General features: G+C 38.4%; 11 protein-coding genes across 35 annotated transcripts; 4 read left to right on the plus strand and 7 right to left on the minus strand.

Moving 5' to 3' along the window:
* The first annotated feature begins 970 nt into the window (after positions 1-970).
* On the plus strand, positions 971-22,963 carry LOC131777199 (uncharacterized). The gene is made up of 25 exons (XM_059093431.2): positions 971-1,010; positions 1,754-1,873; positions 3,318-3,752; positions 4,083-4,178; positions 4,643-4,712; positions 5,327-5,549; positions 6,579-6,716; positions 7,414-7,449; positions 7,618-7,752; positions 8,377-8,505; positions 9,814-10,064; positions 10,446-10,732; positions 11,761-11,856; positions 12,456-12,563; positions 13,570-13,709; positions 14,900-14,973; positions 15,520-15,680; positions 16,403-16,518; positions 17,564-17,623; positions 18,022-18,139; positions 18,955-19,083; positions 19,443-19,541; positions 19,943-20,011; positions 20,410-20,501; positions 21,254-22,963. The coding sequence occupies exons 1-25, from the start codon at positions 975-977 to the stop codon at positions 21,723-21,725; spliced, it is 3,690 nt and encodes a 1,229-aa protein (XP_058949414.2). The 5' UTR covers positions 971-974; the 3' UTR covers positions 21,726-22,963.
* A 490-nt stretch (positions 22,964-23,453) lies between these two features.
* LOC131777198 (uncharacterized) lies at positions 23,454-61,528 on the minus strand. Of its 3 annotated transcripts, none has more exons than XM_066158566.1 (24): positions 61,466-61,528; positions 60,467-60,661; positions 59,658-59,811; positions 59,161-59,289; positions 58,499-58,561; positions 57,834-58,337; positions 56,835-56,964; positions 56,209-56,354; positions 55,124-55,285; positions 54,247-54,900; positions 53,840-54,043; positions 53,429-53,734; positions 52,719-52,924; positions 51,785-52,003; positions 51,257-51,392; positions 50,607-50,678; positions 49,378-49,536; positions 48,529-48,618; positions 47,786-47,959; positions 47,118-47,196; positions 46,454-46,592; positions 25,342-25,511; positions 24,761-24,817; positions 23,454-24,376 (listed from the first exon to the last, which is right to left on the minus strand). In XM_066158566.1, the coding sequence occupies exons 2-24, from the start codon at positions 60,581-60,583 to the stop codon at positions 24,196-24,198; spliced, it is 4,251 nt and encodes a 1,416-aa protein (XP_066014663.1). In that variant the 5' UTR covers positions 60,584-60,661; positions 61,466-61,528; the 3' UTR covers positions 23,454-24,195. The 3 variants fall into 3 exon arrangements, with proteins under 3 accessions (XP_066014663.1, XP_066014662.1, XP_066014664.1); XM_066158565.1 differs by having other exon boundaries at positions 23,455-24,376; positions 52,719-53,068; XM_066158567.1 differs by lacking the exons at positions 23,454-24,376; positions 24,761-24,817; positions 25,342-25,511 and adding an exon at positions 45,650-45,925 and having other exon boundaries at positions 52,719-53,068.
* Positions 26,620-27,978, minus strand: LOC131777263 (uncharacterized). Its single transcript, XM_059093526.2, has one exon. The coding sequence runs from the start codon at positions 27,976-27,978 to the stop codon at positions 26,626-26,628; it is 1,353 nt and encodes a 450-aa protein (XP_058949509.2). The 3' UTR covers positions 26,620-26,625.
* LOC136284441 (uncharacterized) lies at positions 29,091-30,485 on the minus strand. Its single transcript, XM_066174773.1, has one exon. It carries the CDS (start codon positions 30,483-30,485, stop codon positions 29,091-29,093), a length of 1,395 nt encoding a protein of 464 aa, XP_066030870.1.
* Positions 61,529-61,618: 90 nt separating the features above from the next.
* On the plus strand, positions 61,619-67,522 carry LOC131777260 (zinc finger protein 431). The gene is made up of 4 exons (XM_066158583.1): positions 61,619-61,853; positions 62,649-62,703; positions 63,690-64,061; positions 65,138-67,522. The coding sequence occupies exons 1-4, from the start codon at positions 61,830-61,832 to the stop codon at positions 66,637-66,639; spliced, it is 1,953 nt and encodes a 650-aa protein (XP_066014680.1). The 5' UTR covers positions 61,619-61,829; the 3' UTR covers positions 66,640-67,522.
* Positions 67,523-68,920: 1,398 nt separating this feature from the next.
* On the minus strand, positions 68,921-85,588 carry LOC131777248 (adenosine receptor A3-like). Of its 6 annotated transcripts, XM_066174550.1 has the most exons (4): positions 85,352-85,588; positions 85,104-85,167; positions 77,040-77,132; positions 68,921-70,413 (listed from the first exon to the last, which is right to left on the minus strand). In XM_066174550.1, exon 4 carries the CDS (start codon positions 70,374-70,376, stop codon positions 69,345-69,347), a length of 1,032 nt encoding a protein of 343 aa, XP_066030647.1. In that variant the 5' UTR covers positions 70,377-70,413; positions 77,040-77,132; positions 85,104-85,167; positions 85,352-85,588; the 3' UTR covers positions 68,921-69,344. The 6 variants fall into 6 exon arrangements, with proteins under 6 accessions (XP_066030647.1, XP_066030648.1, XP_066030651.1 ...); XM_066174551.1 differs by lacking the exon at positions 77,040-77,132; XM_066174554.1 differs by lacking the exons at positions 77,040-77,132; positions 85,104-85,167; positions 85,352-85,588 and adding an exon at positions 78,377-78,511.
* A 1,906-nt stretch (positions 85,589-87,494) lies between these two features.
* Positions 87,495-95,695, minus strand: LOC131777227 (uncharacterized). 8 transcript variants are annotated; one of them, XM_066158701.1, is made up of 5 exons: positions 95,568-95,695; positions 94,619-94,726; positions 92,953-93,038; positions 89,174-89,512; positions 87,495-88,645 (listed from the first exon to the last, which is right to left on the minus strand). In XM_066158701.1, exons 4-5 carry the CDS (start codon positions 89,435-89,437, stop codon positions 87,659-87,661), a joined length of 1,251 nt encoding a protein of 416 aa, XP_066014798.1. In that variant the 5' UTR covers positions 89,438-89,512; positions 92,953-93,038; positions 94,619-94,726; positions 95,568-95,695; the 3' UTR covers positions 87,495-87,658. The 8 variants fall into 8 exon arrangements, with proteins under 8 accessions (XP_066014798.1, XP_066014793.1, XP_066014795.1 ...); XM_066158696.1 differs by having other exon boundaries at positions 89,174-89,537; XM_066158698.1 differs by lacking the exon at positions 92,953-93,038 and having other exon boundaries at positions 89,174-89,537.
* Positions 95,696-96,689: 994 nt separating this feature from the next.
* LOC131777242 (histamine H2 receptor-like) lies at positions 96,690-105,218 on the minus strand. Of its 4 annotated transcripts, none has more exons than XM_059093486.2 (4): positions 104,683-105,218; positions 100,551-100,638; positions 99,306-99,624; positions 96,691-98,720 (listed from the first exon to the last, which is right to left on the minus strand). In XM_059093486.2, exons 2-4 carry the CDS (start codon positions 100,615-100,617, stop codon positions 98,021-98,023), a joined length of 1,086 nt encoding a protein of 361 aa, XP_058949469.2. In that variant the 5' UTR covers positions 100,618-100,638; positions 104,683-105,218; the 3' UTR covers positions 96,691-98,020. The 4 variants fall into 4 exon arrangements, with proteins under 4 accessions (XP_058949471.2, XP_058949469.2, XP_058949470.2 ...); XM_059093487.2 differs by lacking the exon at positions 104,683-105,218 and adding an exon at positions 101,355-101,546; XM_059093485.2 differs by lacking the exon at positions 104,683-105,218 and adding an exon at positions 101,018-101,190.
* A 7,356-nt stretch (positions 105,219-112,574) lies between these two features.
* LOC131777252 (adenosine receptor A2a-like) lies at positions 112,575-121,696 on the plus strand. 3 transcript variants are annotated; one of them, XM_059093505.2, is made up of 2 exons: positions 112,575-112,695; positions 118,707-121,696. In XM_059093505.2, exon 2 carries the CDS (start codon positions 118,722-118,724, stop codon positions 119,703-119,705), a length of 984 nt encoding a protein of 327 aa, XP_058949488.1. In that variant the 5' UTR covers positions 112,575-112,695; positions 118,707-118,721; the 3' UTR covers positions 119,706-121,696. The 3 variants fall into 3 exon arrangements, with proteins under 3 accessions (XP_058949488.1, XP_058949491.1, XP_058949489.1); XM_059093508.2 differs by lacking the exon at positions 112,575-112,695 and adding an exon at positions 114,864-114,985; XM_059093506.2 differs by lacking the exon at positions 112,575-112,695 and adding an exon at positions 115,999-116,084.
* A 3,452-nt stretch (positions 121,697-125,148) lies between these two features.
* On the plus strand, positions 125,149-132,676 carry LOC131777249 (histamine H2 receptor). Its single transcript, XM_059093501.2, has 4 exons — positions 125,149-125,216; positions 128,206-128,297; positions 130,467-130,785; positions 131,308-132,676. Exons 2-4 carry the CDS (start codon positions 128,213-128,215, stop codon positions 132,011-132,013), a joined length of 1,110 nt encoding a protein of 369 aa, XP_058949484.2. The 5' UTR covers positions 125,149-125,216; positions 128,206-128,212; the 3' UTR covers positions 132,014-132,676.
* A 38-nt stretch (positions 132,677-132,714) lies between these two features.
* Positions 132,715-142,020, minus strand: LOC131777255 (histamine H2 receptor-like). Of its 6 annotated transcripts, XM_059093513.2 has the most exons (4): positions 137,769-137,954; positions 136,577-136,671; positions 134,379-134,767; positions 132,715-134,225 (listed from the first exon to the last, which is right to left on the minus strand). In XM_059093513.2, the coding sequence occupies exons 3-4, from the start codon at positions 134,738-134,740 to the stop codon at positions 133,604-133,606; spliced, it is 984 nt and encodes a 327-aa protein (XP_058949496.2). In that variant the 5' UTR covers positions 134,741-134,767; positions 136,577-136,671; positions 137,769-137,954; the 3' UTR covers positions 132,715-133,603. The 6 variants fall into 6 exon arrangements, with proteins under 6 accessions (XP_058949496.2, XP_066014824.1, XP_066014823.1 ...); XM_066158727.1 differs by lacking the exons at positions 136,577-136,671; positions 137,769-137,954 and adding an exon at positions 141,906-142,020; XM_066158726.1 differs by lacking the exons at positions 136,577-136,671; positions 137,769-137,954 and adding an exon at positions 140,806-140,888.
* Between the last annotated feature and the right edge of the window lie 106 nt (positions 142,021-142,126).

Raw genomic sequence — 142,126 nt, forward strand, 5'->3', positions numbered from 1 at the left:
ATTTCATCAGAAATCCAGAAGATTTCCGGTGTTTTAAAATCCTCCTTTTGACAGACTTCGTGAAGATGTCATTACGTTGTAGTTGTGATCGACCATCCGTGAAAAGGAGGGGTCAAATGTATTTTGTGGAATCTGTCATATAGGTTAGCAACGGAAAAAAATGCAAATATCTTAACGCTAATACAAAGTCATGAGCGAAAACGAAGTAAGTGATCCTTTCTACTCTATTTTGCGGCTCTAAAATGCAAAATAGGGCCTTCGTGACAACATCGGGCGAGCTCGGATTTCGTCATCAGAAATCTACCCGAGATGACCTCTGGTGTTTTAACATCCTCCTTTTGACAGATTTCGTGGAGGTGTCACTATGTTGTAGGTGTAATCGGCCATCCGTGAAAAGGAAGCACCGCAAAAATTTTTGGGAGTATGTAATATAGGTAAGCAACGGAAAAAAGTGCAAATATCTTGACACTAATACGAAGTTATGAGCGAAAACGAAGCACATGTTCGTTTCTACTCTGTTTTGCGGGTCTAATAATTATATGCTAAATAGGGCTTTCATCACGAAGACAACATCGGGCGAGCTCGGATTTCGTAATCGGAAATCTACCCGAGATGACCTCCTTCTGACGGATGTCGGAGTACGCTTTCCAATTATTGCATCAGCAAGCCTTGGACAAGAACAGCTGTGAGAAGCTGAGGGAGGGGTGGGTAGCTTACCAGAAATTTGCATGGGCTGCTGATCGTTTCATACACAAGGAGAGAACAGAGACAAAAAAAAAAACCGAAGTACCAAAAATTGAAATTAAAACAAACTGAGATACAGTTACAATCTAGGAATTAAAAGATATCGCGGCCGAAGAGATCAGATCAGCGATCTGGGGATGATCGACTGAACACAAACCAATCGAATGCAAGCGACGATTGGCGCCAATCCTAAAACATCACATGACACAAATATATTGCACGAATACAAGATGGACGACGACGAAATTCAGGTGGTGGAGGTTACGGTACGTGTTTATAGATATAGTTCTACCGTAATTGTCTCCTCTTACATTCGAGTAGAATTATGATGATGACTTAAACAAACCTTGTAATGTGAAGTTAACCATCTCTGGGCGAAGTATCGGAAGATCATTTGCAAATTAAACCATTTACTTCACAGCGCATCGATCTGTTATGTAGGGAGGATTTACGTAACTTGGAGTAATATCTGCAGTTATTTGTTATTTCAAGAAAACGATTAATTGATGTGCGAATGATATTGATCTCTGGTTTGATATTGATTCGATGGCATGCATATTTGTTTTAATTAGGCGTGAGATATATTTTTTTGGCGGGATCTGCCTCAGTGCGCGCAGGATTTGCGATCTCGTTCAATTGTAAATCATCCAAACGTACATGATATTTCTCAACAATCAAGGGTGAATGTCTCAGCTATCTCTGAGTATCTTTATTTTCTTTAAAGGCTTTTAGTGTCTTACTGATGCCAGAAGGGAATAATAATTTTATTAAATTTTCATAATTTATTTAATGATGATTAAATTATTAAAAAGAAGGAAGTCAAACTTATTGTGTTCCTAAATTGTTACATTTATCATGACAAAATCAAAATGAACTTCATGTTGGTGGTATGGCCAACTTTCACCATGGATAAGGAGATGGTATTCCTCTTCTCCCTAGACTCTTCAGTAAAAATGTAGTGGTGATACTAGTATTTAGTATTTTGCTCATTTTATCAGTTTCTTTTCAGGTATGCCATTCTTCTTTGCCTAGGAAGAAACGTAAACGAGGAGAGTCACCACCAAAAGATGCAATCATTCCCTGTAGTGATGAAAATATTCTTCACAAATTAGCTCAGCTAAGAAGGAGGGTAAGTTATGATAACTGTATGTATATTGTCTTTTATCTGTTATTTTTGTACCCTTGACCCTTTTACTCCCAGAAGTGATTACCAAGTAACTTCTCCCTATAATATCTGAACATTATCTAGCAAAAAGGTCATGAGAATATTCAAACTTATCAGGTTGAAGTTGTTATCTTTATCTGATACCAAATTCTCCAAACTTATTCACAAGGAAATGTGTAGCAGCTGGAGGGGAGAATTGACAATCTGATCTTGGGAGTTAAAGGGTTAATATAAGGTGGAAGACCAGATGTTATAACTGGTTACATGTAGCAATTGATGGTGTTACATGTACATATCATGCCTTTGTGCTTTACAATACATGAATGCAATGCAACATACATCTTTTCACTGTAGCTGCCATTTTGTGTTCTCTTTTGACATCCAGCACTTTCAAGTGAGTACAGTCAAATCTCAATTTTTCAGACCGATGGGGACTAGGCTGAGTGTTTTAAATAATTGAGAGTCTGGAGAATAAAACACATGAATAGTGATGAACCAAAAATAAAACTGAATACATGTACTTATTGCCTTATCAATAAATCAATATTATGTCAGAATTAAAGTATGCTCACAAACCAGTGCCTTTTGTTGTTAATATCTGTGAAAAATATTTGCAAAAGTTTTGAAGTTAACAAACAATGTTCTACAGAAAGCAGAACAAATTCAGTTTGATGGGAGTTTCATTACATTTACTTTGTTTTATGGAAATTAGTTTTTATGTATCTCAAATGTGACTAATAAATAGTCATCAAAAGTAGGACCAAGGATGTAAGTCTTGATAATAAAAAAATCAGGACAATAGGTTTGGAAAATCAAGGTTTGACTGTATCAAGTACTGTTGAAACTCAGGATAGCAACAGAAAGAGTATCTAGTAATCTTGAATTTGAAGCTGTGATGGGAGGTGGAATAGTTTAACACTGCCATTTAGATTGCAATATTCTTGACTAGACAGCATCCTTTTTATCTCTTTGATCTAACTTTGACCTGTTACTTTTCCAGAACAGTATTGGATTTGCTCTTCTGTTAAGGTTCAAAGTTGAATGAGGGAAAGGGGTATTGCTTGAAACTTTGGCAAATTAAAAGTGCGGTTTTCAATACAGCCTTAAAAAAAGACATGCAAATATGACATTCTTGGTTAACCCTTTACACCCTAAAAGTGATAAGCATCTTATTTCTCCTTACTGTATCACCCTTGAATTACTTATTAAGGTTACAAGAATAAGGAAAATGATCACCAACTAAAGAAGCTCTTGATTGTTATACAGATTCTCCATATCAGTACCTTAAATAATGTATAGAGAACAGTTTGGAGAATATGCATACTGACGTTTGGATGTAAAGGGTTAAAGTACCATTTCTTGTATTTGTTTGTAAAAGGCTTCAATCCTGATTTTCACTTCTTTGCAGCTTGAATTTTGTGAAAAAGAGAAACAAGTACTTTCTGAAAGGGTTGCAGAACTTGAGGAACAGCTAACAGAAGAACAACGTCATGAACTCGAAGTCAAGTTGGAAACATCTGAAAAACACATACCTCTTATTTGTGTTGGTGACAATAGTGAAGATGATGACATCATATTTATTTTGCCTGAGGACTATTCTCCCAGAAAGAGATTGAAAATTGACCATGAAAAGAAAGCTCATAGGATTGGTGACCAAGATAACCAGGCTAAAAAAGACCTAGCCATTACATACTACAAACCTGGTACAAACCTACCACATGCCAGGGAAAACTGTGCAGCTCACAAGTTTGTTCAGAGCAATGTAACTACAGCAACAGTGTCATGTAATGAGAACTATTGTGAGCAGTGCTATTGTTATGTTTGTGATGCTAATGTGAAAGAGGTGAGTTATTTTCTGCTTTATACATAGAAATGTAATTTGAACAAAGTCCAAGGGAAATGCATCGGTTAAGAGTATGCCAACCTATGTCCAATTGTCTAAGAAACAGAAATTCTGGGCAGATGAGTGTAGCTTCCAAATGGCTTGTCTGTGGAATAACTGCATTGTAAAATTTCTCTCCCACCCACAGATGGGTCTGGAACTTGAAAAGACTTGAGAGTACAAAATGCAGTGTTTAAATGTTGTGGTCAGTTATGGTAACATCTGGGCAGATAATTGCTTTGTTTATTGTATTACATAAAAAATTTTTCCTTTGTTTTCTTGCTTTGGTAGTGTAATTCCTGGAAGACTGGCACTAATCCTCATTGCAATGCATACTCTAAGAATGCGTTTTGGGAAAAACTTCGAAAGATGGCAAAGAGAAAAGTGGTATGTTTAACTGAAGCGTTGTGAAACATTGTGTGGTAATATTTTATTTTTGGTTCAATGTTGATTAATATTTACACATATAGCAGGTCACAAGAAGTAGATGCTTGCATTGCATTAAATCTTTTTCCCAAAGAATTATTCTAATTTATTTTGTACCCAGGAAGGAATTCTCATACTATTAAATTAAGCAACAAGAGCCTACTGTAGAAAGTAGTAACCCCTTGAGCAACCATCTTCTAAAGCTGAAAAGTAATTTTTAAAAAAGTTTTTTCTTAAAGTTTTTGTCTTATTACTTAACATACACTGTGCATGTAGCTTACATACAGTATCCAATTTGTTTCCACCAATTGAAGATTAATTACTAGTTTATAGCTTGCACAGATATTTTAATTGATTGTGTGTAGGGTTAATTATTAATATAAACTTCCCACTGTCTAATATTAGAACTGTATCATTATTTGCAGAGCTCTGTACAGGATTCATTGCTGAAGTGTTTGCCTGCTAATGAGCAATCAAAGTTATTGCTAGAAGCAGGTAGGTATTGTTGCTCATACTTGTCTGTTAGAGCTTAATGTTTAATCTTAATGTCTTTATCCTCCTTTTTATCCCCTCTTTTGTCTTTCATGTTCATCATGTCCTTTCCTTTCTTTTTTCTTTTTTCTGCTCTTTCTCTGCCAATACAGCAGGTACATGTACATAAGTATGCATGTAAGTAAATATCCCCTTTCAAATGTTCTTTTCTGTGTGATTGTCTACTCTCCCTTTCAATCCCTGTTTTCTTCCCCTAGAGTTTCCCTTAAGTCTTCTTCCTGCTTGTTTATTTTAAATTTCTTTATATCCTCTCTTTATCTCACCTTAAAACATACATGCATCTTTCTCCTTTTCCTTCCTGGTCTTTTCCATTTGCTTTGTCTCCTCAACCCCTGTCTCTTTCCCTCTCTTTCTTCCTTTTTTCTCTCCTCTATTTTTCTCCCCTCCCTTCAGCCACTTACATCTGTGCACAATTATCCACCCTTACTTTCTCGGTTATTCCTTTTCTGCTTATTGTGTCTGGATTAGTTGTCTTTTCCTTAAAGCTTTGCAAATGTCAAAGACTATAGTGTATATGTGGTAAAATCTAGATGATATTTATTTTGTTTACATCATAGCGGAAATGGTCACAGAACTCTTAGAGAACCTGAAAGACAAACTTTCAGACTCATCAAGTGGCTATAGTTCAAGGTCGTCCAGTCCCAGTTGTGATTGTGATTGTCATTATGACAGTTGTGGAAGTTATGACAGCCAAGGGTGTGAGGAGTGTTATGACTACCATGAAGAAAGATCGTGCAGTTTTGGTGGATATTGGTCTTTTGGTGGAATGCATCTGTCAAGGTACAGTTTACAGATTTCTTAACCCTTTGACTCCCATAAGTAACCAAAACAGAATTTCTCTTTACAATATCAATACAATATCAACCAGACAGGTGATGAGAATAAAGAAAAATATCAATTTGGAGATAGTTGATTCAATACTAAATTCTCTAAACTAACATTATATGAATTGTATGATTGACAGTAAGGAGAATTGCAAATTTGATCAAGGAGTTAAAGGGTTAACGAGGCACTAAAATTTGCCTCTTTTCAAACAATTGGCTTGGTACATGTTGCTCGTCTAAATGTCACTTGAGAGGCACCACAGGCTTAAATGTCACCTTAAACCAAACTTTTCCAGTTTTTTCCCTGAAATTCCTTTAGCTGTGCTTTAACTGTTGAGGTTATTTTGTTCTTGTATAGAAATGAAATCAAGAAATAACTAACTTTATCTCATCCTGGATTGTACAATGCAAGATCCAGTTATATCATGACAATATGAAATAAATGAATTTTAAGTTGTAACTTATGAAGTATTCAAGAACCTCTTCCTACATGCACTTGGTATAATGTGATTGGCATTTTTTAGAGATTTTATGAAGCTAAGAAGGATTGACATGGAATCCACATAAGTCCACATATGAATAGCATGACGATGTGTATGTTACAGTTTTCAGTGATTGGACATGATGTGGGATTGTGTGGTGATCGTTTAACAAAGAATGTCAAAAGAACATTAACCCTTTAACTCCCAAGATCTGATTGTTAATTCTCCCCTCTAGCTGCTACACATTTCTTTGTAAATTGGTTACAAGAATTTGGTATTCGATCAAGGTACTATCTTGTAGCTGATGAGTGTGAGTACTCTCACTACATGTTTGCTGGATAATGTATGGATATTATAGGGAGAATTTACATGTTGATCACTTCTGGGAGTTAAAGGGTTAGTAAGAATTAGGTATAAAACTGCAATAGATACATATAATATTAACAAAGTTACTATTTTAAATTTTTCATTTGTGATTGTATTTGTGATTTTTTTCTTGAAAGGTTTGACTTTAATCTAATTGACAACGTTGAGAGTACAGTGAAAAAAGCCAGAGACTTTCTTGATGATAACCAGCCTGGACCAGCAGCTATTGTGCTTGATGCTTTAACAGTTGTTCTTTTACCAGCAGACAGTGAGAGGTATGTGTAAACCAAACTTTATAGATGTACACTGCTGTTTATAGTGCGCATGTCAAACCCTTTGTCTCCTAAGAGTGACTAGTATGTAACTTCTCCTCACAGCATCACCCCTGAATCAAACATTTTGGTCATGAGAATAAAGGAAATGATTTCTAACTAAAGAAATTATTGATTTTAAAACCATTTCTCCTTGTCAGCACCTTAGGAATATGCACACTAATGTTAGAATGTAAAGGTTTAACCCTTTAACTCCCAGATCAAATTTGTAATTCTCCTAACTGCCAACCATACAATTCTTATAATGTGAGTTAAGAGAATTTATTATTGGATCAACTTATTATCCCCAAATTGACATTTTCTTCTATTCTCATCACTTATCTGGTTGATATTGTATTGATATTGTAAGGAGAAATTCTGTCTTGGTCACTCATGGGAGTGAAAGGGTTAAGCTGGATAAATTAGAATTTGAACAATAAGGGGAATATTTTTTTGTATCTTCTCCATGTCTGGGAAAATTTGAACCCTCATAAGTAAGCATGGAAAGGTACTATCACTACTAGAAAATCTGTTTTCCCAGGGAATCTGGCATCAGTTTTCTTTATCACTGATATAATTAAAAATATCCCATTTCACATTATCTGACTTTATAATTTGTATCAGTTGATGTAAATGAAGTGTTTGTTGCTTTCCTCCAAAGGTTCCCATCAAGCCAAGTTATGACAGCGATTAAAAGGTATTCAGCTGCTTTGAAAGATAACCATTTTGATAATTTAAACAATGATAATTCTTGTTTGCAGCAGTTTACTGAAGAAGTTTTTAAGAGCTTGAGGATGTCTGGCAATACTTGAATGCCTTTAATTTATCATTATTTTTTACTCTGCATTCTGCTCCATTTTCTTAGGCTGCAGAAGGCTTGGATTCAAGTGTTTATGCATCCTGACTTGCCTAAAAATATTGAAGAAAAAGTTAGGGAACGTTTAAAGAATGCTGTTGATGGGGCTCAGATTTGCTCACCAGAGAGCACAGGCCTCAATGTGTGAGTCCATATTTTTGCAGGAGAGTAGTTTGTGATCTAGTCAATATGATAGAGACTTGTAGTAACCCATCAAGCCAAAAAAATTTGGATGTACGACTGTATGGCCGTACAAGGTGCTACTTTTAACATGTGTGGTCAACTGTACTGTGGGCATGCCAATGCCATGACTTTGTCTAGTAGTCCAGTGGTCAGTGCACTGGGCTCCAAGTCGTACGACCCAGGTTCTAGTCCTGGCTGGGGCAAGGCATTGTGCCCTTGAGACATGCGGGGAAAAAAAAAATGAGAACTCTGCTTTTAGGCTTAGCTAAATCTATATATTACATGTACATGTACTGGAAGACTTTTCTGTACTTCCTTACAAGTTACATATACTCTAAACTAATGATAAATATGTTACTTACTCTTTTTTGTCCTTCTAAATTAGCCCTGATTGCCTTTTTAATGGAAGTACTTGTTTTTGGGCTCTTAAGGTGTGATTAATGCAAAAAGGGCCAATTACAGGCTGGAGTAGCATTTCTATCATAGGATCATAAAGCTGTTGCAATTTTAGAGTAAGGTCTATGATGCTATATGTCCATACACCAGGTGTTGTGTTATTAATCTTTTGAGTATGGTTTATTTTAGGATTCTTGAAATGAGGAAATGGGATGATACTTTACTTCTTAGATGTTTCAATGGGAAATTAAAGAGCTTCATGAGAGAAGATGAGGAAGTGGTTGAAGCTCGACTATCCTTCCTGGAAAAGAACCAAAGGTACATTTTAAATACAAATTTGTTGTGTCTTTTGGGTATTCTGTCCATCTGTCTGTCTGTGTGGCTCTGTGTCTGTATGCTGCACAGTCTTTTCTCATACAAAAATTTGGAGCCCGACAGAGCTGAATACAAATTTAGCAACATTATAACTATGTCATTGTACAGTTAGGCTAATTTCTGGCTTGTTCAGGCCTGATTTCCCGTTCTGACTGAATTACTGCTTTTGTTAGCCTGAGTATCAGCCTAGTGTATGGTTCTTGTCAGGATCGTTTCTCGTTCTGTATGATTATTTTTTTGTATCTGGCTCTTGCAAGGTTGATTTCTCCTCATTTTCCACACTATGTCTCGTTCTTGTTAGGCTCTTTTCTGCTCTGTCTGGTTCGGCTCTTTTCTGGTTGATGTAAGTCTCATGCCTGGTTCAAATGTGAGGCTGTGTTCAGGCTCTTGTCCGGCCAGACATTTTTATTCTGGTTTTTCTTATGTCTGTCTGTCAGTCAGCCCACTAGTCTACAAGGCTATAAGCAGTCCCTTCTTTCTCACAAAGTTTATTGCATGAGTGAAAAAAAAAATTGATGTTAAAGTGCTGCACAGAAATCTCTGCACTTCAAGTTAGCTCATGTTGTAGAGTGCCAGACTGCAATTGTATGTGTGGGAGGTTGATGGTGTAACCCTTTAATTCCCATGAGTGACCAAGACAGAATTTCTCCCTACATTATTCATACAATATCAAGTAGACAAGTGATGAGAATAGAGAAAAATATCAGTTATGGGTTATTAGCTGATCCAATATCAAATTCTCCAAACAATCATAACAATTGTATAGCAGACAGTAAGGAGAATTATTCATGTGATCTTGGGAATGAAAGGGTGAAGTCCTTGACTGGACCAATCCTAAAATAACTAAGAAAACTAAGAAAAATGTGCTGCTTTTGCTATGGCATCCTCAAATGGTTAGACATTCTAGTCTTCTTGGAGGAGGAGGATAAACCATGTAGAACTAAAAATAATTTATTCTGAGAACAGCTACATTTTAATTTTAAGAGTGGTACGTACTTATTCTCTCAAATACTGGGTTTCCTGATGCGTTATCATACATTTCGAGTTGTAAGACATGAACTGAAAATAATCAATTCTGAGAATAGCTACATTGTAAATAGAAGAGTGGTGCTTGTTCTCTCAAATACCCAGTTTTCTGATGCGCTATCTGTATGTGTTGAGTTGTCAGACATGAAATGAAAATATTTAATTCTGAGAATACAGTAGCTACATTGTAATTCTAAGAGTGGTGCGTGTTCTCTCAAATACCAGGTTTTCTGATGCATTATCTTACATGTTGAGTTGTAAGACATTGGAAAAGAGCCGCAGTGCTCCTTATTATGGCTTTGGAGATGCTCTACCCTCCACTACTGAAAAGTGCCTGGCAAACATTACCCACTACAAAAAGAAATTTGTGCTTTTACTAGCACAGGCAGGGAAAGTGGAACAAGCTCTTAATGTGCTGAATTTTCCAGTCTCAGAGGACATTCCTGCCAGCATTTTGACCAACACAGGTTTTAAAGGTCAGTTGTATTGTGAGAGTGCATATCTTCATTGTAATAATCTACTAGATAATGTACTAGTATTATTATAATATTTTAGCAAATAGGCTACAAAACAATTTGACAATGGGTCACCATCAGAGATGGTCACTGCATGTAGATGTGGCTAGTGATCTGCCACTAAAAGCAGAAGGGAAATTATTGTTAGTTAAAAAAACTCTTCATATTCCTAGAATTCTGAGTACTGGTTCTTGCTACTTCAAGAATTATCTCAAGTTAGAGGAAACTGATCTTAGACTTCTTTTTACAATAACTACACAGAGTAGTTAGTAAACTATATAATTATTTTCTGTGGGTAGGCACTTTTACACATAGAAGGTCAGTACTCTCTCTTACTTTTAGATACAAGAGGCACAACACCTTTAACACAATGTACCCTTGCAATAATTGATTTTGCAACAACTAAAAAGCTCTTAATTGCCATGGTAAATGAAAACAGTTCTGTGGAGGCAGGGAAGATTCCTTCACCATCCAGCATTCCAGAAGAGAAACTGAAAAAGGTGTTAGCATTTATAATGACAGCAACGCAAGTGAATTCTAATCTTCGCAATGAACTGGCCTTTGAGTGGTTTATTAACACATTCTGCGAGTCATCCATTATCAACAAGTGTTCTCCAGAAGAAAATCAGGTCAGTGATGGTAATTTTTTTCATTGTCCAGTGCACTTTTGTAATAAATTTGAAATTTTTATAGGTCATGGTATGATTTTGAGTGTAATTTGGAATAAATAAGCACAAATAAATTTTTCCAAGACTAACAAAATTGCAATTTGTGGTCTTTGAGAAAATTTACAGTGCTATAATGAGATAGCTTATCATAATTATGCAGAAACAAAGCATGCACATCAAGTGCTAAAAAATTTATTCAAACCCTTCATGTGACATTGTGCATTTGGTCAAAACAACAGTGTATGATCAAAACAATAATATGCAAGGATATTTTTACATCTTTAAGGCACATAAAAGTTTAAAGTCTGGCTAAACAGTTCAAGGAATTTTTCAGTCTGGTTTGTTACTTCTTTTCACTGAATTAACCCTCTCCTGCATTGAATTACCTGAAAACTGCATTTGTCTTAACCAATCAGAACTGAGTAATTTTTTCGTGTATGTTATTACAAGTACAATGTACTAAAATTTTCACTTTTTTACATATAGATGCTCACCATTCTTGGTGGGTCAAAGTTTCCTCTCAAGTGTATTGTAAATTAACCTCTATTAGTGACAGGTGTTTCAGTGGAAAATGCCTACTATTGGACATTATGGTTTTCTGCTTAAAAACCTGGGTCTAATTGCTTCTAATTACTATCATTAGTTATTACATAATTTATGAAACCATAGCAGGATGGATGGTTTATTCTTAAGATAAAATTTAATATTAAGCACTTCTAACAAAATGAATGAAGTTTACAGTAATATCAATTTTGTTATCTGGAGCCTTTCTGCAAATTTCCATCGAATCTTTTTTTGGTGACATAAAGTAGCATCCTACTGTAGACTTATATTTTATGAATTGGCCTGTTCAACAAGACAGCTTTTTAACCTTGTGGGTTTTAGCTTGCCTAAGGATTATTTTGAAAACTGTCGCATGATTTCAGAAGAGAAAGAAATATATTTGCTGTTCAAGGACTAAGAAAGTGGTGTTATTCTTACTGTCACAGGAAGTAATCAAAGCTGCTGGGGAGATTGTAAACAAAGCTAAACAGGAGTTTCTGTCACACCTTGAGGTCAAACCCCCTGAAGGTGTCTCTTTAAAGGTACATTTACACATATACATTTTCCTAGATTCAAAATAAAGATTTATGTGATTTACATGAACACCCTGATTAAGGAACAATATAATTGTTTATATTTACTAATGGAAAACAAGGGAACAAAAATTGCTCTAGTGGTCTGAGTGTACTTTAGGGAATAAACTCATGCACTGGGGGTTAACCCTTTATGCCCTTACATGTATATTAGTATCTATATTCTCCATACTGTTCTCTGTACATTTCCAAAGAGGCTGGAAAGGAGAATTTGTTTAACAATCAAGAGCTGCTTTAGTTAGAGATCATCTCCTCTATTCTCATGACTTCCATGTTTGATGCAGGGTTGATATGGTGGGGAGAAATTAGATGCTAGTCACTCTCAGGGGCTAAAGAGTCAAGTTCATGTATCACGTGGCACATGCATCACGTGGCACATGCATCACGTTTTTTATTGTACATGTTTTGACCTTGACAAATCAAGTTGAAAGATTAGGGCCGTTTTAAAAGCAATAAAACAACAGTTAAAATTTTCTCACATTAGTCAGATGTTATGAGGATGATGTTTACAGTGTAATCATGAACTTAAACTGCTATTCCATTCTTAGGTGTTTGTTGTGGAACTGTTTGCATCTGTTGTTGCCAATCTCTATGTCAGCAACAACTGCTATCCATACTTTCCAATTAGTCACACCTTGGAGTTGTTCAAGAAAAAGGTATTTTGGATTCTTTTGTGATAATTTTGTCAGGACAATGTACAACAACTGAGAGAAAATTCAGTGTACTGTACTTCAACTGCATAAACGACATGTTTATCCTAAACTAGATAGCTGATTTAACTTTTGGTATGTGCAATGTACAGCGTACATTCCACATGACATTGTTCATAATTACCTCTTAATAACAGAATTTGAGGTCTGAACTGTAAGTTATGGTACAAGTTTTTCTTGTCAGCTTTATGGTGTAAGCAAAAAGGGGGAAGATTTACAATCTAGCAAACTTTGGAATTAGGTGGGCCCCATAATGAAATATGGCTTGGGCAACTGACCGGTCATAGTGCATGTCAATTTTTGGGTGATACATGTAGACTGCTAATATATAGATTTAGCCAAGCCTAAAAGTGGAGCTCGCATTTTTTTTTTCTGCACGTCTCAAGGGCACAATGCCTTGCCCTGGCCAGGACTAGAACCCGGGTCATCCGACTCGGAGCCCAGTGCACTGACCACTGGACTACTGTACAAAGCTGTGGGTTGGCATGCCTGCGGTACAGTTGACCACGCATGTTAAAAGTAGCACCTTGTACGGTTGTACGGTTGTACGGTTGTACGGTTGTACGGTTGTACGGTTGTACGGTTGTACGGTTGTACGGTTGTACGGTTGTACGGTTGTACGGTTGTACGGTCGTACATCCAAGTTTTTTGACTTGATGGGTTACTTCTATTTTGTATAATTATGGGGCTACGCTCTGCGAGCTCCGCTATAAATGGATATCAGCGGTTGATCCATACATGTAGTTGATCAATGGTTGATCAGTAAAGGTTCGGCAGTAGGCTGAGGCAATAGTCAGCAAGCTTTACTATGGAGATATCAGCTATTATAGCACTCAATGATCATATCAACTGAGGCACGTACATGTAAGGCCTCCATTGTGGTTTGCATCAGACCAATAATCAATTCATTTTGCAGATCTAGACTCTCTAAAATTATTCTTTCAATCAACAGGACTTGTTGTGGGCTTGTGTCTCAGTGGTGCTCTCACCAGTTCTCACCAACAAAATCAATGGTCAAATACTGAATTTTATGCAAGCAAATGTTATCAAAACACTTGGAAGTCAGTGTATTCCATATGATGTCTACAAGAGGTCAGTATACAGGTTTGCAAGGACATGTAAAGATGGAGTTAGCTTTAACAATACATTTCAAAACATTTTAACTGAACACCCTTAACCTAGACCTGTGCAAGAACATGTTCACTTGGTAAGCTCAGTGCAATTGGTCTGGAGCTGTTCTGGAAGTTTGGATTGCGTAGGATGATTAACAACCGACAATGAGTTAGTGTGGTCTTTACTCTTAGAGATGATGATATTTGTCATCACAGTGGTCAAAATGTTGCGTACTCATGGGGTGCAGGCAAGTGAGTCTGGAGTAAATTTTGACCACTGTGATGATGAATGTTGTTGTTGACAAGACTACAGACCATGCTGGGTTGATGCAAGCAGCGTTGTGTTTACTCTTATTGACGGCGGCAAATTGGCCAATCAGATTGCAACATTACTGTCAATTGTGGTAAAAATACTTTTAGCCCTATCAGGGCCTAAAGCAAGCCATGCCACAACAATAATGATAATATGTAGATTTAGCCAAGCCTAAAAGCGGAGCTCGCATTTTTTTTCCACGCACGTCTCAAGGGCACAATGCCTTGCCCCGGCCAGAACCAGAACCCGGGTCATCCGACTCAGAGCCCAGTGCACTGACCACTGTACTACTGGACAAAGCGGTGGCATTGGCGTGCCTGCGGTACAGTTAACCACGCATGTTAAAAGTAGCACCTTGTGCGGTTGTACGGTCGTACGGTCGTACGGTCATACGGTTGAACGGTTGAACGGTCGTACATCCAAATTTTTTCGGCTTGATGGGTTACTACTATTTTGTATAATTATGGGGCTACGCTCTGCGAGCTCCGCTATTAAGGGAGTTTGCCAAGTGTTGTTTGTTGATTGATATAGAAAGAGAAGATCCAGGAAGAGGTGATAACTTCTTCCTCATCCTGGGAAACTACATACCTGAGTTTTCTAACACTAATAATTCCACATGAAATGGCATGTACTTGAAAAAATTGTGACCTACAAGGAATTTCCTCTCATGTGAAAAATTAACTGTGTGAAAGATTATTTGCTTCCTCGGTTTGAGATGCTTTCAACTCATTTTGAGCATTGAGTTTCAAGAATCGAGTTTCTAGGGACTGTCACCTTACTTTTGAGCATTACTGACAACATGTTGTTTGAAAACTTACTCCAATTTTAGTTATATTGCTCATAATTTTTTTTTGTAGCTGGATAAAAAAACAGGTCGACATTGGGGGAATTGAGAGGAATTATGAGATTGCCTTGCTTATGCTAAAAGAAGGTACACATACTTTAAATGATCAGCAATGTTGTTTCAAAAGATATACTTGTCATTTTGAATTACTGTAGTGAGTATGGTTATGGTGATGATGATGACAGTGACAATTAACATGATGATTATGATGTACAGTCTGTAAAACACGAAAATTAGTTCAAATTATTTGCAAACTCCAGCCATTTAATTATTTCGAATTGGCTCTTTAAAAATTTGCTGGTATAAAGAAGTTAGGGAAGCAGTGTTCTTAGTTGTACTGAATTGAAGTTCATGATATATACATGTAAACTGTACGATTAGTTTGAAGCCTTAAGTGTCAAAATGTTTCAACAGTGATGGATTAAGGTGTCTGACTGTATATAGTGTTAATTGAAGAGATATTCCAGCCATTGGTAATTTGGAAATAATATTACTATTTAGCTTCATCTGACATACCAATGTTAGGGAATGGTGATATATGTATTTACCTAAAGATGCAGTGAACTTTTACTAATTGGCTGCCTTTACGTTACTAAAGTAACATCAACCTTGATGATATACCTGTTGTAATAGGTCGTCTCTTAAAAAAATGTCAAGAAGGCTCATCAATACGCAAGAAAGCTGTGTCGCTTGTCAAGACACTCATTAAGACTGTTGATGCCTTGCTGAGCAAGAATGGTAGCTCTAATGGGAAGGACAGACTGTGTGTAGTACTCAAGAAGATCAAGAACGATGTAAGTTGGTTGAAAGCAAAGTAAAATTATGTGAGTTTTATTGTCTCCTTTAAAGACCTTATTGATATTTTCCTTGACCTGTGATTGGGAAGTTAGTTCCAAAATAGCATGAAAGCAAATCATGCAATAAAGGCATTCTCATTAACTACTGTGTCCAAGACTAGCATGGAACTGTGTCCAAGACTAGTATGGACATGTGTCTAAGACTAGTATGGACCTGTGTCTAAAACTGATATGGATAGTTATTACCTAAGCTACCCAAGCGTGCAAGATAGGCCCATCTTACCTTCTTGGTATTGGCCGCTTTGATCCCTCACAAGAAAATGAGTGCATGGAGCGTACTTACAAAGTTTGTCACTTTTGGGCAATGTCGGCGATGAAGTTGTGAAAAGCAGCACGAGACAGTCAAAATGATGAAAACATAGATGACTCTTGAGGGTTTATTGCGCTACAAACGCAGTTGGCTCTCTTTTCTAGCTGGCTCTTGAAATAAACAAGTCAATAAACAAATCCTTCATTGACCATGCAAGCTTGTTTGGTCAAGATGGCTGGATATTATCCTCGTTCATTTTTGCATTTTTATGGACCTCAACTTCGTCTCGGTCCATAAAAAAGGCGAAAAGAGAACTCTGTCAATATTTAGCTATCTTAGCCAAACAAGCTTGGTCTATAACGCATAGCGTTACGTAGCAATTAGCCTTCTTTTTAAATTTTTTTTTCAGTTTGCCAGGGAGATTGTTAAGTGTGGATTAGATTCTTTAGAAGGAAAGTTGATGGGGTTGATTTTTAAAAATGATCCAAGCTTTGAGAATTTTGAAGATGTCAGGAAGGCTTGTGGGTAAGACTATTTGTTTCAAATAACTATTGTTGTGTCTTAACTTTTTGGCATCTGATTAATCAATAAGGTCTTTTAATAAATGTTTATTTGACCCTCAAGAGTTACCAGCATCTAATTTGTCCTTACAACATTTCCTCCCTAAATCAAACAGTTGGGTCGCAATAATAAAGAAAATGATCACCAGCTGAAGAACCTCTTGATCGTTAAACAAATTCTCCTTGTCAGCACCTAAGGAAATGTATAGAGAACAGTGAGGAGAATAGGAATATTAACCCTTTCACTCCCGTGAGTGACCAAGACAGAATTTCTCCTTACTATATCTATACAATATCATGCAGAGAAGTGATGAGAATTAAGAAAAATATCAATTAAGGGATTACTAATTGATCTGATACCAAATTCTCCTAACTAACACAATGAGAATCATTTGGCAGACAGTAGGGAGAATTACTTAAGAGATCTTGGGAGGTAAGGGGTTAATGTAAGGGTATAGAGGGTTAACTAAACTAAATTAAATTATAAAAACATATTGTACAAAACATGACTTACCATGTTACACAAATAAAATTTGACTTTAAAGATGTTTTTTATAAAATGATTCAAATAGTACGCGCGCTCTGATTGGCCATAAAACCATTTTACATGAGCGTATGTAAACATGGTTTTCGTTCCTCTTTCATTAGTTATTTTATAAAAGAAATGTAAAATGGTTTCTGTGTTTATATAGCCTGATGTAATCACTTGGGAGGTTGGGAGAACACTTGATAAGCTGGAAACCACTCCGCTTCGCGTCATGGTTTCCTACGCTTATCTCGTGCTCTACCAATCTCCCAAGTGATTACATCAGGCTATGTAAACACGGAAACCATTTTACATTTCTTCAATATTGTTGTAAACAAAGAGAAAAGACCGGTGTGAATGTTTAGAAATTGCTAATGTACGTAACTATGGAAGTATTATTTCAGAGTTTTTGTTGAGTTTCAATCGTTGAATGCAAGTTGATGGAATGTAGATTTAAGATTGATCCGTATCGTCCTGTTTTCAGAGGTGAAAAGTGGCCTTCTATAAAATCAGAAATGATGGACTTTCTCAAGAAGCACCTCTCGTGAGTATTACACATGTATAAAACACTATTCACAGTACAAGTCTGACTATACATTAAGCAAGCAAAGAAATTAGCAAAAGAGCAATTTAAGTTAATCATGGAAATGTAAATACTGAAATTTTGCATTGTAAACTTGTAGCAACTACTAGCTCCCTCTTTCCCCCATCCTCCAATCCAATACTCCAAAATAGTAGTTTTATTTGTATTCATGTAGACTGGGCACATTTAGGTTGGTTACATATAGCATAGCAATACGAAATATACTTGTCTTTGAATTTCTGTTTTTTTTTTCTGTGTGAAGAAAATATGTTTCAACCAAAGTAATACTTGTTGTATACGGTATTTATGAAACTGATAGACATTTCAAAAGAAGCCCACATCTCTCTCTCCCTTTTTAGAAGCAGGTCTCACGCTGCATGTTGTGTCGAGGTGTTTGGTAGATATGGTATGTACGATGAAGTAAAACAAACCCTTGCTGCAGTTGGTTCCTCAAATGTTTCCAGTATCTGTGAAAAGGTACTTGCAATCGTTGTAAATAGTGCCTTTTGTTTTAAAGTCTCTGTAGATTATTTAAAAAGTGGTTGATCTAATAATGTTCGCAAGTGAATAGCAATGAATCCTTTAGACATGATCAGTTACTCTCATGTTTCGTTTTAAACTACATATCTTCACGAGTTGTTTTTGTGTCAAATTCACACTCTTTTGCTGCTCCCCAATCTCTTGACCTTTTTGCTGACTTGTGCGTCGAAATTGTTAGAAAATTGAAAATTTATTGACGCACTGTCCGGCCAACGGATCAACCGACCAGTTGAACCACTGGCTGACTGACTTATTGACAGACTGACTCATTGACTGACTGACTCATTGACTGACTGACTCATTGACTGACGGACTCATTGACTGACGGACTCATTGACTGACGGACTCATTGACTGACTGACTCATTGACTGACTGACCGATGGACCAACTCACAAATTGACTAGCTGGCTGACTGAAGGACTTCTAAGCGAAGACTGATTGAATAACTGACCTACTGACCAGTTGACTGAAATGTGAATGAATGAAGTACTGAATGGATAGCTACCACTGTAATCTATGCATACGTCTTGATTGGCTTAGTGAGCCTTGATTAACTAAGAACATGTTAGTGCATGCAGTTATGATTAAAGAGAGAAACAACGGAAGGAGCAAATGAATGAATAAATGACCGAATAAATAGATGAAGGAATGAACGAGGGTAATAATAAATGATTAGATGAATCTATAAATAGTGACAAGTTCTTGAATGAGTAAAACGCTCTTAGCTGTTTTCACTTCTTTCCTTTGTCAGATTAAAGTGACTTTGCTAAAGTTAGAGAAACCTGACGAAGCGTGCCAGTTTGCAGATGCATGTTGTGACTGGTTGAGTAAAACACTATGCGATGTTGCATTCTCCAGCTGGCGATATAGCTTTAACAATGTAAGTGTCGAACAAAACACTGACCTAAATTCGCTTTCAGACTCACCAGAAACAGTAAATTTGCGATTTGACACTTTCGTTTATTTTACTGAAGAAGTCTAATTGCAGCGATGTCGAAAAAAGTTTTGGCCAAATTTTCTTGACTCACGCAACTCTAACTTGGCCAATGTACAGCATTGTTGTTTGTCTCTAACGAAATTTGAACTTGGGAAATTTTTTTCGCTGCTTAAGTCAATTTAAAGGCAATAAGTAGTACTATTACAGATGCCTTTTTATTATATTTTCCACCTCTTTTAAATGATGTAGCCCTCATCTCATGTTTGCACTTTTTTTTAATCTTTTCAACGGAATTTTTGTAGTTGCCTGATTCGGTCGTTTCTTGTGTCAAAGCGATTGCTGCCTTCAAACAACAGACTTCCAATGACATTCTGACAGCAGCGATGCGTCATACGTCTGAGGTGAGTTTCTGAGAGTATTTTTGGCACGATAAATAAACAATACTGCGAGAGTTCTGAGCAGTTTTTAAGTATTTTTCTTCAGTGTAGGAAAGTGAGCGCGAATTATTGCTTTTCACGGCGGGAAAATGTCGCGCGTGGTGCTCGGTGATGCATTTTTGCAGGAAGAACGTTTCATGTTATGAATGGCAAAGGGGTATTTTCGTTAGGAAAATATTAGATGCTGAGCGCAATTTTGGTGGAAGAACGCGAAAGCAGATGAAGTAAAAGAAAGGGAAAAAAAAGAACATGGTGTATTTAGTTTAACACAGGATTTCTCCAATATCGATTTAATTCCCTGCTCCTGTATGCTTTAGACATGGAACTGCCATTGTCCTGTCTAATTTTGTGTGTTCTTTCTGCAGTACTTTAGTCGAAATACAGTCCAACACAAACATCGTTGCTATCTTGAACGTTGGCTCAGTGAAATCAAGGTATCAATCTTGACCACTTCGTTGCTTTTTTTTAAAGGCAATTTTCTGTGAGTGATGTTATAAATCTAGATAATGATTTCAACGGTGCTAGAACAAAGAAACAATTGAAGAAGCAAGCAAGCGAAGGAACCCTCAACAAAAAAAATGATGAAGAGAAACAATAGCAAATAAGAAGAGAGACTATGAACACAGTTACTAGGAAGTAGGAAGGGGGAGGGATGAAGCTAAAGGAAAAGTGGTGAGAAGTACAGCTGGCTGCAGAATCGGAATTAGATGAAGTTCGCATTCTTATTAGGGTCTCAGCTGTAATTCTTTTAGAGCGCGTGGCAAGGTATTAGCGTAACTTTTATTTTTGTCCCTCAAATTGGTTATTATAATCTTATGACTATCGTCTACAGGGACTGTTTGGAAAATGTGAGCTGACCGCGTGGAGCTGGGCCTTTCATGAGCTTACAACGGGACCGCTGAAACGAAAGTCTGCAGTGATTAAGTATGTGTCTAGCAACGTTAGAACTAAAGCAATAGGGTTTGTATACCAGAAACACCACTGATTGTGCTGCGCTAAATCAAAATCCTTCTAACCCAGAGGACTTGAATAATTGATGTAACATTAGTAAACTAATTGCAAATTTTTCTTTCGTAGTTCAAGGATATCTGTTCAGCTCTCCACTTTGTTAAGAGAGCAAGGCAATTTTTTTACATCTTATATAGGTGGTTTCATAAATAAATATTATTTATCCTGTTTAAATAATCACATTTTAGGGGTCCATCGCTTTAAGCAGTTGTTCCACTGTAAATTTCTTGTCTTATTTTTTTCAAATTGGTCATGCACTCCGTTTCAATTTTTATCGTATCCACCCTTGTTCCTATTGGCTGATTTCTGCCCCTTTGATGTTTTTCGTCCCTTGCAAACCATTTCTTAATGGTTTCTTCCCAATTCACGAAAATATTTTCAACAACCTCCTCCACCCCTCCCTTTCTTCGTCGACGTGAAAACTCCCCAAAGACTGGCACGCACCTTCCCACGGCGTCAAAAAGGAATGTGTTTTCGAGTCAATGCCAGTTTAATCTGAGCCACTGCGCACCTACTTCTCCCCTAACCCAAATAAAGGTAGGAAACTAATGAAAATTTAAGGTTAACGTTGGGTTAGGAGAGGAGTAGGCGGGTAGTAGCTCAGATAATGACACTGATCTGCAATTTCAATATTTTGAGACTCATTTCATTCGTTCTTTACATTACAGGCACTTGATGAACAGTACCTCTTTGCAGTCGGGAACCCTCACTTATAATCAATTGCGTTTGATGCAAACTAAAGCTAAGGTAAACACCGCATCTAAAGACAAAAATACACCTGCACATGCGCAAGGAAAAGTTCAGAAAAGGTCAGGTTGTGAAACCCAGGCATCTGCTACGTCAACCGTACAAAAGAACGTGTCAGGAGGTTCCTTTGTGCCTTTAACCAGCGGAAAACAGGCTCAAGGGAGTGCGCAAGAGAGAGCTATGAATGCACCAGGATGTGGAACCCAGGGCCTTTTGGCTGCTACAGCCTCATCGCAGTTTGTCAATTCAGCTCAGGGCAATGCTCTATCTGCCAAAAAGGGTACTGTTGGTGTCCCTGCGGTCGCAATTGCGAACGAAAATGTCGCGTCCCTGCCCGGATCAAAAGCATCCATGTTCGTGCCAATCGCTCCAATGTCATCAGCCTCTCCATGAGTCAGTACCCCTTCAACAATCCAAACTGTCTCAGGTCCTTCCTCTGGTAAGAAGCTTGGTAACCGTGCCATCTCCTGGACCAAATAATTCTTCAGCGGTGATTTTCACCGCGTAGTGATTCGTGGCTGACTGCATTTCGTCTACAGAATTTGATTGTGAGACTGAATGAACTGAGGTTTGGTAAATTTAAAAATATTCTTGAAAATACCGCAGAATATTACTCATGATTTCTCAGTTTTCCAACGATAGACAACAGATAAATCAAATTTGTTATGTTACACGTTTTCGGTTGAAGTTGTAGAGCTCAAGTTGCCAAATGAAAAATCAGATTCAATAAGTGATGTTTGTCTAAGGTTTACCATTGGAAAATAATTTCACGGGAATAATTTTATTGAATTCGGGTAAAATTATCCATGTAAATACTTTCACCAAGTTTTCGACAAATTGAAGTTAAAAAGAGTAGATATTTTCCCTTCTCACGGGATAAGGAAGCAATAATTTTATATTTTGCAAGGCAAGGGTCATTAGAGAATTTTGAGGGTTGGTTTGATTTAACCCTTCAACTCCCAGTTCAAATTTATCATTCTCTTTACTGTCAACCATACAATTCTTGTAATGTTAGTTGAGAGAATTTAGTACTGGATCCACTAATTATCTCCAAATTGATATTTTTCTTTATTCTCGTCACTTATCTGGTTAATATTGTATCGATACTGTAAGGAGAAATTCTTTTTTGGTCACTCGTGGGAGTTAAAGGGTTAAGTAGAAAAGTGATACAGGGGAAGATTGGGCGATAGAAAGTCTGAGGAGTGGGTAGCTAAAAATGATAACAATGCACACTGCTCTGGCCTCCTTCAACTCTTCCCGATTTCCTTCAGTTTGGAAATTCCCATCTACTTATCACAATTTAATGACCCAAGTTCATGCACAGAAAAGTATCTGAATTTTTATTTGTTCTGGGCATGTCGTTACAGTTGAAATAAATCGTTTGCCTGTTTGGTTTTGTAAAATTGTGGTCTCCGAAGTTACTGTCAGTCAATGGCTGAGCCTTTACACCCTAAAGCTAACATTAATACCGTTCTTAATACATTTTCTATGTGACTTACAAGGAGAATTTGTCCCACAATCAAAAGTTTCTTGAGTTCGCGATATTTCTTTTATTTTTATGACCTTAATGTTGGTTTCCGGGGTGATACTATAATGAGAAATTAGACGCTTATCACTGGGATTAAAAATTAAGGTCGCAGGGAGGGAAGGGGAGGTCCGAGGAATGTTGGTTGACAATAAAACTTACCTGATCCCCTAGGAGGCTCTGTAGCTGTGTAGCTGTGTAGCTGTGAAGTATTCCAATACCCCCCACCCCCCTCCCTCCCCGTCCTTGAAAGATAATTTTCTTTGGTCCCTGTTAAATACCGACATGGACGAAAATCATCCGACCCCTTCCCTTCCCCCTCCCCCCCCCCCCCTCCCCGTGATAGACAATGAGCAGTTCCTTATCAGGAATAAATGGACCAGGATGAACTCACAAGAGAGGAAAGTTTAGGATATGCAAGCTGCTGAATAAAAGTTTCAAAACGTAAAACAATACAAATATTTGAAATACAGTTAATGATTCAGATCGGGGAGTGACATTTAGATGTTGGGGTCTGATCTTCCAGGTAAGGGTAGTCCTGAGAAGGACTGGTGTCGGTAGTGAAGATTGACCCTTCGACAACTTGTGCGGAAGTCATCATCAGAGTCGACCACAAGTTCTGTAGTAGTACACTGGAAAGTAATCCAATTAAGAGTAACAAAAAGAATTGTTTTTAATCTTTTCTAGAACTGAAATGCTCTCCTTGAAAAAGGTTCTCACTCAAGTAATGTTGTCAAGATATATGTCCCAAAGCAAGTTGATTGCAAACCATTCATACGCTGTTTTGATTTTAAAATATCTTCCACATTAATCTTAAGCAAATTTGATGTTTTCATTCTTTCACGATTTTTACCTCGTCCTTGCAGTCCCACTCTCTGATGGTGGTTAAAGTTAACATCTTTTTAATCAAAATCATTAACAAAAACACCTCATTTCTTGTAGAAAAACGGAAACCATTTCTATTTTTGAGGTATACACATATTCATCGGCAGGAATTGCAGACATTCTGTTCTGAGTATTCGTGCCTACCAGTGTAGCATTTCTTACTAACACCTCTGCCCCACAATATACCATGCAGTCGACAATAAATGAGCTACGTGACACGATGCTTTCTCCTTAATCCGTCAGGCCAAGCGTGACTGTGAACATCAAGCAACGTAATTATAATTCGAATGAATTTTAGAACCCTCTCTCTACCTGTAAAGCTTGTTGTAGCAACCAGCTCTACACCACGACGCTCAGCTAGCTAGCTGCGTGACATTTTTTTTTTCCCTTGGTCACGGTTTTTTCCTTGTTCACGCATCCTAGCGTGACTGTTGAATAAAACGCAGCGAAACATCATCCTGGCAGACCAGTGGTCATATGGGGATTGAATTTAAAACTTGCTTCAATATTCCAGGGATTGCTGACTGTGTGGTCTGTTTCTTTTGCTAACCCCCTTTCGATCAGCACTTTGTTTATGTGAATTTCTTCACCCTCCGTGTCGAACAAGTCAACATAAATAGTCTGATTCCACGCCCTGAGAGACAAAAAAAGTGAGTCAACCCCTTCACTCCCAAGTGAAACTGACGAGTGAGCTGTCCTTGTCACAGTAATACACTATCCCGCTACTAGATGACAAAAACAAGCAAACTGTCAGCTTAAGGGTTCTATCTTGATTTGGCACCAAATCCCCCTTAAGTACTTTTCAAAGAAGCAAATAAAAGATGAAGAAATATTACTTGATTGATCGACGAATCACACGCCTACGCACATCCGGGGACATAGCTACGGGAGGTCCTGGGTTGCCCCCACCCCCTCTCCCTCAGTTTTGGAGAGTTATTGGAAGATTCAACAAGATATGCCGTATTTCGTTCTTCTCGCATTCGCATTACGCAGGTAGTGAACGAAAAAACTAACTTACTTAGAAAGGATGTGTGCTATCAATACTTTGTCCTCTGTAAGCGATTTGAAAGTTGATCTGAAAATAAAAATACGGGTATGAAATCAATAACATCGATGAAACGAAAGGAAAAATTTTTAAGTCATTCTAATTAATTTACTTTGAGACGCTAGCCAGATACTACCAATAGTCACAAAACTCAATAATTCTCCTTCACTCACATAGTCTAAGTTAACCCTTCACACCCAACATCAATATGCATATTCTCCATACTGTTCTCTTTACATTTCCTATGGTGTTGACAAGGAGAATTTGTTTAAGTATCAAGAGTCGCTAAAGCTGTAGATCATTTCCTCTATTCCCGTGACCTTCAACCTTCTGGAGTTTAGGGTAGTTTTTCGCGGCGCAAATATTAAAACAAAATTTCTAAACGTGGTCCCTTCACCACCAAATCAGTTGAAAACAATTTAAGTAAGAATTTAGGATCTCCTGAAATACAACCATGCACTTTAGTTACCTGCACCTCTGATAAGTGAGATTTCCCAGAATAACTTGGCTTTCATATAAAGATTATTTTTAGCTTTTGAAATTTAAATACTTACATAGCATCCGGGGACCATTTTTTACCATTTCCGACCACGTCATCAATAGGCTCCACATTCCCTAAGAAACATTCGAGAGCTTGGAATGGAAGATGAAGAAAGTGAGGGAGCATGCGCTTCACGTGGTTGGCACTTGTCCACTCAGAATTACCATAGTCCACGAAAAACACCTGAAAAGAAAGAAAAAAAAATAAGAAAAACTAAGTTCATTATAATTTCCTACATTCTACGAGCTAACAATTGGACAGAGCGTCGTCCAGTTCAAACAAAGTGATAAATGGGCCAATCAGAACAGAGGAAAAGATCACAAGAAGCCAATGAAAACTCAAAGTGAAAACAAGTTGACTATCTACAGCGCGGGAAAACGCGGGTGACCAGCATTCGGTTACTTTTAGTTTCGCATCTGATTGGTTTAAATTATTTTGCAGGTTTTCTGGACCAATTATGGATGAATATAACAAACCAACAATTGAAAATTTCTCTGTAACCAGTTATTTCACGTAAAACTTTCAACATTTTATAACTTGTTCTCGTGGGTTATCATCAAAATAGAATAAGGCCTTGTGCTTTTAAGGCTAAGTACTGACGTAATTTTGAATAAACCAGGATAACAGCTTGTTTATCAGACCTTTGAAGTCAGATTACCATGAGGGAGACGCATTTAAGACGGAAGAAAAGATAGATAGAGCTGTATTCAAGTACATTAGCGGAATTTTGATCGAAAGCTCCAGGATAGGCACCTTCGTTGGGTAAAAAAGCTGTGTTAATGGGAAAGAAATTCAACTCTCACAATGCCACCCTCCAACTTTAAGTATCTGGGGATTCAATGAAAGCAGACCCAACAGGGTTTCGTGTTCGGGCTTCGCCTTACGGCACTTTTCCGGGCACGGCCAACTATTACACGAGCGATAGCCGCTTATGGAAAAAAGATTTTTAAAACTCACGAGTATGAATCGCAAATGAATACCAGCAAACAGTAAGAGAAACCAGTGAGAGAATAGAGCCCTGTCCAAGGACACATTGATACCCAAAGTCTCTTCATGTTTTGGAAACCGTTAAAGGTACTATGCGCGCAAGGCTTGAGGTTTGATCCAATCTTCTATATATATATATATGCAATGTACCTATCTAATTCTCTCTCTCATCGTCGTAGCAACCGCCATCACGTGAAATGAAAAGACCACGGAAAATGGTACAAACTTACGAATTTTTGAAAGTAAAATACATTTTATTAATGCTCTGGAGGGTTAAACAATGAGGAAAAAAAATTGCCTCATCAGCACTTTAATCACAACAAGTAGGATTACAAGGATAATAACCATCAACACGACATCTGTTCTCCAGATTCCCCCGGTACCAGCTAAGGAACGCCTTGGCGATTGTAGTGTTGCTTACTTGAATGTTCATCCAAGGATGGTTTTGACTACATTGAGAGTGAACAAAGCAAGAGTCCGCCAAAACTCCTTTGCTCTTCGAGTCAAGGATAGATCGTAAAGCCTGCTTCGTTTTTTTACCAAAGTTCATAACGTAAGAATATTCGTCAGAAGTACAACTTTCTATATCGAAAATACAAGGAACATTAGATGCGTAGGCTAATTGCCAGGAATCGTACAAAGAATTGACTACAAATAAACGAGATTTAACGAAGGGCAGAGAGTACTGCGCAAAAAAACAACGCCACCTTTTTTTACGCTTCTGGGCGTGTATACAGTCTTCATTTAATCCCGAGGAAGAATTATGTAATTTGTATGCCTGGCGAAAAACAGATCGAATTGTTTCACTTCCATTCAGTGACGGCTCGTCAATGAAAAGACCTGCATCGGCGAGAACACGGAAGGAGGCCTTCGTCTCGCGTCGAAGCCACCTTCGGATATAATCAGCGTGTACGATCGCAGACATTGCACCAGCTGACGAGCCACTCAATATGATCTCGGTAGCTTTGTCGATATTTCGTCGGCGCAACTCTTCTAGCACTGCATCGAGTATACGTCGACCTCGGAAATAAAGTAACTTGTCTTTGAATTTGAACGGTTTGTCACGATTTCCAGTGAACGATGATCCGTCACAGTAAGCAACAAAGACCACAGTCCACTTGTAAAAATCTGGATTGTTTCTCGTTTGGCTCGAGAGCAATCCTTGTACATCTGTAAAATGACGGGTGTAACATTTAGAAGAACCAAGCGCTGTGCTACTTCGCTCATAGCACGTTTCAGCATCATGGCACCATGCACCCCCCTGCAAAAACACTATCCACTTCGATCTATCTGATCCCCTTCCATTCCGTAAGTAAATTCCAGGAGGGGAACCGTCGAGACAAACTGCTCCCTTGTCAGAGGCGTTGGTTAGTAGATGTAGTTTATAAGGTATTTCGACTGATTCCTTTTCTTTGGAGGGAAAAAGTTTTTCAAGAGCTGATAAAACTTCTTTCTTCTTGCTGTTTTGCTTGGCGACCCCGTTACGTTTCCTGTCAACTTCTCCCTCTCTATTCCTACAAGAATCCGTTGGTAAATCATCAAAATTTCCCGCTGCAAAATACCGATAATCTTTCACTGAAGGATGGGAAGATATGGCATACGAGATTTCTAAGAAGTTCAAGGACAGGAGACTCATCACAAAAGAATAGACAAAATATTCCATTCTTCAGCCAACAAAAAACAATAATGGAAAATGCAATGACACGCTAGAGTGGAGCATTTAAAAGGGAACCTGCTGAAATAGTGTCACAATCGCTTGCCGTGACAAAAAGATAATTTTAGCAGGTGTTCCACTTTTCAAGAGAAGAGAGAGCGCTGCTAAACTGATAGTGGCCACCTAAAACATAGAATTTGTTGGACTAGGTGCGCTAAGCTACGGTTTGTGAATATTAACCCTTTACACGCTCGCATCAGTATGTATATTCTCCATATCGTTCTCTGTACATTTCCTAAGGTGCGGACAAGGAGAATTTGTTAAACAATCAAGTTAGAGCTTCTTTAGTTGGTGATCATTCTCTTTGTTCTCGAGAGAAATTGGATGCTGGTCTTTTTTACGGGTCAAAGGGTTACAAACATGGGTCCTCATTTCTCAAGTTTTATCTGCAGTCCAAGCCAAACTACTCCAACCATGAATAAAGGGGGTAAATTTCTAAGGAAACTGTGGTGCTGCGTTTTAAACTCTTTACGGCGGCCAACTCAGTTGATGATGATACTAAATTACCCTGTTATACTCCAGATCCCTTCCTCTACGTAAAAACGCCACACTTTTTCTTAAAAAAAGTTGTTCGTTTGAGTATATTGAACCTCAGTCCTACAAATGTACTGAAATTTTTTCACACTCAAAATTACATTTTCCGAGCTAAAACAGCCTCAGCCTAAAAAAAATTGTTAAAATCCCCGACAAGACATTTTTATCTAGGAAGTGCTAAAATTTCGTGAGCCTAAGACACACGACAGTTCAAATTTCACAATTTCGTTATTAAAAACCGCTCTAGAGTTGGATCGGTCATAACAGTCAGTCAAACAAATTTAATTACCTCTATTTCCACTTCATAGAAATATTTTCAATCCTCGGCCATTCGCTGTCCTTCCTGGTTTATTTTGGCCTCTTTCATAATTTTTGATGTTATTGACCTCATATTTGCAGTTTTAGGTAATTTTGCACACCAATAAAAATCGCAAAGCAGCCTATCACAGATATTCACAGGCAAGGAAGCGACTATGGAGCAGCATCTTTTCTTAAGAGCTAAATACAAAAATTAAAAAATTCTATATTTATCGCCAATGATAACGCTTAGGGCAGGTTGGGTTACGTGAATAGGAGAGAGGGTCGATCATAAACCGGTTTTGTTCCCTTTCACGATACCAGTCAGAGAAAGCTTGCGCAATTGAAATATTTTCTACCTCGATTTGCGTCCAATAATCATTCATGGCGCACTGCGTGTGAGCTAGACAAGCGTCTGCGAATACTGCTGTCTTCCTGGAGTCAAAAACCGAACGCAGAGCATGCAAAGTTTTCTTGCGAAACTTCGCAAGGAAACGCAACTCCTTTGAATGACAAGTCTTCACTTTGACAACACACGGGATATTTGAGAAAACAGCTAGCTGCCATAGATCGTTCAAAGAGTTCACCAAAAAGATAGGCGAAGAAAGAAACGGAAGAGAATATTGCGGAAAGAAACAGCGCCATTTATACTGACGCTTTTGCGCGCGGAGACAAGCTTGATTTAAGCCCGTTGAAGAATTATGTAACGAGTACATCTGTTGAAAAACCGATCGAGCGATTTTGGAGCCATTCAAAGACGGTTCGTCCAGGAAAAATCCAGCATCCGAAAGTACCCGGAAGGATGCATTCGTCACGCTTCGTAAACGTGATCGGATATAATCGGCGTGTATGATGGCAGAAAGAGCGCCAGCCGATCTACCAGCCAATATTATTTCCGAGGCATTTCCGATGCCTCTCTGAAGAAGTTCGTCAAGTAGAGCATCCATTATTCGGTGACCTCGAAAATAAAGAAGTTTCTTTTTAAATTTTAATGGTTGAGCGCGATTTCCAGAAAACGATGCGCCATCACAGTACGGAAAAAACACTGAGGTCCAATTAAAGAAGTCAGGGTTGTATTTAGCTTCATTGGAAAGCAGTCCTTCTACTTTGGAAAGGTAACGGCCGTAGCATCTAGAAGAACCAAGCGCTGTGCCACTTCGTTGATAGCATGTTTCAGTATCATGACACCACGCACCACCCTGAAAAAATATTGTCCACTTCGATTTTCCCGAGCCACTTCCTTTGCGTAGGTACAATCCAGGAGGGGAACCGTCAAGGCAAACGGCGCCCTTTCGGGGACCTTCAGATATTAAAAAAAGCTGATGAACTTTCTTATCTGTTGTATCGTCCAAGTTCGTTGCCTTGCGAACACTTGGAGGAAATTTCTGATTCGGTGAGTTGTTTTTCACCTTGCCTGTATTTCTTAACCAGTTTGTGTCACCTCTGGCAATATGATCCTTGCCGCCATGGCCATTGTTAAAGGAATCAGTTAAAATGCCCTCGAAATTGCCCTTTGCAAACTGCTGAAAATCCCAGTTCACGGGAGGCAGAGTGACAACGTCTGAGGATGATTTATGAAAAAGGATGTACAGCACTAACGGAAAGTAACAGTACACAATTAGCATCTTTTCTTCTGGCAATTCAGTGAGACACGCAAGGATAAGAGACAAATCAGTGCATGGTACCAGCTAAACCAACGGGTAACACCTTACAAGAAAGGTTGGGCGCATACCAAGTCAGAAGGCATGAAAAAAAACGCAACGATAGACAAAGCAGTGCACGGTACCAGCCAAATCGACGGGTAACACCATAAAAGAAAGATCGGACGAACAATTGAATCAAAGTGCTCTGTGAGCAAACTCGTGAATTGACACATGATTTTTTAGACTATGTTTAATGTTATCTGGTTTAGGGAATTTTGTGGTTGATTGTCATATCTAGAGTATGAGCAGTAGTTCAGTGTTCGCTAATGTAGCAAAGAAACAAAGTAACGTTGGGATAAGAAGGCATTACAATTGAAATGATCATGCTATTACATTTGACAAGGTGGATGATGTCATGTGTTTTAAACGTCTATCATTTTTGTTTCTGGCTCAAAAGAAAAGGTTGGAAGTAAATGTGGGTGAAAAGTGAAATTTACTGTCTTTCGTTGTAAATATTACAAAATCAAGGCAATACTGTCTTAATGAAAACATTAACGATTCCCTTTTTATCAAATGAGACAAACGGGAACGAGTTTTGAGTGATATAACTAAGCCAAGCCTGCCACCGTCATTTTGGTTCTCCGCCTGGGTAGATTTAAGTCACGTGCTAGGCAACGTATAATCAATAACAAGATAGAATTTCATTTCAGGCCTATTTATCAATTTTGTAGTGTGTAACTTTCGCATTTTAGTACGTTGTATGTATGTTGAATCTTCAAATTGTCTTGAAACTAAAAAGAAAATTGTTCTTTAAAAATTCACTGAAAATCGGTAGCTAAAATTGTTTGTTTAGGTGTTATATGATTTTCGTGTTAACTTGTTATTTTCGTCAGTCGCCGGCATCTTCTGTTGCTTCACACAGGAAAAACACACGCGACGAAACGTAGTGATCAATTTTGTCCTCAATCTCACGCCATAACAGCCGAGCGCTTCGCAGTAAGTGATATTTTCAATGAATCTTCGGACTGTTTTCAAGTTCAAGGATTGTAAATTACAATTTTATGAAAAACGAAGGTTGTTCTCTTATTTCAGTGTGAATCCTTGCATGCCTGCCAGTCGCTGGCGCCGCTTGTTGAAACTAAAACGAAAAAAAAAAACTCTTTTAAGATTATCATTGGCTTCTTTTTCACCCCACCACTATTCTTAGCAACAAAGGTCGCCATTTCGTCTGTTTATTGCTCGCCAAAAACTATCAAATGCACTCAAAAGCCTAAAATCTAAAAAAAGTTTACAGGAATCGACCAATTGAGCGAGCGAGCGAATGGCATTCCCCAAATCGTATCTATAACTCGCTCTTGCGCATGCGCGCAATTCACGAGTTAAAAAAGGATACAATTTTATAGATCTTAACTTGTATAATGTAAACAAATAACATCGGGGGTACCGAACAACGTCAAATAAACTTTAAACACCACAGACGTAAACGTCACTGTTCGACCCCCCGCCCTCCACCCTCTAATGAGCCCACTCTCTAGTATACCCCTGTCTGGAGCTTTTTTAACCTCCCCTCCCCTCCCCTCCCTTCCCCTCCCCTCTTCCTTTCTTCCTCTTTCCTCCCTCAACATTATCCCTGTGGGCCAGTCATAAACGAGATCATTGAATAAACATCTTTCCACTGCTAGCTTTCGGCCTTCTTGACATGCACTATTCACAAAATTAAATGTTCAAATAAAAGGTCTAGTTGAATTGAGAATTGTTTAAGACGACGTTTCATTAAATAACGGCTAAACTTTGTTGAAATAACCGACCATGTATCTCCATTCCTGTGGACCGGGTAGTGATAACTCTAAGCAGGTATTCGCCTTTCGCATATACAGAATTTTTAATTGCTAGTTCCTTTTATAACTGTATGACTACTGAACTTGTTAAAAATCAAACTTTAGCTTTAAGTACATGTTACATGATCTGCTTAAGGTCCCTAAAAACAAACATTAGTAGAGTTGCTCAGTTGATTAAAGAGATGCGTCTCGGGGATTATACAACATTGTTATTCAACTTCTATACACTGTACGAATTCCGATTTTCTTGGTTGTGACGAAACAACCTCCCAGACGTCATTATCGTGGTGTAATACCCGTGGTGCAAATTCAGCACACCACTATCATTACACCATGGCTTCGGCTGACTCAAAGTTTGACGATTTGTCAGATGCAGACACTGATTCTCTTATTGATGATACAATTCCTAGAAACAGCAAGAAGGCAACTGCTTGGGGAATAACTGTTTTGAAAGGTAAGGCAGCGAATTTCAAATTTTTAATTCAAGCTAATTGAGGTTTTTGTGTGTTGTCAACAGTTTAGCCAGCTTTGGACAATCTTGTTTCTTTGAATTCGCTCGATTCAAGAACAACGAGTGCGTTAACCTGTAAAAACTCCGCCTTCGGCGAATAATTGTTGATTAGTATATTCCATACCGTTGATTGGCTAGTTGGAGGTGATTAGCAAGTATCATTCACTGCTGAGCAGCCGATGAGACAAATTTGCGCGTCGAGAGATTAATTTCCGACAATTTTCGGTAAATTGACAGAAATAAACTTTTTTTTTTGGTATCTGTGTGCTATTAACTGAAACAAGTATTTACCTTAGTGTCGATGAAAGTAGTGAATAACTGTTTAATATTAATGTCACATATATTATTTACCAATGATAATTCTTAGGACAAGTGGGGTTACCCAAATAGGGAGAGGGGTCGATCAGGAATTTGTTTTGATCACTTCCACGATACCAGTTGAAAAATGCCTGCTTGAGTGTGATATTTTTTATCGCAATTTGCGTCCAATAATCGTTCATAACGCACTGCGTGTGAGAAAGACAAGCATTTGCGAAGAGCGAGGTCGTTTTGGAGGCCAGAACGTTTTTTAATGCTCGAAGTGTCATATTTCGAAACTCCATTACGAAACGTATTTCGGTCGAATTGCAACTCTTTACATTAAAGACGCAAGGCATTCGAGAAAAATAAAACAATTGCCACAAATCATACAAGGGGCTCACTAAGAACATCGTGGAAGTGACAAAAGGGATAGAATACTGAGGAAAAAAACAGCGCCATTTTTGATCCGACCCTTGCGCGCGAAGACAAGCTCGATTTAAACTCTTTGAAGCATTATGCAAAGAGTAGAGCTGCTGAAACATAGACTGTGCCATTGCAGAGCCATTCAGCGCGCGTTCGTCTAAGACAAAACCCGCATCAGAAAGCACCCGAAAAGATGCGTTCGTCGCGCGTCGTAAGCGCGACCCGATATAGTCGGCGTGTATGATGGCAGTAAGGGCCCCAGCCGATCTTCCACCGACTATTATGTCGGAAGCACTGTCGAGACCTTTCCGGAGCAACTCGTCTAAAAGAACATCAAGTATTCGGTGACCTCGGAAGTAGAGCAGTCTGTCTTTAAATTTTAATGGTTTATCGCGATTTCCAGTGAAAGACCCACCATCGCAGTATGCCACAAAGACTGAGTTCCAGTTGTAAAAATCGGGGTTGTTTTTAGCTTGGCTGGAAAGGAGTCCCTCCAAGAGAATAGTTTTCCGGAAAAATTTGGACGAGCCAAGCGCTGTCACACTTCTTCTATAACATCTCTCGATACGGTAGCACCATCCGCCCCCCTGAAAATATATAATCCACTTCGATTTTCCCGAGCCATTTCCACTGCGAAAATAAAATCCAGGAGGGGTTCCGTCAAAGCAAACTGCACCACTTTCGGGGCCTTTGGTTATAATGTGTAGTTTATGCGTTCTCTCGTCTTCTGCGTCATCGAGAAAGCGCACTGGAAGCTCTGTTCCTTGAGAAACATTGGTATGGAAATTCTGTTGCGACAAGTTTTGCTTTACCCTGTCTTTTACCACTCTCAAAAGTTTGATGTCCTTTACGTCGGGGTAACCTCTGTGTCCAGTTTCGATTTGATATTTGTCAATAAGGTTCTTGTAGCGGACATCTGTTATCAACCCCTCAATATCAGCCTCCTTGAGTTGCTGGAAATCCCAGTTCGTAGAAAGGGAAGGTTCAATAGCTAAAGATGATTTGTAAGTAAATAAGAAGAGGATCAAAGTGATAGGTAGATAAGACATCTCTCTGACAAATGTGTCAGTAAAACCGCTTCGTTTTGGACTATTTGAGCCAAAACGGGTGGGACAGGTACCATTTCGACCCCTCCAAAATCTGAATTGGCCCCTATGAATTCTACTTTGGAACTTTTTCCTCAATTTGGCCCTTCCAAGAGCCAAGTAGGATTGATCAAGTTGGCCCCAACGAGGTGCAATTTTTGAAAAAAAAAGAATATAAAAATAATTTTCTTTTTTCGACCATATTTCGTTCCCCAAACTATTCCAGGTACATCTTTTGCCTGCTACTGGTACCCTGTAACCCAGTACTACCTGCTGCAGAACCACCACTGCTTTGTGGTTGCTTTGGGAGAAGTGAAGGCTAAGGGAGTAAACCCTGACAGAAAATCCGGAGTGGAGCCCTGTAGGCGGCTGGTGGAACAATGTGAAACCTTCCGGCAACTCCTGCAGCTGCGCTGGCACCGACCGTATCGGCTCGTCCTTTGCTCGTCCTTTCCATCGGACCCTACCAGCAATGCCGAGAGGGGGATCCTGGCGACTGGGCACACCAGGATTTCCATATCTTCCGCCCAGGCCTGCACCTGGAGAGGTCACTCCAGCTTCGCTGACCAGCGTAGGCACAACACGGAGAGCAGCAGTCTACTGGTTATAAGTCCAGGCTCGTTTGGCGTAGAGCCAGGTGCCAGGGGTTGCTCTCGACGGTGGGAGGGGTCTTCGAGCCCCATTGGGTAGCTAACGCCCACCTCAAGCGGGGCACCTCCCACACCTACCACAGTGCCGACTGCGACACGGACCACTCCCTGGTCTGCAGCAAGGCGCGTCTCCAGCCCAAGCGCATTCATCGCTCCAAACAGCAAGGACGCCCCCGTATTGGCACAGCCAGAGTTTCACTCCCAGGACCGCGTGAGCGCTTTGCCAAGACCATGGAGAAAGCCTTAGGGACTACCATACTGACAGTGCCACAGCGCGATGGAACTACATCCGAGACGCCATGTATGAGGCGGCCCCAGACGCCTTTGGAATGCAGGAGAGAAAAAGTGAAGACTGGTTCGAGGTGGGGATCAAGGAGTTGGAGCCCGCCATCACTGCCAAGAGCACCGCACAGAGCTGCTTGCAACAACGTCAAGAGGATTGCTCGCAAGTGTGCAAATGACTACTGGCTCGACCTGTGTCACAGCATCCAAATCGCCTCGGACTGTGGCAACATCCGCGCCATGTATGAGCACATGAAGAAAGCCTTCGGCCCTAGCGCCATCAAGATTGCTCCCCTCAAGTCCACCACAGGCGAGATCATCACAGACCGCGGCAAACAGATGGAGAGATGGGCGGAGCATTACCAGGAGCTGTACTCTAGGGAGACCACTGTCATCAACACTGCCATCGAGAACACCACCCTACCCACCATGGAAGAGCTTGACACACCACCCACAGTTGACGAGCTGAGGAAAGCCATCAAGTCCCTTGCCAGCGGCAAAGCACCAGGCAGTGACGGCCTTCCCCCCGAGATTGTCAAGCTAGCAAGTGAGAGTTCTCTTCTCGGCCACCTACATGATCTCCTGCTCCAATGCTGGGAGGAGGGCACGATACCCCAGGACATGCGGGATGCTAAGATTGTCACGCTCTACAAGAACAAGGGCGAGCGCAGTGATTGCAACAATTATCGTGGGATATCCCTTCTCAGCATCATAGGAAAGGCCTTTGCTCGCGTCGTGCTTAGCAAACTGCAGTTGCTGGCTGACTGCGTTTACCCAGATTCACAATGCCGGTTCCGTGCAGAGAGATGGACAATCGACATGGTATTCTCCCTCAGACAGCTTCAAGAGAAGTGCCGCGAACAGAGACACCCACTTTACCTTGCCTTCATCGACCTGACCAAGGCCTTCGACCTGGTGAGCAGAAACAGTCTCTTTGCCCTTTTGGAGAGAATTGGGTGTCTGTCAAAGCTCCTGAAGATGATCACATCCTTTCATGACAACATGAACCGTACAGTCCAGTTTGACGGATCATCCTCAGACCCCTTTCCAATCAAGAACGGCGTGAAGCAAGGGTGTGTCCTGGCCCCGACACTTTTTGGTGTGTTCCTCTCCCTTCTCTTGTGCTATGCCTTCCGCGAGTCTGAAGATGGCATCTTCCTCCACACCAGGAGCGACGGGAACCTCTTCAACTTGGCCCGCCTCCGTGCTAAGACCAAGGTGCGCAGAGTTCTCATCAGGGAGATGTTGTTTGCGGATGATGCTGCCCTCACCGCCCACACCGAGGAGGCACTGCAGCGGCTCATCACACGCTTTGCGGAAGCCTGCAATGACTTTGGCCTAACCATCAACCTGAAAAAGACTAACATCATGGGCCAAGATGTCAGTGTCACCCCACACATCACCATTGGCGAGCACGCCCTAGAGGTAGTCGACAACTTCACTTACCTTGGCTCATTTATCTCCAGCAACCTATCCCTGGACTCTGAGCTCCATGTTCGGATAGGAAAAGCAGCAACGGCAATGGCTCGCCTCGCAAAGAGAGTTTGGGACAATTCCCTGTTGACCATCAACACAAAGATGAAGGTGTACCAAGCCTGCGTACTGAGCACCCTTCTCTACGGTAGTGAGACATGGACCCTCTACTCCCGCCAAGAACGCAGGTTGAATGCCTTTCACATGCGCTGCCTTAGACGACTCCTTAGCACACCTGGCAAGACCGTATCACAAATGCAGAGGTCCTATCACGGGCAGGTCTACCCAGCATGTATGCCATGCTGACCCAGAGGCGACTGCGCTGGCTCGGCCATGTATGCAGAATGGATGATGGACGCATCCCAAAGGACATCATGTACGGTGAGCTCGCCACAGGGACGCGGCCAACAGGACGACCAACTCTGCGCTACAAGGATGTTTGCAAGCGTGACTTGAAGACCTGCAACATCAGCCCTGGAAACCTTGAGTCAGCAACAGCCGACCGTACACTCTGGCGATCGACTGTCAAGGCCGGCGTCAAACAAGCCGAGTTGAAGAGGGAGAGCCAGTGGGAGGTGAAGAGGACTCGCAGGCGACAGAGGCTCCAGTCTACAGCTCCCGCATTGGGCTTCACAGCCACAGCCGGCGGTGCAGCTTGACGTGATTTTACTTCTTAGGTGCAAATTTCCATTGTCTTCCGAGACAGACGGTTGCCAACAACTATTCCTTATAACGTGTTCAAATTTTCAACGGTTCCTCTCGTAACTGACACCGAGTCACACAACTCGTGACGCGTTCATGAATTAATCGTTGGCTTTTTCTCGAGACGTGAGCGTGGGCTACCTGTGATCGCAGTAGTCGAACCTAGACCACGTGCGTCGGACACAATAATGAATTACAGCAGCGAATTCATCACTGAAGAGGCTGTTTCTTGGCTACAGTCGCATAGAATGAGACTCAAGAAGGGAAAGGTAAGCGAAATAAATTTTGGTTAACAACATATTTTATTGCAGCTTTACATACACGAACTTGACCGCTCCATTGATCATTGTTCTTATCTTACATTGCAGAGAAGGATGGTTGCGATGGCCAAGATCTCCTTGCCATTGCCCAAGATGCAGACGAACCAAGGTACTGCTTCCTTATCATAAAAGAGCGTCTAAAGTTCAAGAAATTGATTGCAATGAACGCTGAACCACGGTGAGATGACACGAGTTCTTCGTCGGTACGATATATACAGATAATTTGACGCATGCGTGGTTCGCCTTTTCTCCTGAGCCTTGTTGAGTCTCAGCGGTTTCACAACTAAAGTCATGTCTTCTAATTTTGGCGCCGAGAGATAGAGAGGGTTACAGTTCGAATACTGCGTTTGCACAAGATGGACTAAACTTATTTCAAGATTCTCTGATTTTAGGATCTCTCACTCTGAATTCTTAATATTTTTCTAGCAAAGATTAACTAATAGTTTTATGTCTATGTCTTTGTTTGTATCCCCTTAAGCTGATTGTTTTGGCTCTTTCTCTTTCAGCGCGCAGAATCAAGTCCTTCGGGTAAGACGTTTCCAAGAGCGATTATGAAAATTTAAAAACCAAAAATGGCAAACTAGCAGGCAATTTTTACAGGCTACAGGTACTTTTTGCACCTTGGCTTGATTTTAATAAGGTTGAAAAATTTGTTATAACATAGCGCGCGTGCTGGCCCTATACAAGTCCCATTGAGCCACTATGAACAAAATCGGAGGACTTAGGAGGATCACATTGTTTTCTGGGGGAACGTATATGGGAGGTCTTTTTTACGGGTCAAAGGGTTACAAACATGGGTCCTCATTTCTCAAGTTTTATCTGCAGTCCAAGCCAAACTACTCCAACCATGAATAAAGGGGGTAAATTTCTAAGGAAACTGTGGTGCTGCGTTTAAAACTCTTTACAGCGGTCAATTTTCGTTACCAGCTCAGTTGATGATGATACTAAATTACCCTGTTATACTCCAGATCCTTTCCTCTACGTAAAAAAGCCGTAAAAAAGCCGCAAGAAACAATTGAAATCTCCCCATACTATGATCCAGAAACTACGTACAACGCAACTTGTTCTTAAAAACATGACGGTCGGAAGTTGTTCGTTTGAGTATATTGAACCTCAGTCCTACAAATGTACTGAAATTTTTTCACATTCAGAATTATATTTTCTGAGGTAAAACAGGCTCAGCCTAAAAACATAGGTTAAATCCCTCACAAGACACGTTTATTTAAGAAGTGCTAACAATTTCATGAGCCTAAAATCCATGACAGATCAAATTTCACAATTTCGTCATCATAAACCGCTCTAGAGTTGGATCGATCATAACAGTCAGCCAAACAATTTTAATTATCTCTTTTTCCACTTCATAGAAATATTTTCAATCCTCGGCCATTCGCTGTCCTTCCTGGTTTATTTTGGCCTCTTTCATAATTTTTGATGTTATTGACCTCATATTTTGCAGTTTTAGGTAATTTTGCACACCAATAAAAATCACAAAGCAGATATTCACGGGCAAGGAAGCGATTATGGAGCAGCATCTTTTCTTAAGAGCTAAATACAAAAATTAAAAAAATGATATATTTATCGCCAATGATAACGCTTAGGGCAGGTTGGGTTACGTGAATAGGAGAGAGGGTCGATGATAAACCGGTTTTGTTCCCTTTCGCGATACCAGTCAGAGAAAGCTTGCGAAATTGAAATATTTTCTACCTCGATTTGCGTCCAATAATCGTTCATGGCGCACTGCGTGTGAGCCAGACAAGCGTCTGCGAATACTGCTGTCTTCCTGGAGTCAAAAACCGAACGCAGAGCATGCAAAGTTTTCTTGCGAAACTTCGCAAGGAAACGCAACTCCTTTGAATGACAAGTCTTCACTTCGACAACACACGGGATATTTGAGAAAACAGCTAGCTGCTGTTGAAAAACCGATCAAGCGATTTTGGAGCCATTCAAAGACGGTTCGTCCAGGAAAAATCCAGCATCCGAAAGTACCCGGAAGGATGCATTCGTCACGCTTCGTAAACGTGATCGGATATAATCGGCGTGTATGATGGCAGAAAGAGCGCCAGCCGATCTACCAGCCAATATTATTTCCGAGGCATTTCCGATGCCTCTCTGAAGAAGTTCGTCGAGTAGAGCATCCATTATTCGGTGACCTCGAAAATAAAGAAGTTTCTTTTTAAATTTTAATGGTTTAGCGCGATTTCCAGAAAACGATGCGCCATCACAGTACGGAAAAAACACTGACGTCCAATTAAAGAAGTCAGGGTTGTATTTAGCTTCATTGGCAAGCAGTCCTTCTACTTTGGAAAGGTAACGGCCGTAGCATCTAGAAGAACCAAGCGCTGTGCCACTTCGTTGATAGCATGTTTCAGTATCATGACACCACGCACCACCCTGAAAAAATATTGTCCACTTCGATTTTCCCGAGCCACTTCCTTTGCGTAGGTACAATCCAGGAGGGGAACCGTCAAGGCAAACGGCGCCCTTTCGGGGACCTTCAGATATTAAAAAAAGCTGATGAACTTTCTTATCTGTTGTATCGTCCAAGTTCGTTGCCTTGCGAACACTTGGAGGAAATTTCTGATTCGGTGAGTTGTTTTTCACCTTGCCTGTATTTCTTAACCAGTTTGTGTCACCTCTGGCAATATGATCCTTGCCGCCATGGCCATTGTTACAGGAATCAGTTAAAATGCCCTCGAAATTGCCCTCTGCAAATTGCTGAAAATCCCAGTTCACGGGAGGCAGAGTGACAACGTCTGAGGATGATTTATGAAAAATGATGTACAGCACTAATGGAAAGTAACAGTGCACAATTAGCATCTTTTCTTCTGGCAATTCAGTGAGACACGCAAGGAAAGACAAATCAGTGCATGGTACCAGCTAAACCAACGGGTAACACCTTACAAGAAAGGTTGGGCGCCATTACTGTGGACCGGGTAGTGATAACTCCAAGCAGGTATTTGCCTTTCGCATATACAGAATTTTTAATTGCTAGTTCCTTTTATAACTGTATGACTACTGAACTTGTTAAAAATCAAACTTTTGCTTTAAGTACATGTTACATGATCTGCTTAAGGTCCCTAAAAACAAACATTAGTAGAATTGCTCAGTTGATTAAAGAGATGCGTCTCGGGGATTATACAACATTGTTATTCAACTTCCATACACTGTACGAATTCCGATTTTCTTGGTTGTGACGAAACAACCTCCCAGACGTCATTATCGTGGTGTAATAGCCGTGGTGCAAATTCAGCACACCACTATCATTACACCATGGCTTCGGCTGACTCAAAGTTTGACGATTTGTCAGATGCAGACACTGATTCTCTTATTGATGATACAATTCCTAGAAACAGCAAGAAGGCAACTGCTTGGGGAATAACTGTTTTGAAAGGTAAGGTAGCGAATTTCAAATTTTTAATTCAAGCTAATTGAGGTTTTTGTGTGTTGTCAACAGTTTAGCCAGCTTTGGACAATCTTGTTTCTTTGAATTCGCTCGATTCAAGAACAACGCGTGCGTTAACCTGTAAATACTCCGCCTTCGGCGAATAAGTGTTGATTAGTATATTCCATACCGTTGATTGGCTAGTTGGAGGTGATTAGCAAGTATAATTCACTGCTGAGCAGCTGATGAGACAAATTTGCGCGTCGAGAGTTTAATTTCCGACAATTTTCGGTAAATTGACAGAAATAAACTTTTTTTTTGGTATATGTGTGCTATTAACTGAAACAAGTATTTACCTTAGTGTCGATGAAAGTGGTGGATAACTGTTAAATATTAATGTCACATATTTTTTACCAATGATAATTCTTAGGACAAGTGGGGTTACTTAAATAGGGGGAGGGGTCGATCAGGAATTTGTTTTGATCACTTCCACGATACCAGTTGAAAAATGCCTGCTTGAGTGTGATATTTTTTATCGCAATTTGCGTCCAATAATCGTTCATAACGCACTGCGTGTGAGAAAGACAAGCATTTGCGAAGAGCGAGGTCGTTTTGGAGGCCAGAACGTTTTTTAATGCTCGAAGTGTCATATTTCGAAACTCCACTACGAAACGTATTTCGGTCGAATTGCAACTCTTTACATTAAAGACGCAAGGCATTCGAGAAAAATAAAACAATTGCCACAAATCATACAAGGGGCTCACTAAGAACATCGTGGAAGTGACAAAAGGGATAGAATACTGAGGAAAAAAACAGCGCCATTTTTGATCCGACCCTTGCGCGCGAAGACAAGCTCGATTTAAACTCTTTGAAGCATTATGCAAAGAGTAGAGCTGCTGAAACATAGACTGTGCCATTGCAGAGCCATTCAGCGCGCGTTCGTCTAAGACAAAACCCGCATCAGAAAGCACCCGAAAAGATGCGTTCGTCGCGCGTCGTAAACGCGACCCGATATAGTCGGCGTGTATGATGGCAGTAAGGGCCCCAGCCGATCTTCCACCGACTATTATGTCGGAAGCACTGTCGAGACCTTTCCGGAGCAACTCGTCTAAAAGAACATCAAGTATTCGGTGACCTCGGAAGTAGAGCAGTCTGTCTTTAAATTTTAATGGTTTATCGCGATTTCCAGTGAAAGACCCACCATCGCAGTATGCCACAAAGACTGAGTTCCAGTTGTAAAAATCGGGGTTGTATTTAGCTTGGTTGGAAAGGAGTCCCTCCAGGAGAATAGTTTTCCGGAAAAATTTGGACGAGCCAAGCGCTGTCACACTTCTTCTATAACATCTCTCGATACGGTAGCACCATCCGCCCCCCTGAAAATATATAATCCACTTCGATTTTCCCGAGCCATTTCCACTGCGAAAATAAAATCCAGGAGGGGTTCCGTCAAAGCAAACTGCACCACTTTCGGGGCCTTTGGCTATAATGTGTAGTTTATGCGTTCTCTCGTCTTCTGCGTCATCGAGAAAGCGCACTGGAAACTCTGTTCCTTGAGAAACATTGGTATGGAAATTCTGTTGCGACAAGTTTTGCTTTACCCTGTCTTTTACCACTCTCAAAAGTTTGATGTCCTTTACGTCGGGGTAACCTCTGTGTCCAGTTTTGATTTGATATTTGTCAATAATGTTCTTGTAGCGGACATCTGTTATCAACCCCTCAATATCAGCCTCCTTGAGTTGCTGGAAATCCCAGTTTGTAGAAAGGGAGGATTCAATTGCTGAAGATGATTTGTAAGTAAATAAGAGGATCAAAGTGATAGGTAGATAAGACATCTCTCTGACAAATGTGTCAGTAAAACCACTGAAACATGTCAGAGGCCAGGTACGCCACCGTACACTTGTTGAAAACTACGTCAAACAAGCTAATTAACTAAGGATCCAAGATATTCACTAATTCTGGAAATATCAACTGTTCCTGAGCTACCAATGAGAGCTAATAACCGGCCAAAGCCGTAAAAAAAATCACCAATACTGGAAATACCAGTCACAACCGAATTCCTGTATTTAAATATTTAACATTCATTCAGGGAGGTGGAGATGAATAGACTGAATACAAATGCTTTATTGATTGAGTTTTTTCGGTCGAGATAACTTGATAATGACCGACTTCTTTTTCTTCATTTTTGTGGACCGAGATGAAGTCGACTCTCTTTACCTTCCTTGTAGCGGACCGCTGTTATCAACCCCTCAATATCAGCCTCCTCGGGTCGCCGGAAATCCCAGTTCACAGAAAGGGAAGATTCAATGGCTGACGTTGATTTGTGAGTAAATGAAAATAAGATTAAAGTTATTGGTAAACACCACATCTTTCTGACAGATGTGTCGGTAAAACTGATAGAAGAAGTAAGAGGCGAGACAAACCAACGTACTCGCTGTCATAAAGGGTAATAACATTAAGCAAATATTTGAACAATCGGTTAATTAAGGTGGTCAAGTATGCCACTTTTAAATGTTTTGAAAAAACTCTTTAAGTTGATATTAAGGAGGAAAAAGTCACATTTGCCCTCAAAGCTTTACTTCTCGAACAAATATTCAGTTTTGGACAATAGCTCAGCCGCGGACATTATCGGCTGACTTACCAGCCCCTGACAAGGGTTTATTTACTCAATATTTACCCATCTACGCCGCTGTGAAGTAATATCTAACACTTTCATAGAAAATGAAGACAACACTTGTTGAAAACTACGCCAAACAAGCTGAGCGACAGGGGATCCAATATATTCACTAAACTCTGAAAATGTCAACTGTTAATTAGCTACCAATTAGCGATGATAACCAGCCAAAGCCGTAAAAAGAATCACCAATATTGGAAACACCAGTCACAACCGAATTCCTTTATATAAATATTTAACATTCATTCAGGGAGGTGGAGATGAATAGACTGAATACAAATGCTTTATTGATTGAGTTTTTTCGGTCGAGATGGCTTGATAATGACCGACTTCTTTTTCTTCATTTTTATGGACTAAGATGAAGTCTAAGGATTTACCATCCTTGTAGCGGACCGCTGTTATCAACCCCACAATATCAGCCTCCTCGAGTCGCCGGAAATCCCAGTTCACAGAAAGGGAAGGTTCAGTGGTTGACGTTGATTTGTGAGTAAATGAAAATAAGATCAAAGTAATTGGTAAACACCACATCTTTATGACAGATGTGTCGGTAAAACTGATAGAAGAAGTAAGAGGAAAGACAAACCAACGTACTCGCTGTCATAAAGGGTAATAACATTAAACAAATATTTGAACAATCTGCTAATTAAGGTGGTCAAGTCTGCCACTGTTAAATGTTTTGAAAAAACTCTTTAAGCTGATATTAAGGAGGAAAAATTCACATTCCAAGATATTCACTAAACTCTGAAAATATCAACTGTTCCACACTATAAAATGAAGAGAGCCAAATTGACCCCAAAAGCCATATTGGTCCTAACGTCTTGAGGACTAATTTGGCCCCTCGGGGTTCGTTTTGGACTATTTACGCCAAAACAGGTCGGACAGGTACCATTTCGGCCCCTCCAAAATCAGAACTGGCCCAAATGAATTCTACTTTGGAACTTTTTCTCAATTTGGCCCTTTCGAGAGCCAAGTAGGATTTATCAATTTGGCCCTAACAAGGTGTAATTCTTGAAATGACTGATAATCAACCCAAAAGTGTCAACAATTTTGGTCACATGGACACATGGTCACATGGTCACATGGAAGTCCCATCACGGCTTGAACGACACAAGGACGTAGGGATTCGGGAATGTTATAAGGGCCATATACCGATAAAAGTGGATCTTTCACTCGGTCGAAACCGGCACAACGAACTCTCGATTGGCTTACTCTAATTTATGCTGTGTATTTTTTAATGAGTAAAATGTTGTTGTATAAGAGATTTCTCTCCAAAATGCGTCCTCCTTTTGCCAGTGAGTCTAAGCAGCTCCTTCTGGGTATCACATTAGAACCTAGACAGCGTGCGTCGGACACAATAATGAATTATAGCAGCGAATTCATGCATCACTGAAGAGGCTGTTTCTTAGCTCCAGTCGCATGGAATAAGACTCAAGAAAGGATAAGTAAGCGAAATAAATTTGCTTAACAACATATTTTATTTTTACTTAACATACACGAACTTGACCGCTTCATTGATCATTGTTCTTATCTTACATTGCAGAGAAGGATTGTTGCGACGTCCAAGATCTCCTTGCCATTGCCCAAGATGCAGACGAACCAAGGTACTGCCTTATTATAAAAGTGTCTAAAGTTCAAGAAATTGATTGTAATGAACGCTGAACCACGGTGAGATGACACGAGTTCTTGGTCGGTACGATATATACAGATAATTTGACGCATGCGTGGTTCGCCTTTTCTCCTGAGCCTTGTTGAGTCTCAGCGGTTTCACAACTAAAGTCATGTCTTCTAATTTTGGCGCCGAGAGATAGAGAGGGTTACAGTTCGAATACTGCGTTTGCACAAGATGGACTAAACTTATTTCAAGATTCTCTGATTTTAGGATCTCTCACTCTGAATTCTTAATATTTTTCTAGCAAAGATTAACTAAAATTTTTATGTCTATGTCTTTGTTTGTATCCCCTTAAGCTGATTGTTTTGGCTCTTTCTCTTTCAGGGTACAGAATCAAGTCCTTCGAGTGAGACGTTTCCAAGAGCGATTATGAAAATTTAAAAACTAAAAATGGCAAACTAGCAGGCAATTTTTACAGGCTACAGGCACTTTTTGCACTTTGGCTTGATTTTAATAAGGTTGAAAAATTTGTTATAACATAGCGCGCGTGCTGGCCCTATACAAGTCCTATTGAGCCACTATGAACAAAATCGGAGGACTTAGGAGGATCACATTGTTTTCTGGGGGAACGTATATGGGAGGGGGGTTCAGTCGTCGTCAACTGAGTATTAAGGGGGGACTAGAGAAATTTATTCTTATTGTACCTGCAGTTCGTCCTCTCGCACGCCTGTGATACGCGCTCTGTACCATTTATCGTCTTTGGAGTACCTAGCCACACACAGCTCACCTTCAGCGGGAAAAATACGCCTGGGATCTTGACAATTGTTTCGAGAATAAAATTTCCTGCGAGGAGAAAAACGTGAAAACGTTAGAAAAGGGAATGTTCGCATACCAGACGTTTCGTACCCACGGCCGTTTCGTACTCAGTCGATTCATACCCAGCTAGGACCATTTGTACCCACTCCGTTTTAGTTTTTTTCTTTTTCTTTTTACGAATAAAGTATGTTTTCCATGTTGGGTATGTTTAAAGTACGGTCAGTTTCTTATGTTAAATAGCAATAAAATCCGCGTTATATAAGTTTTGACCACGCGACCACCGAATGTAAGTCCTGGAACCGAAAATCCGGTATCAGGTGGTATTATGGCATCTGGTGGTATTGTTGTTAAGAATGTCACAAGTGTATATAACAGAGCTTTTCCTGTATCTCACTCGCCTGACTCTTTACCGAGTTTTCGTACTCAACAATCGTTAGGCATTTCGCGTGATTTCCTAAGCTTTGATCGTCACTGAAAGATGGTCTTAATAGTTACTGTAACTATAAAAATAAACACAAAAGGTTAATTAAACTAAAATAATTGAAAAATCACCCGATTTTGGCCATCAGGGAATCAAGATCTTCTTCTTCTCGCTCCTCGTTATCAAATTCAAACTCTCGATTCAACCTCACTGAAAATAAAAATTAAATAAATGAATTAATAAATAAAAATAGGGACTAAGTTACTATTCTGCTAGGGATATATAGAATGATATTACAACTATGTCCGAGTTGTGTTCAGTTCTTGACCTACACCACTCCCTGGATCTAATCTCTCCTCACATCATCACCTCTTAATCTAACATTAAGGTCATAAGAATGATCGGCGACTAAAAAAAGCTCTCAATGATTAAACGAATTCTCTTCGACAGCATTATAACAAATGTACAGAGAACACTATGGAGAATATGCATACTGATGCAAACTGACGAAGTGCTAACGCCCAAAAATTCAGTTTAAGAAACTCTTTGCGGCGGCCAGTTTACATTGTCAATTAAGTCGATAACGCTAAACTATCTCGTAATACCCGCACCAACGCATCATCACAGTTTCTCTAGAAAATCACCTCGTTTACTTAATTGATATCATAGAGTAATGGGTAACAGTAAGAATTTGTGATCCCAGCGCGCCATAGGACCGCATAAGCATCTAAAACATATGGTACAAGAATGGACCAAGACAGAATAACTCAGAGCATGCTCAGTAATACCAAAAACATACCAGCCATGATGCGTTTTTCTATTGGTTCTGTTCCGTAGGGGAACTGCACCCAGAAATGTCCCGGATTGAAGATGGCCGTGACGCGAACTGCAACCCAGGTACCGATATCAGGTAGCGTGACAGAGGAATCCATATTGTCACAAAAGGCCTCCACGTAGTCATGAAGTTCTTCACCTGAGTGTGAGTTAAAGTAATAACAGGGCAATCGAGGATTTTTACAGTTTTTAACGCGTGATATGCGAGGGGAAAATTTCAAACCTGTTTAATGAACATCAATGAAAAACCCATCAAAGAGAAAACAAAAGTTCCCTCTATCAATCCAGGAATCGAGATGGGAAATATTTGAGGGAAAGTTTTCGCAACCACATTTCAGTTCTGTCAGTAACCGGTTCTAAAAGTACTCCAACAACGGACAAATTTCGAGACCTTTTCAAACACCTTATGATATCTTTCTTTGCCCTTCTTTACAGTTCACATTATGACAGACCAACTCGATTATACATACTCTACGAAATCTGACAAAAAGTACCTCTTTTAAGCCGAGCATTCCCCCACAGTGCATTGCGAAGGGAGGGAGAGAGTAAGGGGGGGGGGGGGGAAATCGCGCACACCCACCTCAGGGGTCTACAGAACTAAGAAACAATAACTAGGCACGAAATGCAATGGGTTCCTGGTACGAAAAAAAACCTACGATCTATTCGCCAGCTTTGTTTCATCTTAATGTTACGCACGTCAAGTCATACCTTTTTTAACATGAAGATTAGGACACCGGTCTCCACGCCAGCACCCTGATCTTGTCTGATAATAACGGCATACTCTTCTGCTCAGGTCCTCTGAAATAAAGACCAAGGTTTAAGGAAAAAAAAGGTTTGAGGAGCGCCCGCGAGGTCCGCGAGGGTTCTCAGCTTAAGTGCCTGTACTTCCATGTAGTACTGTTTATTGTGCCACACAAGGTGGTTCTCGCTTTTGATTCTGTGAATAAAACCTTAGTAAATTACCATTCTAATGAAAACTACTTTCAGGTGGCCTTGACCTCAGACTCTGCCCAATGCCTAACCTACTTTTCAAAGACTGACTCTGGAAAACTAAGAACAGACTCCCCTAAACAGCTGTCATCAATTCCTGCACCATACAAACGACTTATTCACGACATTTACATCACAAACGAACCGAAAAGAACGACGTAACTCTACCGACGAATCGACACTGGCCAATCACGACCGACTTATTGCACTTGAGTCTTACAGCCACTAATATCACGGCTAAACTGCCAATCAGTTTACACGAACTGGACTCAAAGCATTCGACTGACCACAAGTATTAATTTAACTCTGCTGTTCAGGTTGTCGAAACGTCAGTCACTACTACCGACAACGGTCCTTCAGACGACACGGTCACAAGGCACATTCAGTTTCAACTTTTGAAGCATATAAATAAACCCTGGTGAAAAAAATATTTCTGAGCAACACATACTTGAGTTAATTTTTCCTATCACGATCAATCGAAAGAACAGACTTACAGACAAGCTTTTGCAATACTTCTAGTAAAACCGCCCAGATTAAAGGCTGCAAAGGCGAAACTCGGATACTTACGGTGTCCTTGAAAGACGATGTCCAAGTCATCACTGTTTATAGCGTAGCTGTTTTTAGATGAAAGAAAATCTTCCTTCATTGGGTCCCAGTCTTTAAGCGGACTAGTCGGGCTTGCTGGACTTGTAATAGCCTTTGCTTCCTTCTCGTCCGAAGGCGAACCTGTCCAGACGAGTATTCGAGCGATGAATGTTTTAACTTGTGATCATTGCAGTTCAGTAATATGGGGTATATCCACTAATTTATATTTTACTTTATTCTCATCAAGCGTCTGCTTGATATATAGTAATGATGTTGTGTAGAGAAATTCTCTCTCAGTCACCTATGAAAGCTAAGAGTGCCTCAAAGACATATTTCTAAAATATTCATTCACAATCCGTTATAATATTCTTCATATTTAACCCTTATACTCCTAAGATCTCATTAGTAGTTCTCCTTAATATCTGCCATACAATTCTTCTGTTGTTAGTTCTGAGAATTTGGTATCGCATCAACTAATAATCACTTAATTGATATTTTTCTTTATTCTCAGCGCCTGTCTGCTTGATATCATATTGATATTGTGAGGAGAAATTCTGCTTTGGTCACTCCTGAGAATTCAAGAGCCAACCATCCTTGTTCGTTTTTGGTTTATTCTTTCCAAATTTACAATCCTACGCAGCGTGCAATAGCGATTGGCAATTTCGTTTTAATCGCCGGATGAGACAATTTGTCGTAAACAGTGAAATACGAAAACAAACAGTTTTCAAGAGGTGTCACTGATGAAACTGAACACATTTTCCCACTCGTGAACGATCACCACGTTAAATGCGTACGAGCGAAACAAAGAAAACGAGGGAAGTTTCTTTACATGAACGCTGGTTCATGTGAAGAACACCGACAAGCCAGTAAATCATTCACCTGTTGGCAACCATCACAAAAATCCTGGTCGCCAACGGCTAATATTCAGTCGCACAGGTGACTCTAGGTTAGCTTAACCCTTTAAATCTCATGAGTGACCAAGACGGATATTCTGCTTACAATGTCGACACAAAATCAAGCAGACACGTGATGAGAATAAAGAAAAATATCAATTAGGGATTACTAGTTGATCCGATACTAAATTCTCCGAACAAACATCAAAAGAACTATATGACAGATAGTAAGGAGAATCACAAACGGGATTTCGGGAGTGAGAGGGTTAATCGACCGGCTCGAAACTTTGACCGTCCAATCGAGTGCGAGTGAGATACCTTGTGCTTGCATACTTGACGCAGTGCTCTCTAAATCTTGGAGAGTAAGTTGAACCGTCATAACATCAGTTCCTAATGGAAAGTAATAAAATCGGTTAATATTTTCAGCATGTCGACATCTATCGTTATCGAGTGCTTGTCTAACATAGCGACCGACCAACCGAACGTTCGACCGACCATCCGACTTGCTAAACGATCGTCCACCATGTTAAACGAACAATCGACCGACCGTCCAAAAGACCGAGCCAACGATCCACCGACAGCCCGACAGGTTGTAACAAACGTCAACCGAATAGACAACCGTCCGACAGGCCAACCGAACGATCAACCGAACGTCCGACGAACTAACCGAACTATCAACCGACCGTTCGACAGGCCAACTGAACGATCAATCGACCGTCCAACGAGCGAACCGAACGTTCGACTGACCGTCGGACATTCGAATGACCAACCAAGTTATTACACGACTGAGTAATTAGGTATTATCAACTGGGCTCATAACGTAAATTGACCACCGTAAAGAGTTTAGAAGCTGACGTTTCGAACGTTAGCCTTTCGTCACAGCGAATTACACGACCGGACAGCAAATGCTCAAAATATACAATAAGCCACATGCGGAACGTCAAAAATTTCCTTCATAAAAGATTTACCTGTTTGTTCTGCAGGATTTTCTACAAAATCTGCTATTCCCGTCTCCACAAGTACTTGGTTGATAAAGATATCCTCGTCGCCGGTAGTGTCGTACAGGTCAAGGCTTAGCGTGGGCTTCTTGTAAGATATATCGACCTGTGAAAAAAATTTAAACTATCGTCAAAAACTGTTTGTGCTAATCCATCGATGCGATCATTCTGGTAATGATCGGGACGCTTAAACCACATACTGCTAGTCTACGTCAAGCGGTGAGATCGACTGACCAAATGCAAACCAATATCCACTTATCACCAGTAAACTCCAGACATTGAGTTCGAGTGGAGAAGCATCTCTAAAAACCAATCAGGTTAGAAATTTTGGCCTCAAAGCGGTTGCTATTTAACCTAGAATAACAAAGATTGCCAAAAAATTGGCAAATTTTGTCGCCAAAATTGTCCTACTCGCGATGGCGACCAAAACGGTCCCAGCTTGGAGTGCAGATTTGACGGAAGTTTCGTAAAAAGAAATTGAAAAAGTCTTGATATAACCTTTGTTCCACCAATAGCAGGGTTGAACAGCTGTTGATAGACCCATGCATCCCACGGCACCATGTAACCCACTAATTTCCTGTTATCATCCGTCAGCCCGGTTAACAATTCTGACGAGCCTTCGGGCCATTTTTCCGCTGTTTGAACGGGAGGAGATTCATTAAGAAGAGGGAACGGTTTTTCTGGACTAGTACTTGGACTGGGAAGCAAGTATTTTTCCTGTAAAAAAAGGATAAATGGATAAAGTTGTTACAGATTCGTCACGGACATTGGAAGAAAAAAAGAGGAGGTCTCTTGAGAGGATTTGAACCCAGGCTTTCACGGTTGCACGCTATAGCAATTCAGCATTGGCCCTGCTGAAAAGGAACAGAAGCTCCAAAACCGTGCAGCTCCGATTCTAAGGCTGGAAAGCAATGAACATGATTTTAATGAGTCGTTCCGGGCACTGAGTTAGCGTAAATTCAATCATCAAGGACTAGAAGCGACATCAATTATGACGTACAAGAATCTACATGGAATTTATCCCGAAAATCTACTTTTGAAATGGCGCTTTTTCGCCCCGAACCAATCATTTACTGAAAAGTTTTTCTTACAAAGGTGCTGAGGTGTGGAACAGCCTATCCCAAGATCTACATTCTGCAGCTTCCTCAAATGAATTTAAACGCAGACTACGTCATCACAGCTTCAAATGAGACACGGAACCTCACGACATGATAGGTTTTTTCTTATTTTATTAGTTAGGGCAGCTAGGCTAAATCAGGAGTTTTACTGGCATACTATGCTGAGGGAATTTTTAACCCTGTATAAATAAAGTTATCAATCAATCAAACAACAATCAATCAATGGCGAATCTAGCGAGTCAGACCAGGGGAAAGGGTGGGGGAGGGGAGGGGAGAGATTCCATACCCCAAGGTCTAGTTTTTTCTGCACTCACCGGAAACGCAGCCTTATCTTTATCCTCATCTTTCACTGTCTCTTTCCCTTTCTCCTGGTCTCTTTTTTTAATGAACTCAATCTCACTCATCTCACTGCTGTCATAAGATTCATCACCAGCCGCGCGTATAACAATTTTTTCATCCTTTAACGATATTTTGGGCGGTCGTTTTCGTTTCCTTCTGTTTCTTTTGCTGCCAGATTTTCCTGTGGGAGAAGAATCAGATTTCGAAGGCCGTTCACCCACCGCTACTGGTTTCTCTTCCTTTGGGGGAGTTACTTCTGCTGGGAGGCTGGCCTTTTCTGTTATCTCTTTAATAGCAGGTTTTTCTTCTAGTGCTATCGGGGCCTCTGTGAGTAAACGTTACAAGTTAACGTACGTTTAAAATGTTCTGAATTGTGGCTAAAATTTTACCAGCCATATTGAAATATTGGAACGAAAGGTATCGTAGCCTTTGAAAACAAGAAATAAAATGAACGAATAGAAAAAAAATTATTTAATTCGTTCTGACGAAGGTCTAACGCTCGAAAAGTCCGCTTTAGTAATTTCCTACGGTGGCCAATCTACATTGTTAACTCAGTTGATAAAACCAAATTACCTTGTTATACCCCTACCGATGCAACACCAGTTTCTTTAGAAACTTGCCCCCTTCATATTTGAAAATAGTTGAGCTTGGAGCCCTGTTATAAAAAATTCAAACATTGACTAACCTTCAATTATCAAAGGTCTAAGGTTCGCCAGCTTGCATTTCACCACCTGCCCAGGTAGCGTTAGGAATTTGGCTACAAGAGGCTTTATATCAGTAACGGAAACAAACTCAGAACTCCCAAAATCTACATGAAATACTTGGACATCGTGAGCACTGCTGATTGGACCTTGAACATTCCCAGTCCAGCGAACACTGGTCACCAGTCCACGGTACCACCTCCCGTCCTGTGTGAACCGAACACAACAGTAGTCTCCTATTTGGGGCTGGTAACTATTACTCGGCGCACAACTTTGGGGAAAAGGGTCAGCTATGGATAGTTAAAAAGGAAAAATCGTTAGAGAGGTTTCAGAAGATGAAAGATAAAAACAAAAAGTCAAGATTACAGGACACAAAAAAGAATAAATTTACGTACTGCCATAGAACTTGTTCAATTCGTCCATCATTACATCAAGAATTCCAGCATCTGGCGTTACAAGATGAACATAAAACTCGCTGGGACTCACAACATGAGACATCAGCATTTGTAGACACACAGGGCCCTCTACGAGTCGGAGCTCAGTGATGAAGGACTCTTCAGGGCCTGACATGGGAAGGGACTCAGAGAACATCGATACGTCTATGATGAAAAAAAAGAAAGCGGAGAGGAAATAAAAGGATTTTGAGTGAAATGAAAAGACAACTTTTACATGGTATTGCTTCCCTAAGCTCATAACTCGCGTTCTTAGCTTATCAGAACGCATAAATAGAACGTTATTTCAACCAGCTATTAAATGATGATGCTCTAATGTTCATCTACGTTGGGTAACTTTTTTTACTTACCGATAGGTTTTATGTCTTTTTGGTCCAGGGAATGTTCGAAATTTCTTTCTTTCAAGCTTAATCCAAGTGCGCCGTCGATTTGTTTATCCGTCACCTTCTGTCCAAAAGTGACATCTGTATTCTCTGTTTCATCCGTGGAAGACTCTTCATTCACCTTTGCACGCTCTTCGTTCGTTAGAGCCGGCGTGTGAATAACAGTTTCTTTCGATGAGCACGAATTGTCCGTAAACGTATTTTCTTCTTTACAATTTACATTGTCTACACACTTCTCAACGAGCCCATCTCCTTCCTGCACGCTGCTCCCGATACTAACACTACTGCAGCTCCGAGTTAAACACCCGTTGCTTCCCCCAGACAAGGGACTCGACCCGCCACTGCACAAGCTACCATCTCTAACTTGGAGCATGATTCGCTGCGCCATACCGGAGATTATCATCATCTCTGCAATACTGTACTGTAGCCCCGGGAGACCTTTACCTGTGACAGATGATACTGGGGTTTTTAGCTTAGGGTTCTTGGGAGGGAACACGTAGAGATCGATAATGACAAACTTGCTGGATTCGACTCTTGAAGGATATGCTAGAAGCTTCGTGCCGGACACTTTGTGTGTTAACCACGCAATGGAGTCCGCACTCCATAAAGAGGTCTCAGCTCCTATAAGTGAATTACAAAAAAAATTAAAAAAAAAAAAACATGGAAAAAAAACTTGAAAACACGAGTCAATAAAACACTGCGCTCGATCTGATACTGACAAACGGGTCAGTGGGTTTACATCTGATGTATCTACTCATTCCAGCCTGACTGGAAAAAAAAAAGAAAGAAAGAAAATTGATTTTTACGCCACGAATAATTGAAGTTAATCGCTTAGTGAAAATACCTGTCTTTTGTTGCTGTAGACTAACTGGCCTCACACCCGACAGTGCACAACACAGAGCTTGACAAGGCAGTTTAAGGAATTTTTCTTCCAATGGACGGAGACGGGAAAGACCGAGTTCCTCACGGTTGCCGTCATCAACGCAAAGGACTCCAACAGACGGTCCTAAAATTCGAGGCAGTTTTTTTTTACCCTTCTACACCCTAACATCAGTAGGCACATTCTCCCAACTGCTCTCGATACATTTCCTAGGGGTACTGACAAGGAGAATGTGTATAACAACCAAGACATTTTTAAGTATGTGATCATTACCTTTATTCTGTTTGTGTGATTCGATGGGTAAGTAAGTAAAAGTAAGGAGAAATTAGATGTTGGTCACTCTAACGGGATAAAGGGTGCATATGCTGAGTCTGGTTTAAACGTTGTGTTATTCGAACCTTAGTGAAGACTCAAAAACGGTAGAAAACAGTTCACTTTGATGCCAGCGAGCTACGTTATTCACTCCAAGCGCTGAATTTAAACCTACGTCCATCTTTAACCTTTTTTCTCCAGGTGTGATGAGAGTGTAAATTCTCCTTACAATTTTCAAATACTTTCAAGCAGGTAGGTAGTAAGAATTTAGAAGGTTATTACCTGGGGGAGAAACAAGGGAGAGTCACGTGCAAGGGGAGAAGTGCATCAAGATGACGCATCATCTTTGTTGCACCCCTCACCTCGCACGTAACTCGTTCTCGCGCTCCACTCACGCTCGCCTTGCGCTTTCCTTTGCTCGCCTAAAAACACGATTGAAATCCATGGCACAAGCTAATATTTTAGTAGCGTGCGAGCAGGACTTCATTAATTGATGCCGCAGGATGCGCGTTTCTCCGCGCAGGAAGATTTGAGACGAGTCTGGAGAAGTTTTCCGGAGGTCTGGCACTGATAATTCCTATTGCAAATATTGTCAATATAAACCCCTTGCGGGCTCACGTTACTCAACGCCTCATACTTTTCCGCGCGCGGAGAAACACTCGCGCAAAAATGGAGGCTCCTCTCGCGGGCTAAATTTTTATTTTTCAGAGGGCCCTGCTGAAGCGTGACATCATTACCTGTGGCCGATTGTTTAACACCTGTCACTAACACTCTGTACCACGTGTCATCTTGTGTAAACTTTGCACAGCAGAAGTCACCGACGTCAGGCGCGGTTATAAGTCCTCCTTTGTAACCGGCTGCTGCCATTTTTGCATAGTGCATGCTGGGAGGGTGACAAAAAATAAAATGAATTAAAAAAATGGAAGGGAACAGGCAGGAATTAGTAATTCAGTTTGATCAAACTCTGGTAATGATGCAAGAATTTGTCTAGGTAATGTAAAATGATGGGAAATAAATTTGTTAACTCCCTAGATCTGATCATTAATTCTGCCCTATAGTTGCTACACATTTCCTTATAAATCAGCTCAGAGAATTTGTTTTTAGATCAAGACAACAACTTTTACCTGATAAGTAACAGTATTCTCAGTACCTGTCAGCTGGATAATGTATGAATATCATTGGGAGAAGTTACAAGTTGATCACTTCTGGGAAATGGCAGGATACCTTTACCTCATTTATTGTTATTTTCGTCATCATTAATTTCAAAAACCAGTTTCAAAAGCTTTAAAAATCCTCTGAAGGATTTGCAGAGTAAATAATTATTGACAATATTTTCAAGTCACCAAGTTCATTTGTCCCTCACCACATTTCCTCCATGAGTAAATCCAGCTCTGTGCCAACAGGTTGAACCCAAAACTCCCATGGACTCAATACCTCAGTGACAACAACCTCTAGTCTCTGGCCATTCTTGAAAGGATACAGGGGAAGTTGAACTGTCACAAAAAATAAGAAAGAAGGAAAACAACACTCTTATCATATAATTAAGTAAACTCTTCATGGTTTGATTAGTGAAAAAGAAAAAAAAAAAAAAGAAGAACTCCAAGAAGAAAGGTATATAGAGTGTATATCCAGCCATGATGATGTGGGGGTGGGGGCAGGAGGATTGGGAAGAAGGGAGGAGGGGCTGAGAAATATATAGACAAGGAAACTCCCCTTTTTTTCTTTTTTCCTGGTATTGCTTTTACATACCAAGAAGGGGAATTCAAGCATGACAGCAGGTATTGAAGGAAATTCATGTCATGTTTAACATGTCTCTCATTTAGAAACCAACTAATTGAAGTGGCAATAATAAATGTACTGTATTCAGACTAAAGACTTAAGGTATGGTTTGCACTTGGGAAAATCGGTCCATCAGACTGAGGCTAATAAGTTTAAACTTAATTCAGCTCACTATTGGTAAGGCTGTAGGACTGGAGGTTTTTTCTGGACAGGTTACCTCAAACCGTTTAGCTATATTTTTCTGAGATTCAAAGCTTGAAGTTTTAAAATCTGTATCCATTTAACCCTGTAACTCCCATGAGTGACCAAGACAGAATTTCTCCTCACAATATCAATACAATATCAACCAGATAAGTGATGAGAATAAAGCAAAATATCAATTTGAGGATAATTAGTTGATTCAATACTAAATTCTCTGAACTAATATTATAAGAATTGTATGGTTGACAGTAAGGAGACTTACAACTTTGATCTGGTAGTTAAAGGGTTAACTAGCAACATGTGCTAGTATGTCTACTAAATCTGAGAGAGATTAAATGACAAGGAAAACTACATGTGCAATTTAAAACAGAAACCTATTTACCTTTAGTGGGTACATTCTCAGTGGCTAATTTAGCTTCATGTGGAGAAATCCTGATATCTTGGATGATATCAGACAAGGAACTTACAGATGAAGAATTAGAGCCTCTCCTTTGGCTATCCTTGGATGCCCCAGACACCAAAACATTACCAGCCTGTTTTCTTTCAACAAATTGTTTTCCAGGTTCAGGTTTGATTGATGTTGAGTTCACATTAAGACCTTCAGCATTTCTCCTTGTACCTTGGTCAACTGAGGAGAGCTTGTGTGACTGTTTATTGAGATGGTCAGAGATGAATTCCTTGGTGTCCTGTTGTTGTACAGGTACACTTCTTCGTGGTTCAGGGACTACCTTGGGTTGGGTGGTCTGTTGTAGTATAGATGCTTGTGGTGTTTCATAACCAGTTGATGAAGTGGTGGAAGCACTCTGGGGTACAAATGGAGACTGTGTCTTGACAGGTTCTGTGTGTTTACTACTTACACCTTGACTGTTAATCCTGGATTCATGCTCTGAAATTTAATTTACTCCAGTTTTAATGTCACCACAATACCAAAATTTTGCTTTTTACGATGTAAAACATATAGATTCTTCATTGCTGTGGGTCTGTACAGTAAAAGAACCACAGAAGACCTTTCAGTGTGGTAAGAATATTGGTGACACACTCACTCACCAAATTTTGACACCATCTGTGATTTGCCATTGCTTCCTTTCCTTTCACAAGGGTGAGTTTTATCTTCAGAAGGAAAAAAATTAAAAAGAAAGTGATATATTTTGCAAATAATGGCATCTGGATTTACTACAACTCCCATTTTTCATGTCAGTGCAATGTAGTGTGAAAAGACTCTCTGCTTTATTTTTCCCAAGTCTTTTTTTCATTGTCTTTATCATTCATTTTTGGCTGGAACTGACCATAAAGGAAAAGGCAAACATAGTGTTCTCCTTTTCAGGCAGTAACCTGTAACATTTAGCGCCTGTATTACCTCTTATTACCATTTAAAATTTCTTGGATTTCTTGAAAATTCAACAGGTGAAAGGATTGCTTTCCTGGTTTGAAAATTTATTTTACCTGTCATGCTTAAAATAGGGGAGAACGCGGCAAACAGTACAAGTACACTAAAAGAGAAGACAGTTAACCTTGATTGTTTTATTAGTCATTCCTCCATTCATTTACCAGTATTTCCAGTATATTCTTTGGAAATCTGAGTGAGTCTTACTCCCATTTATAACAGCCAATGTGTGTATAATCCCCAGGCTTCCTTATAATCCTCAGCTCTGTTCTTCTCCCCAGTCCCCACCCTTCTCCAACATCTACCACCCAATCTGCTATCTCACCTTCAACTTGTTTATCATTAGTCAATTTAACATCTTTCCCAGGGCAGTCTCTGTTCCTTGATGAGACAGCACCCTGCTCAACATGGTCACTTGGTTCAGAAGCAGAACTAGTGTAATCTTCACTGGCACCTGATATCAAAGTAAAAAAAACAACAACAACAACATTTTCAGCTATATTTAGTTTTACATTTCAAAGCACTCACTTTTCATTCAGAATGTGTTAATCAAAGATTGAAGTAAACTAGAACATCAAACAAAGGCATAGTTTTCTTTAACCCTTTAACTCCCAGAAGTGATGAACAAGGAACTTCTCCCTATAATAGCATCATCCAGCAAAAGGGTCATGAGAATATTCAAACTCATCAGGTCAAAGTTTTTATCTTGATCTGACACCAAATTCTCAAAACTTATTTACAAGGAAATGTGTAGCAGCTAGAGGGGAGAGTTAACAATCAGATCTTGAGAGTTAAAGGGTTAAAACAATAATAATAAATTACCCAGAGTGTCTTCCTCTCCCAGAGCAGTGACTGAATCACTTATTAACAACAAACAATCCAGACATTTCTCAAGTTCCTGACTCACAGATGAATACTTCTGAAAAAACTTCTTGCGGTCTTTCTCTTCAAGGAGTTCTTTAGCTGGATCTGAGGCCTGGGCATGAAGGCAAGAGTAAAATGATATTTCCAGGTTTTAAACTAAGTGCACAATTTTGGAAAAAGTAAGGATTTAATTTCACTAAATAGCATGCATATCATCAATAAAAATACCTCTCATAATAAGTAATACACTCTGATTTGGTTCTGAAAGAGGCTGATACCATTTTCAGGGTTGTAAAAGGGGAGGGGGGGGGTGTCCTGATCCTGTTTTGTTCATAAATTTTGGAGAAACTCATGTGTAATGAATACTTTAAACACCATTTTATGTGTCACAAATTTAAAAGGGAACCTTTTAACCTTTGGCCTGAGTCTCTCTTCTTGTGTTTGAGCTTTCAGGGAAATCTTCAGATTTTCATGACATGAGAGAAAAAAAATAACAGGTCAGGATAATTTCAAGAGGTAACTCAAGCCTCACACCAGTTCAAAAATTCATGAATCATGCTTGTTTTTCTGTAAGTTTTTCTGGCCTTAATCATGTGTCACATACATGTATAAATCCTTTCTCACTCTCCTTTTAAGGAGTCTCTATGAAAAGAACTTTACTACTTGTGGCTCAAACTATCTTTTGGTTCCAAATCATCAAACTAAGTTGATTCCTCTTTTTTTGTTTCAGAACATGCCAAAGAATATAATGAAAATGTGTATTTTACCTTGCAAACAAGATCACTGATAAACTGACAGATATACTCAGACTGTTCTTCAACATTGTTCAGCTTTTCTTGCAATCTTTTTCTGGCATCTTCCAGAGGTTTCTTTTTAAGGGGCATTTTACCAGTTGTAAAGAGTCAAATTCTCTAAACTTGTTAGAGAGACAATCAGTTGTTCCTACATCTTGCTGATCATTCCTAAGAAATGTGGAAAAATAGCTATAATTCAATCGATCATAATACCATGTCTGTTAAAGAGACTTGCCAACCAGCTGAGCTTATCCCAGTTTTTGTGACATGAGGTGACTATTGCTACTCTCTCTGTGTTGGTGCTACTCTCTCTGGGTTGGTGCTACTGTGCTAGTGTATTACAATTGCATTTGACCTCCCCCCCCCTAGATTTTGTCAAATTTTGATAAGTTTCCTCATACCCATTCATACTTCTGGGGAGGGGAAGAGAATCAAAATGCACCTTGAGTGTATAAGAACAATGACACACACACTATACTTTATTTCATGCAAATCATTAATGACAACAATGAGACCCCGGCCATTTTGATCTGCAACCCAGTGCCATTTGACCAAGACTCCTAAAGATCAAATCATAAATCAAGAATAAAAATATGAAATAAAAATCAACTTGTGAGCGCAACTAACATTGTGTAGAATAAATAACCACAATTGAAATACTACACATCGAGAGAGTATTACATATCGAGAAAATTAAAAAAGAATGGATCATTAGTGGGAAATGTAAAAATAAATTTGCCTTTTTATTGGAAAAATACACGATATTCTATGCTTTGTTTCTTTCACCGTGCTTCTAAACATCACTAAATACGTTGGAATATGTTCATCTCTCCTTTGTCAGAAAGTGTTGTCTATCTCTTCGTATTGTCGCCCACCCAAAACCACTATACGTTGAGCTCAGTTAAGCTCAACTAACGAATAAAAAATATTCCTGAAAAGTACACAGAACAAAGAAAAAATCCACCATCTAACCTCTTTAGGCCGAAGGTGCGAAATCCTGAAGCGTGCTCTGTTATCAACAAAATTTAAAGCGCGCAAGCCCGCGTTAAATTTGATCTTCGATCACATGTTCTAGATTGGGTAACCTCGCCTTATTGATGAAGGGGCCACAAAGCGAGATGGGAGTGGTAGAGAAATCTTTCCTTCGCCTCCTATGGTCGATGAAAAATTTCGCTTTTTCCTGCTTTGATTCGCTTTAAATGCTCGCCATATCTAAAGCATGATTACCAAACTCTGCATATGATCATTTCCAAGTCATTTCACCTTTTTATTCCAGTCAAGGTGAAGAGAAATTGCAGAAAACTCTCTTCGATCCGGAGGGAAACCTTTCCGCAATATGGCGGATAGCGTAGCAACTGAGGTAATGTTTGGTTGATTTTTGAATTAATTATTACCTTATTTAACACGTCCTTAGTAGATAAATGTACACGCTAGAGCCTGCTGTTCTTCTCGGTTCTCCTTGTAAGCGCAATAGCAAACACGAAATAATACATGGTAGTCAAGTGTTTTGGTGCGATTTTCGTTTGGAATGAAATTCTCGAATTGACGAAGAACATCTTAGATCGTGTGTCACGATAATCGATGCAACCACTCGAACATTTGGGCTCTCTTCCGGAAAGTGAAAACGAGGGGTTTTTTATGCTATTGCTCGCTTCTCCGGGATTAAATATTACCTTTGTTGCTGTCACTAGAACGAAAATCTTACTATCGAAAGGAAACTTAAAATCCCTGGTGAAAAATTATTACCATGTATCATGAGGCTGGAGACCATATATGAACTAAATTGACCGTGTAACTCTTGCGATCTGATAAGCAAATGCAATTCTTCCCTTTAATGTTTAGACATACCAATAAATTTTGATCAAGAAAATACGGTGTCATGTGGAAATAAAAATAACACAGCTGATCAGCCTCTAAATGACGAGCTCAATTCTCGTCACCTGATTACTGCATAATGTATTGAAATTGTGGGGAGAAGTACTTGCTCATCATTTCTGAGTGCTGTAGAGTTACGAATAATATTTAAACCCTTGAAAATGTAATTTTTCCTCTTCTAGTGTACTGTATTCCAAGTTTGATTTGTTAGATTTGATCAACAATATTGGGCAGGGATGTACACTTCAAAGATTAATCATTTTTTCCAACTTGTTTTCAGAGTGATGAGCCTACCTCTAGAACTACAACTGTTTTGGAAGTTAGCATTCCCTCAGGTATGCAAATCTACTTTGTATTAACAGGTGTATATGCTCTCAGGTAACCAAGACAACACCCCCCCTCCCCCTTGAGACAACTTTTTGGAATGTCTATCTGTATACAGCATTGTAACAGCTGTCCCCTCCCTACTCTCTCTTGTGACAGCTAAGCATGTCACATTTGGACAAAATGGTCTTAACTGACCTAAATCACACGGGTTCTGGAAACAATTTGAGTAGTCTTGTCTCAGGCAGGGAAACCTAGATGTTTGTATGAGTAAAAGTTGTCCCATCTGACAGGGTTACCCTACCTGCCTCACCCCTGAGAGGAGTTCACCATTTTCATATAAATGGTTGGTTGAATTTTTAAAAGAAGTAAGTGAAAAGTTAGCTCAGCCAGGGTAAATCTGAGGGGGAGGAATTTCGGGGGCACCAAAACCACAAAATGAGACCTTAGAAGAGAGTGTACTTGATTGATATTAGTGTATGTAGTGTCTGGATGTTGCCCTTTGAAGATGTTTTGAATATTTTTTTTCAGTTTATTTCCTTAACCCTTTAACCCCTAAGAGTGATTAGCACCTAATTTCTCCTTACAATATCATCCCCGAATCACACATTTAGTTTACAAGAATAAAGGAAATGATTACCAACTAAAGAAGATCTTAATTGTTAAATCAAATTCTCCTTGTCAGCACCTTAGGAAATGTATAGAGCATAGTATGGAGAGTTTGCATACTGATGTTAGGATGTAAAGGGTTAGAAGTTATGATATGATTCCTCTGTAGAAAGAAGAACCCTCCAAAATTGTCCTTACTCCCAGTGTATGGCTTCTTTGCCTATTTAGTAATATGTGCCAAAATAATTTCTTGAAAGCATGGGTTCAAATCCTGTTAATGTTCAATTTTTTTCAGGTTTTTCTCTTTTCTGCCGTTAAGATAACTAATCCTGTCTATTTATTTAGTAGGCTAACCATATACCAATGGAGGTCATTTTGCTTTTTGCAGATGATGATCAAGATGTCCATTTTTGCGGAAGATGTAAATTGTCTTTTAATGATCTGTCAGAGTACATCAAGCACAAAGCAAACAAAGTTTGTCGTGACATTGTCAACAAGAGCTCATTGACAGAAGTAGTTAACAAACTTCCCATAGATGCAGGCAGCCATTCTCACTCTGGGGAGACCAACAGCAGAGAAGAGGTAACATTAGCAGATACCACCCAGCAGGCTCAAGAGTGTGTAGAGGGCACTGAGGATGATTGTGCTGCAAAAAAAGTGGAGGTGCAGTTTCTAGACCCAGTGGCAACTAGTGATGGTGCATCATCATCTGCAGGAGAAAAACCTGATGGTCACAAAACTTCAGATCATGAAAAAACTGGTGAGACAAAGTGAAAACATTGTTTTGTATTTTGAAAGGAGCAACTGACAACTTCTTTATATGGGTTGGGTTTCTTCTAAAAGTTATACTTCATTCCAAGTTTGTGATGGAGAACTTTTTTGACAGTGTCATAAAACCAAATGATACAAAAACAGTCCATTACAGCAGGGTTATCACAAAAAGTCAGTGAGAGCCCAGTGATACCAAACACACCCCTGAAAACCCCTTGATTGTTTAACAAATTCTCTTTGTCACCAACTTAGGAAATGTGTAGACAACAGTATGGGGAATATGCATCTTGATGTTAGGGTGCAAAGTGATGCTAAGCAGTTAATGACATGACCACCACTCTTTTGCTTGCATCCCATCATCTTTCCTTTTTGCATCTGCCATGTGCTATGCAGAAAAGTGTTTAGCATATGAGCAGCTTATAGGTGCTGCTAGACAAGCATCTAGCAGGTCTTGTGCGTATTGCAAGTTTGTATGACTCCTTCACGGCCAATATCTCCATGAAAATTCTCCTTACTGTCTGCCACACATTTCTTATAATTTTTTCTAAGAATTTGTATTCGATCAACTAATAATCCCCAAGGGTAATTTAGTATTATCAACTGAGTTGATAATGAAAATTGGCTACTGTAAAGAGTTTAAAGCTTTTAAACTGATTGTGGTGGCCAATTTATGTTATCAACTCAGTTGATAATTTTGGTACCAAATCACTAAACCACAAGAACTCGGAAGTGACCTATTGTCTACATTGGCTGTACTGTCCCAAGTTACCCTCTCCTTTGACAGTAATGTTTTAGGGATCGCTTTTTTTTTATTACAGGGGTAAGGAGTTAGAGAATTTTTGGGGGGGTCACATGGTTTTCAGGGGGGATCAGTCATCGCTAACAGAGTATAAGGGAGGGGGGGGGGACTAATGACTGTCATTGAGAGAGGAACATTAGAGTACTACAGAGCCTAAAGGGGGATCACGTAAATTTTATTGTGACACAACCAAAATCCCTTAACCTCCCTCCCCTCCCTGGCGGTAAATAATGACGGTTCCTCACACAGATGTGTTTTTGTTGTAGAAAAACCGACAAAAAGGCACAAGAGGAAGAACTCTCACCCCAAGACCACCAGAAAACGAAAATGCTCGTCCACTTCCACAGCCTCGTCCACTCAAGAGAAGAGCAAGGAACCTCGAACCAAGAAACCCTCGACTTCAGATGAACCAGTGACTGTCCATATCCCAGAGTCACAACTAGTTCATCTGAATCCTTGTTCCACGTCCACATCTGCAACCAGTCCCCAGCGTACAGGGGTGCGCAAACAGGGTGCGACCAGTGTGTTTGTGCCAATATACCTCAATCCCCCCTCCAAGATTTACAGATGTCAGCGCTGTCCAGCGGTTTTCAATGCTTTGAAGGAGAAGGAAGAGCACTGTAAAATGCATAAGAAGGAATTCAAGTGTTCGCTTTGTAATAAAAGCTTCTTCACTGCTAACGGCTTCGAGCAGCATCGGTTAAATGAGAGTCATGTGCATCCATGTGATGAATGCGGGAAGGTTTTCACTAGCACCATTCAGCTCAAGAAACACAAGACGACCCACTCTACTGAAAGGCCGTTCGCCTGTGACGAATGCGCAAAGGCGTTCTGTTCTTCGGCGAACCTTCGCTCGCACAAAAGAACGGTGCATGCTACGGAGAAGAAACACAAGTGCCCTGAATGTGGAAAAGCGTTTGCCCGTAAAGATAAAATGAAGAGGCATTCTTTAATTCACTACCCAGATACAAGACCAACTTTCACCTGTCCCTTTCGCAGTCACACTGGTTGTATGAAGACCTTTTACCGTGAAGATAAGCTCAAGCGACACTTGTTCACACACTCTAAGGATAAACCTTTTAAGTGTGAACAGTGCAATAAGGGTTATGCGCGCCGAGATAACTTGAACGACCATATGCGGATCCACACAGGCAATTATAGCCACATTTGTCAGCTGTGCGACAAAGGTTTCCTTGGGCCTCACAAGCTAAAGAAGCACTTGAAGTCAGCACACCGGGACGTTTATTCTGCGGATGGTGTATGCAACGCATTAGAATATCAGTCTCCTACAATGGTTCCCTTGAATTCTGGCAGAGCTCCTACCTCGAGGCGCGGCGATCACGCAACGCCCACGTCACGTGGTAACGTTGCACAGTCTTCATCTCATGAGGAAACTGCGCCCTCTTCACCGGAGGATCACTCGGTTGATGCCGACGACGACGTTTTCGACGAATTGGGATCCGAGACCGGAGACGAGCCAACTTCGGAAGACGAACGAACAGCAAACGACGACGAATCATTAAAAAAATCTGGCTTGGGTTCAGACCCAAGACATGCCCCGCCCCGAGCCCCTCCACCAACTGTGGGCCCTCCGCCATTAACATCATCTTCACATGGTCCGTTACCGCGCGTGCGCCCTGTCCCGAGAGTCAGTGCGACCCCTCAGCAGTTCGTCCCTCCACCCATACCACCCGGCCTCCAGGCTACAGCCGAGCTCATGGCATTCACACAGGAACTTTTTAATGCGGTGGGAAGATTTCAGTCCTAAACCTAAAAGGTGTCAACGTTGCAAATAACGAGAATTTATCCTCGCTAAGCGAGGCGTACATTCATCGAAAATTCTCACTCTACTGATCTTTTTAGCTTTTAGTTATCTTAGGTTTTACCTTCAACATCTCTCACACTGATGATTTTTGGAAGTCTTTCATTTAAGAAAATTCATGCATTAGGTTTATCTGCGTAAGCAAGATCTTCCAGGGGGTGCGTCTCTCCATAAGCCTCTCACAGGCACTTAGAGACATCGTCGGTTTTTTTTACTATTTTACTCATCGCTCTCTCTTGGCAGGTTGTGGAGAGAGGTGTGGTAGCCCGCGAATCCAGTCGTACTCAGTCATTACCCTGATATTGTGGTTAGCTTCAAGACAACCTCTTGTGTTGGAAATACGCGTACAAATTTTATTGGTTGTTTTCCAAGCCAGGGGTTTACATTAGCAGTTGATAAGCGACAGGATGTAAAATTCTGACGTTATGCCGACGTAAAGACGTGCTTATGGGAATCAGATTTCTTAGGAACTTCTAATTGGCTTAAAAGACTGCCACGATTAATGATCCCTGTCGTTTTGGAAGTTCACGGTATGGGGACTTTTAAAACTTTTCGCTCAATGAGTGATATGATAAAGGTGATTAGGTTGCAATAACTAAAAAAATAATCAGCAGTGATTCTAGAAGTTATAAGTGTTTTAGCCTACGTGCAGCCGTAACCTTGCGTAGATCACTGAGAAATGATGTCTATGCTTAAATTCTCAAGCGACTTCAACCTATCTTCTACATATTCAGCGCTAGTAAGTTACATATTGCTCGACACTAGTAAGTTAACCTACTTAGTGTTATATGTATCTAAGATATCTGAGGAAAAAAACAATTCTCCTAGAGGATAATTGAGACTGACTCGTTCGGGGTAAAAATAGGCACGATGAACGATAAGGAAGAGTTTTTTTTTATGACGTCGGAAGCTCATCTTATCATCCCGGGGTAAGAGTATAGGAGATCCTCTGTTCCTACTGATCCATCTCTGCACTGATCCATGTTCCTATTGACCTCAAGTTCCCACTGAACCCGTGTTCCCACTGGTCCCGTATTCCCACTGGTCCCGTGTTCCCACTGGTCCCGTGTTCCCACCGGTCCCGTGTTCCCGCTGATCTCTAGTTCCTACGTATCGTAGGTTCCCTTTGATCTTGAACTAATACTTACGCTATGTTCCTAGTGATCGTACGTCCCACTGATGCCATTTTCTTCCAAATAGTCTATGACGCAGTTGGTGCGTCTATTAATTGATCCTCGGGCCCGGTTTGAAATTTCTGTCGATAGGATCTATTGGCAATAGTAAAAACGAGTAGTATCTACGACAGCTATCCAACCCCCTCTCGAGGGAAATACTTCATTCATCATTTGCTTCTGGAAGGAAGAAATGGTAATTGTCTTGGGAATATAGATGGGGTTAGTGGCAAGATCCACAGCGTTTTACCACCTTATTTTGGATTTACTAGTTTAAAACTTGAGTCTCGCTTAGAAATATATAAAAGAAAACAATCGATGTTTAAAAAAAAACAATTGCTCTTAAGCTTGAAAATTTCCTAGTGGGCGGACAGAACTTGTAAGTATTACCATTTCAAACGAATCAATATTTGAACTATCTTGAATGAACCAGATGGATTAATGAGGCTAGCCGCAAAATTTAAAAAAAAAATCTTAAGGTGCTGTGAAATAATGTTTTGATGAGATATGAGGCAGCTATGATGGTATCATGAAAGAAAACGACATTCAGTGTACGCGGCTTTGAGTGAGCTTTCGACTTGAAGCAATCAAAGTCAAATCAAGTCTATCTCATGGCGCACAGTGGGGAAACATTATTAAAATTAAGCTAATTTATCAGGGAATGAGGCTTTCCTTCAAACCTATTATTCTGTGAGGTACATGCATCTTAACAAACCATCACATCGCTTTCGAAAAGAAAGAGAAGGGAAAAACGCGCCGCATCAGCTCACTATTCTCTAGGCATCATAAACTTCTACTCTACACAGCGATTCTGGCTTGCATATTATCTCGCGATACAAGTGATAATTTGCATAATTTGAAGCCGGCAGCAAGTTTGATTTGTTTCTAGACTTTGTATATATTCTTTGATAGGGATTCATAACCCAAAAGCCTGTTCGTTTGTCCCCTGGATCATCATGGGTCAAGCAATCGTTGCCCAATCTTTTGTGATTAAGAAAAAAAAGTCCGTTTGACAACCACTGACAAAACAAATAATTGCTATTCCAATAGGACGTTTTATTAAGCTTTGATATACACCTTATGTTTATGTCAATTTGTTCGGATTTTCTGATTTTGCTCTCTGGCCAGGTTTAGTAGAGAGATCAAGATTTATTGGATATCAAATGTTTTGTATTAACTAGTGTTATTGATGATGATTTTGCAGACAAACGTTTTCGGTGCTCATTTGCACCTGTTTTAAACAGTTCATTTTTTTTCTATCTTCATTTGCTGTTTTAGAACCAGGCTAGTCGGTATGAATATAGGTCTGTGAAGGAATATTTACAGATTTGAAAAATTTGATGTGTTTGTTTCCCGGATAATCTTTCTTTATACACATTGTTCAAAAAGCTCCTTTATCGAGTGAAGGCTGTGGTTGGAACTTTGTCCCTTTCAGGAAATCATCCTGTTGCAAGTCATAATCCGCCGCTGTGTCTCAAATTAAACAAACGTTGAACCCTTTGATTGAGTTAAACGGGTTGTTTCTGAATCGTTAAAACGATTCCTCTTTTTCCTCGAAAGACCCGAAGCCTTACGAAAATCAGGCTTTCCAAGAATGTACAAACACGGATTGATCAAAGATGAGACGAACCTTAGCCAAAGCATTAGAATCTGGGCAAAAGGGCTGAAAGTAACCTCAAAGAAATTGCTGCCTAATACAAGCTCGAGTCGGAGGAGAAAAAACGGCCCCCAGCAGACAACAAATACGAGAAGCATTACCATGAAGACGGAGGCCACCTTCCATTCTTGCCTTGTACTTCGTTTAGTCTCCTGCCATCCAGGTGTGTTGTGCCTCTGGATGTTCCTGCTCTGTCTGTGAACTTCATACAAGATGCGGCCATACGTGTACGCCATAACAACCACTGGAAGACCAACGAAGGCGAAGAAACAAATGCTGTCGACGATGATGATCTTTTTCTTGTTTTCTGGAGAGAATTCTTCCATAACGCCTTCGTTCATATCGTACCACTCGAGTTGGACGAGCATTACGAACAGGGAAATGGCCCAGATGACTGCAATGAAATAAAGGACGCGTTTCTTGGTCACCCAACTCATATAGCGCAAGGCATAAACTATACAGATGTACCTATCCGTTGTCATGGCTAGAATGTGGAGGACCGTGGAGGTTGAAGTGAATCTCATGAACATATCGGCTGCTACGCAAATTTTAGTCTCTTGGATAATGTTGCAACTAAGGAATAAAGGGATGGAAATGGCCCCCGTGCATAGGTCGGACAAGGCCAGACTTGTCAGGATATAGTTGGTCACCGTTCGCAAACTTCTCTTCAGACATACCAAAGAGATCACCCAGCAGTTCACTGCAATGATTGGAATGGCAATGGCGATGGGGAAGGAGTCGCTCTGGGCGTTGAAACCAGTCGATATGTCCTCTTCGAATTCATGTCCGGTACACGGAGCACCGGTGGAACAGTTTGAACTGTTTTGCGTTGCTACACCGCCTTGTGTTTCCATTGACAAATATCCTTGCTATTCAGTCTTCAACAGTGTTCTGATGAGATAGAGAAATGAGCAGTCATTTAGTAGTGTAAGAGGGCTAACAATGGTAATCTAATCAATCTAACTTGCTTTAGGTTCCCATGATGTTGCTCTCTCGAATTTAATATTTCAACATTTTTCATTATTTATTCACCGAACATTTCTTACAAAAGAAAAAGCTTTTCTCTCTTTTGCGAATGAGGTGGAAGTAAATATTGACGTATGATACACAGGGCTTTTCAGAGATGACATTTGTTGACCTTGAAAGGTCTAAAAGCTCGGCGATCTTTATCACAGACCGCAATCAAAGTATCGAGAATCGTTGAACAACCCTTGTCGGATTCTATATTTTCTCAGCACTGTCGTAATTATTCCATGATTTTATGAAGACTTCAAACCTTTTTTTTGTTATCTATGTTCTGTGGACTAGAAAACTTGGAAAGAAGTGATTGCATGCAAGCTTTGTTCGGTAGCGTTTGGCGAATGCTAAGCATAAAAACATCAGTTTTCGACAAACGAGTTCTTAGGATGCAGCCCAGAACACTCTCTTTGGCTAACGCCCGTTAAATTTTGACACCAGATGCATACATGTATGGCCAATTTAATTAAAAACTAATAGTCAAGTTTTGTCTAGTTGGAGGTGCATTTTTGTGGTTTCCATTCTATCAGTGATTCAATTAGGGCTTACAATGCGACAATTTACGTCAGCTGGTAAGTTTCTCTATCACTCTGTGTGGTAAAACACAGAGGAAATTTATTTGAGATTTAGGGAAACAAAAGATCCATGATCAGTGCTGGCGCTTGATTCAGGCACTAATGTACCATTAACACACGTACACCTACACACACAAAAGAAAAACCATAAAAAAAACCTACTCCTTGGTTCATTTATGATTAAAAATATCTGAGTCTCCTTTGAAGCAAAGATTTCGTTTTGTAAACATGCATTAAGTTCTGTCTACACCACATTAGTATTTGATGATATCTATCATAACTGTGGTGCATAATAGGAAAGCCTTATCGATTCTCTTCGTTCAATCTTGTGATTTGAAATTTCTGATTTTTAAAGGACAAATTGGTAACCTAGTTGTATAAATTGGACGCGGATAAAAATCAGTGGAACAGGGTCTGATTTTTTTTATCAAATTTTCTGGGTACACCACACTTTGATTGCTTCTCCTTATAAACCTCAAACCTTTGATGAGGGTTCGCGCAAAAACATCTGAGCTAGAGAAATAAAATCGAAAGGTCATAACTACGAGGAAAATTAAATTAAAGATCGAAAAGCTCTGCATGAACAAGTGACAGGTTATCACTTACTGTCGTTACTTTTAAGCAATATTTCATTTGCCTATACAAATGTACTTTTAGAAATTGACATGCCAGCTTTACCTTCTGTTTGCACTTGCAAAACACGCTCGTTTAGGATAATTTATTCAGCGGAAACAACTGTTTATCTTGTGGGATCTTAACTATCGAATATGTAAATGTATAGAAATTGTACGTAAGACATTAGCCAACCAGGAAGGAACTTTAATGTCGTGTCGAAGAAAAGTAGAATTCATGGCATGCGTGAGTGAAGAATTGGCCGGAGGTCATAAAAACTGTCAAGGTTTTTTTTCTTAACAAAACGATTTGAAGAGGAGACGTGATTGAATCCTCGCAGTACAAGGGACATTTCAAGAAATATTAGGAAATCAAATAAATTCTCAAATTCTCAAAAAAGGAGAACTAAGGGTATTTAACCGTGTACCTTTGGGATCCAAAGACAATTTGTCTGCTTTCAGTTAGGTTAATATGCTTTTCCTTTGCGTCTAACTTCGAACACTTCAAAGGCGGAGGGAAAATCGCGGAAATAAAAATTTCAGATTTAGCTTGAAGCGCGTGCCAACTCCATAGATAACTTTTCCATGGACGAATCACAGACTAATTCGAGTAGATCTTTCACTTGATCCATTTTTGAATCACTTAATCCTGTTTTATCTCGGTTTTATGAGGACAAACACAAACGCAAACCGTCATTAGCACTAAGCCTGCTTGAAACATCTGTCATCAATGTTAAAAGACCATGGTTTAGTTAGGAATGATTAAACTCAGGATTTTTTCAGCCATAAAATAAGCTGGTCGACTAAGAAGGGTTTTTTTGACGAATGTAAACCTCTCCACATCAAATTTGTACATCGACTTCTCTGCTTCCGTGATTTTACAGAAAAGATGTTTAGTCTATTTTCCTTCTGTTTGTCAGAGCTGAAAAGACAGCAGGTGATGAAGGGTCTAAATGCTTAAGAGTGCAATTGATGGCGAAGAAATGGTTAAGGCAAAATTGAAAAAAAAGAAAGAAAAATGGAGAGAAAAATGGAGATATTCTCGCCCACTTGAATGTTGTCAGGGTGAAGACAAAATCTTGCCTCGAATTGGCTGAGAAAACAGTAAATAAGACGGTTATTCTCTCTCCATTGTTCGAGAGCTTTTTTTGTAATCGCTTAGGAACAATTTGCAATTCAACCTACTTCAACCTAAGGTTGCACAATAGTATTAACCAATAAAAAATTGCAACCTCAATTCGCATGAAAAACCTACTTGGAAGATGGCGACCAAAATTTAAAACTCACGGAAGAGCATGGTTCAAGTTGGAAGTAAGATAATGAAAATTTCCGAAATGGTGTAAGTGGGGCTTATCCATATACATTTTGTACCCCATCCATATAAACTAACTACCTATGTCTATAGTGTTTTTTGTTCATTGATCTTTAAGATTTGAAAATTTATTTCCTTATCTTATACAGCATCTGGCTTAAAAGAAAGAAATGGAAGGATAATGAAATAAAAGGTGCGAAGTTTTGTTAGGGAAATTGACTTTTTAGCTTTGATTTACAACCCCGTTTGAATTAGTGCCTTTTCTCTTAAGACCTGTTTAGTCTATGCTTGAATTGAAAAAAATCACTGGTAACAAAAATACGCCAATTGGAAACGCCTCCTGGGAGGTCTTTCCTCTGTCAGTAGGAGTCTGGCCAACTGACAATACGTGTAACCAGACTGTTTTTGTCTTTCTCTGACTTATTGTTCGAACTGTACTTTTTGTCACCTCCCATGCTATTGCACTGCAGTCTTGAGATAATTAAAATAAATGGTTCGTTTTCCAATCAAGTGTTCGACAAATTCATTTAGCTGAGTTTTTGCGTCAAACCTCAGTCAGCTAGATGGGACTTAGAACAAAATCTATCTTCATGCAAAATACGTTTGCAGCTTGAATGTATACAAGCACTTGAACTAAAGGAAATTACTTCTTTCCCTCTGGTCAGAAACTGGAAAAAACTGTTTTTTTACTTAAATCGTCCATTGTTGCTAATGTATGCGCAGATGTGCGCCATAATTAAGGAAATTATGAAACGGAAAAAGTGATTACAGATTTCTAGTTTTAGTATAATTAGCTTCAAATAACGCCACTTCTTCGATCACCACCAAAATTTGAGGCGTATGGAAATTTAAACGAAGCGAGATTTTATTGTCATAAGAAACATATAGACTGCGATTTGATTCAGGGCGACATAAGGTTCAGAAAAATTTTAATATGTCCTCATGTATGTTATGTATCATTGGAAGGATTCTAGAAAAAAGTAAATTGCTATACGAAATACGATGAAATAACACTTGTATGATTACAAGAAAAAAGGAACTAGAAGAAATAAAAAGTCTTGGAACAAACTTTTGGTAACACAAATAGGGTGAGATGATATGAATTTGATAACATGGAAACTACTTACAGAATATCACGTTTTCAAGGATGGATTCCGAAAAACGATGCTTTGCGACACTTCTTGTTACACCCATGTTTACCTCTCGACCGACAAAGATGAACACAGAAAAGTTAAGCGAGCTCAGAGTGTGTGGAAACTAACGGACGCTCTGCTTTTTTCGCGCTTGGCCTACGTTTCGGCAAACGCGCGAGAACCTGGCTCATAAAACCGTTTTCTAAATTGCAGTTTTTTCAAAATATCTTTTATGTCGTATCAATAAAAACCCTCAGGCTTGTCTTAGTTGTCTTACCTTGAAACCTGTCTACAGACCTTCAGGCTCGTAACTTTTTTACTCCTCGATATATAAGTACGGATGAAACTGGGCATTAAATCGTTCAGCTCAACTGTTATCGTATAAGATCTTCTTCGCGATATACGTTTCAAGTAACGCGGCATACATGCATGAGAACAAACAAACCAAAATTAAAATTCTACAGGAAATACGTTTGCTAATATTTTCTCACCAAACACAGGAAATATTCCCCTGGAGCTATGACCAAATAAGTCTTTAAATTGATAACATCTTCTATCACACAAACTGCATGTCGAGACTTGAGAATTGGTTTAAGCATAGGAAATATGCCGTAGAGATTAGTTCCTGTTTGTGTCAGCTGAAAAAGCTTCACAAATATTCATCAAAAAGTCACCAAAATTAAGCGCAGTTGTGGATTTCGCGTAGTCTGTTTCATTGATGATTATGTTGAGGTGGCATGGCAGAGATTGCTGCTGAGCTCATTGTTATGGAAATCCTCAAAGAAACGATTTATTAATATTTGCAAGTAAAAAGAGTATTGTATAGCTACAGCGAAATTTTCAACATCTGTTTGTAATTTAAATATAAAACAAAAACCTAATGTGGTCTTCTTTTGAAATGAAGATCATATCCACTGATGAAAACTATTTTTTGTGTCATCCTCACCGTATCCATCAGTTACATTTGACTGCCTTGAGACTGACTTAGATTTATTTTTTCGAGACTGCAAAGTTTAATTAAATAATGGAGATAGGGCTGAGTGGAGTTCAATTCGGTCTGTAATCATACGAGTGATAACAAAGTCAGACAACCGCGCAGCTAAAGTCCCAATTTGTTTATCAGGAGCATGATTACTAACCGAATTGGACGACACGCAGTCTCATTATCAGTTGATCATAAAAATTACAATTTCCGAAAAAAGAAGAATAGCCAAGTTTAAAAAGAACGGGAAATTTGAAGAAAAGCCACAATTTGGGAGTCTGCACACTGTTTCTATGATGATTGAAACCAAGGTTGTGATTGGTTGATTAAAACTACAATTTTGAAAGTGATCGGCTTATTGAACTGTCCTATAAGAGATAGCCGATAACAAACCGTCCACCAGCAACTTAGCGATTGAATTAGTGGAAAATAGAAGTCTTTTTAAAACCCATCGCAATCGAGTAAATTGTAATTTTTATGATTGATTGGATAAAAACATTTATGTTGTTCTCATAACCCTTAAGATTCCCTCGATTAACCAAAACAGAACTTTTCCTTGCAATATCAAAACAATTACAAACAGACAAGTGATCAGAAAAACAAAAAATATCAGCAAGTGTAGTAGTAGTTGATCCAATACCAAATTCTCCAAACAAGCGTCATGAGAATTGTATGGCAGACAGTAAGGAGAATTACTAATAGGATCTTGGAAGTAAAGGAATTAAGGATCCTATTGATATCAATCTTAACTGCGGTGTAGTTTTAAACCAAGAAGATTATTATGCATCTTAAAAATCTAAACTGAACGACTGTAAGATATCCACCTGTAAACCCTTTGTCTATCATTGCCAAGAACTATAAATTTGCAAGAGGAACATCCTTAACACGTCAAGTATCGAGCAAAATTTTAAAATCGAACTAATGCCAAAGTCTTTATATCAAAAGTTTGAATGTAAGTTTTTGCACATAACAAACTTCCGGTTTAAGAAGACAACCTAGCGAACAAGAACTGACGTTTAACCAAGCTTTCTTAACTAGGACCCAGACCCGTCTTGCCTCAAACGCCCTCGGTCAATTTTTTCCCTTCTTATTTTCGTTCTTCTTCTTTCTCTCATTCTTTCTTTTTTCACGCTTTTTTTTTCTTTTTGTAGTCGTTATTTTTTTACTTATTTATTTCCTGAGTCGAACAGCTGCAGCTTCACGGAACAAGTCAATGAAAACAGATTGACACCAGCGCGATTGAACGTTATAAAACCAAAACCACTGTAATCACCAAACCCAATCAAGAAAAAACAAATTACGAAAATCCAATGCTCGAAGTGCGGTGAAATTCTAATCTTAAAAGATGTTAGTGAATTACACTGGATTTATTTCAGTTCAGCATCTGATTGGTTAGAAGGATGGAAAAGAAATTTCTAGTTCAATATTATTTTCTGTTTCGACCCAAGTAAGCAAACGAAGTTAAATTTCTCGAAAAACTGAAAATATTTTTGAGGTAGAAGTGACAGAAGTAAATCATCGTCCGTTGTAAACTCCGAAATGCCGAATTAATTGAGGAAAAAAATTATTTTTCAAGTGGTCAAGTTTGCAAAGGAAGTTCGATATCTCGATATCTCGCGCACTTGAGTTTTTTGTTTAATAAAACTAACTGGGATAAATCATCGGTCGTTTGTAGCCGCTAAAATGACATCAGTTTGAGGACAAAAACAAAAACAGATAACACTAAAAATTGTAAAAAATTCTGTTTCGACTTCAACGTTTCTCATAAGTCTTTGTCGAAAGCAGCATGCGCCAAACAACCAGAAATTTAAATGAAGTAATTTTAAATTAAAGGGAATGTTAACATAATGACGTTAACCTAAACATGGTGAATATTTGGAATCTTACCAAAGAGTCGAAGCTTTCAGGGAATTGCAGAGTTGACCAAAGACAATGAAGCTCGATGAAGACTCGTGACTGCGAGCAATATGCTTTCTAGATCTGCTAACAAACATATATATTTCGTGTAATACATTTGCATCTTAATTAGCCAAAGTAGATAAATTTTAAATGGCTGATTAAAAACCCTGGCCATAACATAATGCACAATTCGTTAATTCTGGCGGTTTCACTTGACCTTTAGGCTTGAATTGCTAGCCAAAGCATCCCATTAATGAGTGTTGCCAATACGCAGACCAGCCATGCGACTCTTGGTGCGAGGCGTGCGAGGTGTGCGAGGCATGCGATGCGTGCGAGGTATGCGAAACAGAGAGACTACCTATAGAACTGACCTTGTGTTCGTCGTTCAGACCAAAACGGTGAGATAATTTTACTGAGCTGTAAGTCAAGGCTATATGAAGAAACTAGGTACAAAAAGTAGCCCAGAATAGGAAAGATTTAAAGCGAACGCGAATGATTGTAAAACAAATTATTTAGAGATATTTGAAACTCTGTGATCTCATTAAAATACGATTTGAAAGAAGGGTAAATACCAGCTAATTTACAAAGGGGTATTTGAGCAGCTTTAGAGACAGTCTGATTATAAATTTATGCCCTTCAAATTGTCACGTTAACTGCACGAAAGCATTTATCGATGGGAAATCTATTTCTTACCAAGTTCATCAATCAAAATAAACCCTTTCCGTTTCTAAGTAAACAATGATAGCTTCATTGAAATAAGGAAAAAGTGTGTTATGTTTAAAAGATCGCATTCGCGGAGGTGTCTTAGGGAAGTGAATACATGCATATTCGGTTATTGAGATACAAGAGATAGTACCAATTAGTTAAATCACGAAAATTTTTTTTTGGCTTATCGTGTTATTTGGTAGTCTCCGGACTGGAAAATGGACTATGAAGATGGATGGTTTATTCAGAACTTCCGTTAGGGAATTTCAGTAGACAAAGCAACAACAGCAATTTGCGATATCAGAAAATTCACATTATTATCAAGTTGCATATTTTTGCATAGATTTTGAATGAAATTTGAGTGACGTCGAATATCACGACCATGTCAGGTTTTGACGTTCGCTCCCTTTCGTTTCTCCTTGGGGGAGGGGGGGGGGGGGAGGAAGGAGGTACGGCTACACGTAGACTAGTGACTGTGTAATGATATAATGATCACACCCAATATGTGCGCAACTTTAACGAATGGTTGAACCAGCGTTGCTCCGGTGTTTTGGTACCAGTAGCTAATGCTGTTAATGTCGTATCAAAAAACGTTATGATCCCATAAAACATTGCATTACCTCCTAAATTCTGACGAGTATCCACGCTGAGAACGTAAAACTCTAATTCAGTGCCTGCCGTTGCCCAGTCATCCCAAGCCACTCTAAGCTAGTGGTTGCCTCATTAACGTTCCTTCTTCAGTTTCTTTAATACAAACAGCTATTTCAATTTACGTTGTCGGATCAAAGCCTCAAGCCCACAAGACAAGACCGAAGGAGAATATGGGATCTTAATGAGACGCGCAAGGCAATACTAATTGTATTTTCAGCCTCCATGTCCATCTCGCGCCGACAACCCCGAAAGCCTAAAATTAATTCTAATCTACCCATACCGCCTTTCGGTCTTGTCCCGTACCCTTGAAGCTTTGATCCGACAACGTAAATTGAAATAGCTGTATATATTGTTAGAAAATGCTATATTATGTGAAAGAGGAAAAGAGGATCATTTGTTCTTAATTGTCGATTTGCTGTTTTCCTCACGCCTAATTGGTTGGTGGAGTTCGCTTCTTGAAGGGAGAAATTAAATTATGATCATGAGCTGTTTGGTTTTTCCTATGAATTGTTCTCCAGGTGTTCTGAGAATCGAAATTTCTTATCTTGCAATTCTAACAGGAATTTTAAGTTCAATTTTATTCTATTTAATTTTTTTCAATCTCTTTGACTCCATCGTGCTCACGTTCAAGATGCACCTCACCTATATGTTTTATTCAATATTTTTTTTTTACTGAAAGAAGCCCTTGCGTACGATTATATCACCGATTCTGATGGCAGGTGTTTCATTCGAACTTTCGTGTCTAAAAATTTCTCAGAAATTGGAAAAAAAAAATGAATCGGAAACGCTCTTCAATCTTTCTAGTAATCAAACAATTTTCTTCTACTACTCACCGATTATATCACCAATTCTGATGGCAGGTGTTTCAATTTGAGCTTTTCTGTCTGAAAAGTTATCAGGAATTGGAAAAAAAATCATCGGAAATGCTCTTCAATCTTTCTAGAAATTAAAATTATTTTTTTTTGGACTTCTCAACTACTGGAGTTAATATTTATCTCAATCTTTTTTTGCAGTTATTTTAGGATGCAAGGACCACATGGACATTATTCAATGAAGTTTCACTTTCTAATGAGCTGGCATGTCATTAAAACTTGGAACACTCTTAATCTTTGCATTTCAGGTGAAATAAATTATCCGCAATAGAATCTATATCCTTTGCCTAACGTTTTATCAAAACATTCGAATAAGAAACAGCTTAATTTAATCTTTGATTTCAGTTCAATTCTGAACTTTTTAGTATTAAGCGTTACGCGCGAAAGGCCGAAAAAAAAAAGATCCAATCAGTGTTGTGTGAACGAAATTTTGTGGGTTGTTCGCTTCGTCTACGAATTAGTGATAATGGACAAATTTTGAAGCGACAAGAGTGTTAGATTTTTCAGGTCTACTGGCCACAGCGAAATAATAACACTGATAATACTAAGGTTATTGGATTGGTCTAGACTATTAAATAAAATTCAGAATTGATGTTGATGTCAGTTTGTGATGATAAGATCGAATAGATATCGATTTAAAAGCGATAACTCACCTTTAGGCTCAATTTGATATCTTGTAGACTGGTCTTCAAAAATGTTCTGATCTGAGCCATACGATAATGCGAAAATAGAGGGTGTACCCTGGATATTTATATATTTTTTTGCTCTGAGATAAAGAAAAATTTTCTTTTTTACTATTTTAATGGATTTTTTTTGTTAGTGTTTCTGAGAATTTGCTGGTTCATCTGGACTAGACTTTTCTCCTCCACCTGCAGTCTGCTGATGTCGTTCTATTTTCTTTTTTTCTCCTCAGGGAAACATATCATTATAATTGTTAGAATTTAGCTTTTGGCTAGTTGTGACGCATCTGAGCTTTTCTTCAGCCAAAGTCGGGGACACAACTGGAGACTTAAGTCCCTGTTAAAAAAAAAAAATTCACTTTTTTTTTCCGCAGTGAGCGGCTTATCATGAGAACTTGTCACATGACGGAAATGAGCTATTTTAAAATGACTATGGTTAAAATTTGAAGTAACCTCCGATTGCAAAAGAAAAATCGTGAGAACTAAACAGTTTAAAGTGAACGTATTTCTTTTAAATTGCAGGTGTGAGGAAGCTAAGAGTTTGTTTTTATAATATAAACAATAACTTCGATTAAAATTAACTCGGATCAAGGATCAAATCTGACATCTTGGAGTGAAAACAAACTCATTTTAAAAAAACTGTGTACACAAATTAAAAATTCAAGTATTAGGCGCGCGAGGTAGGTTTTCAGTGATAGCTATTTTTTCTCTCGCCTTATGATGTTTTATGCCTGTTTCTGTTTTTACCCTAAATGTACGGTTCCGCTGAAAACCCGGAAAGCTTTCACCGAACTTTATTTTGCTTTCATTAAAATCCACAAAACAATTACCTGAAATAATATTATATTCAAATCCATTATTGTTTGCATATGCTAATGTTGAGTTGGTTGCACTCAAGTAAAATTCTACTCGAAAAGTTCTTAAATGCAAAATTTGGACCTAAAAATAAAAATTGCATTAAGTTGTGGGATTAGAATAAAAAGCATGCATTCGTTCTGATTGACCCGAAACTAAAGCAATAGAACCAATCTGTTGTCAGCTTTAGTTTTCACTACCGAAGCTATTTATTTTTTTTTTTTTCTTATGAGGTAATATCTCCCCTACCATATCTGGTTTTTTTTTTCTTGCGACCAGTGAATGGAAACTTTTTCGTATGAATAATATGTATCCAACAAACAGAAAATCAACAATTAATCAAATTTTAAGCAGAAAAATCTTCTTCATATCATTTAGTTGATTCAATTACTACAGTTTTTGGCTTGAACCACGATCTGTTTGCGAATAAGCGCAATTTAACTGCGTGGCTCACCTGTGATTATGACGCCCTTCTCTCCCGCGCTAGTTTACGTGTAAGAGGTAAATATCACGAGATCTGGTAGATGTCTGGTTTCCGTCAGATTGAGTATAAGAAACGGCATTTAAGTCTTTGGGTAAAGACATTTGTAATTTTACAACGTTTATTTTTTTGGCATATTTCTAGTTACCTATTTTTATATGTCTTGCTAAATGGTATATTGACACTTATTTTAGAATGTGACTGGAAGATGTGTGTCGTGATGATGCACGAAATTTTTGTCGGTTAATAATCATGTTATAGCGACTAACGACGCTGTTTTCATCCGAGTTATTAAAAACACCCACCATATTCATTTACACCCACAAAGCGCGGTATTTCGAAAGCAGCCACTCCTATTTCAATACAGACCATTACAAAAGTTATACCGAAGGAACATGGAAAACTCTTGTACTGTTGGTGTGCAAATTTCCGTGTCATATTCGTTCTTGCGAAATTTTCTTTGCAAATTCTTTTTTCCGTGTTCTTATCACCCTTTAATCATTACATTATTTTCTCTAATGGTCTGTGCTGTTTCATATCGGTTCGCTGCTAACTGATTTCCATTCAAAACTAAATAGCATATCGTAATTAAACATACAACCCCTACACCTAATTATCGCTGTGGCATTGAAGTTTGCAGCTTTCGGGCCGAGAAAAGGCTAAGAGTCACAAAAATTTGAATATGCGAAAGGTTATGTCTGGTAATAATGATATATCGTTCCTATATATATATGGGATTCTTCACAGCATAACCGTTTGGTCCATGTGTAACGAAGTGACGTTATTTCAGCTTTCTTTCGGCAATTGCGGACTAAATCGATTTAAGGTTTGAAACTGCGAAGTTTGAAACATAACACGAGCATTAAAATTAGGGAAAATATTATCATTAATGTCCCTCCGAATCGTGTAGTTGAAGGAGACTTGTGTTCACCTTCAAGAGACAGCTGACCAACTTCTTGACAATTTTCATGTAATGTACGAGAGACGGACCTATATCTTATACAAATTATTTTGGAAGGACATATCTTGAGCTGTTCCATCCATCGCGGTACAAAACTTGTCTCTGATCAACTCAGAGCAAAAAGAAATAAGCATGATATTTTCTTAATAAGAAGTGAAGTATTTAACATTCGTTTCCGCCACTTACATGTAAATGATTCCGGCAAACAACTGTCTTCATCATGGGCCATTACACAAAACATAATTTGTTCGGCCAAAGGCCCCATCTGAGGTCTCTCAGCTAATTTTTCGAACATCGCTGTAGACGTCACGCAGTTAGCAATCTCATTTTATAATCTTATTTATCAGTTTCTGTCTCACAAGGTTCCATATTTTCGTAAAATGCAAGCCAAATAATCTTGCATTATGGATCATTACACTTTTTTTTCGAGCTCTGAATTGTTTTTTCGATAACTCACAACCTGCTTCATGCAACTTTACTGACATGCATTAAACTGTATGATAAATTTGAGAACCGCTTGCTTTTCTCGTTCGAGATCATGTCAACGTCAGTCTGTAGAGAATTGTCCTAGAGAGAAAGATCAATTATTACTGTTTTGCTGAGAGCTGCGTTTGTCCCGGTAACGTCGTCTCAAAAGAAACAGCTTGCTCTATCACAGCAGTCATCCATGTGAAGTTATTTACCCTCAGTTGGTAGATTGATTCCTTCGGGAACGTATGTGGCTTGCGCTGATTCAGGACCTCAGCCGTGAAAAACATAATTACTTCACCAAAAGATCGGCTTCAATTAATTTTTTATGACAAACATTGAAAAAAATATAACAAAACAAAGATATAACAAACAAAAAAAATTACCAAAACATTCTACCCTCAAGTATTTTCAAAAAGGAAATTTGTTTAAACCAAATGCCATTTTAACTCAACTCAAGAATTTTCTAAGGATGTTCCAGCGATTCAGCTAAACTAACGTTCCATACAAACTCTTTTTACAAGCTTTTGTGCGAATTTTCACAAAATAAATATTATTGATATTATTATTCTCAGCAGCGTAAACGAATTTTCTTAGCCGAGTTCCGCTGAGAAAGTGCTAAAAAGGATGTGAAAATCGATCCATTCGCGTTAGCTTTTGGTCCCGTCCACCCATCCGACATTAATTTGTTTAAAGCGGAATCCGCGTTAATTTCAAACATTTCGCCGTTGTACGTGAAATGAGACATGAATTATTTGCCTGTCTTTCAGATTTCAGCCCAAGTTTTCCGTCATCTGTGATGAGCCTTTTGTTCAAGAAAAACAGCTTTTTCCTCTACCGCCCTCTTTCGCCCCTCACTGCACAAACCCGTAACACGTAACATGACGATAGACGAATTTCCCTCGACAAAGCTAATACTTTTTCAAGCAGAAAGGTACTGAAAAAAAGTTAAAAGTAAATATAGTAGGCTTCCAAGTTTCTCAGTTTCTGCGTTTCTTGGAAAATGTAATCCTAAAGAGAACATACGTTTTCGCCGTGTTGACAGAATTGAAGATTCGAGTGGATTGTAAACAGCTCAGTCTCATGTCGGCGGAAATAACTCAAAAGTCTAAAAGATGCCGTTCATTAGTAGAAGAACCCCCGCATTTGGTCAAGTCTACATAATGGACTTAATTATATTCGCACAACTACTTTTAGAGCGCTCACTTAAGTAGAAAAAACTCGAAATTTTCACTCGACAAGCTTGCTAAAAATCAGCTTTGTTAGCTTTGTAGCTACTACATTGTTCATATTTCTGTTTTTAAGAACACGCTTAACCAAACAAGGTGAACCGCTTTACCACTGAACAAAATTTTCTATTTCAATAATGAAGACTTATTCATTGATCAATATAGTAAAAAGGTTGGAACTTCAAGAGGAAACTACTAACCAAATCAGGTGAACGTGTCGGCTCTAATTGTCTACTTAAAACGGGGACCTATTCTTGAGCAGGAAATAAACAACATTGATTAAAAATTACTAAGAACAATACCACCAGCTGGATGCATTTTGTTTTGAATTAAAAGAGCTGTCACCTAACAAGACTTGAAATCGCATTCAGACTCCAAGTGTTTTTGAACGTACAATCCTAAAAGGGTAAAAGTCGGGGTATCCTCTTTCAGGCAATGTAGGATGTAAGTGTTTTTATAAAACTAAATCATTAACAGGGAAGAGAGAAATGTTTCTGACAACTAGTGAGGTGTTTTGGACCGGACAGGCTAAATAAGATTCAGTGTTATATTGTCTGAATTGTACGCAAAAAGGCTTTTGATTAATAACTAGGTCCACAAGGGCGGGTTTTGTTCGCTATCTTTGTTAGCGGCAGTAACTCATCTCATGCCTTTTCCTTTGGAAGAACAGAACTATAGTGAAACTCGACTAAAGAGCTTGCTTGGCTTAAATTTCCTCTTTTTTTGTACCATTTCGTCTGTTTGTCGTTAGTTATGCATTTATCACAAATAAATGTTTTAAGTTTCGGATATAAGCGCTGACTCTCATGATGCGGTCTAAACAAGAAATCTTATCAAAGCTGACTCTTGAAACCTGCCTCGTTCGATACGCTGGATTATGTTAAGTCTAGTATAAAGCAGAAGTTGTCTTATATTCATGCCAGGGACTGATCTGTTTAGAAAACGTTTAAAAATCAAATCTGAATCAAATATAATTTAATCGGATATTGGTTATGAGTAGCAGACCAAACGAGGGCGTTCGATCTTGGAACTGGAAGAAAATCGACTTAATATTCAATCCATGTCACACCTAAGCCTTCCCACTTAAGTCTCTGGCTAACCTTGCCCTCAAATTATCGCCTCAATCAGCGTCACCTTAATTTTTTCACACCTGAAAGTACAGCCTCCCTTGAAATTACTGTCGGTGTGCTTGTTTACAAGGTTCACACTTCGCTCTAAAAAAATTAAAAATAAGAAGCTGTCAGTAGAAAGTAAAACTGAAAAATTAGTTTAGAAATTGTCTATAACGTTTATTTTTATATAGCTAGATCCTTTACTGAGCTATCGAAAATTTTAGACAAAAAAAAAAAAGATTTACCCACGGCCAAATCATGTTGAATATTTTATGATTCCACTTACTTGCTTTCTTTTCCTAGTTGATTAATTTTGCATCAACCAAGGAGAGACTTTTGCGTTAGCGATGTTACACTGCACTACAGATGCGCCTGTGAGGTCAATTCTGATCGTTTCAGCTTTAGAAAGGCCAAAACATATCGAGTAGCTTGAAAAACCTTCATCCCTCTTAATTCCAAATCGAAAATTGTAAACTAGACTTAATCAACACTGTCACAGCATTAAAAAACGTGACTTGAATTATAATGATTGCTCAGCGGCGTAGTCCAGCTAATAAAAAGGAGCTTATAGATCATTCTCTTTTGACTTTTCATTGCTTAGAAACAATTCAATAGCTCTTTTATGTTGTCAGACTTATGCAGCTGTACTCCTAATGAAACCTCGACATAGTGTACAAATGTCACTCGTTTCAGTCCGTCTCGTTCAACCATCCCCACTTTGATGAACTCATACGACTGTCGTCCAAAAGATTCGACGAAAATGTGCTAGATCGTCCAATGGTTTAATAGTTATCTCAACACTCAACACACTCAACCCTTTGTTTCGCCAGCGACCAGAATGAAATATGAATTAGCATCAGCTTAAGTATTACGAATACAAATTTATTGTTTAATTAGATTTATCCGAACGAAAATAATTCCTCCGTAGTAGGAGACTCAGATGTTGTTAATCGTTGCTCTTAGGGATCTGTGCTACCAACAGAATGCATTGTGCTACTGGTGGGTTCAGTGGCCGCTTAATGAATATACTGGCAACGAAGCTACGACAATGCTTAAGCCTTTTGCAGCTTCGCTATTCAACGCTCCAAATCAAACACAACAAAGCCAACCTCGCAGGCTACTACTGAGTTTTTTCTTAATTTTCTCACAACAAATTGAGGAGATAAATTTTAATAGGAACCTCAAATGTCATAATCAGAAGCGTAGATATACTTTTAATTCATATTATAATAAAGCTCGGATATAACACGTACTGTCATTGGTTGAAAGAGCGTGCTCTATGAGAGTAGAGAGCATAGAACTGAGCTAAAGCTTTTACGCCATCTGCCAAATCGTACTATGTCCGACCTTTTCCAGGACTTCTTTCTAGCTTTTCTTTCGTTAATTGAAAGTGAAATTTCGGAACAAGCGAGCAAAGGTTTGCAAAAATGCCAGGCGCAGTAATTTACGTTACTGTAACGTGAGCAGAGACAAAAATCCTCAAAGATAAAACAAGATAGACAGTCCGAGTTTTTTTAACGGTTTTCACGCTCAGTTAGATTGCGAGTTTACGTACGGTAATAAAAATCAAACACAGCTAACACTTGTATAATAATTTTTAGTTTCGATGAAAAATATAACCTGGCATAACTGTTAAAATTCATACTAATCATGACGGTGTCAGAGCGACTTAAGGTCTATCGCGGCTAGCTAATCATGGCGATCTCCGGTCATCACAGCAAGCCTCAGAAACTACATCGGCCGCCCTTCGAGTGAAAAAATAAGAGCTTGCTCTGATATCCTTTCCGATGCGTTGAGTGGAAAGTCACATCTGTCACTGCAGCCGAGTTTTGCGGCGCTGTCATCCCGAGCGATCTTCATGTTCCAGTGAATTTGGCTGTCGTTCATTCTAATAACACTTGCCCTGAACAGTTTGTTTTCTACCTTGTCTTGTGAAAAAACTCGCGTGTTTTTATGAGCCATAATTCGGCTGAAGTTCACTGAACATTTCACTTCAAGATTCTGTATTAGAGACTTAAAAACTTCAGGCAAAAGTGTTATATTCGACCTACCAAACTATTTTAGTTTGTAAACTATCGCAGAAGGTTATTCATCAACCATCAATCTTTTACTCGCTAAGCAAAGAACATCGCGCGCACATCCTATTTGCGGTACAATACACATTGCAAATTAATAAATGATATTAGTTTGCCTGCTATCAGCGAATCAAAACTTTGCGTTAGTTACTACGAAATAATTTAAATTGTTCTCTCAACTACAGTCAATTGCAATGCACTAAATAATAAATAGCCTCACCTACAGTCGGAGAATGTCAAAGGCGTGTGATTGATTGCTTAGTAACCAAGGTGTTTTTTTCTTTATCCTCTTAATGAATTCAAAATTTATCGTATCAAATGAGACAATTCATGTTCAATAATAAAACTTTAATTCTTGAAGTTTTGAATTTATTTTTTTATTTGTTTGTGAACCCGTTGTGCCGATTGTGTTACATTAAACCGTGTGACAAATTGTGCCAGAATGGCTACTCCTTCTAAAAGAGTAACAATCGAAGATATCACATGCCCTTCTTCAGTTTCCTAAAGAACAATGTTTATCATTTTAGCAAAACTCTTCCATTTGAAAACAGATTTTGGTCGTGATCACCTGCACCATTACAAATCAGCGATGCGCACGAGCGAATAAGCCTCCTATGCAACAGAAATACTGTATCTTTGTCCTTGGCAAACACAACAATACAAGACTTGATAGGTTTTGTGAACGATGTCACATCCCCCGACAGTACAATCACCCTGCCTTCATCTTCACAATTCAACTTGTCTATTTCTTCAAGCATAGAGTCAATACTTGTTGGAAGAAGATCAGACACAATGGAAACAGGAAAGTTCAAAGTCTCCGCAATATGAGGCGCTAACAGCAACAAATATGTCGAATCTGAAGTCTTCAGATTGACATCGATTAAGAACTTGCCTCGGTTGTTTATTAAGATTTCCACTCCCGTGAAACCGAAGTAGCCATGTTTATTAAGGTATTTCATTACCGGTTTGACGACATCCCAAGCCAGTTTTTTTAGGTCCTCTTGCTCGTTCCAATCAACATCCGGGACCAAACCGTGCTCGCAGAACGATTTTCCCGCCATCTTTCGCCGAACACCCAACCAGTGAACGTCGCCATTTTGAAAAAGATACAGTTGGACATTCAAAAAGTCGCTAATGTTCTCAACGACTTCAGTGATGACTGGTTCATGACAATGGAAATTCGTTTTAAGTTCACGAAAAGCTTCTAGGGCTTGATCTTTTGATCGGGCAAGAAACACTCCCCTACCCCCGACCCCTTGAGTAGTTTTGATCATACAAGGTAGCGTGTAGTTGTCACGTGACATGTACCGAGGGCAGGGTGCTCCCATTTCTGGAATTCTGGTCTTGGAGCTGAGAATGTAGTGGATATCGGGATCCACGGCATGTTTTTCGGCTGGAAAACTTTGAAATGGAAAATTGACCACCAAAGGACGCTTTCCAGTATCTTCATTTTCGAATATTCTTATCTCGGGTCTCGGAAAGAAAGGCAGCCATTTAGACCAATGCTGAAAGGAAAAGGAAATGCAAAAACAGAGAGAATCTTCGTTACTATTATCAGTCTGTTCATGGAGTAACTGAAAAAGACACTTTGCCAGTGTAGCAGTGCAACCTTAAAACCATAAAACCCTGAGAGTGAATAGCATCTAGTCTCTCATAAAGGTATTACAGCTGAATCAAACATTAGGCTTGTGAAAATTAAGGAAATGAAAGAAAACTTTAAAAGATCCTAATTTTTAACCAAATTCTCTTTGTCAGTACCACAGTAAATAGGTAAAGAACAGTAAGGAGAATATACATGCTGATGTTAGGGTGAAAAGGGTTGATAAGATATCATTTAGTTAAACTTTAGACGACCGATGGAAGTTCCGTTTGCAAAATTTTTCGTGAAAAAGTTCGACCTAAATTAAATTTCGACGTAAGTTAAGATTTCGTAGAGGCGCCTGTGCGCTATCTTGTTACCTCTGGCTTGTACAAATTGCTTTTTGAATTCTTATCCAATTGTTTTCTAATGGATCGATACAGAGTTACCTCACCTCGATAATAAGAGGATGAACAGCGCATGTCAGTAAAATTGGAAGATCACTACCAGCCACAGGGCATGCTCTCATCGCCTTCAGGTATCTGTGATCAGCGGTCATATTAGGAGAATAGTCATGGATGAGGTAACTCCTACTGTTTACGAAACTTGCTTTGTGGTTGAATGTTGATGGTCTTTCAGGAAGTATGTAGGCCTGGGGTAAATCTTGAGCCAAGAGACTTCCAAGTGTTACCACATTGTTATTGGTTAAGGCATTCATCTTTGGAGAAGGGCCTGGGACTGACAAAATGATGATCTTTCGTTACCTCATGCGTGACGGGTAATGCGAGAGTCACTGAAAGTTAATTTCAATGGAGTAACTGTAAAGAAAAGTAAAATAATATTTTGCTTTAATTCCTCTCGTATTTAACTAGAAAAGAAAAGTCATGCGGTTTTCTACTCTTTGATATTTGATGAGCAGCCTTCACTTAAAAAAAAAAACCCAACAAACAACCGAAACAACAACAAGAAGAAGAAAATATATTAAAACAAACAAACAAAAAAAAAGCGGCTGCAAGGAAGTCTGACAAGAAAAAGTAGAATTTTGGCATCGTACAAAGAAAGGGAACTTGAAACAATTGGCCGCACTCTCTATTGATTAACCTGCGTTTTAATTTACGGGGGATGTCGGTAGAACGTAATGTTTGGAGAACCACCGAAGAGCGCTTATTCTCCTGTTTACCAATAGTAAGTGAGGTCAGTTGCATTTTGAAAATAGTGATCGGTTTACTGGTACAAGAAACAGTAGGTTGTAAACCAAACAGAACTCGGATATTACGATTTCAGTTATTTCATACAGTTCTTATTTGAATTTTGAAAATAGTCATCGTTTTACTAGTACAAGAAACGATAGGTTGTAAACCAAACAGAGCTCAGATGTTATGATTTCAGTTATTATATACAGTTCTTAATGCTAGCCAGCAGTTGATAGGGCGTTTAACCCCGCAGGACTGAAGCAAACCGAAAGTTGTTATCTTATCTACGTCGAACAGAAAGACACATACAAAGCTGATTGCTTGAGGGTTCTGTGTTGTGCGATGTTCTTTATACGAACGCTGATTTGTCGGCAAGTTTCTTTTGAGCGACTGGTTGAAGACTAAATACATCCTTCATGTAATTAATAATTAACAAGACTCTGTCAACGCTTGTAACATTTCAGTTATGTTTTCATGTACGTTGACATTAAGTTGAAATAGAAGTTATCAAGTTATCACCTTAACTAAAATGCGTGAACTTTTAACGAAAAATTAGGAACAATCAATTTTCGCCGTTCAACAATTGAGCAGAGGTGAAACATTCAGAGTCGAATGTTTGTGTTGCAGTGAACCGCGATATCAAAAACACATGCGCCCAAAGAGCTAAATATTCAATTTTTTCTTACAGGTGGCTTCATCTCACCGACCACTTTAGGTAAATTTATCATTTAACCGTCGATTCACATCGCAAATTATTGTTCTTTAAATTTATCTAGAAAGAACTAGCGTCAGGTAAAGTTATTTTGTAAGGTCAGTTTATCCTTACCCGTAGAAAGCTCGAAGAGTGGCCCCGATGCGAGAGTAATTTTCTGTATTGAGGCTTATTTCACTGGAAGAACACAATGTTTGTTTCTCTTTTGGTGGTAATAACCGCTGCAATTTTAATTTGAACCGTGGACACCTACATCAACTTCTATATTTCGCGTCGAAATCTTCGGCAAAAGTCCAAAATTTTATCATGCATGAATTCTGAATCGCCTCTCCCTCGCATTTTGGAGAGGCATTTGTTCTGTTTGTGTGATAAAGTTAGAACTTTAATTTAAGGTCTGTCATTAATTTGTCAGAAATTTGTCAAATTGCTTGTCAGAAACTATACATTAAAAATTTCCCTATGTCAGAAAGACTTAAAACAAGCGCTTGAATTTTAATATCTTTGCTGGTTGTTCTGCAAAACCAAGCCAGCGTGTCACGTTGGATTACACCATGGCGAGAGCATTAACCACGAACAAGATTTTATACATCTGGTTAAAAGTTTAGCCAAACTAGGAAGCGAAGATCCTAACTAAAGTTTGTTTCCCTACACTCTCTTTCTATTTATTTCAGACCTCCCAGACGAGCCCAAAATCGCATGGAAAGGAGACTTTAACCCTTAAAGTTCCGTGAGTGACCAAGAAAAATTTTTTTCTCATGATGTCAATACAACATCAAGAGAAGCGGTAAAAATAAAGGAAAAAACCAATTAGGGGATTATTAGTTGACCCAATACTAAATCCTCTGGAACAACATGATATGAATTGTATCTCAGACAGTAAGAGGGATTAATACTGAGATCTGGGGAGTGAAAGAGTTAAAAACTCGATGTGCCGTGACAGAATATTCCCATGTGGCCAACGTCACGCCACGCGAGCCCATTCAATCCGTTACCAAGTGACAACCTTCGGGAATAACCGCAAGTCACACGACACGATTTTCAAGCCAACTTTCCTTTAACGTCATTACCGTTTTTTGAATCGCCATTAATAATAAAACCTACACCAAGTCTCCTCAACAACGTGTTTTGTAAACATTGTTCATATACACCTTCACGAAATGATGTCTTTACAAAGCGAAGTTCATTCGAAGTGCATTCGTCACGGTGGTAAGAGCCAAGTTTTGTTAATGTACCTTAGTCGCTTTATGCTTTGAACTGTTATTTGTTTGCAGAAGAAATCAGAGTTAATCTTAGACTTCATATAGTCCTCTCTAATGAATTAGACTGAAATATTTTATTAAGGCTATTTTTGGAGTCACTGAATTATGCATTGTTTACAAATTTTTAAACATGCATATTCAAATAGGGCAAAATTGAGTGACATTGAAATAATTTCTGCAAATCTGGTGCGCGTTTCATTGTTACATCGTTTGTTAATCATCTTCACCTTTGATCACTCGTCTCCCTGTGTGTGTTTGTTCTTTGCTCTTCGGATGTTTGTCTAACGTGGCGAACGATTGCCTAAAGGGTTAATTTCATTGAATTAACGAGAATTACGGGCTACAGTAAAACGTCGACAATGCAAGATATGGAAATTGTTTTAACGAGACATGTCATGTTTGGCATGTTTTGATTCTGTGTCCTCACTTCGTTAGCAGTAGTTTTTTGATAACTTTACACAAAAGTCTAGATTTTGGCTGATTAATTTGTCGATAAAACCTGCCTTTCTCCTTAGTGGTGAACTCCCGTCGCAACGTCGCCACTGATTAACAAAATATAAAATAATAAAAATTGATTTTTTTGTTGCCATTTCTAAGACGAGAATTATAACCACGACACCACGCGCGAACAAGATTTTCAAATAGAGTCGGGTCGATTTGGCAATAGAAAACGCGAACTGACAACAAGGTTTTGACAGAGCGCTGAAAGGGCGAGAACAAGTTATCGAAACGCAAACGGCAGTAATATAATCCTGATATAGGTTCCGAAATTGAGAAGCAAAGGCAATAAATACATAATTGTTCCAACCTTATCGTTCAGAAAGCTCTTTAACTGAAGCTTCAAGAGGCATTCGATAGTGCGGTATAGTCTCTTAGCTGGCTTCTCTAATCTTGCAGTGTGTCTACCTTTTGATCAAGTTTTAACAAACTTTAATTTAATGGTTAATAATAAATTCCGCTTTTGCACTCTAATCGCTTGCTCTTCAAAACAGTTCTGTGATTCCGAACTTTGAAACACATGCGATTTGAGACAAGGAAGATTACTTTTCTTGTTCACAGTTTCGCTTACCTTAAAGTTTCTCCATTTTTCCCCCGGGCTGATCAATGAACAGGTCATTTCTTGAACTGCTTCACCACTGCGATAAATGCTAAATGCTAAATAAAGAATGACTGAATTTCGCAACAATATATGCGGTGGTGCATTGAGTGATGTTGCTATTAACTCGAATTTACATCTGCGTTGCAAATTAGTTGAATAGATTCACGGACCTCTCTGGAGACTCGGAGCTATTCTAATGGGGAACTTGATCCGCGGGTTGTCTGACACGAAACTCCCATAAGAGTTGATGGCAAAAGTGTTAGCTTCAGAAATTTATTCAATCACTTTTCTCAATGTTGCTTTCTGTTTATGACTCTGTCCTAACACAACGCCTTCGATCAAAATTAGGAGGCGGATTATCCGTGGCTTTTAAATATTGCTAACTCTCATACAACTATTGAATATGAAAGAGATCTTCGCAGCAATGACCGCAGTGAATTTTTTTAGGCCTTATTTTCACTGCTGCTTAAGTAGTTTTGCTGAAAGATCGCTTTCATATTCATTTCTTAATTGACAGTTTACATACACGATTTTTATATATTTACAGCCATTGTCAAAACTAGTCTTTCAGTTCTGAGAGCACACGATGAAAATGGAATCGAGGTCTTATTATGGCTGATAATTGAGTGTATTTTCCTTTGTTATTAGAGCAGTAGGGATTGAAACAGCTTGTGAATCTTTATGTTTAGAAAGGAGTTCCACCGTCCCCTTACCCATATCTTTTCCATCAAAATTGCAATTGGATCAATTAATTCAAGTGGAAGGATTTGTTTGTTTCTATTTCTTGAATACTGCTTCTGAGTCCAGTATTAAACCTCCTTGCTTTCCCTCTAAGATTTCATTTTCCCTTTCTTCAGAAGCCAAACGGTGGAACAAGAATTTCCGTTTCCGACTTTCAGGGTTGCGGTTTCTTTCCACATGTTTGAATTTCCGGAAATGGCAAAAGAACTAACCTCTAAGGCAAACACTAAAACAACGTAACGCGTTTGTCAATTATACAGTCGACAGCTGTTATCCATTTAACCCTCAAGATCTGAATGCTAATTCTCCCCTCCAGCCACTGTAAACTTCCTTGTAAATAAGTTACAAGAATTTGGTTTTGAATCAAGATAACAACTTCTGAGTATTCACAATACCTGTTTGCGGGATGATGTAAGGAAATTATTGGAAGAAATTGCGTGTTAATCACCTCCAGAAATTAAAGGCTAAGGTATCACAGTGTGTAAGTTCGTTACATAGAAATGTTATCTTTTTCGTTCAGTGAAATAGAGTAATGAATTAATTTAAGTAGTAGGAGTTTTTTGTCACCAGTTCATGAAAAGGGGCATAAAGTATTTAATCTTTTCACACCCTAACATGAGTATCTATATTCTCCTTACAAGAGGTATCGAATGGTCCCATTCAATTTAAAAGCGCTCGAAAAATTTGGCCTTTGCTCGAATTGCTCGCAAAAATTGCACGGGTGCTCGCTTGCTCGTGCTCGCAAAATTTTTGCAACTGCTCGCATGTTCGTTAACATGTGCTTAATTGCTCGAAATTTCGTTAATCCTGCTTTGTAGTTATTTTTTTTTTATACATATGTAAACGATAAATCAGTTATGATATGGTTAAAACAAAAAGGTCGAAACATCCTAACCTCTGGCTTCACTCTTTCTTCAACAGTTCAGCCCGTAACTGTTTTGGAGGCGCTGTATGTATTATCGGGGAAACGCACGAAGCTCCATGACAAGCATTTCGTTTATTTCTGTTTGAGAGAGATACAGTTCTGAAGTTCAAATGCAAATTGTGATCTTTCATCTAGTCACTTGTTTCTTCACCAGGAAATTCTGATAGGGTTAAGAGGAAGCTCGACATGACGGGAGGCGACATAATCTCCTGTGGAGACAACAATACTTGCGCACCTTTGTTGATCTAAATTCCCATTTATTTGAGCAAATCATCAGGGTTTGTAGATATGATGGATTTTCCAGTGAGCAATGGGAAATAAAATGGATGGAGTTATAATATTTTGAAACAGTGTACTCGGATCACATTTTGTAGCGGTTTCTTCAAGCTTGGAAGCTTCCTGGCCATTAGTAATAACTACTTAATAATTATAATCTGATGCTAAACGGTGGCATATGAAACCCGATTAACAACAACCGTCCGTCGTTTGGGCTTCACCGGTTCAGGAAAATTCTTTAATGAAATGTTGCTTTTATTACTTTGATCAAGGCCTAAAGGCCTAGCCAAACGAGGAGACATGTCTAGAAACTGTCTCCATGTCGCACGGAAACACGAAATATAAGAATTCTTCTTGAAAAGGCACCCGCGAAGGTAGAAAGTAGTAATCTAGAGAAATACTCATATCACTAGTACTATTTCACCTTCAGAGCTATTACTAGAGGTTGTCAGATCTTTACAGCTTTAATTGGTTAGATTCTAGAAGCCTCCAAATAAATAAAGTCTCATTGCGTTGAATCTTTTTCAGTCAATCAGCGGGAAACCAGTTTGCCGATCATCGGAAACCGAAGCCCGAAATGCTTGTTAGACCTAATGTCACGTTATTTATATTTCATAAGAACTGTATAACCAAAAAAACATACCTTCCATTTAAGCGTCGGGTTAGAAGGAGATGGAAAACTTTAGATCGCGGGCTCTGGATCTAGAAGATCTCCGTGAGAGCTCCTGAAGTTCCCCCATAGGCGGCCCAAGCTCTCGTCTCGAGAACAAGCCAACGATTAATTCATGAGCGCGTCACGCGTTGTGTGACTTGGTGTTAGGTTACGAGAGGAATCGTTGAACATTTGAACACGTTATAAGGAATAGTATGGGGTACGAAATATGGTCGATCTACAACGATAAATATTTCGCATTAGGAACATTTCACACGTAAAATCAATGAAACTTACTCACATCCTGTGTGTCCGTTGTAGATTCTGGCGATTTCTACCGTTGTAAGCTTGCTCTACCATCACAGCAAGCAAATGGGCCGCATGCGGTTCCACCCTAACTGACTCACGTGAAGTTACGTGATGTAATTTGACATCAAGCAGGGCACAGTTGGCTTTAAGATATTGGGACCGGTTTAACCGCCCTAGCCTTACACCTATTGTTCTGTTTTGAAGGTGTCAGCCAGATTATTAGCTATTACTTGACGCAAAACAACGTATCCTATTAATAAAAGAGAGATTCCGGCCAGCGGAAAATTTACGAAGTACTCGAAGTGCTCGCTGCTCGCCACCTGTATTTTCCAAAGTGCTCGCTGCTCGCAAGAAAAATTTGACAACTGCTCGTGCTCGCAAAAATAAACATACTGCTGGCATGCTCGCAAATGCTTGCAAAGACCACTCGATACCCCTCATACAGTTCTCTATACTATTCCTACGGTGCTGACAAGGAGAATTTGTTTTAATAATTTAGAGCTTCCTTAGTTCGTGACCATCTCATATATTCTCCTGACCTTAAAGTTTGTTTCACGAGTGACGTTGTAAGGAGAAATTAAATGCGGGTCACTCTCAGTGTTAATCACCGTTTTTTTTTTTCGCTGCCGATGGTTTCAAGGGAAGTAGAAAAACAGTAAGAATGTATTTGAATAAGCTTAAAGAACTCATCATGCTTAAAAATTCAAATATGCCTTGTCTGTAAAGGTTGGCATAAACTGACCCCCAAAACTGACAATATGTTGAATCTTTGACACTAATTTTTATTAAAACAACAACAAAGGGAATTTTCATTCCCTGATCATTTTGAGCTATAATGTTGTAACAAATGTTTTTATAATTACAAATGTATTTGATTACTTGTAAGGTGATCACTCGTTCCCTAGAAACATCCTAGACATTTTTGAGAATTTTTTTTTTCACCATGATTTTCTCAAATGGCCTTTATTTGGCCCTTCTCATTTTGTTAATTTCTATACAATTAGTTTTTGCCTTATTTGTGGGGCAATTACTACAATATTGGTTCAATAAAAGCTAAGTTTTTTCGTTTGTCTCACGATGTAGTCGCGACGTTTTTATTTCTCGAAAATTATTTCCCTTCATGGGTTACAAAGACCTTACGAGTCTGTCATAGTCAAGTTCAGATGGAACACCAGAATCCTATCAACGGTTTGGCTGCAACTTTGGCTCATTTATTTTTACAAGGATTAAAACTGTATACTAAATTAATCCTTTAACTCCCTTAAGTGACCAAGACAGAATTTCTCCTCACAATATTAATACAATATCAAGCAATTAAGTGATGAGAATAAAGAAAAACAATTTTTTATGGGATTACTAATTGATCCAATACCAAATTCTCCAAACTAACATAATGAGAGTCGTTTGGAAAACAATAAGGAGAATTACTAATGAGATCTTGGGTGGAAGTTAAAGGGTTAATTTTTATGTAATGAGCTGAATGATACACGCATTTTGAATAGTTCTTACTTATGATTTATCGGAAGACAGATGCACAGATGACATCGCCATTGACAAAATGGTTGTTTTTTATCTATCATATAAAACAAATAGATTCCCTGTTGCTGTGGGTTTGTACAGTGATAAATAATCTAAAACGTCGAAATGTGGTAAGAAGATCAAAAACACTCGACTGCACCTCGAGAGCCACTTTCCTGTTCTTAAGACATATTGACGTCAATTTTGATCTATTATTGAACAGACGAACGCCATTACGGAAAGTATTTATAAAATAAACACTTTAGTATCTCCAAAAGTAATCTTAGGGCTTAGGGCTAGTTTGCTGACGGACAAAAGACGTACTTAACTAAGGGACTTAACCAAGACTACTTGAAAATAGTGTGCTTACTCAAAGACTACCCAACGAAGGTCGTGCTGACATACTTTTACCCTCTTGAATCTTCTTTGAATTCTCTGCTAACAGTGAGTTACTAACATAATTAACGGCTACAGGAGCCTCCTGCCGGCTGCTTCAATGTAGTTTAGACATAGAGTACATACCACCAGATTATGTAAATCTACGAGAGTCAAACAGCTAAGCTTTTGAAAGAAACACTCCGAAGCCTGACTGCTTTATAAGATCCTGGAGTTATTCTTTAATTCTTGGTGATAACTTTAGGGAAGGACTTCATACTGATTTTTTCGCTTTTAACACCGGATGTTGCCAAGGTTGCCTTCAAAATGTTGGACTTGGAAGTTGAAATAAAATTCAACTCTAGTTTGATGTCGCTCAGACGTCGAAAATTGTCAAATGCAATCTTACGGAAATCCTGTTTGCCAAATATGTACATACAAGGGTTTAAAAACGACGCCAGGTATCTCAGCCAGAGGATACAATACAATAAAATTAATGGTGCCTCAGACATGTCAAACCTTCGAATTCCAAAGTAAGGTAACCAGCAAACTACGTAAAGAAGTATCATGGCGGCAAAGATTACAATGGCTTTCCTTTCGTGGTGGTTTCTGTTTCTTCTGTCACTTACGCCAGGCGTACTGTGCCGTTGAATATTTCGGCTTTGGCGGATGATCTCAAAGATGATTCTGACATAACAGAAAAGCATGGAAACCACTGGAAAGAGGAAGTACAAAGCAAGAAACACAATGTCATAAATCAGTTCTTTCTTCCTGAACTGATCTGATTCCCCCTCGTGAGGGTCATGATGGATCGGGTCGAGCCAGGTGAACTGCAATAATGAAGTAACCGCTGACAATAGCCATATAAGGAGAATAACCATAACACACCTGGGCTTGGTGACCAGTGTGGAATAACGCAGAGGATGAACGATGGCTAAGTATCTGAAATTAATTGATAAAACTAGTTGATCATCATGATAATTTGATTAGGAATCAGTTTATCGTAAAGGATTCATGTATATTTTGAGAATAACAAAGTGACTTAAGGTTTATTTCTTGGTGCACCACTGGAAAGTGTTGTATAACTAGTATTTGCAATGTGTTTGGATTTTTTCCCGAAAAGGCACGCTCTCATTGGTTACTTTAGGGTCACATGACATTCCATAATGAAACCGTTTTATCGCCAAAAGTCTCTGAGTGGGAAAAATTGCAAAATCTACGACGTCAGAGGAAAACAGTGCGCTGTCATCTGCGAATTGGCTGAGGAATGCCTTTGTACGTGAACAGAGCGTGATCAAGTAAATGTGGCGAGACATGTTTAGCGTTGCAGTATTTTGCGCTACTATGTGCAATAAATTTCCGATTTATTTTCGCATAATGACCTTTCATGTCTTGTCATGTAACAGGTCATTGAACGGCCTCTTCATCGAGGAAACAGATAATTTTATCTTCCTCCGGTTCAGTCGTTAATTTAATGTAATTTAAGAAAATATTGAATATGATAATAATGTAACGTTGCTTGTTTACCTGTCAGTTGTCACGGCCATCAAATGACACACAATCAAAGTACTTATGAAGCGTGCCGTCATTTCTTCTGTGATACACGTGGCTAATTGGATGTGATGGTTGCACATGAGAAACATTGGCACAGCAACCAGGCCTGTGAGCAAGTCAGACACAGCCAGGCTACATAGCAGAAGATTAGTGATCGATCGGAGATGTTTTTTCTTAGCCATCAAAAGTAGCACCATGGTGTTAATAGTTACGATAAAAAATGCCAGGACAATTGGAGGAACATCTGCCACAAGATTGAAAGATCCTTGATACATATCCTTGTGCTCATCATCTGCAATGAAAATTCTTTTCATTCTATCTCTTTTCGACTGTGAATATATGAAAATCATATATGTGAACTTCGATTAAGAAATATATAAGGAAAATCTACGCATTAATAAACATTGATTAAGCAGTGCTGAATATAGCGCTTGACACAATTCAGTAATATACCCGTGAAGTGATAACTAAATGACTGTGAGTACATGAAAATCATGTATCACGGAACTGCTGGTCAAGAAATGAATATGAAAGCGATCTTCGCAGTAACGCAGTATGAACCAACATTATGGCCAGCTCCCAGTTGGCTTGTTAGCTCAGTTGGTAGAGCACTGCACCGGTATCGCAGAGGTCATGGCTTCAAATCCCGTACAGGCCTGCTGCTTAAGTGTTGTTCATTGTATATACATCAAACAACTCGTAAATTTTTGTTAAGAGCGAGAGTGGCTGCCAGGCAGCTGTAATCTTGCAAAGGAACAGATAACGCTTATGGGTAGTCTTCATTGCATTTCTTTGCGTTGCGAGAGATCGCTATCTTCACGTAAATGACTCCCACTCGCGTGTGTTGGCCTCAGTCCCCCGTGCCCACTTGTTCATGTCCAGCCAGACCGTCTACACCGGTTATGTAATCGGGAAGAGGTCATCTTAGAGGGAGGCGATGATATCGCATGCTTTGACAACTATGACTCAAATCGATATCCTCTTTAAAAAAAAATCCGAAAGATGCCTTGACGGCTGAAAATGTGGGAGATTCTTTCTCAGAAATTCTAAGTGTGACGAGGTTCCGTGGAACACAAATAGAGACAACGAGCCAAGGTTTTTTGCGATAGGCATCTTATCCTCCCTTCCCTCAAGAAGCTAAGGCGAGCTTATTAAGTCTGATAGTGAGCTCAGCTCGGGAACTCGTTCGTCATATACCCTAAGCAGAATTCTTCTTACCTTCGCTCGATACGTTTGTCACAGGATGAACACGAGTGTTGTTTTCCAAGGTAGAATTTCTTTCCATATTGAACTCGAATATTTCCTTCTGTTTGATTTAAACAAAACAGAAATGCTCAAGAAATGATTAAAAGTACTTTAAATGTAAAATTATCATCAGGCTTCCATGAAAAGAAGTTCAATCCGTTCGAGGCGTTTCAACAGCCGTGATACACTAAGACTGGATTCTGTGAATGCTCACCATTCGATAAATGTTTCCAGCTTTCATTTGAAGATCAAGATGAAAATTTGGAAATTAAAGACTTTGACGCAAAACCCTTTAAAAATTAAGCCAACGTATTAGTGGTGATTAGCTAGTATATTTCAATGATATTAAGGGAAAAAATAGAAGCCTTAGAATTTAAGAGGGATAAGTAAAGTTGCAAGATGTTCCGGAACAAGAAGTAAGGTTTAATTACTTTACCTACCATAAGCCTTTACGTTTGCATGGTTCTTACACTTTCGAAAAAGCATCGAAAGGAAATATCCCGCGTAAGAACCGCATTTATACAGAAGTTCATAGGTCGACACCAAACAAATACGTGTCGGCTGAAGTGGCGTCAATTGTGTTATCTTAAAAGTCGAAATGCTGGCGTCGAATTAAATGTAGAGAGCACTTCAGATAAATATGTGTGGTCCAACGTAAGAAATTGGTCGTTATCAACAAAAAAGCATCATTTGCATTTTTTAAAGTTCGACGTCCGAACCATCTTGAAAAGCTTAAAGCTTGTGGACGATTTCAAAGTAAATAATGATTATATCTACCTGTTAAACCATAATGTCCTTCGCATAACTCCAAGTTAGGTATGCCTACCCATTTTAACAAGTAGGCCTGTGGACGAACGTTTTTTTAATACTCCCTGAAAATGATCTTGAAGCCATTACGATTCAATGAACTGAATTCAATTCTTATTCGCTAGTTCCAGCTGCTGGTTTAAGTGGTTTTATATATCTGTGAGGTTGTATATAATTATTGCACGTCACGATTGGACTTCCTCTCTTGTTAAATGCATGTAGATGTGCCTCCCACATTCTCCTTTTTAAATCAAGACTGGTACATCACTAAATTTTTATGAGCACTTAAAAGCTAGTTGATAAACTCGAAATATAATAATGGACAGATATCACGAGGAGCACTCTACTTTTTCAAAGTCCTCTGACGTACTTCCACTTAGCTGACTGCATTTCGAAGCTGCGTCTGAAACAACAGGAGGTTGTCGCCCAATGGAAATATAATTGTGGCTAACGTAAATCATTTTCATAAGAATTATCATTTTCAAATCCCAAATTTCCCCTCAGGCTTTTTTTTCTCTACGAATAACTCAGATCCAGGAACCTATTGGGAAATCTTTCGCTTTAAGCTTTAAGCTCGTTCTTTTTCTATTTAATTGCTCAAATTTGTCAATACTCGGGGGTAATATTATTTGAAATAAAAAAGCTCCTATTTCAGAGTTCGTGACTTTTTGTACATCAATATTACTTGCTGTTTGTTTAGGAAATTTATGCCGCGAGATAAATGGATAATTTCCTCCCAAGAGAAAAAAGAGCAATTATGATAATTCAGTATTACCAGCTCAATGCAGATCGATTCCTTTTCTTTTATTCGGCATGCTGCGTTCAAAATTCGCTCTGTTCAAAGATTTTAGAAGGATTTTACGAATACTATAACGTCAAGGTGAAAAATTCTTCACTCTTAACTTTGCAACCCGTCTTGCTCTTAAATTGTTGCCATGAGCAAAAATTTTTTTCAAGTCTGGGTGCAATATCGTTAAGTAGCCTCAGGCTAGTTTTTTTATGAAAATTTTACAATCAGATTCAGTTGACAACTCTTGCCAAATGCGCATTGTATGAAAGCAGCAGATGATAGAAGCAAACACACAAAAATGATAATTTTATCGATGCGCTCCTGAAAACTTTCATTGATGGACAGTCACTGTGGTTTGTTAACCTATTGCAGTTTTTTCCGCCACTTAAGTGTACTTTTAAACTGATTTTAGAACTATATAGTACCAGAACACTTGGTTTTCCATATTATTTCGTATCAGTACCTTTGCGAATTACATCTCACGTATGAACCAGCTTTGATATTATATAAAATTCCACTTATGCAACGTCCAATCGATCGGCCGGTTTGAAAAAGGGGAGCGAGAGGGGATTAAAACGGATTGGAAATGACAATTGGGAAATAAAAGGCTGCATTTCGTTAAAATCCACAACCGTGACATAAGTCCTTCGAAGGCGAGATGTTGATCATTATCAGAATGATTTATCCTCTCCGCGGAAATGACACGTGCTGTTTCACATCATTTTTAACATTTCCACGTCATTTAAAGGATTAAGAAGAGTAAATACCATGGAGGATTGTGTTCGTTTTGTTCACAAAATGAGCATTTATTCAAATGCCATATTTCACTTTCGACGAGGTTATTTCAACTTTTAAAAGTTGCTCATTAGAGTCCAACGCAATGAGGTAGACGCAATGTTCTCGCTACACGACATGTGACTTGGCTTAAAGGAGGAATCCGCTATTGATGAATGCTGAGGGGTCTTCAACGTCATCTCCACTTTGAAACGACGCAATTTCGGCTGAAATTTTGGTGTAATTGGTGTAGATTATATTAACAGTGGTGTTTTCCTACTTCAGAATCACAACACACAAGATGAAATCGGTATGTACTTTAATTAACGATTGCAACAGTTTTGTACCTCATCGCTGCTTATAGGCGTATTTGCATTTTTTCCCTTAGGAAGATAAACAAACTGAAAATAGTGTTCATTTGTTATACGGCTTTTTTGCTCACATTCTTCTTTGTTTAAGCCAAAACAGCTCTGTGACGATATGAACCTTTGTTAGGAAACGATGATGCCATTAGAGTGCGAAAATATAGGAAAGAATACGTAATTAGGAAAGAAATAAAAAACAATCTATTCTCCACATCTCAAATTTCCAGATTTCCATTTCCCGTTCCCCGCTCAAGAAGACGCAATGATAACTGTCATTGCTGTCGATAATAACGATAAAAGCGGCAATAATAATAATAATAATAATAATAATGATGATGATGATGATGATGATAAAAGTAATAACAATAATAATGATGATGATAATAATAATAATAATAATAATGATGATGATAAAGGTGGTGATAGTGACGTTGAAATTAGCTAGAATGAAGATGATGCGACAGGTGCGAAGGTGCTGTTACAAAGTATAATAGTTGTCAAATTGTTTATTTACAAAGTACGGCAGGCATTGTAAAAAACGACAGGCATTACAAAATACGACAGGTATTATAAGGTACGACGATTATTACAAATTGAGACAGTCTTTTTGTCGCAAAACGAAACAATAGTTTTCACAAAGTGCGACAATTTTGTTATCAACTGAGAACGAAAGTTATCACAACGTGCGACGATTGTTACAAAGTGCGACAGAACACTTCTTCCTTTTTTTTTATGAGCAGATAACCACTAGTACATCGAAGTAGTTGGCTGCATCTCAAAACGATTTGCAAAAAAGGAACAAAATTTGGCGCTGTGGTTATTTCTTAAAAGTTTCTTTTGGTGTCACCGTACGGATAATAAACGTGCTCACTAGCGCTTCCTCTCTAAAAAAAAATTATGGGATAACATCTCTATCTTATTGTGGGATTATATTCTTCTGAGGCTCAGTTTGGTTAAAGATTTCGACTGAGAAAAATAAGCCTGGGTTAGCCTTCAAAGCAGCTCTACATCGGTATTCAGGTCACTTTTGGCAAACATGAAAACATCTTCAATGTTTAAGGAAGGCCCGAAATATCATTTTGATAGGAAGATAGACAACACGAGACAGACAAACTAAGAGACAACAGGGATGGTGAGATGATAAAATGGAGCAGATGGTCCGGATGAACATGGATTGTAAATAACAAACACAAAAAATTAAGGCTGAATTTTTCAAGACGCAAACTTTTTTATCTCCTCAGAACAGGGACAAGTAACACAGGTTTGCTCAAGTAAGCCGCGGTGGCAGGAAAAAAAAAGAGGCTCATTTATAATTCTGTGTCACCTAACAATATGATATGAGGTTACGAATTATGTTTTTTCTGCTTACCGTTCTGTAGATTTCGATGAAATTTCTGTTAGAGAAGAAATCACAAGTTTACCAGATCGCACCAACAGACCTGTGTTGCGTGTGCTCTTGATTTGCGTTTACTGAGCGGATGTAGCTGATTGAAATCTTTAAAAAGGCGAAGACGCTAATCTGAAGTTTTTGGAAAATATCTTTGAGCCTTTTTTACCACTTAGCATAAAACGCCTGGCAGCAACGTTATAGCCTTGGGAGAAATGCAGCTGAGCTGATCGACGCCTTCAATTTTCTTCGATCACCATGACACTCGCTGCGACCGCTCGTTTGTTAATCTGTTATCTCAAAAGCCACGACCATGGGGAATAGGAACTGCGCCGCTCTGATGATAAAAATAATTGTCTGTGAGATGTTTAAGCTCATCAGTTATATGAGCAAATTAAAGCGCAGAGCTGCGATATTGGCCCAAACTGATTGATTTTGTCTCAGTATTTGGAAAGCGGACAATAGAGCGCTTTATCCTTGTTTCATTTCAAAGGAAGGTGACATATCGCGAGCATAACAATTAGTAAAATCCTGTCTTATCCGGCTTATTGAACGGCGCAGAGATGTTATCCCTAATTATGGCCCAGAATTGTTACTGGTCAGGATAAGCAGATATTTTGATTGCAATCAGTGCTACATTATGAAGGGTCATTTCGAATCTATTTTCGTCCTCAGCATAGGAAATTAGTGTCCATGATATTTTCGTAATCGAGTTATCTGCAAGTACAATCTGGGTTGAAGTTTCATCCAAGCTTTTTTTGAATTAGCCTTGTGCAACACACGCATGCCTCCAAGAAGAGCAGAATTTAATTTCAATTGTCATCATTTCAGTTAAAATTCCAATTCCATTTCCACTTAAAATGAATAAAGAACAACGGAAAAAATGGTTTCTTTTAGAATTTCGGAAGTAGTGGACTAGCTTGATGTAAATTCAAGCTGGCGATAAATTATTGCGAAATTTCCTCGTTTCAATTATTGTTTCATTGTCACGTAACATCTTTCGGTATTAAGCGGAATGGGTGCACTGACCATAATCGCAGATAAAGGGATTACGATCTTCGTTTTGTATTTCCAGGGGGGAACTTTTCGGTATAACCCATATAGATGTGTACCGCCCCAAAAGTTATGGTTTTGGAGCCGTTTCGGTCTGAAAACGAGTGTAGATCCAGGGAACCAATGATGGTGCATGAACGAACATGTTTAAATAAATATCAGAGAAAGGTGAATCTCCGAAAAATATTGCAGCCAAACGGAATTTTTGGTTGAACGTTAACCAGTTATTGACTTAGGCACTGATTCTAAGCATGACTTAAATAAGTTATGGGCTCCTGGCTTGATTTTGCCTAAGATCAAGACAAACAGGTGCGGTTTTTAGAAGCCATATCTGAAAAATAATGCAGAAAAATGGTACATGTTTGATTTAAATAAGGTCAGAACTCACCCCCCCCCTCCCCTAATCCTCCCGCCGACGGTATCAGAAAATATAGAGTGTTTTAGTTGTTTTCTCTCTCTGTCATCACTGTTCATCCCCAAAATGTGACCGCCCCCATTAAAGACGCTAATTCTTGCAGATCGTTTTGCTAATTGAAGCAAAACAGCTTGCGAACGCATTTAAATTTGGTTGTTTCTTAGCTGAGGCCCGCCGGCGACTTTCGTGTACTATTAAGCCAGTAATGATGCTTTGGTTTATTTGTGTTGGTAAATATTCTTGCCTCAGATCGACTGAACAAACAATTGATTAGATTTGAACTATTTATGACTGAGATAGATCGCCATGGGAATGAAAAACATGGTGAACATGCTTCCTGCATATCTGCTGCTGCTGAAGCGGCTTCATATTCTTGCGTGTTTTCTACATTTCCTTCGCAAATCGTTATTAAATGGGTCTGGATGTCTTTGATATCTTAAGATCACATCTGCAAATTATTGTTAAGAAAACCTTTCGAAATGTATGTGGCTCCTCGTGGATAAATGTTTGAACAAGTGAAGTGTTGTAAAATTTAAAGTTACATGGAATTTCGATTCATAACATATATTTATGGTAACTTATGGCGGGTGAGGAGGGTTTCACAAATTTCCTCCTGGAATGCTTCGCTCATTAGTCTTAACCCATACCCTTTCATACGCTACTTCTGATCACAGAAAGACCCCTTAATTCTATAGACTCCACATAACAGCCTTCTTAACCATCGATTTATCGCGCGCTCGATGACTGTTAAAGGCAGTGGAGCTGCGAAATTAAATCGAGCAGCGGAGTTCCGCCGTCCAGCTGTGTGCGCTCTTGGCTCGGCCGCTTGTTTTCAACTTTTTAACTTTTAAATTGTGTATATAATTATCAGTAACGAAGGCAACTAGAATAGCAACATGTCATCCTTTCCTGAATCTGACAAGTAATGAGGAAGCCATTTCGTTATAGACTGGGGTATTAATCATTTTTAATTGACCAATCTTTCAGTTTGAGTCACCAGGTCATCCCCTTGAAAGCTATTCAAGAGGGCGAGGAGCCAGCTCTTACAAAATAGGCAAGAACAACAAAAAAAAAAATGTATAAACGCTTTTAGAATTGGATGATGGTAATGATAATAATTATGAAAATTGCAGTGACGTGCTCAACGAGCCAGCCATGTTGGTTGAGGAGAATGCAGGAAACAGATAATGCTTGTCGGCAAACCCCGCGTATGTGAATTCCGATTTGTGGCTTTTAAAAGTTCCCCTACCGGTTTGCATTAAATATCGCCACAAGCTTGCGGGATCCGGCTCGTGGCCAATCTAAAATTACACCATCTTGGTTTCATTTGAAATTCATTCACCCTAAAATTATCGCCAAAAAAAAAAAAAGAAAAAAAAAAACGCATGTATTTTCCGTCCTCGTAACCGACTGAATTCGGTGGTGGTTTTTGTTCCAGTATTTACTCTCTACCCAAACGCACCCCTACACATATAAAATTTCGTGGGAAACCCCTTTTAAGTTTAGCTCTAAGTTTGTGTAATACCGCTGCAGTCATGGCTGTTGCTACCGATCGAAAATCAAGCTTCATTCAGACGAATTTTCTTATTCATGCGTCAATTGTCTTAGATAGACAAGAGGTATTCTTAACCTTTGACTCCTAGAAGAGATCACTTTAACACACTTTTTAACACTGAGACACTTAACGATAATTGAAAAGATTTGCGGCTATTGTAGTACTTAGATGTTGATATATGGCAGACAAAGAAGTACGCGGTATTGGTACATTAAAAACTGTTTGGTAATTTGATTATCCACGTTTTGCCAATAAGAGTTTGAACTCTTTCACAGGCATTCGTGCTACGAGACCTATTTGGATTTGACATGTTAGTTTTAATGGAAGGAGAAGGAAAAGATCGAGGAATCTAACCGAGGCCTCACCGGTGAGAGGCGAATTCTCTCACAGCAGTTTAATTCCCCTTTTCTCACCCTAGTATGCGTAATCTCCACACTGCTCTCTAAAAATTTCCAGCGATTACTAAAACGAGAACTTGTTTAACAATCAAGGGCTTCTTCAGTTAGAGATTATTTCGTTCATTCTCATCACCTTAATTTTGATTTAGTGGTAATTATATAAGGAGCAATTAGATGCTAGTCACTCTTTGGGACTTAAGGGTTAAAAACAGCAGAATTAGTTTTCAGACCGAAGATGAAAGAAGGTAAAACATTTTCAGTTTTTTTCACGGGGCTTGTCGGACGTGAATTACTTCTAACGCATAAGCCACATGTCATCTGCTATTACTTAATGAAGGATTACTGGCGTAGCTTGTAATCTTCAGCCATGAGGAAAATATCCTACTATTTCCTGTCTCTCAATGACACGGTTTGGGTTTAAGATAACCGCAAAACAGGGTTACAAAAGATCCGCGTGCTGTTCAACTTTTATCTGCTATGTTTCACTGTAGAAAATATTCTTCTCGTAAATGAAGCTTCCTCTCACCTCCCACAACTAAAGAAAAAAATCGCCCTAAAATTGATTATGCAATTACGAGCTGTGATTATCCTTGTCATCCTTCAACAGCACCGACTTACTTTATTTTAACCCTTTACGTTTGGTGTTTTTATTACTCAGCCTCGACTTGAGTCTCCACTCTGTCCAAAAAAAGGTTTTGACGGCAAACAAATGTTTTAATGACTAGCCAGCTACCTTCATTCGATATGTTTTTCTAGTTATATCATTGCATAGTTTATGAACGGAAGTTAGCAGTTTTCGGAAAAGAGTTCTCTCGACTATCAGCTTAACAAATAATTCACCTTAAACTCGAAATTAGATTTCTTCTAAGTTCAACAGAAATTCGAAAAAACGTCCATGGAGGAATCATGTAGTAGTCTGTACAGGGAAACTTTTGTCTCTATTATCTTAGAACTGGGTTTTCGACCGCATACTGAAATAAAAACCACATAGACTTTTTTGATAATTAGACTTTTCTTTGCCTTGAATAAGCAAATTAAAAAATGTATTTTCGCCGGATCCCAGACGCTGCAATTTCGCCGAGCGAAAATATGGTTTTCTTGGAAAATTCGACTCAGTGATGCACGTACGTATTCCTGAGATTTAATAAGCATATTTTCAAACTTGATAGAATTAATATTTTGATAAGCTGGCAATAGAAGGTGGTCAGTGGCCGAGCTTATTTTTGAGGTAAAATTTTCTACAAGCCAAAAGGATTCAAATATTTTTTGTCACCACAACGGTGTGCTCCAGCGTTATTTTCCGTTTATGTTCGCGATTTCCCCTCATCGAACAGATGTTGTTCATTGTATTGTATCGACAGCTAAACCTCAAAACGCGTTGAAATCACGGAAACCAATAAATGTAAAATTAGATTTTTCGTGACCTTTCCCTTAGGGGGCAACTCTGTTATCAATATCAAGAATGAACACGCCTTAAAAAGAAAAAAATTCATTTGGAGGTTATACACTCGATTGAAAAAACTTTGACAACTAAATCGCATGATCCATGAACTACGAATCCCAACGGCTTTATTGGAAATGTTTGCATGGTTACTTAATCAGTGGTTCACTTTTTTCATTATCCATAGCAAATCTTGGTTTGTTTATGATAATTCTTTTCTTTAAGGAAAGCATAGATGGCTTCTATATCATTTACCACGCGCTGGTGATTGTAGTTATTATGTACATGTCTATCCGAAAAGTCGTTGGGTCCCATCTTTCACTGTTAAAGCCTTTTACATGGCGAGCTTATACTACGAGAATCTTGTATTGAACCTTTCAGGAAATTTAACATGTTTTACGGCGGGGTTTATAAATAATAAACGAATGAGTGAGCAAAATTAATAACAAAAGAAAAACACAGAAAGAAAAGAAGATAAGAAAAGAGAATAATAATCAAAAAGTGGGTGGACAAAGGAAGGAGATAATTAACGAAAATAAAGCAACGGATTTTTATTATCTAACGGTGCTTTACCTTGAATTTCAACTTGTAAGAACCCCCCCCCCCCTCTCCCGAATGTATGGAGCTCTCACTCCTCGAATGTATGGGTCAATATAAAAAACCGTCGTAAAAGAAAGGGGCGAGAGAGAACTGTGGGCGAATACACGATGTAAATCAAGTGTCGTCAAAAAGTGGAAAACCCACGATTGATTAACCACCAAAAAAAGAACTTTGATTGAAGTCCGTTCTGTTTTATCATCAGTCACAGTCACTGCTTAAGTCAAAATTTTTTAAATATTTTCATTTTGCAGTGAAATAAAGAAATGTTGCACCGGTATCCGGCCTTTGTTCTTAACGCAAGTGTTATCATTCTACACAAAAGCCTCCCTTAGATATAAGTCCCTACGGATATCACAAGATGCCCCGGGTATACAGGTAGACTTTGTTCAAAAATTTGATATAAATTCGATTTTTTGTTTTTGTTGTTTCAAGAGGAAAAGCAAAAACAATGAGACGTGCTGCTGTCTTCGTTTTGTTTACGCAATATAATGTGTTTTTGTAATAATTTTTGAAACGTAAATCTCAGATTTCCTTACCGCCGGAAAAACCGCTCTGCTGCATCCGTCGCGCATCCGTGATTTATTAATTTTAGTTTTCCGCTCAAGGAAATAGCTGTTTCCAAAGAGTTCTCACTTCAGAGTATTTTCAGGGTCACGTTATTTTTATGTTGACGTCCGCGGAGGAGTAAGCACATACTTCGTACCGCAAAACGTACATGTAATTAATTAACTTAGAGCGAAAATTAGGAATCGGTGGAAAAATTAATCATCTAAAACAGACTTGTACTATAACACAAGTTTTTAGTCCATTAATGAGTTGTCTTAACGTTTTTTTATTATTGTACTTGATATATATCCTTTTGATGGACTCAGTTATTAGGAAATTTCGAGAAGAATTAAAGCAGACTATGCAGTGAATATCGGATTTGTCTCAACGATTTTTTAAATTTGGTGAGCCAGACAGGTGCAGTAGTAGCTTAATTTAATTTGGAACATTTTATATACGACGTTTCGCATAATATAACAATCGAACTACTTCAACCTTTTCTGAGTCGTACTAGGCTTTTTGGTGAATTCGGTACCTGTGGTCATTTAATTTGCAACAGAAGCCAAGAAATGCCGCAATCTGGTATTGTGTTATCGGAGTCTTGCACATTTTGGCTCAAAAAAGACGCCGTGAAGTACCGGTAACGTTTACAGCATTCGATTTAACTGACCGAGACGGCTACAACATATTTTGTCCTCAGATCTATGATAATTTACCCTTAAAATTTACCATTAGGCACGCAATAAGTTCGATGTGGTTGATAGCACTTCACAAGGCTTTGACTACAATGTGTAGCCATACAAACGGCATAAAACGTTTTAGATCAATTCAAATTGATAGTGTGTTCTGCAATTGGTCTTTTATTTGGACTACAGGTTGAAAATTTCGATTAGGCCCTGCAAATGTTTGTTTTAAAGTTGACAATAACTGGAAAGACTTTGCATTCGTTTTATTTGAATCAGCTTTTTGCGTGTTTGCGAGGCTCTTAGCTTGCCGAAGTACTGTCAAACACTGTAAAATATTTATTGCTGAATAATCAGTTCGGTTTTTTCTTTTATGATAACAGAAATGGTCAGATTCGTATCTATTCAATTTCCACCTCTTTCTCCTCGAATCTAGGAAAATTCTCTCATCGTAAACGATTTTAATGGCTAATTTAAAGTCAGTGACAACAAGCTTTGATTGAAAAGCGACAAAAAATTGTTACAGAATCATGCTGACTTATTTTTCCCTCTTTCGCGGTAGCCATTTGCAAATCTGGTTCTGTTTTTCTTAAGATTGGCTGCCGAGACAAAAAATCTATCCTTCCCCACTTATAAAGATTTATTACCGATATTATCTGTCACTTTTATCGGTTGGAGCGCAATTTGTCTGCGTCCAGGTCATTTCAAAACTTTTCTTGTTTTTATTACACAATCCTTTTAATTGAAGGGAACGTCAGATCACTAAATTTTGCTGCAAATAAATCACTTTACTTCTGACGTTTGTGAAGATGAAGAAAAGACAAACGAGGCTGATATAAACATATGTCGCTTTGATGTATTTTGACCAAGCTGTATTAAAAAAAAGCTGTTTTTTTCCCACAATTGTGTGATTCAGACCTTCGGCAGCCGCATATGATTTGATGTAATTGAAAGATGTCCGCAATTCAACAATCCTTGTAGAATATAACGCAATTAATAACGTCAGTTTCTCAAACATGCCCGGCAGGAGACGCGAGGGCGACAGATCTAATAGCGTAAATACATATAAAACTCGAGAATTTCTGCATCATTTCGAATCAGCTTTTTCAATAAACTCTCACACTTTGTTGAAAATTAAAAGTGTGTCGTCAGTTACAAAGGTGTAAATGGAACCCATGTTAGCCCTGTCAAACAATTACAAAGATTTGCATAAAGATGTATTCAGGCTAAGTGCTGGTTCAATTGGAAGAAAGACCCATTAGGACCGAGACAGAAGAAGCAAAGGTTCATTCAATCGTAGGGCGGTAAGTTTGTCCTTTATGATCAAAACTTTTCCGTTCTCAAGTTGACCGAAAGCAAATCATTAACTCATTTCAGTCTTCTGTTCCAATCGAACGAAATGCAATTTTCATGGAGTCAGGATTGTATTTTAGGTAGAAGATCTTCGTATTGTATGAAATCTGTACCTGACGTTCACGAAATTGGTTTCATGAACAATTTACTGCGGCTATCGTGGAGATATCACGTCAGTGGGGGATATCTTTTTGTTTTAAGAATTGAGGTTGGATAATTTGTAGTATAGATTTCCCAGCCGGTTGTTCGTGTCACATCTCGCCCTCGCCTTGCTGCAGCTGTATTTATAGCATGTGATCCGTTGCTATGGTGACATAGACTTTAGCATAAGGGTTCTCAACCACTTCCTATATAGAAGTGACTGGTTCAAGCCGCATTTACAGTAGAAAAACGTCCCCGACAAGCCTTTTTCTGCGATGTAGATGGAAAAATATGATAAGCTTTCTCTCTACAATTTTCCCTCTCCAAATGAAGAGTTGATTTATCAGTTTTTAGTGGGAGACTTCGTTGACATAGAAGTATTGTTAATTACAAAGTTTTTCACATATAGAGTTGGTGTAAATGGCTTGTGATGGACACTTCTCAAGAAAAATTTAAAGAGCCTGTGAGGGACTCTCTTCTTTAACAATTACTTCCTGTCAAGTATCATCGATAAGTTCTTATTTGCTAAAAGTTGACGCGTGCAGTGGTCGAGGAAAAGTTGCAAATATAAATGAGGCTTTTGATGAAGATTCCCTAGACCCATTTTCAAATGCAAACAATAACCATTGTTAAAAAAGGTAATAAGAGGTATGCATGTCGCAGAAAGTGTTTATAAATCAAACTACCACAACTCTAAACCAAATATACGCATGTTTGAAACATACCTGAGTGAATGATGTGCGATGAGCATGCAACTTACTGTACAATTTTAAAACCAGTAGCATGGGGAAAGTCAAGCCAGTGACACAATATGAAATCATCAAAAAGTACCCAATAGGTGTGATATAAATCCCAAGCAGGATTATAGTTTGAATACGAAGCTCTGCTACAATTGTATTTTTCAATGTGGAAAATTTAGCCTGAAGTTAAAAAAAAAAAAATTTAAAATTCACCATCTCATCACTGGTTCTATTTTTTAAGACAATGCATTACGGTCTTCACACACCTCAGACGATGACTCCAATTGTCTTCACTAACTTACTATAAAATATCATTATATAGCAGTGTATATACAGGATTTTTAAGCAGACGTTGAAAGATGAACTGAACTAAGAGAGATTTAAGAGGTTGTTTGGTGTCCATTTCAAAATTTGTTTACATCTAAAACGGATGAACATGCTACGATCGTGTTCGGTTATTTTAGCTAAAGAGGACTTATAGAAAATTAATTTTAGTATGGAGATTTTTGGTTTCAGACGAAATTTAAAGAGCGAGGTAATCGCTTTGTTTACATGACTGATTATTGGTATCCGTTTTAATATGCAGGAATATAGATTCTTACCAGAAAATAGATGATTCACGAAAACAGCAACAAAGAAAGATATTTTAGCATTGGAAGGCCTAACTGGCTGAAGAGAGAACTTTTTTATTGTCTAAACTTTCGCGGACGCAAAAGATCGCTCTTGTTAATATAAATACTTGTGGGTAGAGATTATCTACAGTAAAGCATTCGAAAAAATTAATCAGACGTATTGAGGCTTTCAGTCTTCATTATTTGGCATGCCTGCACATGAGAAAGCATCATTAGAGAGTAGTTTGCCTCAATGAAATTCTGTTTTTTGAAGAACCAAAAATGCTTTTTCATAAGGTGAAAAACAATGCCATTAGAAATAGAGGTCTTGCATAAACGGGTTTTGATAGGCAACCTTGAGGAAAAAAAAAGAAATATAAAAACGCAACATAGGTTTGATTAGAGGGAAAAAGGTGGCAATTAAAATGTTTCCTCTGATCTTGAAGTTAATATTTTGGCAAAATCGAGAAACGTGTCTGTGCTATCGAAGGGTGATTGGAATTTGCATATCATGAAACCACTCTCTGCAGGATGTTGGATCTGTTTAGAAAAAAGCGAGACAAAACAACTAACCACATGAAAGTTGAATCCCAAAGCAATCCTACCATTTGGTAACTTACGGCTGATGTTTTTCAAATGTACTTGACGCAATTGCGATTTCGTTGGACACAAATTTTGATGGAGTTGAAAGCAATTGATAGCAAAGCTTTGAAATCATCAAGAACCGAAAGTTCTTTATTCCTCTTGTGGTAAGATATCATAACGATAAAATGTTTGACAGCAGATAACCTACTACCTTTTGTTTTGTGACTTCATAACTGCCAGTAGAAGTGGTAAACACATCTAATATTTGTCGGTAATCTTGAAAGACTGAATTTCCAGAAGTCAGAAAACAATGAATGTAAACGAGATTCGGGTAAAGTGGAGTTGATTGTCAAGTTGAATTAACGGAAAATGAATCTGAACAAAAACAAAACATATTCAGCTTACACAGCTGGTTCTTCATCTCACGAAAGTTTATTTGCACACGGAATGAATTAAATGCCCGATACACCTTTTATAAAGAATTGAGATAGGTTTCAAATTTGATAGAATAAAAACCAGCAGAATCATTTTCAGCTCAAGAGTCTGCCATTGAATTAAACAAAGAGTGAATCCAATATTGAGCGGCCACCGCAAACGACCTTATTTATATGGATATGAAGCCATAATGACTGGTTTGAAAGGCTGGAGTGGGCTAGCTTTATATTTAAAAGGTTTTTTTTGAGCGGCATTAGTCTGATCTCCCATCTTCACTACACTCTCTTAATTCTCATTTGAAAGAGTCAATACTATTGGATAGGAACTCGTTCAGTTTCCATATTTGGCCTTGAAAAGGACACCGATAGTTAATAAAAGGTAGATTTAAGCTGTAGTAGAAATTAGCCCCTTAGCTTAAATGCAGAATCTTATTTCTTTCCAACTCTTTTTCTAGCAATTCTATTGTTATCAGTTCTAAGCAAATGGCTGAGGATTTGCTGTATTGCCTCAGGAGCAATGGTTTGTGGCAAATTCAGAACAATTCAATCAATATGCAAATGTCGAATCGTGTTTTCGTGTTTGTCATTAAATTACGAGCTAGCTTTTAGCTTTTAAGTTCAACACTGTCACAGTTTACTTACAGAGAAACATTTCGCTCCTCGTTAAAAAGCGTAAAACGGGAAAAAGCGAAGCGTCAAGCACATCAGACGACTCTTTGTAACCAGATTCTGGACAACAGTTTACTTAACTGTACTACCGTTCAGTGTCTAACACAGAAATTTAAATTCTCATCTCTAATTTCTTGAATTTCTATCGGTGATCGTCTTGGTAAGTTGAAAAGTGTTTCTTTAACCTTTAGAAAATTTGTGCAAATGAAAGAGAAGATGGACTGGTGCTTCGGCTTTCCATTTCATCCATTTTTCAACACTGCAATATTTTATGATAATCATAATTAAATCGTAGGCCTTGCTCTTTTTGTAATGTGACAATTTTTAAGACTTTCGACTTTCATTTTGAAGGGAGAAAGCGAAAGCAGTATATTTTTCTTTCTATCTGTTTACTTAAACTGCTTATACCTTATCAATGAATTTCTGCTTTTCCTTTTTTTTTGATCTTCTCAACAGTCAGTTCATATAATCGAAGTTACACAAATGTTTGTCATTTCTTATTTAGCTATTTATTTGCCTTATTTTCAATGCTCTTATAACTTTTCCTGAACAACGTGGCACTGTTAAGGAGAAGAGCGGAACTGTTTCCTTTACGGATGCTCTTCATCAAAGGGTGACATTCTAGATTTTGATTTTTTTTAACATGGAGACAAATTACAATTTTTTGTAGACTTGATAAGGAAAGATTGCAAGAAAAATTTAGAAGGCCATGTAACAGAAATTTTAATAAAGCAAATTGCCCTCGAAAGGAGCAAACATTTAATCGCGTGGTCTAATCGTCTGGCAGTCCTGAGATGGACTCTTTGGGGTGTAACGACTGACGTTTCGACAACCTTTGCGGAAGTAATCAACAGAGCTGAGGATCAGAACGAATTTCAATTTGATCTTCAGTGTCTGCTCGTCCAGGTGAAAGTAAAATACCGAGGAGGACTATTGTCGATAGTAACGATCGACATCTTGACAACCTTGGCGAAAGTTACTCACAATCAAAAGATCATAAGTTTCTCTTTTACAGCAACTAGATAAGAGGTTTTCTTCTCCAAAAAGTGCATTATGTCATTTAAAAAAGGTTGATGGCGCAAATCTAACTTAATAAACATTAGTGGGTTAGTTCGTGATCCAAAACAATGTCAAAATAATGGTTTCTATAATTTACTGAGTTATATATAAATTCTAATTAGCTCTTACTTATGAACTATTGGAGGACAGACGCATAGATGGCGTCACAGTTAAGACCATTGTGCTTTTTCATCGCATGAAACAAACTGTTATCGTAGTTCTGTGCAGTAATAAATCACATAATACGTCAAAATGTGGTAGAATGTCAGTACCATTTTGTTTTTGTTTTTACGCACAGTACATTTTGTGATCTATTAATGAAATGACGCGGGGCAATATTGAATCTATTTGTTGAATTGACAATATGAAGGATACAATTTGGGAAAACCTTAAAATAAGAAAAGTAGATGCTCGATCATTTGTTCGAAATTAGTCGTTTCATTTGGTATAAAAGTAATAACATCTTAAGTTCGAAATCTATGAAGCTGTTGTAGAATGCGAGATCGTGAAACACTGCTAAGACAGACTTTTCTCTCGATGATTTTTGGTAAACTCAGATTGCACTCTGCTTAAAAGGCTTATATCTCGACTTTTTCGTTCATTTTCGAATATCTCACGGCCACGCCTCTAGCAATGTCTGATACACACGTTTCACCAAACTGATGTAGCTTGCAAACGATGTGATATACATATTGACTGAATGAATGTTTTTTATGTGCATTTTTGTTCTGACTCTATCAAGTTTTATATATTAGAAAGAATTTAGAAACAACTTGTGGTCTGCCAGCCTAAGAAATCGACGAAAAACCTTCAAACCAAGCTAAATAGTGTCTATCACACATAACTACATTTATTTTCATACATTTCATTAAAATATTGTTTTTAATGAGAAAAAATGCATGAATTTCAAAGCCAACAACTTCCTGACAAACTGACCAATCAGTTTTCACGAGTCGGACATCGAACACCTGACTAACAAAAGCTCCCCACTAAAAGCTGATGATGAACGCGCCTGGTTGAGGTTGTTGAAACGTCAGTGTTCACAGAGTTTCTGGTTGTAAAGCATCATGCATATTATGCAAAGCATCATGCATCATGCATCATGTTATTTTTTTCATAATAATTACATCAAACTAAATACATTTTAAAATGCTCTTAAATTCCCAAACAATTATAAAGGCAACTACAAACTAGTTGAGCAATTTCCGCATGAAAAAAGACTGTTATCGTACAGAGGGTAATTAAGTATTAGTACTGAGTCGATAACATAAATTGGCCACCGTAAAGAGTTTCAAAGCTGACATTTCGAGCGTTAGCCCTTCGTCAGAGCGAATGGTGGTATGGAATGGAATGGTGGTGTTTCGCTCTGACTAAGGGAAACGCTCGAAACGTCAGCTTTGAAACTCTTATCGGTGGCCAATTTGCGTTATCAACTCAGTTGATAATACTTAATAATCCTGTTATACTCTCCCACCGACGCAGCTTCATTCTGGTATCATAAAGAGCCTCGAAATCTTGAATCAAATGGCTGAGAAAGGAGAGGAATCGGAGGATTATTAGTTGATCCAATACCAAATTCACCGACATAACGTTGTAAGAATTGTATGACAGACAGTAAGGAGTATTACAAATGAGATCTTGGGAGTGAAATGTTCAACCCTTGAAAACGTCGTAGGCGTTGTGAATACCACTAATCACTAATTTTCAATTTCTGATTTAACAGATAAAACAAATTACAATGGCGAGACAAAATTTCTCTAATGAAACAGACGATGACTATGAAGAGGATTTTGCAGGAGTTTTTGATGCACGTTATCACATTCCTCCAATTGCTGTCGCCATTGTCATCATTGGATTAAATGGATTGGTTTTGTACCTGGTAAAGACACGACCCAACCTCCAATCAAGCATGAACTTTTTGCTATGTAGTCTGGCCCTGTCAGATCTATTGACAGGGTCACTGAGCATACCACTTCACGTTGGCTGTGATGTCACCTGGAAAACCAAGATTTGTGTGGCTTCGCAGCTGTTTATGAGATTTACATCAGTTTCCACGGTGATGCACCTTCTTGCCATTACAATGGACCGCTACCTAGGCATCAAACACGCACTTCGTTACAACGCTCTGGTCACAAAGTACAGAGTAATTGTAACTTCAGTCTTAATATGGAGTTCTTCAATATTTTCATCGCTGATACAGCTTGCTTGGATTAACTACGGACGCGATGACGTCGATGAAGAAGACGAAGACCTTACTAAGCATGAGATCCGTTACGACGTCACTAATCTTGTACTTTATGTTGCGATTCCATTCGTGGTCATGACCATCGTGTATATCAACATCTTTATTGAAATATTGCGTCAATACCGCAATATCAAACAATATAATTCTCCCGGATGGACTGAGACAAAGAAAAGGACTCACCACGAATGGAAGGCAGTAGCTATTTTCTCCATCATGCTGTTAGTCTTCATCATTTGTTGGCTGCCATTTTTTACCACTCGCTTACAGCACAACTTGGGAAAGAAGTTATTTGAACTTCCACTCTCGTCAGAGTACATTTTCGTATATCTGAGGTTTTTCACGTCTTTTTTCAATCCTTGTATGTATATTTTTGGTAAAAGAGACTTTCGCCAGGCTCTAAGTCTCTCAAGGAGGGGTTTGTTTACGCGGTTTCACTCCTCCTCGTATCATTCATCTCTGAAGACAACTATGGTGTAGATGGGCTCATAAAACATCCCATACTGATATCATTGTGATGCGAAATCATTCTATTTCCGATGGTAGAAAGTTGCAAAAACTGAATACGGGAAAGACTGATTTGGAAAGCTTACTGTGTTCACTTTGAAACCTTGGCACAATTTCCCATATTTTTCAAGTTCCGTCCTCCTGAGAAATGGGTGAGCACAGGTTCATTTCCCGAACAGCAGCTGGTAATCGAGCCTATTTATGACCAAAAGCAATCAACCAGTTTCTAACATTCTCTGAATTTATTCCCTTTTTGTCTAATAGAAACGGCTCGTTGGACCAGAGATGGAATCATTGGAAAGTAAAGGAGATATAAATATCAGAAAATTGTGCATTCTATTGGTGGGTTTCCTCTTTCTAAAAAACATTTTCGATAACCAACGTTACCGCTGACTGATTTACTTTTCACAGAAATGATTAAAAATTAATTTCTCTCACAATTCCAATGCATTAGCCAGTGAAAAAAAAATTAGCCAGTAGGTTAGGAAACCAGAGAGATGTTTTTTTCCTCAGAGGTTTTGGAGCGATCACGCACAACGTTCGACGTTCAAATGGGAACCTCCCACCAACCTATCCATTCAGAATTAGTGATACAAACAAACAAACAAACAAACAGATAAAGTATAAGTGAGGCTAAGGATTCTCCAAGACACTTTATAGCATTGTTGTTGTTTACCTTGAGTTTTTGTTTCATTGTTTCCAAGTTCAGTATCTCCACTCCTCCTTCTATATAGAGAACATGTTTGCCCCGTATATGCACTATATCTGAGCTACTTAGTTATAACGTAACATAAGCCCAGTTAGCACTGTGCTGAGACAGTAATCAACGTTGTGATAAATTATTTATGTATTTTTATTATCACCGTGTGATTCCAGTTGTTAAGTACTCTTATGGAGTAGTTCTTGGCTGGTATGATGTGTGCTTTGTCTAAAACGAGACTAAGAGTGTAGTGTTTAGAGTGCTTGCCAGAAAATTCTTAAAGGTAAGAAAAACAAAAACAAAAACAAAACAAAAAACGCAAAACCCAAAACCACCGCTTCGTATCAGCTACGAACTGATTTTCACAGCCATCATTCTTATTAATATTTTTATTATTATCTCAATAATGTGTGTTCTGTAGATATTGCATATTTTAAATTTAATAATACCTAGCTTCATACATCGTATATTATAAGAATATTATATTTATAAGGGATAACCTGCAGTTATTAGCCTCATATGGGCGTTTTTGATAATTCTTTTCAAGAAGGATTTCGTGTCAAAAGGGTACTCATTCATTGATATCACTAATAATATAGTCGATGACCGTGCATGTTGCATGCACTTTACAAAATATAATAACTCCCCCTTCCATCTTTAAGAGTTGGAAGCATGTCACTTTCTTCTTTCAGTATCATTACCGCTCGTGACAATGAAGGAGACGATCATTAACAAAGGAAGTTCTTCATTTTTAAACAACTTTTCCTCAATACTATATTTATGAGAGTATAGGTACCAAAGGAAATTACGTTACAAATGTTTGCACGTCTTGTTTGTAGCAGCTCTGCAAACATTCAATTAACCCTTGAATCATAAGAGTTTCTTGCATCTAATCTCTCGATATCACATCACTGCTGAATCAAACATTAAGGTTATGAGAATATAAGAAATGACCACTCATTCAAGACGCTCTTGATTGATAAACAAGCTCTCCTTTTAAATATCATAAGAAATGTACAAAGAAGATTATGAAGAATGTATAAACTGATGCCAGGGTTCAAAAAGGTTAATCAATATATAAATTTATTTATGTCAAAGTGTGTGGGGAGATTATTCCTCTATCCGGGCCCAAGACTCATTTGTAAAAAAACTTAATAATAAGTGGGTAAAACTTAACTTAACAATCAAATGAACTATTTCAGGAGCCCATTTAACCAAGTAATGGGCTCCTGACTATTTATAATGATATCAATAAAAGGTAAATGTATTTAAAGATAAATAAGCATACATAACTCCTTCGACCATGATACAAAAAATACTTGTGCACTCCATTACTTTGTCTTTAAATTTCGGATGTCTTCGTAGTCCCTCATGTTAAGGTCCGGTCAATATTTATCCCCTGGGATGGGGTGAGGGGAGGATTTTGGTTGAGTCATAATAAAAATTACCTGATCCCCCTCTAAGGCTCTTAAATATTCTTGCAGCTACCCGTAATTGGCAGTTAATTTTTCCACATTCCCCCTTTATACTCTGTCGGCGACGACTGACCCCCCCCCCCCACCTTCCTTTAGGCCCTTTCCGATTGTACTCGGCAACTTTTTAGCAACTTTTGGCATTTGGAGCAACTTTTTGCCAACTCTATCGGCGACGACTGACCCTCCCCCCCCCCACCTTCCTTTAGGCCCTTTCCGATTGTACTCGGCAACTTTTTAGCAACTTTTGGCATTTGGAGCAACTTTTTGCGGTTCCGTAACAACTTTGGGAAAAGTTGCCTTTCTGAGCAGTTTTTAAGCAAAATACGGTATAGGTTAAACTTGATCTCATATCAGTACGAAAAAGTTAACGATTTCATAAAAAGCTAACACATAACCTGTCACTTGACATCGTTTCACATTGCGATGTTTATCTATTATTATAACGGGTAATTGACTAAAAGGACGTTGGGCAGGACTTTATTAAAATTAACCATGTGTCCTGTTGCCTCAGACTTAAGTATCTTAGTATGTCACTCATTCATGAACGATGTTAACAACGCCTGTGAAAAACGAAAAATAGGGCCTTTTTAAATTGAAATAACTAAAAATATAAAGAAATATTGGTAGCAAATCTGCTAGGATTTTTGGAAATATTTGAGCAGGTTTTTGGCTTTCCACTGAGCAACAGGCTCGCCTCCTATTCCCTGAATTTTTATGTTGAAGGGGGAATCACGGGAAACCGCTGGCATCCTCTCCCTTCGATGTAAACCGCTCTATCTTTTACTCTAGCGAAAATATATTAACTGTCATATCTTAAGGTAGAAATAGCTGGGAGTATGATAGTAAATTTTTTTCATCATCAAGCCAAACGCAAAATCATTTGGATGCACATGTCTGGGAGATGTATAGATGGTGACGTACAAAGTTAATTTTTAAGGTTACTTTCCACCTTCGCGGGTATCCTTCGGGAAAAAAATTCGTATGTGCGCTAGTTTCACTAAAATCCCTAGCAAACTGTACATCAGGAGAAAGCTTAATGACTGCAGATTACGACATAAATATAATTTAAGCGACTTCTCTTTTAAGGAAGTTGGTAAGGCTTGAAACGACCGAAGGTTTTTCTATTGAATTTATCGGGTATTGGATACCGCAACACGAGCAAAATGGCTGTATTAATCAACGAAATTGTGCCGGGCGAGGCGTGTTGCGTAAATGGTAAACACGCGATCAATATTAAACATATCAAAATATCCCGACACTATTTAGTTTGTCATTATTCCTGGAAAATTTTGGCGAAATTTGACGAATATCGGTCAAATCTATATACTCTATAAATTCGCTCAAAGTGTTTGTATTCCTTCCAAAATCATATGCATGATTTTAACTCATAAAAGTTCGGAAACAACTTGCGCCACGCCAGGAGATTATCTCGTCTCCTGAAACCGCAAACCAATGGGACAACGGGACCTCCTGGCTTCAATGACAATGGTTCAAGATAATCTATGCCAGTTACAGTTTACACAAAGCTACATCTATCACATGGAACATGGCTCTCTGCCCATAACAATGACATCTTGTGAAATGTCAGTGTCACATAAGGTAGTATTCATCTAAAAAAAAAGAAAAAACATTAACTTATTTTGTCCCGTTATGTTATGAAACTGGAAAAAAAAGACTAAATTGCCGTATTTTTGTTTTTTTTTCCAAAACATCTTAGAAGAAAAACATTTCATTGGATCATCAGCAAATCATTATCAAGTAACTTTTTCATCAACGAAAAGTTTAAGGAAATGGTTTCAAACATCGTCAATCCTTTTTCACGTTTGATTATGATCTGACAAGAGGATACAATGACTAAAAGACAATCGCTTGATAATTTACAACCTGTAGTATTATTATTTCTTTTAGCTTATATAGGTTTACGGGCTTAAAATCTTTCCCATTTGCTCTTAATCCAAAAATGAACAGATGCTAGATGGAGAAATCAGTTCAATTTAGAGTGGTCGCGAACAAAGGGGTGCAATTTGTTTCAACGCAAAAAAAAAATGTGAATCGAGTCTTGGGCCAATAGACATGAATGAATTTTCTCGGATTTCTTCTAATGACGCACTTTACATCTTAACGCCAAGTAATAGCTGTATATCAAAGCGAAAACGATTCTGATAAATCATTATTCAAGTCTTAAAAATGTGTGGGAAAATAACCGCGCGCGTCTGATGTATGGATGCCATAACCAAAGTGAAAAGTGTTTCTCCGTCTTGTTTGACTATTGCAGACTTATTTTAAAAAGGGATAACCACATGTAAGTCTTATAAATCTGATAACGTTGCATTGGTGAATTAGTATTCGGTTTTCTGTCTTTTATGATTTAAATATAGCCACATATTATAGAAAAATCGAATGTTTTTAACCGTTACAGATGGATCACCGCGTTTTTGACACCGCATAAACGTAAGACAGATTGGTTTTCATCCTAACAAAATTCTATCTGACTACCTAAAGAGGCTCTCTAGGGTTTTGTTCAATGTTTGCGAGCGCGCCAGCGTAATGTTTTTTTTTTGAAAATTTTTATGTTTTCGCTTTTGAAGGTCACTAAAAGCCACCAAAAGGCAATGAGCTAGGTTCAGGCTATTATCAAAACAATATTCGTTCGAAAGCTAAGGCTCTACGAAGTGAGGCTCTCGCCAATAATAATTTGGCTTTGCCTTTGGTTTTCTTCAATGAAATCTCTCAAAATCTTCACAATTTGTGAAATTTTTCTTGCCAGTCATTTAAAAGCCGAAAAATAAAGGGGTTACAAAGGCAATATTCTTGCTATTTGCAATTTTGTGTTTTCTTCCTTTATTTCCGGCCAATTTGGTCCTATGAATTTTTTTTATCAACATTCACAAGGAAGGGCACAAATATGTTTAACGGTCTAGCAAATCTTAGTCGGAAATTCCACCGAAGGAAACGCGATAAATCTTGCTCGAGAGATCCCTATTTTCTTCGTCGCAGAACATTACATGATGGAAGAGAACCTCGCCAAGATCTATATCTGAGCATGTGTAGACTTTTGACATCTGTCGCCATTTGGCAATCTTTCCCACGGTGTTTTCTTTTCTCCGTGTTTGTTTTGTTATGTTCGCTTCCTTAATCCAGATGTAAATAACAGGTTCGACTTAAAGAAATGTTTTATTTATATAATCATACAAATATTAACCTATCTGAGTAATATTATGATATTGAACCGAACGAAACCGTATTTCGAACTTGACAATGATGCGATATGAATGAAGAACCTTAAAACACTCAGCAACTTGGAAATATGTGAGTAATAACATCAAAACGTTCTGAGGTAATTTATCGAGACAAATCAAGCCGGGCAAGTCTTGGGAACTGAGAGAGAAAATGGATATTTTATTTGTCACATCTTAATATTTCAGTCTTGCAGAATTTCCTTTCACGCCTATTTTGGAAATATCTTTTATAAACTGACTCGAAGAACTAGCAGCTTTCGTTCAGAGCAAAAAAAAAAAAAAAAGATTTTATGTCGATCTCCTTTCCTTTCTGTGAATTCACAGAAGTAAGAAATTATACCTATGTCGATATTTTGGTCAATTTCGATCCTAGAAACACATTCGAGCTGAATTTTCAAAGGGCGCCATGATAAACAGAAATCAGCCCAGTTTGTGTAGGGAATAATTTTGGCCAGTCTTCGAGAGTTGCCATTCACGCCCAATCGACTCTAAGCTCTATGAAGTGACAGCCCGCGTTGTAAGTAAAAGAAAGATCAATTGTACCAAAACTTTGTCTGCAATTGACTGCTGAATTCGAACTAGAGCAATATCTAACTCTGGTATGAATCAGATACAGAAGCGTTCCAAAATAGGTCAGTCTGAAGCTTTTCGAGAATCTTAGATTTTGTTGAAATCGATCAATCAATTTCTTTTTAATGCACTAAACCGGTCTTGACTAAAAGTTTTGAGGTAAATTTTTTAAAACAAAGTTGAGAGGTGGCCGTCGTATCTGGTTTGAACTTTTATCGTCCAGAATTAGATAACTTGACGATAATACCACAAACACTTACGACAGTGAGGCAAATGCATCTGATAAAAAATTACAGTTTGCTTTCAACATCCTATGTACATATCGTAAATTTAGATTATCATGACTATATTTTCAAAGCTTCGTGATCGTTTGTTTCCTTCTGACAGATAAATAAATTAAAGCGCGTTTTTAAATGCATACGCGAATGTTATATCCTCAAAAAGAGTTCATTACTTATCGGAAGCCAATACACATTACTTCTTGCGCTGAGGATATACGATAGAGTGTTTCATGATGATGAAATAAATAAATAAAAGCAGGAGCTCACTAATGGGCTCCTGCTAAAACGTGTTATTTTTTTTCGTCTTTCGTCTTGTTACGAGCTTGGGGCCAAAAAAAATACTGAGTCCGCATGAGGAATCGAACCTCAGACCTTCGGATTGCTATTTCGAAGTTTTGACCAATATAGAGTGGAAAGCACCGCAAATACGCAGGACTATTTCCAGGTAATGGGGTCCCAGAAATGAATTATCACCTCGCTGTAGGCAATGCCATATTTCTAAAAAGGCATTGAAATCTTCACCGCACAAATTACCTTTCAGTGTTTTCATGCATAAGTTATTTATGTTGTTCAACCAATATTTGTGTAAAATATGGACACAGTTTTCCCAAATTACCAACGCGAGACGATTTAATGAAAAATCAGCCTTACATAACATCAACCAAACGTGTTTGTCACTTTTTCATTGTGAGTCTTTCCAACTTGTGAATTAAAAGAGACGGATAGTGGACTCTATAAGTAACACTTAACACTCCATCAATGATAATTTGGCTTCCTTTAAAATCTTTACACCTAGAAATTTTAATAAGAAAAAAAAATTGGTAGCGAGGATGGTCAGGAACTGAAGTATTAAAAATTAGTAATCATAGTTACATGTAAATTTATGAGTAAACCTGCTTGCACGTTCTATTACTTTGTGGACTTCTAAAAGAAACGAGCTGATAAATAATTCGTTATTCACTTTGATAACGGGACGTGACCTTTCGAACTCATGAAATATCGCGACTACTTCCTCAGAGATCCGACACATGATTGACAGCCCCCTGTAAACGCTTTTTACACAAGGTGCATTACACGTAGAATGTTTTTGAAGGGTGCATCTGATAAAGAATTCATATCACGGAATGATTTGCTGTATGTGCCAGCTCCTACCTGGATAAAGTCCGTAATGTTGCTACAACCCTTGTTTCAGAATTTCTTCTTTTTTTTTTTTTATAAGGAGGCCCATTTCGCGTGCATTTTTTCTACTATTACGAATAATTTTTTTTTAAATTTTATGTCAAATATCCATATCTTAATTGAAATCTACAAAGTTTACATTTTGCACCCGTAAATTTTAATATTGCGTTTAAATACAGCAATGTCGGGAAAAGATGACGATTGAAATGTTTGAATTGGAGGAGGCAGGTAGACAAAACCCAGATAGCTTCGAAAATAACCACAACTACGTTCGGAAATAATCTTTACATGTTTCAGAAGCACAAAAAAAAAAAAAATTTCATGGACACTAATAAGGAGGGATGACTTAATAATTTTTTCTCTTCTCCAATTCAATTAAAACTCTTTTATTAAGACATTCAGCAAAATCGTTCGGACGACAAATCGTCCTGGAAACCACTGCATAAACCAAGTTATGTTATTATAAAGTTTCGCTAAAGAGAAAACGATGTATTATGCGACTTTCTCCTAATTGAAAAACAGCTTATAGAATGTTTAATTGAACTTGACTCTGAAGTCTACATCTCATGAGTTATTAATGAAGATGGGTTCCGAAATAGTTATTTCATTGGTTTACAGTACGTCTGAATGACCTGAATATACAACTTTTTTAAAGCCCGACTGAAAGGGAGATAATTACAAAAGATACACCTGTCGAAGCAATTTGTTCCAGGTTTTATTTGCATTGTGTGTTTTCTTTATGCGAACTATTTACCCTCTGAAAGCCCCGCTGTATAAACTTAAAAGAATGGGTTGGGGTCTTTTTTCTGAAATTGTAGGTTATAGAGTCTGGCGTAAGTTTTCCAAAAGCGTCTAGAACACTCCGCGTTTTTGCAACAAATCACGACGTCGCTGTCCGATACAGAACGTTTAAAAAGATTTATTCCTGGATGACACAAAATTAGGTGAAAGTATCAAATTGGATTTTATGTTTTTAAATTCCGATTAGCTTGTTGAGTCTCAACGGACAGTTTCACCTTCATTAAACAGAGCCAACATGAGTCAGACGTCAACTGAACAGAACGACTCTCGGTTCAACAATGTTTCCACCGGTTTGGCGCTGAATAACTTCTCAAATTCAGGTAAGGAAAACAATGAATTCTACGAGGGTAATATGTTGCTTTGTTCTCTTATGCCTAAATTATGCTAAGAGAGATTTGAGCAAGACAGACCTTTGACAGGCATCGCTAAATTGTCTGTTTAAGATGAGGATGTCCCAAAAAAAAAAAAAAAAATTCAATTTGCCTCGGTCCCTTGAATGAGCTATTTTATCGCAGTCTGATCATCTTAATTAATTTTTTTGAGTTCGTCTTTTTCATATTTTTTCAATATATTTTTAGGCGTTCTCGTATTGTTTTGGTTAATTTTCGCCTCTTCGATGTTTCGCTCCCTCAGAAATCGATTATTTAACTACCCCATAATTTAACGGCAATTTCGATGTCGCTCTAAAGCAACTCAAGGTAAACAACGCCGAGTCAGTCATAGGAATAAGATTAACTTTGTAATTTACTTATTAAGAAATATATGGAGGAAAATTTCTTGAAGGATTGAATCCAATGAAATATTTACTACGTAATAAGCTATCACAGAGTGATCCAAACCGACCACAGAGCTCAGTTAATAATAAAGCAAGTTTGTTTTGATATCCATCAAATGAATAATTAACTAATGTAACTCGAATTTTAATGCGAATTGAAAAAAAAAATTCGCTGTACAACGATACCATTAAACTCTTCGCCTCATCAGTTATAACCCACCTAAATGCATAATTTTCTTTGCTACAAAGTTACCATTAACCAATTACAAGGTAATTATGAAAATTGCGAGGCAAAAATCTGTTTTGAAGTTTAGCTAACGTCTCATTGCATAACAATAACAAGAAAATGGTTAAGAAGTACACTTAGCCCCTGTTTTTTGCATTGACCGGCCCTGCATTATAAGTTTGAACGAAAATGCACTATGGATAGCCTTGTTTTTCAGTCTTAAATCGTACCATTACTCATTTCTGTGACATATTTTCGTCATTTAAGCTTCATGATTATCCTCATTATTTTTTCACCTTTTTCGAGTACAGGATATTTCTACTTGACTTCAACCATCACTGATAAATTTCAGACTCAAAAGTAGAATTAAGAACACTTGGAGAAACGATGTATTTATTATGGAACGGGTTGAATTTTCTAAGCGACTCGATTACTTATCCCTATTTTTATTAAACTCTTCGTCAGGATTTTTTAGTCGCCGCCATACCCAAAGAGTTTCTCCGTTGATGCGAAGATAGAATAGCGGGTTTAAACTACCTTTCAACGGCCGAGACATGTTTAAAGCAGGGTTGACGGGGGACTCTATGAGCTCTGGAAAGAGCTCCCGATCAACACACTGCATTTCTTATCGGTACACATGGCAGAGTTTTAAATTTTTGAGATCTTTTTGTTTCTGTTGCTTCTGCAAACGAAGAGTGTTGTGATTAACCTGTTGTAATAAACGCTGCCCATGGTTATGTTTCCGAATTCGCACAATCGCAAAGCTTGGGAAGTCGGTATTGTTAGTACAGTATCTCAATTTCAACTCTTAATTGCTTTTGGGCTGAACATATTAAGCAGACAGTTAAGGTAAATTAGCATAAATTTTCTCTTCCAAATAGGCCTTAAAATTCACGGTTTTCTCTGTTAAATATTAAAATTACTCTGTTGTCTCAGCTAAGCAAACTTATTCATGGACACCTCAGGTTGCTTATCATTCAGTCAAGTATGCCTATAGACACAAATACAATTAGTTTCTGATGCTTTTTAATACTCGTCTCGTATGTGAGAACCATTTAATTACTAAGATTTTACATTTTTTCAGACTCTCTATAACTGCCGATTTGCCAACATTATAATTAATGAATTGGTCAGACGTAGACTAATATTCAGTGTATGATAAATTGTACATATAGGCGAGAAAGCTCAGTTCAAATCTCAAAAGGAAACAAATTTAGTTCAAATGGCATCAAATCTTCCCACAGATTTGTTTGAGGAGTATACATGCGTTTGGACTCGATTACCTAACCTGCTATGGGTTAATTTTGTTGTTTTTTTCCCCCTTCATCCTGCATGTATTGCTCCAGGTTCTCGAGTTTTCCTCTCCATAAAAATCCACTCCCCAAAGTCCAACTTTACTTGATATCAGCAGACAAGAAGAGCCACTGCTTGGTTGTTTACAGTTCCGATTTATAATCATTATTTTATTTTATTTTTTTATTCATGTAGATGACGAGTTCGATGACATGAGTGAAGGTCGTTTCCAACCTGTTGTAGACGTTCCAGCGATTGCGTTGGCGGTATTTATAGTCATCATTAACAGTTTAGCTTTGATAATGGTGGCGAAGAAAACATACTTGAGATCCATCACCAATCTACTGCTGTGTAGCCTGGCTTTATCCGACCTCCTTACTGGCTTGGTCTCTGTGCCACTGTTTATCACGTGTAACATCGTCCGTAGATTAGCAGTTTGTCTCACTGAAGAGCAATTGTCTCGGTTCATCTCAGCCTCTATTGTGTCTCATCTGATGTCCGTTGTGATTGACAGGTAATGGAAATATAGTAAAGATTTTGTAATCAAAATCTTTATTTGTAGAAAAGCTTGGTTTGGAAAAATGAAGAATTACAACCATATTGAAAACCATACCATGTTTTTATTCTGAGTCTCTCATAGCTGTAGTTTCTTTTCTCAGGAAGCTAAATGTACGTTCTCTCCAAATAATATGTGAAAGAGGTTGAGATCAGAAACAGAAATCGAAAAAACCAAACAAGTAAAGGTAACCCTCAGCTGGACTAGTGCTGGAGTTGCGCGCCGGTCGCAAATATTCCAATTTTGCAGAAGAAAAACCACTATTTCTTCAAACGTGTGCCGCTTGAGCACTCATATAATTGAGCGGAAAAAAAATTGAGACCGAGACAAATTTTTCATTAATTGTTCTAATTGTTAAGTAACCATGTCAGAAACGTATAAAGAAAGGATGATAATGATAATAATAATGATAATAGATGAACACGTTAAACTGATAGGAATGATAAAACCTTAATTAAGGAAAACGACTTTCTTTCTTAGATATCTGGCAATTGTACACCCTTTGCGGTACACGTCACTGGTAACACTCCGCAGGTGTGCCATAGTTATCATCTTTATCTGGACATCATCGGCCGTCACTGCATTGGTGCAATTAACTTGGCTCGATCCATTCAACCACGATCCACATGACGAAGACCTGACGGACTCCTTCCAAAGAACAGAACTCGTCTATGACATACTGTTTCTCATTCTATTTTTTTTAATTCCTTTGATGATCATGTGCTTTACCTATGCGAGAATAATCTTTGAGATAATTCGTCAAAGTCGTAACATCCGGCGAGAAAATACGCCCAGCTTACCAAACACTAGGAAGAGATCTAGGAACCACCATGAGTGGAGAGCCATTGCAATCTTCGCCGCCATGATGTTCGTTTACATTATCTGTTGGCTGCCTTATTTTATGCTTCGCCGATTCGATTTGTCGGCGTTGCCAGACACTTTTATACTGGCTGTTGTTTGGTTGAGGTACCTTGCGTCGCTTTTAAACCCTTGTATGTACATATTTGGCAAAAAAGATTTTCGAAAAGCTCTGCTTGAACATGTGCTACTGATGAAGCTGCAACGAAATTCCTCGTCTACGAAATCAACGGCTTTAAGAAGTACTGTAAACGCCGACGACTTCTTTAGTAGGAGAGGTGGAGGTTACACGGAAATTGGCAGAAGAAAGGAAACTTCAGTTATCTGATGAATGCCTTTTTAAGCTTGAATCTGAAACGTGATTCTCACCACTAGTTGCCATATATGAATGTGTAAATATGTTTAAAAAAATTGATATGAGTCACACAACGGTTTCACCCTCTAACTGATGTTTTTGTCTTTCCTCGTCAATTCAATGCACTAGATTGTGTATCTTTGTAATATAAGTAGACGATAGATCAAAACTGCTGCATGAAAAGGGAGGAAAATAAATGGTCCATACATGAATTAAAGAATGATTTACTAATAGGTCCTGTTTCAGAATTATTGCATCTCACTCAAACACATGGGTGGCGAATGGCCTGCTGAAAAATCGTGATTCTCGCAAACTTTTTCTCCTATCACGAAATCTTGTCCGCGATAACCTTCGAAGTCCCGTTCATAAAGCAGATTTTTATGTGGGAGTCTAGCATTCCTCAGTTCAAATATTTCGAGTCTGTGATTTGTTTTATTAATAGCCAGAGATCTCATTAAAAGATAGCTAGAATAGCGTAGAGTTTTTTCTTTGTGAGCCACGGAAGCCTTGTGATCGCTTTCAAGTTTAAAAATATTGCAACGTGGAAGAAGATACCTCTACAGCACGACTTGTACAGCATAACATAGAATAACATAGAAAACTCTTCACGGCCAGTGGCTGTATTGTTAATGATTCAATAACTGAGATATATCAAGAAGTTTCGGGCTTTTATTTGGCCTTTCTCTAGACTCCATACTTCAGGTTGGAGAACTTATAATCAAAAGAATGTAAAAACCGTTTCGATTTTTTTGTCAAGTAACTGTAGAGTTGAATCAAATTCTACTATCTTAACAAATAAAGAACATAAGTAATGCAATGCATATAATTGCCTCAACGTTTCTCCCGCTGAAACATTTTACATTTTCTATTATAGAAACTGTGGATTTTTACTTGGATTTCAAGCACTGAGAAAATCGGTAAAAGCACTCGTGTAAAATTGCAATACCTGTGTTTGATACCGCCAATCTGCCGCTGACACGTCACTCGCTTTTCGCATCACTTCGTCAGGATGATAAAAGAATGACAAAGCGTATACCGTTAATAAAGTCGACTTTTCTTATCAGCAAAGGCCTATGCTATTTATATAATAAACTACATGGTTGCTTGCAGATATGAAATTTCTCTTCTCGTGTTCAACGCAAGGTATCGAATTAAATAAACGCTCGGAGAGAAATTCTACATATACGTGCGCCCATGAATTATTCTTTATGTATTCGGCTAAGGTATGGGTTTCATTTTCCAGTGGGGGTCTTACGTTCGCATACAATTCAAGTAAACTAGCATACAACTTGATTGTTAATTGTACTCAAAAAGTTTAATTCTTGTAGATATTAGTCTTGTTGATAAAAACGGCCTCGCAACTGGTGAGATATTAATTCCGTCAGCTATAGCTCACAGATTGAAGTTTTAGAACAAGGTAAAATTTCTTATGATCAAAAGAATGAAAGTATAACTGAAGCGGAATTAACACATAGCAGCCGACGCCTTAGTTTTATCTACGTCTGTTGCCTCCTCTGGGACAGATTTACAGATTCCACGCTTTGAATGTCCTTGCATTGTGTTTTATACTGTAGCCCCCACACGTTTGAGCGGAATCATGTCTTTATAATGGTAAGGTTTATCTTTCCTCCCTGACCACTTCAGAGCCAATCGGAAATCCTTCTTTCCAAAGATGTATAAACATGGGTTTAGAAAGGACGACAGGAATCGCAGCCACAGGATGACGTACATGATAATAACACTTATATGATCCAGACGATACAGTCGAAGGACGAAGTATGGCAACCAGCAAACGGCATAGACCAATAACATTACTGCAAAAGTTGTCACAACTTTCCTCTCGACGTATTTCAGCTTTCGAGAATCCTGGCTATCAGGAGCAGTTTGCTTTCGGAGGAATTCGATCTGTCGCGAGACTTCATTGAAGATTCTTGCATAAACGAAGACCATACAGAGTAACGGAACAACAGTGAAAGCAAGGACGCATGTGACGTCATAAATATTCTCCTTCTTAATTACGTCAGGGGTGAGTTCCTGATGTGGGTCGTGATCTACTGGGTTCATCCAACTTAGCTGGACCAAAGCCATGGTAGCTGATAACAACCAGATACTCAGAATGACAGAAATGCATCTTGAGTGAGTAAAAATCGCCTTGTACCTCAAAGGATGAATAATGGCGAGATACCTAACAGTTATAGAATCAGACTTAATAGTTAAGGTGGCTCTTCACAGTTAAAGTCACTGCTATTTTAAGAATTAACCTCATTGCTATTTTATAAAACAAAACAAAACGAAACGAAAACAAAGAAAGAAGTAGTAGCAGCAAGTTCATGTTTACCTGTCTACGCTAACAGCCACGAGGTGGCAAACGGTTGAAATCGACGTAAATCGCAGCATTTGATCCTCAGCAATACATATTCCAGGCTTATGTAATAAGTTGCACATCAGAAACAATGGTATACTGATCACCCCGGTTAGGAGGTCTGATAAAGCCAGGCTGCACAACAACAAGTTTGTTAAACTTCTTAATCTTTGTTTCCTTGCTACTAAAACTATGACGACGCCGTTGGCCAAGAGGATTAATATTCCCAGAGTTATTGGAGGTATGTCAACTGGGAGCCCCAAGCTGTAATCAGAGGTTGATGAGTTATCGGCTGAGATACTGTGCGACGATTTGGTGGTAAGGTTCATGCTTGGCATTGTTGTTCAGTCCTAAGGGAATGTTTTCTGAAAAATACAAAGGAAAAATCTAAATCAATCGTGCCATTAGACAAGCCGCTTAGAAGCCGCAGTGTCAATTCATCGACTACCTATTGTCAAGCACGTCTTTTTACTGTGCCCGTGAGTTATTCGTGGAGGGTTACAAATACTAGTTCAAATGTATGCTATGGAATATCTCTCGAGTTACAGGTATTTTCACTGTCAGTACAAATTAGTCGTTTGGCGAGCGTTTGTAGCGAGGGTCAATCTATGGTATACCGCTGAAAAGTGTTGAATAACTAGTTAACGCCATGCCATATGAAGTAAAAAGGCAAGCACAATCAATGCGAGGATAAAACGCCTACTTAACCCAAATCGATTTCCGCCATTAGAAATCATTAACCGCCATAAGGCATCATTCGCCTTCATCAGGAGTCGTTCGACGTCATTAGACCTCATTCCCCGCACCAAGGCTCCGTCATGAGATGAGACGAAGCCGATTTCTTTAAGAGACATCATTCACAGTTCTTATGAATTTTTTAGGATACTTTACCACAACTTGGTAGGAACCATCGCCACAAAACATCGTTTGTTGTCACTACGCATCATATCCAGTCATTAATTGTCATAAACGATCATAAGAAAGTCATTCACCGACATTGGAGCTCTTTGAAAACACTTTTTCACTATAAATTATGACAGAGTACAAGGAATGTATGTTAAATTAAATGATTTTAGACAGTCTGGTGAAAGAAATTAGAGAGTGATGGCGCCGTTTGTAAAATTTCGGCGAGGATAGGATTACTTACAGCACAGAATGCGGACGATTAGAAGCAACACCGCTGAATTAACAATGGCTATTTTATATGGCATGAAACAAATCACATAACAGTGTTTGAGAAAATGTATTTATCAATAGATGATTGATCAGTATATGATCACTATTGTTTGAGAAAGCAATCGATAGCAATATGAAATAAAACATAAGGATGATGATTTTCAAGTAAATTTATTACAGAAGCTTCCCGGGAACTGAGAAACTTGGATGTAAGAAATGGCTGCAAACGACAACAGAGACACGTTGAATATTCTGGGGGGGAGCACGTGAGTCTATTGTTCTCTTATCTATGAATGGTAGGAAATACACAACTATTGACTATCCAGCTCTGCGTACGTTTTAGTAAGTCTGAATCAGACGATGTACAGATACAATAGTGTTTTAATCGTTTATTGATTTCCCAAACGGCAATCAGCATCAATAAACTATTGAGAAGAAATTGTCTGATATCAGATACCTGATTGGTTTCTTGCCATTGATATCTGATCGGTCAACAGGTAGACTGGAGGCACGGGATTAAATATTTATGAAGGTAAGGCAGGAGAAGTATATTTAAAGTTTTACATCGATCAATACCACCATTGACATATGTAGCTAAAAGGAAAAGCAGGTGTTTTGTTAAGTACCAAGTTCAAGATAACACAAAGGAAACACTCACGCTAACGCTTGGAAAGTCAATTTTTCAAATGTCCTGTTCCTACTTTAATTATTGACTTTCAATCATATCTGTTTCGTGTTTTCTTCTGGAGTATGCGCAACACGTACAAAAGAACTCAGTAGGGTTTCTCTCCAAGATCGCTCATCAGATCAGAAAATGTCAAAGAGAGGTTTTGAAAAAATGTAGTAGAGTAAAGACTGTTATTTTTGGACAAGAGTTCGTTTTGTCCTGATGCCTTTTTATTGCCTCAAATGTGAGAAGCCACTCAGTAGCACTGGGTTCTTGTGAGTTTAATATTTCATTTGGATTTAGATTGAAGAAATTAAATGAGTACCCCTACCTCACCCTCCTACACTCCTCTTTACAATCACGTACGCGTTTGCAGCTAACTTTCGTTCGATCGAGCGGTTGATCAATCGTGCTCGGAATTAAATTCTACCGATAAAGCATTTAGATTAACTTCCAAACGTCAATTGGTGATCATCCTTATGCTGACACAAAAACTACACTCATGGAGCCTTATTATGCTATCGTGATTAAGGCCTTTTTAGTGCGTCCCACACCAATTAATTCTTCATTATGGTCAGAAATTAAACCTGCCGGTATTTGACCTTCTTACGCGCTATGGATCCCACGCTTTGGAAGTTGGAAAATGGATACTGAAACTAGGGAATTTAGATTTTAACCTGCTATGCAAGTAGCCCTCTTTTCCAGTAAACATACTAAGACCTTTTTATAGTTAACTACATAAATGAAAATATCAGCGTTGTTTTGTTTATATTCCAGTTTTTAATCTCCCAATCCATTTTTTTTGTCACGCTAGTTATTCAGCTGAAAGAAGTCAGAGGAATTATTTCTTTCTTCTCTCTGTTGGCATTTGCCTCGCGGCCTAGCAAAGAAAAACTAGGTCGTTTTAAATACACTGGATCTCATAATGAATATCATCTTTGGACCAAAATTATATTGAAAATAATTTAAATATTATTCTATGTTTCGTAAGAGTTTGAACGAATTTTGCCTGAGATCAACTAATCTCATAACTGTTGAGCTATAAATCTCGAGGGTGCCTTTAAATAAATTAAAATGATAGTTAAGGTTAAAATTTGGAAAAATATGTTAAGATGAAAAAAATGAGGATAACTTTTTTTCTTTCCTATATCTGTTGGCATTTGCCTCGTGGCCTAGCGAGGCAAAACTAGGTTCAACACCAGCTGTACATTGAATGCACTGGATCTCATAATAAATTTCGTCTTTTGACCAAAATTATATCGAAAAAATTTAAATATTATTTTATGTTTCGTAAGAGTCTAATCGAGTTTTTGCCTGAGATCAACTTAATGTGGGAGCATGCAGTGTTGATCACCGATACTGAGCGTATAGAGGTTATAACTGTGATTGATATGTACCGGCAACGGAGAACTAATAACAGAATCTTCATAACTAAAGTAAGGCGAAATAAAATATTCAGCAATGGCGAAGTTGGCGTAAAGAGCTGTTATTTGTTTAATTAAGCTACTGAGTTCAATTCTTACCTTTAGGCTACGATGAAGAATGAGTGTGAAGAGGAAACTGTCGCGTTAAAATAAAAATCATGGACTAGGAAATACGACCAAGTGCGGAACTGACTTGTATTCCACAGAAAAAAACGAGGAATATCCAGGTGAGTTAATGTGTTTACCTTCACAATTACCCGTAAGGTTTGCATGCAGAGTGCTTCAATTCTGTCTTAGCTTCGCTTTATTTGTTAATTATTATTATACGTGTTCATGAATTGCAAATTAGCTCAAACATTGTACTCGTAAAAAGCTTTCCGCTTTCTTTCAGAAGCTTACCGTCTGCGATTACCAAAATGTTCAGAGCATGCCTGTCGAAAGACTGCCTTTGTAGACATTCAACTGTCTGGAAGGTTTATCGGCTTTATCGCAGGGACAATTTCAAAATTCAACATCAGTAATTAAAGTGGAAAGGCGAGAGGTCCTGCGAACGTTTGATTTTCTCTCTTCTCAGAATTGAGTAGAAAAAAATGATATATTGACTTGTTTCAAGAGATTACAAGATTCCTTTTTTATGGAGCGATTCATTAAAAAAGAAATGAAAAGCTAAAATAAAAAGTATGAAGAAACTAAAAATGCTAAGAAACTGAGATTATTTTTATCTTAAGCAGAAGTATAAGTCGAGGATAAGTTTCTGCAGCGAAATCGAAGATCGGTTCGTTTATTTACATAAAAGTGGACGGCTGGTAGCATCTCAGTCTGTGATATATGCAAGAATTCACATCCACCGCATAGGAACATGTCTCTCTTGATATATTGTATGCAAAAGTGTCAACTACAAACCGATGATTAGCAAATTAAAGAAAAATTTTCTGTAAAACCAAGCATATTTTCTGCACTTGCAATATTTCATTTTTCAATCACATTGTAACAGATAAAATTTGTTACTCACGAGATGTGGGCGATTTGTTGAAGATACGATATCACACACCTTATTACGTTATCGAAGGCCTTGGCATGTTTCACTGAAAATGAAGAAAACTGAGAGGAATAACGAGTTGTTGACACAACTAATTTTGTTTAACCCTCTATCATCCAGCCGGATGGGAAATGAATAAGCGACGAAGAGTAATTTAATTGCTTCGGCTACGGAGCAGCCAATAACTTTTCGTGTTTTATGTTCGAAACACCTCAAAGCTGCCTGGAAACGTGTCAAGACTAATTTCCCCTGCGCTAAAACAGAAATTAACTAGTTTTCATACCAAGTAAATTAAATTGTCTTTGTTTCAAGCTAATAATTTGAAGTCACTTTAGAAGACGTTCGTCCATTTCATTTGCCATTCAAAACGTACAATTTTTACGGCTTCCGAATCGAAACACTGCCGGTCGATTCGGAGGCGGATTTTCCAGCTGCCACTTCAAAAACCACTTTTACATTTACGGGTATTGTTGACATCTTCGGTCAGTAGAATATTTAAGCATTACGGTTTTTCTTATCGAAACTTGTTAAAAGGTTCTCACTTTTGTTTTTCAGTTTTTACACCGTTAATTTCGAAATGTCTGTTAATTCACGTCCATATTTAAATGAGACTAAAAAGTGTAGACAGCTGATCGCAAAAATTGTGAAACCGAAAAAGTCGACCCGTATAAAAGACAAAAACATTAGCGTCGTCTATGCTTCTGAATTATTTTTTTCCATGCAGAAACTTTAGCGAATTTAGCAAAAAGTTGTTTCTTTAATTTTCCAAGCTCAATTCCCTCTCCGCCAAAATACGACGTATGCTTAAGGTTTGTCTTTAACTCATTCTTGTGAAGGGGGAAAATAAATAGAAAAAATCCTGTTATTTGGGATGCATATGCAGATATTGTTTTTTCATGTAAACGGCGATCTAACATGATCGTGTGGTGTGCTTTGAGCTGCCTCAGGTTTCAAATGGAAAAAGTGGCCGGGGGGCGCTTAAAGCTTTTCGCTTGTTTTCATTTTTTTCGACTGACCTTTCATGGCTTTAAGAATTATTTCCGAATTAGAAGCTCCAAATGGTCCATCGCAGAAGATTAGGCCAACATGGTTTTTGTTATCGATGCTTTGGGTATTGTGAACTTTAACGAGAGATTATATTCCCAGTCATTCCTATTAAAGAGGAATTCTAAAAGTCTTTAATTTATGCGGTGCTCGCAAATCGCACTTGGTGATGTTGAAATGTTACGGCCGTTTTCTTCCAACGAGTAATTTAAATCCATTGTACATGCAGCGATTAGCGAACTGAATAATTTTTCATCATTAACTCCAAAAAGTAAAATGTTAAACAAATCGAGAGCGAGAACGGAAACATTGGATTTATATTTTTTTCTCGTTCCTCATTTTGTTCCTAACGATGTGTGAAACGCATTTCTTAAAAACGAAAAATAAAAGGAATAAATTCAGTGAAAAGTTGCCAGCTTATTAGACGAATGATAAATTGAAAATGAATATTCCACCTGTAATTTTCTACCATTACCAATATCCTGGTGGTCTTTTGCAAAATTGCGTAATAACTAAATATCCAACATCTTCCTGTTTTCTGATGCCATTAATGGCACAAAATGTACTGAATTGTGAAAAGTTCCTTGAAAACATCAGAGCTTCCTGCTTAAGGCTGACACGTTCCTGATTATCTTCGTCTCTTTAAAGACATTTCCGTTGAATATAGATCTTTCTTGTACTCAGTCGGTGACAATTTCAAGTCTTCCTGTCTCCTATTGCCATTAATGCTTTCAATAGCAGAAATTATTTGTTCAAGCGGTTCTCTCATAAGATAAGTGCCTGTATTGTATTACTATACTCGAATTAATTATTTAGTATTATGACAAACTCCATTACAATATTGAGCTTCCTGTGAAAAGTCGGTACTTCCTTAACCACCCTTTTGTGTTAAAGTGGACTGCTATAAAACATGATTTGTTCCTTTGTTGCATTAAATCGCACTAACATGTTACTACGTTTTCTCCTACTCTTCAACTTCTCGGATGTTATATTATCAGATCTCTCCCTTTCGAATAATTTTTTATCGAGAAATTTTGAAATTTTATCACTTACATAGAGTGTTATGTTAGCTTTCCGGTCCATCATATCACTTTCCGATGAAGGCAAAGTCTTCTTCTATTTCATCTCTAATTCTGATTATTTTTTTCAAACGGACGTTTGTTTTGGTGCAACTAAATTAATCCTGTGCGAGTTTTTTTTTTTATTATTCTCGAGTTCCCTATCTATTTGTTTTATATGATAGAGAACTAAAGAAAGTTTTAATGATGGCATCATCTATACATCTGTCCTCCCATAGATCATAGGTGAGAACCAATCAGAATGCGTGCATAACTGAGCTTATTATATAAAGCTGAATAATAAGCTGCTAAGGGAAGAAGCTTAGAATCCTTCCATTACTATTCAGGCACAATTTTTGCCTTCCGAACCTGAAATAAAATTTACTTTTCGTCTTGTATTATTTAAGGACATTTTCATTCGCCATCGACCTGCGAGTGAGTTTGTTTGTAAAGACAGCATCAAAGATTTCGTTTATGATCGCATTCCCAAAATAGACCTTTTGGGTGTAGGAGAAGAGGAGTACTTTTGAGACAAAATGAGCTGGATGTACCTGAGAGCAAGAGAGGAAATCCAGAGTGGAAAATAACTTTACGGTAGAGAACTTAGAGACTTATTGTTTTCAATTGCTAAAACTCATGAAGTTATGTTCATTTCGTCTTTCAATCCTTGCATGCATATCCTAGTAAATGACGTCACAACAAATCTAAGTGACAGATTTAGGTCTGAGGGATCGATATCAGTATCTGAACCGAAGGCACTATGTAACAGAGCCATTTAATTTTACGATAAAGCGGCTTATAATTATGTAAAGCAGAACCAGTAAACAACCCTTAGGTAATGAATGTCAAATGAATGGTATTATGTAATAAATGTTTTGAGTACGTATCACCATGATATTCGACCAAAAAAAATAACTCTTTGAAACGTGCGACTCTTCCTTAACCTAAACGAAAAGGGAAATTTGGAAACCCTGGATTTATAGACTTTTAAAGTTACATCAACACGTAGTAAGAACTGAAAACTGCCTGAGATGTGTAAAATACACCGAAACGAATGAAAGTAAACACTTAAAAAGCCTACAGTCATTTACTTACAATACTTCGGTGAACAGTTGTTATCTTACTGGGGCGGTTTTCATTGAGGTTTACTGCTGATCTCCCTTTGGTTTTCAGGTTCCGGTGGCCTAGGATTACAGTCGATATTACTCGGAGAATAATACTCCCTGGCAATCACTGAGGAGCTCTAGAGTTATAGAAAGGGATCTCTACTGTTTCTCGATTTTAATACTGTAACCTAGAGTTGTAACGTCACCGAC

This window comes from Pocillopora verrucosa, chromosome 11 (genome assembly GCF_036669915.1).
Source record: "Pocillopora verrucosa isolate sample1 chromosome 11, ASM3666991v2, whole genome shotgun sequence".
NCBI lineage: Eukaryota > Metazoa > Cnidaria > Anthozoa > Scleractinia > Pocilloporidae > Pocillopora > Pocillopora verrucosa.

Bases quoted from the DNA above. Each gene is read 5' to 3' on its own strand.
- LOC131777199 (XM_059093431.2), top strand. From the start codon at position 975: ATGGACGACGACGAAATTCAGGTGGTGGAGGTTACG. The intron at 6,717-7,413 runs GTATGTGTAAAC...TTTCCTCCAAAG, and splicing joins TTACCAGCAGACAGTGAGAG to GTTCCCATCAAGCCAAGTTA. The intron at 11,857-12,455 runs GTACATTTACAC...TTCCATTCTTAG, and splicing joins CTGAAGGTGTCTCTTTAAAG to GTGTTTGTTGTGGAACTGTT.
- LOC131777263 (XM_059093526.2), bottom strand. From the start codon at position 27,978: ATGGAATATTTTGTCTATTCTTTTGTGATGAGTCTCCTGTCCTTGAAC.
- LOC136284441 (XM_066174773.1), bottom strand. From the start codon at position 30,485: ATGCTAATTGTGTACTGTTACTTTCCGTTAGTGCTGTACATCCTTTTT.
- LOC131777198 (XM_066158565.1), bottom strand. From the start codon at position 60,583: ATGCCCCTTAAAAAGAAACCTCTGGAAGATGCCAGAAAAAGATTGCAA. The intron at 55,286-56,208 runs GTAATGATGTCA...CTCGAATTTTAG, and splicing joins TGTTAAACAATCGGCCACAG to GACCGTCTGTTGGAGTCCTT. The intron at 46,593-47,117 runs GTGATTTTTCAA...TTCTCCTCGCAG, and splicing joins TCCCTGATGGCCAAAATCGG to GAAATTTTATTCTCGAAACA.
- LOC131777260 (XM_066158583.1), top strand. From the start codon at position 61,830: ATGGCGGATAGCGTAGCAACTGAG. The intron at 61,854-62,648 runs GTAATGTTTGGT...ACTTGTTTTCAG, and splicing joins CGGATAGCGTAGCAACTGAG to AGTGATGAGCCTACCTCTAG. The intron at 62,704-63,689 runs GTATGCAAATCT...TGCTTTTTGCAG, and splicing joins GGAAGTTAGCATTCCCTCAG to ATGATGATCAAGATGTCCAT.
- LOC131777248 (XM_066174551.1), bottom strand. From the start codon at position 70,376: ATGGAAACACAAGGCGGTGTAGCAACGCAAAACAGTTCAAACTGTTCC.
- LOC131777227 (XM_066158698.1), bottom strand. From the start codon at position 89,437: ATGAATGCCTTAACCAATAACAATGTGGTAACACTTGGAAGTCTCTTG. The intron at 88,646-89,173 runs GTGAGGTAACTC...TTTTCCTTTCAG, and splicing joins TTCATCCTCTTATTATCGAG to CATTGGTCTAAATGGCTGCC.
- LOC131777242 (XM_059093485.2), bottom strand. The intron at 99,625-100,550 runs GTAAGAAGAATT...TTTTCATTGCAG, and splicing joins GACAAACGTATCGAGCGAAG to ATGATGAGCACAAGGATATG. The intron at 98,721-99,305 runs GTAAACAAGCAA...AATTAATTTCAG, and splicing joins ATGGCCGTGACAACTGACAG to ATACTTAGCCATCGTTCATC.
- LOC131777252 (XM_059093505.2), top strand. From the start codon at position 118,722: ATGGCGAGACAAAATTTCTCTAATGAAACAGACGATGACTATGAAGAG.
- LOC131777249 (XM_059093501.2), top strand. From the start codon at position 128,213: ATGAGTCAGACGTCAACTGAACAGAACGACTCTCGGTTCAACAATGTT. The intron at 128,298-130,466 runs GTAAGGAAAACA...TTATTCATGTAG, and splicing joins GAATAACTTCTCAAATTCAG to ATGACGAGTTCGATGACATG. The intron at 130,786-131,307 runs GTAATGGAAATA...TTTCTTTCTTAG, and splicing joins ATGTCCGTTGTGATTGACAG to ATATCTGGCAATTGTACACC.
- LOC131777255 (XM_066158727.1), bottom strand. From the start codon at position 134,740: ATGCCAAGCATGAACCTTACCACCAAATCGTCGCACAGTATCTCAGCC. The intron at 134,226-134,378 runs GTAAACATGAAC...TATAACTGTTAG, and splicing joins GTGGCTGTTAGCGTAGACAG to GTATCTCGCCATTATTCATC.